Here is a 130,135-nt window from a genome sequence, read left to right on the forward strand (position 1 = left end):
TACGGGCAGACCCCAGCAAGACGCAGGCAGTCACTAACTGGCCGGTTCCAACGAGCCGTAAGGAATTACAACGCTTTTTGGGGTTCGCAAACTTCTACCGGCGTTTTATCCGCGGTTACAGCCAGAAAGCGCTCCCCTTGACCCGGCTTACATCTATTAAGGCCCCCTTTAGGTGGGACCCGGCCGCGGACGCGGCATTCAAAGACCTAAAGGCGGCGTTTACCAGTCCCCCGGTATTACAACATCCTGTCCCTGACCTCCCGTTTGTCGTAGAGGTGGACGCCTCGGATTCGGGGGTGGGGGCGGTGCTGTCCCAGCGTTCTCCGGTCGACCAGAAGCTGCACCCCTGCGCCTTTTTCTCCCGTCGACTCAGCGCTGCCGAGTCGAATTACGACGTAGGTAATCGAGAACTGCTGGCCGTGGTAGCCGCCCTACAGGAATGGCGGCACTGGCTCGAGGGGGCGAAGGAGCCCTTCACAGTTTATACGGACCACAAGAATCTCGAGTACCTCCGCTCCGCAAAACGACTGAACGCCCGTCAGGCCCGGTGGGCCCTGTTCTTCACCCGTTTCCATTTTATCCTTACCTACTCCCCAGGGTCCAAAAATGCCAAACCTGACGCCCTTTCCCGTCTCCATGACCCCGCTGAGAAGGACCGGTCTCCGGAGGCCATTCTCCCGGCCCAGTGCATTTTGGGGTCTTTGCAGTGGGAGATTGAGCAGCGGATCCAAGCTGCTCTGGAGGGGGTTCAGGCTCCGGCAGAATGCCCCACGGGGAGGCTGTTTGTGCCTCCGTCGCTGCGGTCGGAGGTCTTACAGTGGGGACACGGGTCTAAGGTCGCATGTCATCCTGGGGTGAACCGGACTATACAACTCGTCGCCCAGCGGTTCTGGTGGCCGGAGCTCCGGAGGGACGTGACGGACTTCGTCAGTGCCTGCACCTCCTGCGCCTGCGGCAAGTCCTCACGCCGGCCCCCGGCGGGGTTGCTCCAGCCGTTGCCCGTTCCGCCTCATCCTTGGTCCCACATCGCCCTGGACTTCGTGACGGGCCTACCGCCATCCCGTGGGAGGACCGTCGTCCTCACGATCGTGGACCGGTTCTCCAAGGCTGCCCATTTTGTGCCTCTGTCCAGGTTGCCCTCGGCGCTGGAGACCGCCGACCTCCTTATCCAGCACGTCTTTCGCCTCCACGGTATTCCACTGGACATTGTCTCGGACCGTGGGCCCCAGTTCGTATCCCGCGTCTGGAAGCGGTTCTGCCGGTCCCTCGGGGCCACGGCCAGTCTGACCTCGGGGTACCACCCCCAGTCCAATGGACAAGCCGAGCGTGCCAACCAGGATCTGGGGGCAGCCCTCCGCTGTGTGTGCCTTCACCGTCCCTCATCCTGGGTCGACCACTTACCCTGGGTGGAGTACGCGCACAACACCCTCGTCTCTTCTGCCACGGGTAGGTCCCCCTTCATGGCCGCCTACGGGTACCAGCCGCCGCTGTGCCCGTCCCAGGAGGGGCAGGTGGAGGTCCCCTCTGTGCAGCACCACCTTAAGCGGGCCCATCGCGTGTGGAAGGAGGCCCGGGCTGCGTTGTCCCGCACGGCGACCAGGAACCAGCGGATCGTCGCCGGCGCCCTGCTCCTTCGTACGTGGTGGGACAGAAGGTGTGGCTGGCAACGAGGGATCTTCGCCTGGCCGGCACGTCTGCGAAACTGGGACCCCGGTTTACTGGACCATTCGAGGTCGAGGCCGTCATCAGCCCAGCTGCAGTCAAGCTCCGGCTACCGCCCACCATGAAGGTTCACCCCGTCTTCCACGTCTCCCTACTCAAACCCGTGTCTTCCAGTGACTTGGCTCCTCCTCCCACGCCGCCGCCCCCTCCGCGGGTCGTCGACGGTGACCCGGTGTACACGGTTCGTGCCATCCTGGACTCTCGGCGCAGGGGAAAGGGGTTCCAGTATCTGGTCGACTGGGAGGGCTACGGGCCTGAGGAGCGGCAGTGGGTGCCTCGCTCCTGGATCCTTGATCCGTCCCTTTTGCGCGACTTCCACGCTGCACATCCATCCAAGCCGGGTAGTCCGCCGGGAGGCGTCCATTGAGGGGGGGGTACTGTCACGTCGCGCGTCCGCCAGCAGGTGGCGGGTCTTCTCCTCCGCCATTCGGCACACCTGCCCGTAATTTCGGGCTGTTTACCCCCCTTTATTTTGAGACTCCGGCAGTCATCTCACTGCCGGAGAATTCCACGCCGCGCCATTGTCCCTTCGCGAAAGTAAAACCTAAATTAATATTACTCATTGCTTCCTAGCCTTTTGGCAATTGTATCGTCGTACCAATTATTGATTGTATTTAAATTATTCCTATAGTCTATTCAGATATTCCTCGCTTTTGTTTTCCGCGAGCGTTTTCTGTTGTCACCTTATTTGTACCCTGGTCCTTATTTGACCAGCGCTTTTTGTTATTCTTCTTGTCGGGTATTTTGTGTTCCGTATTAAAGACTTTTTTTGTTCTTTGACAAGATCTCGTTTTCTGTCTGCTATCTCGGGGATCCACTTCCTTATTTTTTGTTGTGCACGAAGCGATCTGTCAATCGCTTCGGGCACAACGTGACAATTGGCCTTTGTTGAAAACACAATGCAGAACACGTGATGAGATAAATAAACACATTTTAAAATGTGTGCAAACCACAAGCTCGGGATCTACGGTCATCACTGAAATGAATGGTGTGTGGATATTTGCAGTGTAATTCTGGATGACGCACACAGTGTAAATCATGTGCCCGAGGAAATCATCCAATTTCACTTAATTGGTACCAAAGTTATTATCTAGACCAAAAAATGTAAGGAAACAGTCTTCTATATGACAAGGCCTGTCCGTCACACCAACATCCAATATAATTTGGAGGTCTCACTTGTACATTTGCACACAAATATTTATTCCTGATCTAGAGTAAGCTGAACATTCGTGGCATTGGAATCAAAGTGCAAATAAGTGAAAATACAAAAAGTTCTATGAGACTAAAGTTGGGTGCGGTGACAGCAAGCTTCTACAAGGCAGTGGATGTGCACACTTCACCCAGCTGATACTGATTCTGACCGCTGTGCGCTCCCTCCTTTTTTTTTGAAGTTGTGTTTGTGGAATTCGTCGGTGATGGCTGACAACGACTTGCCCTTGGTCTCCGGCAGAACCAGGGCGACGTACAGCGCGGAGAGCAGACACACTGTCGCGAAAGGCACGAAACAATACTGCCGCATCGCACTCTGGAAAGAGAAAACACAAAGGGGAAGATTTAACAAAGTGTGTCTTTGAGCAGACGATAACTCCAAGTTGGTATGTGTTTTTTTTTTTACTACTCAAACTTTAGCCAAGGAGCAGAAGTCTGTGCCAGTGTCAGACATACAGTTGTCATACTTCGGCCGGTATTAATAATAATAATAATTCTTATTATTATTAATAATTACTGTGAGAAATGGGCTTTCTGTGTGGTAAAAATAACAATTCTGTCAGTTGTGGTGGATAATTAAGTAATTTTAAAATCCCATCTATCCATTTTCTACACTGTGTATAATCATTAAGCTCATTGGGTGATTAGAAATCAAATTATAAATAATTTAAGAAATAAAACAAATCAGAATAAATGGCTTCAACATTGCAAATACTATAACAATCGGCGAGACAAAGTAAAAAACGCAGAGACTGAAAGTTCTGCAAAATTCAACATTTCAAAACAGGTTAAATTCAAATAGTTTAAAGATAAAAGCTATTAAATAAAAATGTTTTATTTTAAACGTGGGGGGAAAAAAACATGCATCCTTCTGAAATGCACGGCACTATTCCGGGTTTGGTAACACTTCCGTATTGTACAATACATGGTGAGACGCGTGCACCCACCACTAAAAATGGAAAGATCATTCCCACAATGAAGAGGTTAAGCCACATCATCGAGCCGGCGATCATGTAGGCCGCCGGCCGAGCAGTTTGATTGAAGATCTCTGTGGGCAGTACTCCGGTCACACCAGCTATAAGTGTACATCACCGTGTGTTTACAAGATACTGTCACTGTACATTAATAAATAACATTTAAATACCAAAAAAAAGTCATTTCCCGATCATTCCAGCACCTCACAGTCCTCCTATTAATTGTCCGGGGGTTGAAATATAGCAGATCAAATACAAACGATATCCGAGTGGCCTACTGTGTAAGTCGAAGAACCTTAACATTTCATGCTTGCATCACAATTATTGTGATTTCCACTGACCTGGTCCCATGCCGAAGCTGAGGATGTAGGTGAAGATGCAGGCCATGCTCAGGTAAGGCATCCACGGTATTAAGTGCTGTTGCAAAATCACAGTGTGAACGGTCAAAGTTAAGTCATGCAAAATAAACACTTAACGAGGAGAAAACATCCACCCTGGCTTGGACTGTTCTACACTTCTTCACATGATCTACAGTGGATTAAAAAACTTTTTAAAAAAGGCTATACGCCTCTGTTCGAATGCCAGGTTTTGTGATATGAAAATGAAATGAAATCAAGCAACTTTGTCAATTATTCATTCGATTTATAAAACCACCATACCTAGAGTGAGGCATGGTTGTGGCAGCATCATGTTATGGTTTTTTTTTTCCCTCAGCTGGAACAGGAGCCTGATTCAAAGTGGAGGGAATTATCAAAAGTTCCAAATACTAATCGGTATTAGCGGAACAATGTGAAGAAAAAAAAAAGTCAGGGAATGCCTGCCAGAACAACTGAACTTTATTTAGGGTTAATCAGAGCTATGATAAATTTAGCAGAGGATCATGAGTTTGAATGTGATTGGTTAGTTCTGACCGCAGCCACAACCCGAGTAATCAGAGGGTGTGCACACTTGTGCAACGATGTGATTTCATTTTTTTCTTTTTCTTTCTTCTTCTTCGATTGAGTCGTATGAGTTATAGGTCATGTTAATGGTGGGAAAACTTTCAATTATTTATTTTAGTCTCATTCATTCATTCACTTTCTTTTTGTTGTTTTTTTTAATATGAAAACCTCAGGCAGGCGGCCTGGTAGTCCAGTGGTTAGCGCGTCGACCTCCCAGTGCAGAGGTCATGTGTTCGATCCTGGCTCCTGCCTTCTCCTGTGGAGTTTGCATGTTCTCCCCATGCCTGCGTGGGTTTTCTCCGGGTACTCCGGTTTCCTCCCACATTCCAAAAACACGCATGGCAGGCTGATTGAATGCTCTAAATTGTCTGTAAGTATGAGCGCGGATGGTTGTTCGTCTCCGTGTGCCCTGCGATTGGCTGGCAACCAGTTCAGGGTGTCCCCCACCTACTGCCCGAAGACGGCTGGGATAGGCTCCAGCACCCCCCCTCCCCCCCCGCAACCCTCGTGAGGATAAAGCCGATCGGAAAATGGATGGATTTTGTGTCGTTTTTTTTTTATATCCGCTTGACATGTACTGTGACACACAGCTGATTCTATAAGCCCTTTCAATTGAAGTACCTCCAAAGACAAAGCAATGGTGAAGACAACAGCCCAGACAGTCATGAGGATGAAGCCTCCCATCAGCATGAACCGCCGACCTTTCCGCTCAATCAGCAGGTTCTGAAATCATGTCATATCAGGAGTACAATTTCCCCTCTCCCGCAGCTAATATACACAACGGTTCTCAGCGTGACGCCGTGCAGTTCCACCCCACTTCTCACTACAAGGACAATAGTGAGGAGAATTCCATATCGTATAACTTTACACATTATGTAAGCGACTTACACACATGATGCAGGCTGTGAGTTCACACGTGCCCGTGCCGATTGTGACATACTGGATTTGGTCAGTCGATATTCCAGCCTCTTTAAACACATAAGATGCATAAAAGTAGATCTGGAAGGCAGAAAAGAACATTTAGAGGAGAATGACATCATCAATGCAAATGTGTCCCTAATTAAGACTTCCGTATACTGAACTATTAAAAACACACACACGCAAATTAATAGTGCCAGTCTGAAATTCAAACAAAGGGTTCCTGCCATTCAAATTTGATTACATAATGTAGTTAATACTCCCGTCTCTAAATCCATCAAGCATGCAAGGAATTTAAACTCACCGGCCGTAACTTTAGCTACACCTGTACAATCTAATAAGATCCAACACTAGAGCAGTATCAGACTACTCAGTCTTGATTGACACTGCCAGCAGCGAGTTATTCATTTGCATCGTACTGTTGTCATATTTTGATCTAATCATAAAGTTAAGGTAACCAAAATCTTAGAAACACTGCAAAGTCCTCACACCTTTCAGGCCCAGGTTCCCACCCCCTACCCAGGGAGACCCTCATAATCACAATCCACTTAAACATAACATGCGTGCCTCTAAAAGTCATAGGAATTCATTATTTTGTGAATGTTTCAAGCTTAATATTCAAAAAATGTTTCATAAAAATGAACAAAATATGTTATTAACTCTTTCATGCACCCTGAAACGCACAGGTGTCAAAGTCAAGGCCGGGGGGCCAGATCCGGCCCGCCACGTCATTTTCTGTGGCCCGTGGGAGCAAACCATGTGTGTCAACCTTTATGATCCTTGCTGAAATCTGTACCGAAATGTGAAATTGTCATGGGTAATACATAACGTTGCAATTTTACATCGGCCCTCCAAGGAAAGCCGTAACTTTGAAGTGGCCGGCGACAAAAAATGAGTTTGACCCCTGCAACATGATAAGCTGTCCAATGTAGTGACCGCTGTCCCTGAAACAGTTAAATAAAATATTGAACCATCGCAAATGCTACATGCATGAATTGATATCAATCATATTTTCACCTTGTTTGTTGGAAACAATGGAATTTTGGCTGTTTTCGCGAGTTTTATCATGGTTTATGAAACCGATCAACATGAGATCGCTATTTCCGTCTCTTGATGGAGTTTGCACAACTTTTGGCGGTCAAGAGTAGTTGAACAAATTTCCAAACTGCCATTCACGTCTGTATGCATCTTCACAATCATTCATTTTTAATTTGGAAATGCAGAACCCGACGGCGGATATTCTCAAATTTCCAATCAACTGGCTATTATCGCTTGTAAGGATCCTGTGGCCACAACATCCGATCCAGCGTGTTGGTGTCGGTGACACTGCTACGCCAGGCTTACAGTACATTTGCCAAGGTCATACCGAGTCGTTGCCACACAGCTGCATGGCGCTGCTGATGACCATGACGGAGACGAGCTGCCAGCGCACCGAGCGGTCGCGAAAAAGCTCCCAAGGCCGCCTGGGCCTCATGCCTCTAGTTTCGGCCTGTTCCTGCAGGATTTCAGCCAGTTCGCTGCTCTGCACCTCGCAACCACGCAGCCGCCGTAGAGCTGAGAAGAAGCAAGACCACCACCGAATTGCCCGTTTTGTCATGGGCAATGTGGAACAGATGTCAGTTAAAAGTGATTGTCTTAAAGGCCGCAAACTAAATCATTCATAACATTTGAATCATCCTCTAATTATCTTCAATTCATTGAAACTAGTATATTACTAATCACATTAAAACAGTTTTGAGGACTTGCTTTGTTTTATTTATTTTTTTACCTTATACGTCACTTTCGCTAAAAAGAATACATTTGGAGCCTACAATGTTATTTTTGTGAGCGTATTCACCACTGATGCAGGCCTCCTTGTCCCCCCGGTCAATGAGTAAGTATCTGGGGCTTTCCGGGAACCAGGGCAGAGTTAGGAGCTGAATCAAGCCGGGAATGGCGTTACTTGCCAGAAGATACTGCCAGCACGACTCACTGCCCAAAATCTCTCTAGAAGTTGAAAATCCAATGTTCGTATCTTTACAATATTCATTACATGCTACTATTTTAACGACAAACATACATTTTTCAGTGCGCTTAAGGCAGACGTGATAAACACGAGTTTGCCGTGCTGTCTTTATCATTATTATTGTGACTACAGTGAAACTCCTTTACAACGAAATCATGTTTGCAGCAAGACATTTTTCACACCCAGGGGGTTTTTAACTGTAGCAAATTTGATCTCAGATGTAAACACACACACACACAAACGTATGTGTACCGTACTCTTTATTTTTATTCTAATAGTGCATAAATATGAGCATTCACTTATTTGACACTTCATATCGTCAGTGTAGAAAGAAAAAAAGGGAAATAAATTGCGAAATTTACGATCAGCATTCACTGTCACTTACATCAATTTCTTGGACAATGTCTTTTATTTTGCTTCCTCCGTCTTTCATTTTGATCACTTTTATCCTCTCTTCCAGCATCAGAGCTCTTCTTGTCTTAGCTGCTTGACATCCAAAGGTCCGTTTTGTAGCCATTTTAGCAATGAAACGTTCTTGCTGCGTCTGAAACTAACAATACTGTACTTCTTGGACTACTGCGCATGTGTAAACCAATGTGGTGGTTGCTGTTGCCGTTTCCCAACGAAGCAGTAGAGGTTGCTCTTGGATTATACTTCGTTGTAGTGAATCTCTTCACGAGGCAAGAGCAGAGAAAAATATTTCATATAACGCAACGTTTTTTTTTTCGTTGTATGGGGGGCAGGAAAGCGGGAATGGTGTTAATGCATGAAGATTTTTTCACACTCCGGGGTATTTTCACCCATGTAGGTTTCGTTGTAGAGGAGTTTCACTGTAGTATTTTTACTGTACAAAATCCTCACCTGAGTCCCACCACTTGTCCTAACACGACACCGAAGGATGTAAAAACTGCACAGGACAATGACACAGCCCCCCTAAGATGCTTCGGTGCGCTTTCTCCAAAATACATAGGTTGCACGTTCATGCTGATTCCTGCAAGACAGCCAAGAAGCTGTTGAGGTATCGCTATTCTCATCACTGGAGGTGAGAAGGCAGTAAAAAAACAAACAAACCTGCATTTATTCCAATAAGGACACGTGACAGGATAATCATTTCAACCGATGCGGCGGCTCGACTTGTCAAAGCCAAGAGGGCACCGCTTAGGAGAAAAATGTTGTTGAGCAGCAGACATTTTTTCCTTGCAAAAAGAAAGTTAATGCAGAATAAATTCAACGACAAGGTACAGAGAGGGGCAAACACAATCAACATAAATATTGTTAACCGACTACGTCAATCCAAAAAACAAGGGAAAAAAAACCATCCCCCAGTAAATGGATTCCTAAGAATTCTTCATTTGCTTATCGACTCCTCTTGCATCACAAATGACTGAAGATGACACAAAGACGAAGACATGCAGAGTAGTTTTGGGTATTTCCAACACAAGCCCCTTTTTTCATGGGCAGTCTACAGCATGCAGTCTAACTCTGGGCATGGGTGGAGTTTTATTTCTTTTAGTATTTTCGTACTTCTAAAGTGAGCTGTATTCCGTGGTTGTTACCTCCCGAAGCGAATGGACATGGGCCCCGCGATGATAGCCCCCACAAGGCCGCCTAATGAGAAGATGGAGACGATGATGGTCCACACCAGAGTCACCTGGTAGTTCTCCAACTGGATGGCCCAGCGCTCCACAAAGGTCTCGTTGATGAAGGCCTGTATGAACTGCAAGAAGAAGACGCCACGGTGCATTACTCATTTTTGACACTAAAGACAACACGGGGTGACTAAAGATGACACCATTTGCTCTGCTTTACATCCATAAACAAAGACATTTATTCATCAAGAGTGCAATTTAACCATCACCAATGGAATAAAACAGATTCACATTTGTGCATTCTGCAGTTGTTGCTTAATTAAAGGTACAGCTGATCAAAAAGTGTTCTGAGTATATTGTCCTAAACGCCCCCTGCGTTTTATTATTTTATGTATTTTTTCTTTTAATTGCATTTCAAATCAGAAGTCACTGAATATAGCGACGGCCCAACATATGGAATATTGTTCAATTTACCGGTATGTTAAAAACATGAATTTGGTTCAAAAAGAAAATGTATAGAACACAGTAATTGTTAATGCTACAAAACCTTAAAAAGAAGATGAAAATTTGCAAGATTGGCCGAGTTGCATTAGTGAACCACAAAAAACTTGACACTTGAAAGCTAATGACTGACTGGAGGAAACAAAAAAAAATATCTGACTGACCCATTTGAGTGACACAGTCACAGAGATAATCATTGAACAGTGTGTTTGTTCTGGTCCTTGTAGTGTTCTGGACATTGCATTGCATCATCGCAGGTACCCAAAATTAGCTCTCATTATGATGTGCTGCAAACCACAACTACTATACTGCCTCTATATATAAAGCACACTTAAAACACATACAGTTAATATTGCAAATAAATTAGCACACAGTTCTTGCTATAGTGTGCTTAATGGCTAGTGAGTGTATAAAATAATGCACGACTAGATTTGCACGTTTTTTAAAGTTACTAAACTTACAGTAGTGGGTGCATTCATGATGGCCAGGTTGTATCCATATTGAAGAGTTCCTCCAATGGCTGCAGAAGCAATCATTAGCACCAGTGTCAAAGAGCTGCTCTGTAAAACACAATCAAACACACTTTGGGAATATTTTGTGGCTAAACGGATGCACACATTTGCACATTGGCCCAAGTTAAGTGGCATCAATGAAACAGATTGATCATATACTTTCGAATAATATATTTAGCTCGTCAAAAGTTTCTTGATTCTCGAGGAGTCTTAACTCCCCTAAAAAAAGGAAGCACAGAAATTACAATGCTGTATTCTTATGATGACGTAACATTCAGGCTTTTAAGACTGGAAATTAGTTGATTTTATTTTTTAAAAAAGGCTTCACGAGCCATCCTTTCATATGTAATTCATGTAGTAATAAAACAGAAAATGACCGTATAAATAACGAAATAGATGATTGATTATTTATCTACCTTTTGTTGCCCATCGTGCGACATCGTGGTCAAGTCAAAGTGTTCGCAAGTTCGTCGGTTCGATTCGGGCAGGTCCAAATCCGAGCATCAGGTAACTCGCGAAGCTTTTTCTTCCTTCTGCAGTGACGTCATCCTCAGGGCGGTTGACTCGTGAGCTGATCTGTCCGTAATTATATAAAAACAATGTTTGTGCTACCTATCACTTTGAATCTATCTATCTATCTATCTATCTATCTATCTATCTATCTATCTATCTATCTATCTATCTATCTATCTATCTATCTATCTATCTATCTATCTATCTATCTATCTATCTATCTATCTATCTATCTATCTATCTATCTATCTATCTATCTATCTATCTATCTATCTATCTATCTATCTATCTATCTATCTATCTATCTATCTATCTATCTATCTATCTATCTATCTATCTATCTATCTATCTATCTATCTCAAGATCTCCTGTACACAAGTGTCTACTTAGAGTTGCAAAGTTCATTGAGTTAAGTATCTCAACAACAACAACAAAAGTTACGTAACACCGTATTGATTCATAAACGATTTATTAAGCTCACCCCTAAAAATAACTTTTCGCCTGGCAAGTGGTATCTGACTTGAAATATCTATTTTTGATCGGTTGTTATGGTATACTGTATACTGATTTCGTGAAATGTTAAACTTTGGGTTGATTCTTTAAAAAAAAATACAAGATTGTATTTATTTAAAGTAATAAATACAACTACTGTGTGTAATAATTTTAAGGTTTCCTTTTCTTGATTGACATATGGACATTTTCCCACAATATTCAAATGACTGAGGAACATCATCCTGATGATGTACATGCTCGGAATCACATAAAAATACATGAAAAAAAATTGTGTAGAATATTATAGTGTTCATATTATTAGACTATTGAAGAGGGAGGGACAATTCAGAAGACGCTGCCGAATATCCAGTAACACAGATAAAAATGTGTGGCGCATCTTTGATCTACCAAAAGAAATGGCATTGCTATGATCTATTTAATGATAGAAATCATTTTTGCTCATACCACAAAATAAGCAGACTCACTCTTATTCTTGAATTACTTTCTTCAATTATTTAATAATTAACTACGAACTTTAGTGTTAATGCCCCAAGATGCTGTCCTCCTATCGGAAGGTGATGTTCTAATTTCATATTGCATCGGTTTAATGTATAGAGTTTAATATGGAATTTAGCCTCATGTTGCTGTTTGCCTTGAGACTGAAATTTTACTTTGTAACCTTTGGCCTCTGAATGACATCGGTGTGAATACTTGACTATCCGAGGAGTCCCCCGTGACAGATGCCAGCGTTTAACCCTTTAATAAGATCAGGGAGGATGTTAGAAGCAACCTCACCTTTGAGCTCTGCTTCATCCAGTAATTCAAAGTGTCTATCGCTATAAATGTGTTTTTGTCTATATGTGCCTTGCGATTGGCTAGCGACCAGTCCAGTGTGTTTGGGGTCATTGCCCAAAGTCACTTTGCTTTCGGCTCCATCTCACTCACAATCCCTAATGAGAACAAGAGTTACAGAAAATACATGGATGGAAAATTCAATTCTTGCTGTGACAAAATTAAATATTCTGTACATTGCAGTGGACCTCAAAGTTTTTTCAAACCAATGACTACCTCCAAAAATACTCATGTCTACAAGTACCACCAAAATCACCATCACCAAAATGAAAGTACGGTCAAGATCGTTATCGGTCTTCGGAGCTTGCTGATGAGCTGATCATTTGAATTAGCTGTGCACACGAATGTGACTTCAATTTCATCTACATGTGGACTGCACACATGTGTATTTCACACGCAATCCTTTTGGATTTCATCTGTATTAGTGGGGGTCGTTGATAAATCTGCAGTAACATAGAAATTCAGCAGATGTCACTGTTTGACCTCTTTTCCCTTTGCACTTTTTAAATTCTGAGTGATGATTTAATTTCAAACGCATTTATACATCGATGAACGTCAAATCTCAAATCCTTAAAGTGACATTTTGGAGCAATTGCCAAAGTTAGCTGAAATAGACTTCAACCTACCCTTGACCCTAATGAACAAAATTATAAACAAACTAGGAACAGGCTCACTGAAACTACTGAGATAATAGTATGGGTGAAAGACAAATGGCCACAAATGGCCGTGACTGAAAACGTTGTTAACCACCGAGTAAAAAGAACATCTCTCATGACCAAATCTCATTTGTTTGCTTTTGTAAAAATAATGATCTGGGAAGTTAATGAGAATGAGGAGAGAGGAGCGTTGGCGCAGAGCGCCGATGCGTATTTGGAAACGAGAGTTGCCGCTTGGAATTGAAATGGATTTCCAAGGGAGAGGAGAAGTGAACCAATCTCTTTTTTCGTCAATGGATGCTACAGCTTCTTGTTGACTTTGAAACTTAGCTTATAGCCGACGTGTGCACATTTTCAGCATGACGTCTCTGATCCACTGGTTAAAGGACACTTTGATTTTCTCCTCTTTCATCTCAAACTGCTTCAAACAACAAAGCGTGTGACGGAAAAGTGGTTAGGACTGCACGACTGTCCGTGTTTTATGTTATGTGTTGTGTTTATTATTTTACCTTATATTCTTTTACTTTATGTTAACTGTTTTGTTAAGCGCTTTGTTACAGCTGCCGCTGTTGTGAAAGCACTATATAAATCAGCATGTACTGTATTATATTGTATTATAGACGGATTGACACATTGTCCTCCTCTCAAAGTTATATTATGTGCGTAATCAACCTTTCTTTAAAAAATGACATGAAAAAAATGGCAAACTAGTCACATATTCTGCAAAGCTCTGTTGCTGCACATGCTAGCTACCTGAAAACAAAACCATTATTTAGAAAGATAATAATAATAAATAATCATGATGATGATGATGATGAAACGATGATGGTTATTAATATCATTGTCGTTGTTATCATTATAGAATTTCAGAGGGGGATTATTTAGTCCATTGTAATTTAACAGTAAATTATGTTTTAAATTATATAGAATGTCCACTAACAATAAGCAGGAGGGCGTGACTTGTAGGCACAAATTCAGGCAATACAAAGGTGACGTTCAAGCAGTGCCCAATAAGGTGCCACTATCTTAATGTCCACGCCTCTGATTGGCCTGCCTCTGAGGGGTGGCTTCCACTGGTTTCCTCAATTGAAAGCACTTCGGTGGCAAGGCTCCTGGACTAGAAAAGTTAAAGACTATCTTTCGTCGAAAAACTTTCTGGCGTGATATATTGACTGTAGGGTGTGTGTGGGTCATTGTGTGTGTGCACGTCATCAGTGAGTTTAAATGTTGATTTGTGGAATCCAAAGTGCGCCTTCTCAGCACACGTTTCGCTCAAACTGGCCGACAAATTACTTAAGTTGTCAATCACCATGACTCGGATACTATGGGATGCGATTTTGCTCATAAGTGGTGAGTGTGCAATTTGGCCATTTTGCTCGTTTATTTACAACTATTATTATTTTCTTTGAGTAAAAATGTTTTTAAACACAGTAAATCTTAAAACACGTGTCAATTTACGATGTACAGTTAAAACAATAACTGGATATTATTGAGAACATTGCTGTGACTTTTTTTTCCACTATATACCTGAATTGATTGATTATTTGAACAGCCAGAGGAGAGACTTTTGCCACAATATTAAGAGCATTTAAAATGTGAGATCCTGTACATAAGAGCTCCATCACCAATTCTGCTTTTACTAACATAATGGTAATTTGTAAAATATTAATTTAACAATGTTTTTCTATTGTGCTTGTCAAACTTCACCTTATTCATAAGTTTTATAATAATCTTACACCCTTATGTGGATAAATAAAATAACTGAATTTTTGGAAACAACCCCTTTGCTTTCACGATAACATTTAAAAAAGAAAACCTGGTGCCAATCAAAAGTGAGTTTGATTATCTTTGAAAAGATACATTTAAATGCATCTTTTGTTAAATTTTACACATGCAGCAGTTAAGACAAGAAAAAGACAAGAAATATGGTCGTTAAAAATCTATTTTCTAAATGTTCATCTGGGGTCACATTGTTGTTTCCATGTGGTGGTTTAGCTGAGATGGCGTGTGAGGCGCTGGTGTATTTTTAGTGCTTCATCCTTTTAGTGGATGCTTGACCCTGTTTGTTGTATTGATGGGCTCCAGCTCTACCCTCCAAATAAAGTATTATATTACATTGAAGACCAGATCACATGATCATAAAAGTCGACTTACTGAGCCTCAGGTTATTTGACAGAAATAAATGGAAATGTGTCACCTGTTTTCCGATGTTTGTGTATGCATGTACATACATATTCCTTTTGATATGTCTGTGGTACTTAATTGTGGGTGTTCTTTCCGTAAAGGTTCATTATTTACAATAAGAGCAGGGCAAAGTACCTCGACAACCCTCGGAGGCAACTTTGCCGTCAAATCTAAGGCTACTCTCAACCCCTCGGGAAGTGGCCACGCAACCGCCTCCACGACTACAAGTAAGTCTGGTCACAGGATGGAGAGCTCCTTATCAATTTGGGGCCAAATGTTGTCAGGGGTTTGCTTACAGTGTATATAAAAAGCTTACACTGCCCTGTACAAATGCCAGGTTGTACCCAAGATCATTTCAATATCTGCCCGGAAGAAACATCATGTCAGGAAAGGCTTGCTAGAACAGCTGAACTTTATTTGGTTTTAATCGAAGGTGGTTTAACCCAAGTTTTAATGTGATTGATTTATTTGGATCACAGCGACATCCACAATTATTAGAGGGGGTGTACACTTGTGCAACCACATTATCTCCGTTTTTTTTAAAATTCCCCCTCTCGAGGAAGTTTACTGTCAATTGTCTTTTACAGTTTATAGTTCTCATTAATGGTGGGAAATGTTTTGAAATTATTTATCTTTGTCTCATTTTGTTTTTTTTTTCTTTCAATATCACAAAAACTTGTCCTTTGAACAGGAGTGTATAGATTTTATATATAAACAAATTGTTAGCGCCCTTTCTGCACTATCAATTTAAAAAACTGTTGTTTGTAAACAAAGAGATGAAAATTAAAACATGTTTTTAAAAATCCGATTCCTTGTAAGTGTTAGTTGCAGCCTAACACTTTTTTTCAATGTGAGCAGTTCCACACGACATGATAAAGAAAAAAAGCCAGAATGTGCTAGGACATTATTGAACCGTCACACAGAATTTAAAAGCCAAATTTTAGTTTTTGCTCTGTTTTCTCACCCCACTGCACGTGATTGACTTTTTACTATTGACATTTCTCTCACAGACGCTATCGAACTATCACAACCTGTTTGACTTTGTGTGCGGCTTTTTGTGTTGCCAACACAAAAGGGTACTCGTGATAGCGATAGTGATTTTTATTTTATTTTTTTTTAAGCGTGCAAGAAGAAACGGTGTCACTGAACTCATGAAACTCTCTGTTGAATAATAATTGGAAAAAAAAAAGAATGCCTAATAAATGTGTGGATTGTTGTTAGAATTCACAAGGATCATTCTACTAAGAATACCAAGCATACTAAGAGACCTAACACCTTCTTTGTAGATGTTTTTCAAACAATCTTTTTTTTTTTACCCCGTCTCAACAGGGTCAAATTTTTCATTTGGAAAAAAGCCAAGTCGGTCAGACACAGCAATCTCCATCCCTACCAAGCCAGCGTTGGCTGCATACACCGCAGCCGACAGCTCCGGAGAGTTCGGTGGCGTCATTACAACAGTCTCGACTCTTGCGGTGACGGCTACCACGAGGACCTCGAACATCCCTCCGGTGAAAAGTAAGTTCCATAATCATCGTGAGCTTGCACTTCAATTCAGATGTCTGGTCCCCACCGAAGCATGTAGTGGATATAAAAAGTCTGCACACCCTTGTTTAAATTCCAGTTTTTTAATGATATAACAAAAAAAAAAAGACACCTAGACAAATGATTTCCAACCTTTTTTTTCTGAATTCATGCCACAAATTGAAAATAAATCAAATCGCTGACAAAGCGGAAGGGAAGAATAAATAACATAAAAATAATGTAATGCCCTCTTATGACTGCGGATATGTTATGAACCATTTCAAGTGCCTCTGATTAACCGCAAATAAAATTGACATGCTCGAGTAGACTTTTTCTCGACATCTTTTTGCATTCTGGCAGAAGCCTGACGATTTTGTGCTCACACTGCTCATGATGAAGAGTATACTGAGTTGCGTGTTCTCCCCGTGCCTGTGTGGGTTTTCTCTGGGTACTCCAGTGTCCTCCCACATTCCAAAAACATCCATGGAAGGCTCATGACTCACTTTAAATTGTCACTAGGTGTGAGTGCGAACGGTTGCTTGTCTTTATGTGCCCTGCGATTGGCTGGCAACCTGTTCAGGGTGTACCCCGCCTACTGCCTGAAGACGGCTGGGGTTCAGCTTTCCCGCAACCCTAGTAAAGATTAGAAAATGGATGGATGGAAGGATCTAAGCCATTCAATCATTTATAGACCTGTCGCATCATTTTAAAATCTACAGTTGACAGGGAGCCAGTGTAAATTTTTAACTCATTCACGTTTTTAAACGTCTTTTCAGACTTGGTCCAGAATTGGCTGTTACTGAATGAATTAATGGTGGAAAAAGTTTTATCATAATTTTCTTGGTCTCATTTTTTTTTTAATCACAAAATCCAGGCATTCGAACCCTGGTTCAAATGTGTAGACCCCCCCTTCCCCCCTCCCACTGTGGGCAGACAATGTGTCACATGCTGATAGTTAATTGATCCTCTTAGCCTTCTGGTGCAACGGCAATTATGGGGCATTAATATGAGCTGCTTTTTCGACACAAAAGCTGCTGCAAGATGATCCGGGTAGCGCATCGCTTGCCCCAGAGGCTAGATGGATCCTGTCCCAGTGTTCCTCATCTTGCTTTGTGAAAACGGTATGGAAGAAGAGAGGGGTGGGGAAACCGATGGCTCCCAGACAACAGAAGGCTTTCACGGAGTCGCGACAGCAGAAAACAATGCGCTCCAAACCACGTTTAGCATCAGAATGGAATGGAAGTATCTTCGCAAAACCCAACCAGAGCCTTCATGCGACACTGCTGCATCTGTTTGGCTGCTCGCACAACACTGGTTTCAGTCTGAGTCAGTGATGTCGGAATTTGTCTGACTGTACGGCTAACTGGGAGAAAAAAAAAGTCAACCTTTCGCCCTTGCTAGGGCGTTAACGTAGTCCCATTGTTTGGGTGAAAAGCTCTCCTCGCCTCTCATACAGGTTTTTTTTTTTTGGTCAATTGTGACATCTCGCCACACTAATTGTTCCTCCCAGGTAGTGTTGTGGATCCAAGCAAATCTCCACACAACTAGATACAAAAGGCTTTGGTCCCACAGTTGGGTGGCGTGGGTGTCAGCTTTAGGATTTGGAACAGGGAGTACAATTCTTCATGCCGCAGGCTCCTCGGGCTTATTTGGCTATTTTTACATCCGTGATAGTCACCTGGGTCACTGACTGTTGGCTGTCAAAGCAAAATTGGAGACAATGATTTAATTTGCATCTCACTCGTATCACAGACATCGTGCGTTTGTGTGTGTGTGTGTGTGTGTGTGTGCGTGTTGTTTAATCACCTCTCAGAGTTTGTGGCAGCGGCTGTTCGCTCTCATTTCGATGACTGCCCAGACTCTCATCGTCACTTCTGTTTTCACGGGACATGTCGCTTCCTGATATTGGAGGAGACACCTGCATGCATGTAAGTAGATTCGAATAAAATGTTGTTTAATACACACAGACAAAAAAAAACCACACTTCAGTGCTGCAGAAAATACCGTTTATCTTTCTCTTACTTCTATTTCAAAGCAGCAACAACATTATGAATAAAGATACATGATTTGGTGTGGAACTGGGGTTGAATAAATGAACGCTTGCATAAACGTTCATCAATCAGTAGTTCTGTTGAATAATGACGGACATGTAGACCGATGCAATGATGACCTGAACAGTGAATTTGAAGAAAAAAAAGGAGCAATGATCTTTACCAATATTTCCGATTCGGGGAAAGCAGGAGTTCAACAGAAGATAAGATCAGCGATTTGCTGGTGAAACTGATCAGACGGTGTCATGACAAATTTCAGAATTCCGACTTTTATTCAGAGTATTTCCATCCAGATGTGGTAAACCACCCACTTTTCAAGCGACCGAAAGTATGTACGCATCGACATTTTTTAAAATGAACTTAAAGTGAATAACATTTCATATTTGTCGGCATAACTCGAACTTCCAGTACCCAACTTTGGGGCTCATTTCTGTACAGTGGTACCTCTACTTACGAACGTCTCTTCATCCGAATTTTTCAAGTTACGAAACGTCTCAACAGGAAAATACAGTCTCTTGTTACGAAAGACATTTCAAGATACGAAAGGTAAAAATAGAGTGTGGTGTGCTGCTTGCAGCGCCGATTTTCCTGAACGCAACATACTTATAGCTGCTCTGCCATTGGCTATTACCGAACCTGATCCTGGCGTCCCATTGGCAAAGAGGGACCTTACTGTATGTGTCTATACGTGTAGATAGACTTCCACGAGCGAACATGAACTAAAGAGGGCAAAAAACAAAAAAAAATGACGGGGATGCAGTTACTGTAAAAGTTAAATGACCATTTTTATTCTTTACTCGATCTTTGTTTTTTGTTGTTGTTTTTTTTACATGATGCACAACTCTCATTTATTGTGCAATAATCTAATTGTAACGTATTTGTTACATATTTTGATGCATTGTTATGCTTTAGAAAACATTTTTGTTTGAATTTTGCAGGGGGCTTGGAACGGATTAGGGCATTTACATGAAAAACGCGTCTCTACTTACAAAATGTTCTAGTTAAGAAATTTCTTCCGGAACATATTAATTTCATAAGTAGAGGTTCCACTGTACTTCTTTGCAAAATACAATCTGGCCTTGCGATCTTTTTGCTCATGAATGGTTTGCATCTTGCGGTATGGCAAGTTTTTTTTTCTCTTGAACTCTTCTTTGAACAATGGCTGGCGATACCTTCACCAGTGGCTTGTAGAGGTTCACAGCTCTCACAATGTTTCTATCATCAACGGCTGTTGGTACCTTTGGCCGAGCTGATTGATGTCTGTTGCTCAGTACATCAGTAGTTTTTTTTTTGTCCTCATGTTTGCTTTAAAGCAAATGCCCTTGTCACAGGCGAAACACAAAGCTCAAAAGAAGCACTATCGAATGTTTCATCAGTCAATCTCAAAGGCCACACCTGAGCAACTAAAAACCCCCATTGGGCGCGCGTTCCAATACTTTTATTCCCTTGAAAAGTGGGCGACTTCAAACAAAAAGTGTCTGTCTCTGTTGTTGTTTAACGCGTCCATGTAAACACCATGAAATAAAAACTGGAATTCAGGACTTTTGCCGCAGATTCATCTTTTGATCCGAAACCCAAAATGTCTTCAGTATACAACAAAAAAAATAAGGACCTCACCATTTAAACACTTTTTGGAGGCGACTCTTGCTACAAATATCTCAACCAAGTATTGTTATGTGCTGCAAAAAGTGAGCAGAAAACATTTTGGAGTTGCAAAACTTTGCAAATCAGAAAAATAGGGTTTTATTGACGTGAGATAAAAAGAAATCTTTCCAATTTGTTCTTCTCTTGATGTCGCAGATGCCATCCCGGCTTTGTCGGGATGAGGTGCGAGCATGCAGACCTGCTGGCCGTCGTGGCCACCAACCACCGTCCGCAGACCGTTGCCACTGTGCTGGTGTTGTGTGTGATTGGTTGCGTCCTGATCATTGTGGTGTGCACGCTGTTAAAGTAAGCAGCGTGCAAGCTGTTGTCGTCTATCGAAAAAAAAACCAACAACATAAAACTCCCATCGTGGGTGTTCTGACCGTTCTCGTTTTCTCTGCTTCCTGCTGCAGTTGTTGGTGGAGACAGGAATGCCGTAAGAGGAGACACCCTCATCACTTCATCCCAGAAAAGCCCGTTTACTCACAGAAGCACCGAGCACCATTCTATCCTCCTGAGAGCGGTACCTCCTTTCTCTTCTTAGTTAACATCTTTTATTTTCGCAGGAACATTGACCACTTCATGACTGCGTTTCCCTCGTTAATCCAACTCACTGAGCACTGAGCATGAAGAGTCTTGTAATTGTTGCATTAGTTTAGCTAGAAGGGAATAAAAATACAGCACTAGGTTGAAATGTTTTTTTTTCTGCATTTAATCATAGCCGACCGTTTATGTTTTCGGGTAGGAGATCGCAGAGTTATTTTTCTCGCTCGGAAATGTTTCAGGTGGTCCAAGACAAAAACACAGTCCTCTGTTTGAATTGGAATATGAGAAGCTAGCAGTTGTGGCCCGCGCATGAGTTAATATTCAAGTCAAGGTGCTACTGGCGAGCTAACTGAATGGATGCCGACACACAGGAAGAGGGCGGGACCAAAAAGGGAATCATATTTAGTCTTCAAAGTTATTCACAAACGTCAATTTTGTGTTTAAGGTGTCGTGCATTGCAGTGTATATAAAAGTCCCCAAAATAAGTCCAAGGTTTTAACTTTTAATACTCACTATTGGGGGTTGGTTTATCTCATCCATTCTTATTTTGCTGTGGCTCAATGTTTCAAAAAGCTTGATGTCCAATGTGTGAAATGGGACACGTTTGTTTGCCTTCCAGTGGTGTGAGAAGACGACAATCGCGGTGCTTCCTTCAACTGTCAGGTTTTAAGCTTGCCTCCAAAGAGCAAAGAAGCCGTCCTGAGATAAAGACTCAAATGAGGTAAGGTAGGACGTTCCTTCATGTGGCTTTTCCATTGACTTTCTACAATGTGGCAATCAGCCTCGATCCTGCCGTGGAAATAAACACTCTTGGGAGTTATGAGGGACAAGAGAGGCTGCCACGCTCTGGATACCGTTTTTTCACTCCAAGTCATCGAACGAGGACATGAATCATCTCCCGTGTGGATTCTGGGGGGGGGAAAAAAAGATGCCTTTGAGGCTACAGGACCATCCAAATTCATTGACTTAAACCTCCCAATTCCTATTTATGTCTTTTTATTACCTTAATGCACTTTTCAGAACTCCAAGCACAGATGATGCTGACGCTTTAAACTACCGGTATGTTTTTAGTGTCGTTTATTATTATTTTTAAAGTATGGAACACATTTCACGTGACAGAATGGCGAATTGATGGACAGAATGGATGAAGACCCCTTGGATGGCTGTCAGGCATAGAATGCATTTCTTCTGATGGGAGTTGTGTCGGTTTTATTTGTGATTCCGCAGCTGAACTGGAATGTGTCCTTTCCTCACAAATTTCACATTGAAAAGTTAGAGGGGGGAAAAAAATCCAAAACATACCACTTGGAAACACACACAAGGTGGTTGGTACCTTTAATTCAATGGCACTTTTTCTGCAAGCTTGCGGATACTTCCTAAAATTGGCACTTTATTGTATTGGTGCACTTATTTAAACGAAATCTTGAGTGGTGTGTTTTGGCCTTGTCTCTAATTTGATTTTGAATACATTTTAAATAGAGCAACAAAAAAATCTAACCTCCAAAATCGGCAAAAGGATTACAAAATAATGAATGTTATACTGACAATGATGATGAAAAAAAAAACACTTCAGATGTGGCAGCTTCTATCTTGAAATAAAAGTTTGGGTAGAGAGTGTAATGGGATGATCCAAATATTTGTTTACAGCGTGTTTTTGGTATGCCTCCTATTGTGTGCAGCATTGATGTGTGAAAACATGCTTATGTACGCACACACATAATGTTGTAGATTGATACGCGCTTCCAATATAGAAGAGGGTTCAACTGATGCTTAAAAGTTGTTTTTTCACATCTGTGGTGTCTCACTTTCATTTCCTGCATTTATTTTCAAAACGAAGAATTAAATTGGCAAATGTCTGACTGGCTTTTTCTTTCTTTTTTAAATATTTCTTTTAAAGATATTTTTTTGAAAATGCTATAACTTGTCAGCCATTAACTTTCTCAAGGTATTTTTTTTCTCTTTTTGGAGCGTCTCGACCGCCTGTTTTATATGGAGTAAAAAAAACAATGCTGCACCTGCAGTTGTGCCATTGTGTATGCAGTTCAGCTTCGTCCTTTAGATTACAAACAAGTTTTAACTGAAACAACTGCTGATTTCGACTAAGTTGTCCACCCCTTGCTGCCTCATTTGCATCAAGATACAAATCGATTGTCCGTGTTCGGGTACTCACACGATCGAAAACCTCCTTCGTGTGTTACCGTATTGGTTTGTGAACAAAACACATGCACGTATTATCAATGTGCAAATGCACTGACATGTTCGCCTTCATAGCAAAGTCTGTCCCTTCCTTCGGCACTTATGCGCTTTCCCCCTCTTTTGACAATCCCATTATTACACAATTGGATCTCTATGGAGCCTTTTAGAGCCGTCTGGCTGAGCTTCTAAAGCAGCTTTCAAATAAGAAGCTCTGACCCAGTGAGCTACAATATCCTTTAACATACAAATGTCAAAAGGTGAAATTACAGGTGGAAAAAAAATCTCATTTCAACGCTCGGCAATCGAGGGTTTTTGGAATGGACTCTTAACGCAACACTTTTAACCTCCTTAAATCGAACCTTGGTCTTGTGTGAATCCCGATGACCCATAAGTGTGTCTGCTTGGAATCGCACAGCCATTCGCGTCTTTCCCCCCTGCGATTCCTCTTTGAGCCTCCCAGTCGGAGAACTCGCACTATCTGCCTTGGACCAGATGACTGCAAATAAAAGTATTTTTCAAAGCTATTTGGGTGAGGAAACATAATCGCTCTCACTGCTAAAGCGGAAAAGCACATTAGCTGCATTTCATTGCGACCGTTTTGCAAAGTCGCAATCAAGTAGAAAAACTACTTTTGACAAGTTTGCCGTTAATTTCTAAAAATTTTAGTCCCACCCATCCATCCATCATCTACCGCTTATCCGGGGCCGGGTCGCGGGGGCAACAGCTTTAGCAGGGAAGCCCAGACTTCCCTCTCCCTAGCTACTTCTTCCAGCTCTCCCCGGGGGATCCTGAGTCGTTCCCAGGCCAGCTGGGTGACATAGTCTCTCCAGCATGTCCTGGGTCTTCCTCTGGGTCTCCTCCCGGTGGGACATGACCGGAACACCTCACCGGGGAGGCGCTCAGGAGGCATCCGAATCAGATGCCCACCTCATCTGGCTCCTCTCGATGTGGAGGAGAAGCGGCTCGACTCTGAGCCCCTCCCGGATGACTGAGCTTCTCACCTTATCTCTAAGGGAGAGCCCGGACACCCTGCGGAGAAAACTCATTTCAGCCGCTTGTATCCGGGATCTCGTTCTTTCGGTCACGACCCATAGCTCGTGACCATAGGTGAGGGTTGGGACGTAGATCGACCGGTAAATTGAGAGCTTCGCCTTTTGGCTCGGCTCCTTCTTCACCACGACAGACCGATACAACGTCCGCATCACAGCAGACGCTGCACCGATCCGCCTGTCGATCTCCCGCTCCCTCCTACCCCCACTCGTGAACAAGACCCCAAGATACTTGAACTCCTCCACTTGGGGTAAGATCTCCTCCCCGACCCGGAGGGGGCACTCCACCCTTTTCCGACTGAGGACCATGGTTTCAGATTTGGAGGTGCTGATTTTCATCCCAACCGCTTCACACTCGGCTGCGAAACGCTCCAGTGAGAGTTGTAGAGCCCCGTTTGAAGGAGCCAACAGTACCACATCATCTGCAAAAAGCAGGGATGAAATACTGAGGCCCCCAAAACGGACCCCCTCAACGCTTCGGCTGCGCCTAGAAATTCTGTCCATAAAGGTTATGAACAGAATCGGCGACAAAGGGCAGCCTTGGCGGAGTCCTACCTCCACTGGAAACGATTCCGACTTACTGCCGGCAATGCGAACCAAACTCTGACATCGGTGGTATAGTGACCGAACAGCCCGTATCAGGGGGTTCGGTACCCCATACCCACGAAGCACCCCCCACAGAACTCCCCAAGGGACACGGTCAAACGCCTTCTCCAAGTCCACAAAACACATGTAGACTGGTTGGGCGAATTCCCACATACCTTCAAGGACCCTGCTAAGGGTGTAGAGCTGGTCCACTGTTCCACGGCCGGGACGAAAACCACACTGCTCCTCCTCAATCTGAGGCTCGACTTCCTGACGGACCCTCCTCTCCACCACCCCTGAATAGACCTTACCAGGGAGGCTGAGGAGTGTGATCCCTCTGTAGTTGGAACACACCCTCCGGTCCCCCTTTTTAAAAAGAGGGACTACCACCCCAGTCTACCAATCCAGAGGCACTCTCCCTGTTGACCACGCGATGTTGCAGAGGCATGTCAACCAGGACAGCCCCACAACATCCAGAGCCTTGAGGAACTCCGGGCGGATCTCATCCACCCCTGCGGCCTTGCCACCGAGGAGCTTTTTAACCACATCGGTGACTTCAAAGACAGAGATAAGAGAGCCCACCTCAGAGTCCCCAGGCTCTGCTTCCTCCAAGGAAGGCGTGTTGGTGGAGTTGAGGAGGCCTTCGAAGTACTCTGCCCACCGGTTCACAACGTCCTGAGTCGAAGTCAGCAGCGCCCCATCCCCACTGTACACAGTGTTAGTGGTGCACTGCTTCCCCCTCCTGAGACGTCGGATGGTGGACCAGAATTTCCTCGAAGCCGTCCGGAAGTCGGCTTCCATGGCCTCACCGAACTCTTCCCACGCTCGGGTTTTTGCCTCGGTGACCACCGAAGCCGCGGTCCGCTTGGCCAGTCGATACCCGTCAGCTGCCTCTGGGGTCCCACAGGCCATAAAGGCTCGATAGGACTCCTTCTTCAGCTTGACGGCATCCCTTACTGCTGGTGTCCACCAGCGAGTACGGGGGTTGCCGCCACGACAGGCACCAACCACCTTACGGCCACAACTCAGATTGGCCGCCTCAACAATAGAGGCACGGAACACGGTCCACTCGGGCTCAATGTCCCCCGCGTCCCCCGGAACATGGGAAAAGCTCTGTCGGAGGTGGGAGTTGAAACTCCTTCTGACAGGAGATTCCGCCAGACGCTCCCAACGAACCCTCACTATACGTTTGGGTCTGCCAGGACGGACCGGCATCTTCCCCCACCATCGGAGCCTACTCACCACCAGGTGGTGATCAGTTGACAGCTCCGCCCCTCTCTTCACCCGAGTGTCCAGAACATGCGGCCGCAAATCCGATGATACAACTACAAAGTCGATCATCGAACTGCGGCCTAGGGTGTCCTGGTGCCAAGTGCACATACGGGGACACCCTTATGTTTGAACAAGGTGTTCGTTATGGACAATCCGTGACGAGCACAGAAGTCCAATAACAAAACACCACTCGGGTTCTGATCGGGGGGGCCGTTCCTCCCAATCACGCCCCTCCAGGTCTCACTGTCATTGCCCACGTGAGCATTGAAGTCCCCCAGCAGAACAAGGGAGTCCCCAGCAGGAGTACTCTCCAGCACACCCTCCAAGGACTCCAAAAAGGGTGGGTATGCTGAGCTGCTGTTTGGTGCATATGCACAAACAACAGTCAGGACCCGTCCACCCACCCGAAGGCAGAGGGAGGCAACCCTCTCGTCTACCGGTGTGAACCCCAATGTACAGGCACTGAGCCGGGGGGCAATGAGTATGCCCACACCTGCTCTGCGCCTCTCACCGTGAGCAACTCCAGAGTGGAAGAGAGTCCAACCCCTCTCGAGAGAACTGGCACCAGAACCCAGGCTGTGTGTGGAGGCAAGTCCGACTATATCCAGTCGGAAATTCTCTGCCTCACATACCAGCTCGGGCTCCTTCCCTGCCAGAGAGGTGACATTCCATGTCCCAAGAGCTAGCTTCTGCAGCCGAGGATCGGACCTCCAGGGTCCCCGCCTTTGGCTGCCGCCCAGCTCACATAGCACCCGACCCCTTTGGCCCCTCTCATGGGTGGTGAGCCCATGGGAAGGGGGACCCACGTTGCCTCTTCGGGCTGTGCCCGACCGGGCCCCATGGGTGTAGGCCCGGCCACCAGGCGCTTGCCAATGAGCCCCACCTCCAGGCCTGGCTCCAGAGGGGGGCCCCGGTGACCCGCGTCCGGGCAAGGGAAACCTAGATCCATTTATTTCATTCATCATAGGGGTCTTTGAGCCGTGCTTTGTCTGGCCCCTCACCGAGAGCCTGTTTGCCATGGGTGACCCTGCCAGGGGCATAAAGCCCCAGACAACTTAGCTTCTAGGATCATTGGGACACTCAAACCCCTCCACCACGGTAAGGTGACGACTCTTGGAGGGGTAAAAATTTTAGTGAAATATGAAAATGCAACAAAATTCATCAAATGGGAACAATCCGGTTGGCTCGATTCAGTCTTTGTGAATTAGCAAAACCCAGATGATTGATAATCGACAAATAGAAAACAAAAACCTGATTGGTGGATATTGAGACAGCCTTGCAAACTACTTTAATAACAGATCCCTGTAGATGGTGCCATTGCATCAGTTTGGATTTGGGATCAGCTCAGCACAGTTTTGGAGATTCAGCGGTGAATCTCGCCTTATGTCGGTAATGAAAGAAATGCCAACATGTACATTGGACATGTTTAGGTGGCTTAAATTTGAAGAGGGTATGCATACGATTGATATAAACAAATCATGTGCCGTCTTGGGTGACACAAAGTAGGTTGCGATTGTGAGAAAAGACCGGATTCATATTGTAAATGAAGAATGCCGTTTCTCGGCCCATTAAAAAAAAAAATTGCCATAAAAAATTTTGTCTTTGTTGTTTCATAGTTTGAGGTGTCAGAAGATACATCTTTATTCATATAGCTGCAGCTGAAAGAAAGCGCTTTACAAAACATTTAACATAAAATCATATATATATATATATATACATATATATATATATATATATATTTTAGGTCAAAGTCATTGTTCTGGTTGAGATGTTTCTTTTCACAAAATGCTTGTTTTCTCGGCTTTTTGGTCAGAAATGTGTGTTTTGTGAAAGCAATTAATCTCAAATGCTGACTAACATGCGGTTGACATATTTACAGGGGAGTAAAACATATTCCAACATAATCAGAAGGATTCATTCATATGCTGTTTTAGCAGTGCTGGAAGATCATCCAACGATGAGAGCCAATGCTCTTTCGGCACATCACGTCGCTCAAAGTTATTTGTTCGGTCCAAAAGGAAGCCGTGGATTCCGGCTGAGCGAGATGCCAGGTAGTCGTTCACGTAATGATCCCCAACGTGAGCAATGCTGGAAGGGGGCGTGCCGCACTTCTGCAGAGCCTGCTCAAAGATGGCCACGTGGGGCTTCTCGACACCTGCCGCCTCTGACGTCACCACGAAATTGAAGTGCGAAAGCAGCCCGCAACCGCGTAAGATGGCTTCTAGTCGGTTGTCAAAGTTGGAAACGACTCCTAGTTTCAGTCCTAGTGAGGTGCAGCTCTCCAGAGATGACTTGGAGTCTGGAAATACCTCAAATATAAAAACATTATTCAACATAATATGATGAAAACAAGTTGGGGACTTTAGAATTTCAGATGAAATTTTGGAAAATACACAATCTTTTTGCAAAAATTTAATTATAGCATCTAAACTTATCAATCCACATGTCCAACTGTTATGGTTCGGTACTTTTTGCAGTTCTCTCAATGAGCAAAATGGCAAAAGTCACATGAATCAACGTAAAGCTCTGTGGCCACTTCCCTCTGAGAACAACCAGTTCCGAAATGTTACCCAAAAGGCAAATATCCCTAACTTAAGTGGTTTCAATTATGTTTTGGGCTCTAAAACCTGTTGACATACAACCAACAATCACATCATTTACCTCCCAGTTCTCAGCATGACTGAAGTTCTGGTATAGGTTGGTGGCCATTGTACTGAGCAGGGCCGGGTCACGCACCCTGCACTGAAAGAAGGTGGCCTTCACCACCGCCGTCCACCACGACTGTCCATCAAGTCCCTGAGCGATGCCGTAGTTTGGGAATCGGCTGGAATGATGTCGATATGCCTGACGGAAAGCAGCGTCCACCTCGGAAGGCGTGAGGCTCAGACCCATTCGTTTAGCCTCGTCGCAGTACTGCTCACCGACCGAGGAACGCACCCTCAGCAGGGTGTCTTTCACATCCCAGAGCACCCACCGCAGAGGGGTGTGCATCGCACCTGTTGGGGTATGACACAAGACAACTTCAAGTTCCAGAAACTGTATAGCCACTGAGAATCCTGCATCCGAACAACACTACTGTTGACAATCCCATAGTGGGTAAAAGATGACATTTTCATCCATGACGTCTTAAAAAGTCAATATAAAAACGGAGGAGGGAGTGCATTGTTTCTTGCAGAATTCTTTAGTCTAGACAGTGACTAATGGGGCGAGAATGGTGGCATGAAGACTGAATCACGTAATTGGGAAAAGTGGGCAACTGTTCCAGGGCCCGAAATTCTGAATGTGCCTATTATCTAGCGGCAATTCAATTAACCTTGAGCGTGGGAACATACAGGGCCAAACTCACATCCTGAAGTGATATGATGGTTGAAAATATTTGATGGCATTTGTAATTTAACTGAAATAAAGTATTTCCCTCTCTCTTCGATTAAATACAAGGTACCGGTATTCTTTACTTCATCCCACAATTCTTGGTACTTTTTGTAGGTGCCCCTGAATCACGCTGCCCCCTGCTGGACAAACAGCGGCATCATAATTTCCAATGATGTTTACGAACCCCAGTAGGGAAAACGTAATATAGTCTCTGAAAAAAATGCACGAAGGTCACCAATTATCAGGGTTAATCTCACATCCGCGAACCCGGATTATGACGCACACATTGCCAGTGTTACCGTTTAGACCACAATAAACACAAAACCGAATGCCGGCAGGATTTACCAGTATCCCAACGACTCGCAGATTCGTCGTATCCTGCGTACGTGCGTGTTTTGTGGCTGTTTGGTGGATATCAGTAAATATAACCAAAAAAGATAAATAAAGAATTCATTTTACATGTTTAAATTATTCAATAAAATTTAATGACATGGCCTTAGTACAGTATATGGTAGAGGACGAATCTGCCAATCCGGTTATGAGGTTTGTAATTTCCCGACATCTTGGCTATAAATTGTAGTTCTAAGCCAGAACTACAATTTGGTTTCCCCCTGAATAACAAGATACGTTCATGTCACTGGCATTGCATGTGTGTTTAAAATTATACGGCCTCCCACACATTAACAAACGATCTCAGTTTTAAGTAGTGGTGTTAGCTTTCTGGTTGGCGGTCGGCGAACGTGTACCCAAATCGAGACAAGGTCACAATCATCTGCCCGCGACTAAGGTGTAAAAAATTAAGTTTGTACGGTATATCTTACGTGGGCACAGTCACCTCGTTCGTTTCAAGTTACTGTTAACGTGGTGTAAATTGTCGTTTACGTCCGTTTATAGTGGACTATAAATAGATATCGCGAGAATACGTTCGATACCACAGGAAAAACGCGTACTTACGTAACCGATGTAACATCCGATACTGCCGGGGGCGCTATACAAAAAAAGCAGTTATGTCGCGCACGCCTAATTGTAAACGCACATGCGCAGTTGTTCAAGTATCAGTCTGCGTTCACAAGGTTTCGAGACATGTTTAGTCCTCTAAAACAAGAGAAGCTTCATTAATCGAAGTTAAAATATGGCAACTCCTGCTGTTCGACTTTTCCGAAGGTTAGAGGGTCTGTTTTGCGTCTACAAGCCTCCTGGTGTCCATTGGAAACTCGTGAGGGACACCATCGAGACCAAGCTCCTTAAAGGTCTGACTTCCTCATCATGCTTCACCTCTCTAAAAAATACACACGCAATACGAATACTCTTAAATATTTTGAAATATCCATGTGTATATATTCCAGGTTTAGATGCGTTGCCAACGCTGCCTCTTCCTGAGCAGACCCGGTTTTTGACACCACCAGGCGGTGACACTCAGACTCCCAAGGGGCTGTTAGCAGTCTGCGTCCCGGTCCTGTCCAAACACCCTTTGGGTATGTGGATATGCATTTCTGCCACTCTTAAATTCAGTAATGTTATCCTCGCACCTCAGCTTTAGTGTAGTACATGCATGTATTATAACATTACTTTGAGTTGACCGAGAGACGAACACAAACTTATTATTAAAATGTTTCAGTAACTGGTCCTGAATTCCAGCATCTTCGAGTTGGTGTTGGACATCATTTGGATACATTTTCCTCAGGAGTAATGGGTATGATCTTAATTTCGTTGAAACTGTTTTTTTTTTATCCTTGATTTGATGATAACGTCTGATTTCAAATGAAGTCCTTGGTGTTGGGAATGGAAATAGAGCTCTGAATGACCTCTACAACATGAAAGTCACAAGGGTAATTTCATCTGGTTCCAACCAAAATAACACTATGGTGTCATTTGCACACAATCGCCATAGATTCAATGATGCCTGCTTTTTCAGGACTACACATTGGAGGGTGAGTTTGGGACCGCTACAGATAACTTCTCACACATGGGACGAGTTGTGGAAAGATCCACATATGGTATGGATTCTGTAATACCTGCTCCACAATATCCACTCAATGTTTTTCTTTGGTCGCATCGACCTCATTAATGCAATTATGGTATTGTTGTTACATTATTATATTTAGACTGTGTCATAAGATAAGATATCCTTTATTCATCCCACACTGGGGAAATTTACAGCCTCCAGCAGCAAGAATGTATGTAGAAAGAAGAAAGAGAAAAAAACAACAAACATCTTTCAACCTATTAACCTAATTCAACAATGTTGCATTTATATTTGCCTTTTGCCAGCACACCAACCTTAAAATACGACCATCATGACCGACATTAAAATATTGTAGGCTAGCGAAGTAGGTCGAAGTATGAATAAAAAACGGTAGTTATGTTATTCTTTAAAAGTATGTATATGTAGCATTGTAAGCCACTAATATTGTGAACGTTAACACTGTGCTTAAATAAAGGAACATTAAATAAAATGTACTTCAGTCATTAAATTGAAATGTATGGCGCAGAAAAGATAAAAAGATGACTCCATAACATCAAAAACAAATTTCTTGTAGATTAAATATAATAAAAGTTAAGTGCAACGATACAGTTCAGGCAGTAATCATTTTGATTACCACCAGAGGGAGCCAACACCCCGCTATTGTTTTATGTACCCGCTGAAAATGACTGGTTTAGTACTTTCGAATTCTAAGAAAAGCTGGCCTCTTGCATCTTACTTCGTATGTAACATAACGCCTGTGGACAGTTGCCTACAATTCTTAAATACCCGCATTAGCATGTTTTCAAGGTTTGACGAACTGAAAATAAAAAAATGCTCAATATGAAGTGAGTTTAGAAATTCAATATCTTAAAGGACATGAACCTGAACATAAAAAAGTACTTTTTGTGAATTCATTTGATAATGTTTACCTGTTTGAATACTGCATTCACAAAAACTATTAGGTGGTTAAAATAGACCTGGAAACAATAAAGTGTGAAAAAGACATTGAACACTGTTACTTCATCGTATTCCAAATTATTTCGCAAATTGTTTTTCTCTGACTTTTACAGTCAACACACTCAGCATAATTTTCAAGTAAACTGGTAGAGGTTGTAAAGAACTGAAAATAATCTTTCCCCAAAAGGAGGTAGGAGCAGAATCGCGATGATCTTGGGAGGCAGTTCAGATCCAAAAAGCAGCTCTGGGGTTTATTCTGACATCCTTGGGGGGGGGGGGGGGGGGGGGCTCTCAATGGATGCAAGAATTGCCAAGCTGTTATCAACTACAAGGGCTTATGTTCAAATGTAACTTGTTGAGATATTTTTGATTGAAGTAGCTTTAGATTCCAGCAAATGCAACCTGTTATTGCTGTAAATTCAATTCATGGAATTTGTTGAAATGAATCAAATTTTCAGATCTTTACAACCTATTAAATGTCTCGAACCACTGCTGTACATTGTGATTGGGAACAATGCATTTTAACAAAAGGAAAAAAGGCCTGTTTTTGAAAGAAAATACTTATCATTGGCAGGTTTTGTTGAAACGCATTCAAATTATTCTCAAACAGGTTCCGACTGAAAAATTATGCTGAGCGCTATTTGCATAGACTGTTTATAAAAATCGAAGACAAACATTTGTTACACGGTCTAAGTCAGTCTTAACACTGTAAATTTCCCCAGTGTGGGACAAATACAGGATATCTTAACATGACCCGTCACTATTGAACTTCACTTGTTTGCTCAACAGATCATATCACTCAAGATAAACTGGAACGAGTTTTGGCAATGCTGCAGGGAGCAAATCAAAAGGCCTTGTTAACGTATGTCAATTTTGGCTCTACTCATGTCAAAAGTGCTTCGTGGATGTGATATGTTTCTCCGTCCTAGGTATGCCAACGTAGACATGCGCTCACAGGAAGCCTACGAGATGGCCGTGCAAGGTTTTCTCGGTCCAGAGGGGAAGTCCCCGCCTATTTTGACGGGTCTGCGATGCATTCGCTTCCAACCTCCTAACTTCACTCTGGGTAAACTGCCTGTCAAAACACCCTCAGATGTGCCATTTTAATGCCGTTACGCCAGAATTTCATTTGCAATGTTCTGCTCTCAGAGGTACAGTGCCTGAACGAAACACAGAAATACCTGCGCAAAGTGGTGCACGAGATAGGACTTGAGCTGCGCAGCACGGCCGTCTGCAAGGGGGTTCGGCGCACAAGAGACGGCACCTTCACATTGCAGGACGCCCTCAACCGCCACCAGTGGACGCCCGCTGATGTCACGCGGGCCGTTCGACAGTACCACGCCGCGAGGAAAAACAGACTCTCCAGTCGATCAAAGACTGTGATGACAAACGCCAGAAGCAACCAAGAAGAACATAGGAACAGAGAAGCACATTCAAGTGAAGGAACATGAAGCTACGACCATCTCAGTCCACCATGAGCCCAGAAACATGCGCCGGCTAAGATCATCTCGGAAGGCAGTTTGACGGCCCTGTGATTACAATGTCCAAGAGGCGGCGGTGTGTCAACATTTGCCGATGACAGAAGCTTCCTTGTGATGAGGCAATCACATTATTGTCATACTCTCCATAGCTGCAAGGGACACTTTGTCCAAACTGAGACCAGCGCTGCCTTGTCAATCCAAAAGAACGCTCACAAAGGCTGATTAACGACAAGAACAAGAAGCTATTTGTCATCCACAGCTTTTTTTAAAGGAGAGTTTCGAAACACAAATGGTAATTAAAATGTAATTTTCTTTGAACATTATTCAGCATTGTAGTACATGTACAACCCAATAAACACCATATGACAAGTCATTATTACGGTTGTCAATCAAAGCAGTACAGCACAATGCAAGGCAGCTTTATTTGTACGGCACAATTCATTCACCAGTTAATTCAATGTGCTTCACATAGTTACAAAACATTTAGAGGCAAACACATGTGCAATATTTGATAAACAGAAGAATTCAAGACCAACAATACAAGAGCATGATTATAAGTCTGGGAGGAGCATTGTTTGTAACCTGGATTTAAAAGCATTTTACGCTTGGGGCAAACTTCAGTATTGGTCTATCATTATTCTTCGGCATAGTTTTACCAGGAAACCATTTATGTCAATAACGGTATTAGAGATGGGTGGGGGAAAGGGTAAAACTGACCAAAAAAAATAATTCTCAGATGCACTTTGTTCAGCAACATCCTGCTTTCTTCTTTGGAGGTGCTTTGTGCAACACCAGGGTTTCATTTCTTCCATCATCTTTATGACTCAACAACCTGGTAACGACGACAGGCAACGACGCACACTCTCAATGTTAATTTATATACTTCAAAACAGACCTACAAGATAAATTACCTGGCAACTGCTTCCAAAGACTGAATCACATTGTCGCCGGAGACGGCGCTGCACTCCATAAAGTCTGCCTTTAACTTCTATTCAAAGAATAAATTACAATTACAGAAATGTTTGTTTCTTCCCTGGGGGCAGGAGGAGCGGCGCTAAACCACATACATACCTTTGCAACATTCTGACCCTCTTCAGTTGTAACACGACGCTCAACGTGATCGCTTTTATTTCCGAGAAGTAAAACTGGAACATTTTCCATGGCCGCTTCCTGAAAACAATTATTTGGCTACATGTTAGGTCCCGATCGTCAGTGGCCAATCTTTTGTCAAACTTGAGCTTCAAACTTCTCTGAATACTACTAAATCCATTAGTTATGCATTTTAACTGCTCCTGGCACTGAAATGCCTATTTTGGCCTGTTCTGAGCTTGGAGGCAAAAACACAAAAGTGACCTTTTCAGTTGTTATGAAGGCCTCCAGGGCCAAATTAAATACATCACAAAATATGATGCAACAACCAATAAAGTGAATTTGGATCATTTTATGTCCACGCCAAGCTGCATAAGATTATCTTTTAGTGATTCCCACAGGGCAAATAAGGATGATTATTCTGGAAACTGTCATTCACACAAAGCTTCAAGAGTCCCGCAACACAATATTCGGCGACAAAACAGTGCAGCATGATACAGAACCAACCAAATAAAAGTGTGTCTAATTCAGAACTCACCTGGATGCATCTTGCCCAGTAGTGGACGGCGGTGAAGCTTTGAGAGGAAGTGATGTCATACATCAGGAGAAATGCACGCGCTCGATGGAATACCTGATTGGTGATGCTGCGAAACCTTTGAAAGCCATCAGAATGGGAAAATTTGAAACAAGTTGATTTGCAAATTCCCTTTAAATAATGTTGTCGGCAAAAAGACAAAGCAAGCTTGTTAAACTGCTCTGTGACAACAGGAAACACTCAAGAAATAACTGTGGTTTTAACGTCTGTAGGCTGTTGCCTGCCAAATTCCCTTAAACACACACACACAAAACATTCTTCCCTGGACAATCCGATTATGCAGTCACTATCACAAGACGACCACCATCACATTAGCAAAGTTCTTAAACATAGATATGTGCGCGGGTGGTGTATGAGTATACTGTAGTGGCCCTCTGAGGCAAAGCCGCTACCAATGGTCGAACGTTACAAGTTAAAAAAAAAAAAAAAGACGTGCAGATATATGTAACCAAAAAACAAAAGAAAACAAAAAAAAAACCGAAATGCTGCAAACGGCCAACTATATATATATATATATCAGAGGTACCGGGTTCGATTCCAGCTACGGCCTCCCTGTGTGGAGTTTGCATGTTCTCCCCGGGCCTGTGTGGGTTTTCTCCGGGTGCTCCGGTTTCCTCCCACATTCCAAAAACATGCGTAGCAGGCTGATTGAACACTCTAAATTGTCCCTAGGTGTGAGTGTGAGTGCGAATGGTTATTCGTTTCTGTGTGCCCTGCGATTGGCTGGCAACCGATTCAGGGTGTCCCCCCCGCCTACTGCCCGAAGACAGCTGGGATAGGCTCCAGCAGCCCCCGCGACCCTAGTGAGGATCAAGCGGTTCGGAAGATGAATGAATGAATGAATATATATATATATATATATATATATATATATATATATATATATATATATAGTTGGCCGTTTGCAGCATTTCGGTTTTATATATATATATATTATATATATATATTGAAAATCCCTCCACAAATTAGAGAGAAATGTTGCAATCACAGCAATGATGATGAAGCCAACATTACAAACCACAAAATGAATGCAAAAAACCCCCAAACAAAATAGCGCTGCAGAAATCCAAAACACAAACTCAAAAACATTGGCAAAAAATAAAAAATAAAATTATGCTAAACCGAAGTTTGCCCTGCCGCAAGGGAGTAGACATGATCAGTCCTGTGAGACCAGATCCCCTGGAAAAACCGGATTGGATTGCCTAATTCTTCGGTACTGAAATGTGTGTTTAGGTTGCACGTTTTTTTTACCCCCAGCATCAATGTGTTTACGGTTTTTCTGTGTTTGTTGCTTTCGGCCGTTGACAGCGGATTTGTACCTGTTGGCCACCGTATTTGAGCCATGGACCTGATCTGAACTCCGATATTTCAAAATGTCGCCATTAGTGTCGCACATGCACAGAGAATCTAACGTCGAACCTTCTCCGGGAATCTCGGCTCCTCCGCAACCACATAGTTCACACAACAAAATGGGGGGACAAAAATAAATTTATAAAAATAAAATTAAGAAATGATGCCCTACAGCCAGTTGCTTTGAAGTGGTGAAGAAAATATTTCAAGCTTTTAATAAGTTTTCTACAGCTGCCTTGTTTGAACATTATGTAATGAGTCACCTTCACGTGAACTTGCTGGAGGGACGAAATGTTTTTGCTCTATAAAAAAGGACAATAGTTTTACCTTTCTTGACCGGCTGTATCCCACAGCTGGAGCACCACAGGTCTGCCGTCCACAACCACAGTCCACAGGCATGTATCAAGGCCTTCAAAACACGTGAGCGTGGCATGATTCAATGTGACTTTTTTTTTTCAAATTAGATTTGTGAGGGGTAATATTAACGGCTTTTACCAGCAGAGGCAGGCAAATCTGGAAAAAACTTCCCATTTTGTGCTCGTTTCATGAACGAAGTCTTGCCCACGTTGCTGTCTCCAACCATGACCACGTTGTAGGGGTTCGCTTTACCTGCTAACATTGCTCGCCTTATTATAAACTAAATAGCCAAATATTCAGACCCACCCCATAAGTATTTTAAAATCAAGTTCCCACCAGCAAAAATGGATTATTACATCGATTGTATCATCCCCATATTCAAATGCCGGACCCAAGTACAGTATTGTGCGGTTATACCCAAAGAGACATTTTGAGTATCTTGAGCCAGGTGAAGTTTTTCTTGATGTGCTCGAGATGGCATCCCTTCCTCAGATGTCTTGTTTCTGTGATAAATCAGGCGTAAAATCCAATGTTGTCAATGTACTGTAATTGCAAATGACAGCGTCATGAAAGACTCTTACCTCGCAGATTTTGAACTATCGGATGACGGTTTGGGATCACCGATATTGCTCTGAAGAGGTGACGTTCAGTCATTTGCAGCATTCATTTGACAAATACAAAAATGAAAAAAATGAAAAAGATTGAGGTAAGCATTCTTCTCGAGCACTCTTTGGGGAAAAAAGTCCACTTATCCTACTGAAATATCAACAAGGGCTGTACAATATATCAATTAAAAAAAAAACGTTCCGATAATGGCCCGTTCAAAATGCGCATCACAATACCGATGGACACTTTATGAACCAGTTTAGATGAGCAGACATGCCTTCACGTTTCCGTTTGTCATCACAGGTCACATTTTCTTAATGACGACGACCGCGGCAAACTGATCCAAACTGAGGATCAGTTGACACATGTACATTTTGTGTTTTGTCTCTTACCTGTGATTCTTCAGGCCCTCGAATGATGTCATCTGCTTGTTCGTGCGTGATTGATGTCAAAACTCTGCCACGTTGTTTTTGCGTCAGGTTGTCTTTTTCACTTTGATGAACATGAGTTTGGTGTAGTCTGGACTTGCGGTGAGAGCCCAATTTCCGTTTTCTACCCGCTAGCTCGATTTCTGAGAGCGTATCAAGTTCGGCCGCGGCGGACTCTTTTTCCCCGATGCCAAGTTGAACTGGATGATGCGCCGAAGTTTGATTTTCTTCGCTTGTCTGATGAAGCGGGGAAGTGCTTGGAGGCTCGCAAGTGTTTTCTTGCTTGGTTGGCGCAAAGGCCGAGCTCTCTGGTGTCAACTTTTCATCTTCGCTTTGACAGGCATGCTCTGTCATCACATTTTGCACAAGGGCCGTGACCGGTACCTCACGATTCAAATCCAACTTCAGCTCCAAGTCCCCCTTTGACTTGGTGCCGAGATTTCTGCGCGCAGAGCCCATCTCTCTTTTTTTACTTGTCGAGTTCAAACCGGGACTCTTCAAGTTTCTATCAGGAGCTCTTTCACCCTCAGTCTTTAGCGATGGTATATTGGATTGTTCAACCGTGAGCTCATTACCGGGTAGTTCAGTTGTATCTTGGCCTTGCACTATCTTGACATCCTGTTTTGCGGCCTCGCTATCGAGACCACATTTATTGGAAAGCAGCTGATGTTTGTTTTTGCTCTCCGTGTCCACGGGCACAGGAACATAATCAGGTTCGAATGTCTCCGTGCAAGCTATCGTGTCTCTGTCACTTGTCACGTCAGCTGCGTGGGAAGTATCATGTGGGGACACCTGCTCTGGAGAGACAGTTATGACATCACTGGTGGCTGATATCAGGTTGCTTTCTCTGGGACTGTTTTGGTGCTTCGGTTCAGCCTCAATCGTGTTGAAATCCTGCTCTTTTTCGGCCCTTTGTAACGCTTCCGTTTGTGGTACATCGGTCTGGACGTCACCATTTTCTAGAGTTCCCGTATCGGTTTCTCTGTCCATTTCCAGCCCCTGTTTCCCGTTCATACGAGACCTGCGAGTGGAGCCCATCTTTCTCTTCCTAGGAGGAGTCAAAGTCACATTTGACCGTCCCGTTGCATCTGAATGATGCCTTCTTTCTTCCACAGCTTTTAGAATGTCTTCCAGTGATTCTTTAAAAGACGCGGCCTCCATGCTTTTTTCCTGGAAGGTTTCTTCTGACTGTTGTACATTCAAGCGTGATGCAGACCAAACATTTGTGTGCTGATGGGAGATAAACGGTGTGTCTGGGACTTGCCCTTGAGAACCGGCAATGCCATTTTTGTCGGGATTTGGAGGAAGAGAGTCTTGCTCACGAATGACTTGGCTTTTCACAACTTCAACGACCATTTTCTCAGTGGCTTTGAATATTGCTTTCGTGTCATGTTGTGATACTTGCTGCCCGGCTGGCTCTGCTGCCACTGGCAGTGTTATATCTGGGTTGTACTGTGGCCCGTACACCGTGATGAATTCCTCGCAGTCTGCAGAGGCTTCCGTCGGCATGACGCCAGCATTAGAGCAGACCTCTTGAACTGCAGAGTCATCAACATGATTTAGCTCGTTACTACCTTCTACAGGATTGACATTCTCGAAAAATTCGGCACGGTAGCCTCCAGATATGCTAGCCAGCTCACGCTTATCCTCCACTTCCTCTTTAGGTAATGAAATTGTGGCATTTGTTGGCCCGCACTCACTCTCGGCATCGTCGTCGTGGCTATTTTTTTCAGCGTTTCCCATCTCGGTGGAGTTGATCATAAACGTCAAGTCTTTTGTCACTGGTGGATCCGCTCTATCTTTGTCGTTTCCGGCAGCACTGTCTGGAGATTCGTTGTATGTTTCAGCAGCAGAGTCCTTCCCGAGAGTTCCTTTGTTCCGGCGACTAGACCCTAATTTTCTCCTGTTCCTAGCTGAGCTCAAAATTTCACAGTCTTCATTTTGGCCCGTTTCTGATGATTTCGTTAAAATGCCGTCTGTATACCGAGCGTCTCTGACTTGAGAAAAGTCCAAGTGCTCACGTTGTTCGTCTGTGGATGTTTCTGCTTTTGGTGAGGAAATTGTGGCTTTCGCTTCATTGCACTCAATTCCTGCATCGCTATCAAGGCCGCTTTTAGACGTGCTAACCTCCGGTGTTGCAACGTCTGCATCGAAAAGTGCTTGACTCACCAAATACTCATGTAGATTTTCGTTCTGGGGCAAAGTCTCATTTTCCTCCTTTGCTTTTGTTTTGAATGCAACAATGGGAAGTTCTTCCTTCTCTGACATCTCCCCGGAATTTGATCGTTCAATTAGCAGTTCGGGCACAGTCGTGTTTGAATGTGTATTTGAAGTCATCAATTCAGATAATCTTGCTTGGGCATTTTCTCTGACTAGATCAATCATGGGTTCAGCTTGAAAGGTGTTTGAATTGCCCGTTTCTCGGAGCTGTGACTTTTCCAGCTCTGCCGTTTCAATTTGAAGGGTGGCTTCTTTAAGGTCCCCGGGTTGATTATCGCCGTCTCTTGTCTCTCCGATAGCCTCATCATTAAATTCACCGTTAACCTCGCTTCTTTTGACGCGCCCACTCGACCCCAGTTGTCTCCTGCTCGTGTCTTGGCCGAAGGAGTCTTTTTGTTGATCTGCGCTAGCAATCCCGTCCTCACTTTGAGAGTCAAAAACAAGTTTCTGTTCCCGAGTTTGTGTGGGGTGTGTTTTTTCCATGACGATCCACGTCTCTGTGGTGTTAGAAGCAGCATTATTTTCATCTTTCTGCGCTAAAACCTCCGTGTTGCCCTCCATAAGGTGTTTTTCCGCTTCATCCTGTGGATTTAAACTTGACTCGACAAGGTTTTGAACATTTGTATCAACATCACCTCTAAGTCCCTTTCCCATCGTCTCCGAGTCTTTTGTTTGGTCTGTTTCTAATAACTTGGGCTTCCCAATTAAATCCTTGTCTGGATGCAGAGCTTCTTCGACTTGAGAAAAGCCAAAGTGCTCATGTTCATCTGCGGATATTTCGGCTTTTGGTGAAGAAATGGCGGCTATCGCTGCACCGGACTCAATTTCTGTGACTTTGTGAAAGCTGGTTTGGGGCATGCTTATCTCCAGGATATCTCCAAGATTTCCATCCTGTAATAAAGTTTGATTTTCGTCCGTTGCTTTTGTTTTGGTTTTATCTATGGGAAGTACCTCCTTCGGCATGTCCTCGCAATTTGATAGCCGAGTTAGCGTTTGGGGTACAGTTGAGTTTGAACGCGCGTTTCCTTCGACAAGCTGATGCATGTCTTCACTGAGAAAAGGGTCTAAAGTGTCCATTTCTTTCAGCTGTATCTTTTTCTGCTCAACTGCTTCTATTGTAGATGTCGTTCCTTCCATTTTGGCGGGCTCATCATCATTACTTGTCTTTCCAGGAGCGTCATATTTTGAATCAGAGTTTGTCTCAGCAGCATTGACCATTTCATGGCTTTTTTTGCTCTGGCGACTGGAACCCAGTTTTTTCCTGTTCCTATCCGGGCTGAAAGATTCTCTCCGTTCATCTGTGCTTGCATTGCTGTCTGGATTTTGGGAGTCAAAAACAAAAACATATTCTGGTTGCACACTTTGCGACGACAAGACACAGTCTGTCATCGTAGTCAGGACTCCATCCGTACTCTGGTCCAGTTTGGCCTTGACTTGGTCGTTGACCTCTTTTGCTTGACAAGGTGTGGTTTCCATTTGTTCGATGTTGATCAGTGCCTCGTCGGTTTCAGGTGCGTGACAATGATCTCCCTGGTACAAAACCACTGTTTTCTCTGTCAAAATCTCCTCTTGATGTGGGTTTAAACATGAATCAGGAGGGCTTTTTACACTCTGTGGAAATGCATCATGTTGAGCTACTTCCTTTTTTCGATCTTCAAGACATTTATCAATAGCTTCTCTATCAACACAGGCCCCGATTTCAGGGTAATACTTTTGGTCAGATTCGAGTGACTTGATCTCTTCGATTTCATTTTGATCTGCAAGCTGGTCACGTTTGACTTGCAAAAAGTCAGAAGGCTCATGTTCCTCATTTGAAGGCACTTCCCCCATTGCAGGTGAATAATTTACTTGCTCAACACTGCATTTACTTTCCACATTTTCAGAGCAGCAACTTTCTTCCGGAGGCCTCTCTGGATTTCCTGCAACATCTGTTTCATGCAATTGGATATTTAAATAGTCACCCTGAGAAGCTGCAGTTGGCTGTAGCGGATATTCATTTAGATCTTCCTTTTCTGTATCAATAGACAGACGTTGTGATGACATCGCTGTGAAAGTTGGCGGGTCTTGTAGTTTTTGCTTAACTGACCACTGTTGTCCAGCGTCTTCCACTGGTTTGTCATGACCAACATCCCATTTACTGTCACCGTGATCCAAATACAATTTTCCACGTATGGGGTCATGTCTCCCTACATCAGAATCACAATAGCTGGGGTCCAAAGCACGAACAGGCGTGTCCTCTGAATACGAATGCGCCCCATACGCGGAACCATCATCTACTTCACAGAACTCCCTTTCATGAACTGCACGTGTCATTTTTGCTTCGTTTTCTGTATTTGCATTTTTCTCAACTTCCTTTGCTGGTTTGTGGCACGATTCGATTGCAGACTGCTCAGAATCGTTTCTTTTAGTTCGTCTGTTTGAGCCAAGCTTTCTCCTGCCTGACTTCTGCTGTGATGAAAGCATCCCATGGGTTTCCAAAGGGGTATGGCCTTCATCAGACAATTCACCGAAAGGTTTAACACTCTCTTCTGGTTGTGGAGACTGATTTGCTGCAGTCAAATCCTCTGGCATTTCAACTTGTGTTGGACCCCTCCGACGAGAGCCAAGTCTCTTTTTTCCACTAGGACCAGGCATGATCTGCTGTCCTACATGTTTTAATCCAAGTACAGTACAAGCATGTAAATACCGGTACATGTTGGCTCTTTATCAGAGTATGTTAAGCACTTCTTTAGCAATTCTTAATCGTTTCTAAACAATTGGGTCTTTTTCAAAAGATTACATGGCATATACAAATTCACTGTAAAAACACTTACCCTGATGTGTGCCTGTGTCATCGGCTAATCAGCTTTTGCTGTCTGAAAACAGTCACGACTGGAAGGGAAGTCAAGTCCATACGTGGGAGGTGTGTCTTTTACGGCAAGTGACTGGACGCTTCCTGTGTGACTTTCACTTGTAGCAAGATCATTCTTGGTTTAGTTTTAGTGTTGTACTCCAATATATACATATCAAATCTCAAATAAGGATGAAAAATGTCTGACTTGGGAAAAATCATTTATTGACCAAACGATTCACCTTCATCAGCAAAGTTGTCAGAGCTCAAATAGGAAAAAGGGAAATGTTTCAAAAATGTGACAATGACAAATAGCTGCAGATCCTGCTTTCGGTAACAGCCCCACTTGAGTCTGTTTTCCATCACACAAATGAACAGCAAAATTAAAAAAAACATTTTAATCTGACAATTGGATAGATGGAGGATAATTAATTAAACCAGGTACAAATCAAAGCCTGCAAGATAAGCAAAATAATCATGCTGAATGAACCGAAATACAGAGGAAAAATGTCCTTTATTGGTAACTGACTGTAATGTCAGGGATACTTGGACAACCCGAACACCACCACGAGTTGTTAAGTAACATCTAAAAAGAAAGCATGACTATAAAAATTGGAGTCCCCACACACATAAGCCATTTTGTAACTTCCTCATTTCCTGTCATTAGAGCGAGATCGGCTGCAAAAGAAAGGGCACAAACAATAGAACGATAAAACACCAAATAGTCCTTCAGTTAGGGTAGATTGGAAACATGAAAGTTTACATACCTCCTTGACCGCGAGATTGATCTTGATCGCTTACGGGTCTTGTCTCTGGAAGTAGATCGATATCTGCGTCTGTCTCGTGAAAGAGACCTAAAGGGGAAAAGAATGCTTAATAATTCCTCAATGCATCAAAGAGGGGTGAGGGAGGAGTCTTCATTTGCACAAACCTGCTGCGACTGCGGCTCAGGCTCCTCTTCCGAGGTGATCTAAAATGTAGGCGAAACCGGGAAAACTTTTTAACTGCATTGAAATGTTTAGGTACAATGGAAAACTCGTAGGATCATCTCGGTGGAACTCCCAGATAACGGCTAACATTTAAAAAAAAAGTTTTTGTGTTAAAAAATAAAAATAAAAAAAAGAATAACCAATGACCAGTTCAGATCAATGCTCAACCATGGATCTCACTTGGGGGGCGGGGAAGATTCTATCATGGTAAAGTGGGCTTAAAAGATTGATACGCATCTACAAACTACGCAATACTCTCCAAGTGTCACTACTTTTGTATGGCGTGTAAAAAAAAAAAAATTACATACTGTACCCAAGTACATATTACAGCACAAAAATAGGAAACAAAATACAGACGCGTGTCTGTTTTAAGATGTTTGCTGGCTCAAAAGAGGCACTGCAGCAAACCAACTAAGTATTGATGAAATGTTGCATCGGGTTTGAACTACGCAGGAGACAGTTCTGCTAGAAGTGAAGTTGTTTTGAAAGAAAAGGAAAAACAACCAAAACTGCAAGGTCACCCCAAATGGCCAGTTGTTGAGCCATGAAACCTATCATGTACACAGGCAACTGATTGTCGTCAATTAAAACGCCAGACCAGAAAGGCTCTGCAATGTTTTGCCGCTCGACTGAGATGCTTTGAAATATTTAAACTAGACAACTGCCAAGTGGAACATGTGAGTTTTGAAATAGGAAAAACTCAAAAACTATAAAGAGCATGATAAAAGCAACTTACTATTTTTTTGGGGGGGGGTTTGGACAAGAAAGAAATGGCGCATGGTAGCCCTGGCGAGGGAGGTGAAATTGCAGAGAGGATCTGCCACATGCTGCAAATGTTGCCGATAAGAAGTTGCTTGTTTGCTGGCTGCAGGGGACGGCTGTAGAGTTTCCCTGTCTTTAGGGGGGAGGGATGTAAGCCAATGGCCGCTCCCGTTGATACTGTGGCGAATAGTACGAGTAAAGACGCCGATTGGTTGATAAAGTGAGGCGGGCTGCTGTTGATTGGTTTAAGGTTGGAGCAGAGGAGGATGCCGTGAACTGCATGCTCAGGAACCAAAAGGTTGGTGGAACCTGACGACTGGCGCTGCGCCTGGGTCATGTGACAAAACCAGCCAAGCAGATCGCTGGTCAGCAGTCACATGATGCTGAAAGAGGACTAGTTGACTGACTCAGATGTTGAGAAGCGTGGTGGTGACTCTGCAACGGGGTTCAGTTTATTAATAGATGGAAAACTGAACTCAGCAAAACAAAATTTATACCGACAAATGTATTCTAAAATAATCTATGAATAGGTATAAGTTTGATAATGTTTGAATTAAAGCAGTGCTAAGAGTAGTGTATTTTTACAAAAATTAGAAATTCTCTTGTTGGGAGCAGACAAAAGCTGCTTTGGACAGTTGGGTCTAATTTGGCACTGCCAAATATACTGTATATAAGAACTGCATGAGGCAAACAGATCATTGTGAATCATCATCATGCTTTTGTTATCAACAATTTATCAAGCTGTAATATTTTCAAATCAGTTTGGGGAAATCAGCCGTGTGTTCATACTGCAAGTGGCACATTAAAAACACGACGTGGATTTAGAGACTTACCTGCGTCTAGCTGGAGAGCTATGACGCCTGCCCTCATCCCTAGGGTACCGACTCCACGATGGAGGAGGTCCGCGGCTTCTAGAACGCTTTTCCCCAGTGGATAATTCAACACGGACTTGACATCCACACATTGAGCTTTAAAAAAAGAAGACAATAAACAAGAACAAAAAGCATTTTACAGTTAGCGTGATTGCAAATAGTGACTACGTTGGATGACGAACAAGGAAGAACATGTGTTACCTTCCATCCAGTTCTCTCACAGCATCAGAGGCATCTCTTGGATCTTCAAACTCGACAAAGGCAAAGCCAGGCGGGTTCCTGGCAACCCAAACACTTCTTAAAGGGCCAAAGTATCCAAAAGCTGATTCTAACTCTGCCTTATTGCCATTGTTTCCAAGATTTCCAACGTATACTTTGCAGTCCAGGGGACAGTCTCTGTTGTAAGACGGGTCTGACAGGGAGAAAAGAGAGAGAAAACTCAGTGATATGTTTCCTCACTGGGTACACGTTACATCAATAAAGTATTCACGTGCACAATATACTCCCAGGTCTTTTTTATAGTGAATACATTTCCAGTTAGAATTGTATTGCCATGTCTAACGCAGTGGGGACAGTGTTATCATATTTCCAAGTAGGAACTCCTCATACCTCCCATTTCAGCAGGTCGAAGTCTCCTGATGAAATACCTGAAAAAAAAAATCCGTAACGTTGTCACATGCTGTGTTGGTTCTATTCTTGGTTTTGGTGTTTGTCAACAAAAATGTATAATAAGCAGTCTATTAAGGCACTAAAGCGATAACCTCAGACACCCATGCCGAATAAGTATTGCAAAGCAGTCACCTGTATGCAATTCATGTGGTTATTGTTGTGTTAAATAATTGCTAGAGATGTTTTGTTTTTTTAATTCAGCAGACTAACCGGTTATCAAAATTTTGCCCTGCCAAATACCAGAACCTCCCCTGGCCACATCGTCACAGCCTTGATCCCAATTTAAATACCTGTATCACGCAATAGCAGTGATACCAATAAAACAGAAAACACATCAGTTAATTGAATGATGGACCAATATGGTAAAATGGGAGCAGCATTGGAGCAATCATGACCATGGTACAATGCAGTATTTATTTGAAAAATATTTCCTGCATTAGCAGTCATTTTACATTGAGGCTGCCAGATTTCGGAGGTCCCAATCAATCCATTTCCGTGTTAAGCTTTGTCTAACCACTTATGCTTGTGTTCATATAAGATAAAGGATTCCTCCAAAAAGGTTTTTACAATTGCGATATCAGCGTGTCTTTTCCTTTGTTTAAGCCTTCCCTCCCAAAAAGAGCTCCCCGTCGCTTTTATTTCCCCCACAGTTTTGAAGAACAATGTTGAACTTTAGTCCAATTTTGACACATTGACGCCATTCATAAATAAATATCAGAGCGCATTAAATGACTTCTAACAAGAAGATCTGGGAAATATGTAAAGACTAATGATGTAATTCGAGCAAATGAGTCCAGCATTCGATTTAAATAGTTGTTTAAGGCACGGTCTTCGGACGCCACACTTGGGTAGGATAGGAATGGAACGCGGCAATGCTGTCCGCTAACCGTCAGCTGACGCACGCTAGTAGCGTTTAGCACGCCCGTTTCCAAAAGCATCTTCAAAGTAAACGTCAACGACGACTTTGAATGTCAACGCCTGGCCGCCAACAGCACACAACCTTAACACTCTAAATTCATTCAACAAAGCAAGCCAGCAAAGTAAAAATAGAGCCAGTTAGGCTTCCCATCCCCCCTCTAATCAAATACGCAACATGGACGCTAATGTTAGCCAGCAACATTTAGCATCGATCCTACACTTTTCCCAGGCCCCTTGCTTTTCGACTGACCGAACTCGACACCACCGCTGAGGCCAGAGAGTCTATTTTTTTGATAGTTACAACGTCAACTTTGACTTAAACTCACCAGTGTTGTGGATTTTGCGCAACAGAAACTGTTCCCGTCGAGTTTTGTCCGACCACACCAGTACCTTAACTTGTTGTTAGCGCCGGTAGCATTTGCAAACGTGAAAGGATGACGTTCTTATTTGTTGTGAGAGCCTGCTTGGAAAACAGCGCCCCCTACTGCAGTGGAAGATGTAGTGTTACGTTTCTTGTCGATACGTTTGGTTCCGTGTGGAAGAAAGTGATAGATTAAAAAAAGAATGAGTTCACAAGCTTTATGAACATTTCACCACCTTAAAAGAGGTCATTATACAAAATTGAAAGAATATTAACATAAATGACCTCCTCTGAGGTCACCGACTTTCGCATTATGAATAGGTGTTGTTAAATTAGTCTCTTCTGACGTTATTTAAACATTTATTTGTTGGGTCAATATGTTGCATATGGTACTTTATGTGTCTTTTTATCTTTTGTATGTATTGTCTTGTTTTATCTGGGCCAGTTAGCCTGCAATAAAGTCTCTCTGCTGATTGATAAGAACATTTTTGCACTTTAAATGTAATTTGCCATCAACCAAATTTGATTGAGGTTAATACACATTTGATTGAGGTACACTAAACAAACAAGTTAGTGCGGTTATATAATCATAGGTTTACATTCAAAAGTTGTTGGACGCTCGTTGGAGAAGTCTAATTTGACCACTTTGCAAAGTCAAATTCAATTACCATATTGGTTGTACGTCTTCCGTGTATTACCTCAGAGCAAAAAATGACCGGCTTAAGTTTCAAATCAATGCTGCTGGAGTGTGATGCTGGTGGGCAGAACTAAGCGTGTCAGCGAGAAATTTGGAGAATTGTTTCTCGAAAAATATACTAAAGATGCCTGTAAAGCTGAGCCCGTCTTGAACATTTTGCTCAATAGTTGCATTTTACAGGAGAAGAAATCTGTTCAAGGACCAAAGTATGCTATTACAATCTAAATACGGTTTCTATTTGACAATTTCACATTAATTCCAATGTATTGGAACTGGAGTAAATATGTATGTGTTACAAGCTTTGTAGAAAAGAGAATTAGAAACAAGTTATTAGTCGAGATTAGTCACAGAAAATTGTGCGACTAGTTAGTTAAAAAATGTTAAACACTTGACACCACTATATATTGCAAAAATACAAATAGTTATTTGTCTTATTGCCTCATGTGTATATTTTCTATTAGTTTGAAACAATTAGTCAATGTTCTAAGGTCAGCCAAAACAGAACCACTGGAGGCAACAGTGAAGTTGTTGGTTACCTCAATATTTAGGAAACATTATGCAAGTATAATTATTTTTGTTACATGCTGAGTGAGACAATTTGCTTCAACTGTTTGTTGGCTTTTAGATAAATGGTCAAACAGTGTCGAAAGGAAGGCTATCTGGCTGGTGAAGTTCTTTTGTGTTTATTGCAACCGTGAACTTCAACTCTTTGATTAGCATGAAGCTAAATGGATTTTTCTAAAGTAAAGCTAGCTGGTTGGTTTGAATACAATATACTGCATTTCTTTTTTTTCATGTTTATTGTGTCATGGCAGTGAATTTCAACTGTTCGCATGAAGTGAAATGGACTAAATGACAGTACAGTACTATCTAGTAAAACACTGCTTGTTGTGAGGTGAGTCGACTGCATGCAGCGCTCACATCTAAAATGAAATCAACCCAACAAATTCACATTTTGCTCACTATACTTGTGAGTCTACAAAAACAAAGCTACAGTGTATTCACAATGATTTTAAACATAAGGATGCTTCTTTGATGTCATGTCGCCATTCATCAAAGTGAAACCGTGAGCTTTACGGAATTCAACCATTGTGCAGTCAGCAGGCAACAAATTCATGTAAGTGTTTTTAAAATAGAGTTTTCCTGCTTCTACTCATTTACAGAGCAAAACCTCAGGTATCAAGAGAAGCACACAGGAGATTATGCCATGTACGTAAAACGGATGGCTACAACACAAAGAGCATTATGCCACTCAGCTAATTCATGTGTCAGTTCTCATAGGATGGTACACACTTTTCTAACTTGATCCCCAGCTCCTTGTGTCTTTTCTTCACTGAATACAATGTTGAGCACTGTTTGTTTATTCTGCAAAGTGCCCAGCCAGTTGTGCTCTGTTGTGAATGAGTTGTCTTTTTTTTTTCCATGCATCCACTCAGGGTAGTGTTTTTCGGTACAATTTGTACAGTGACATTCTGTTCTGTTTCACTTCCTGATGACTGTGCAGGCTGTATCCCTGAATGAACTCACCCGCGTGCTTCTGGTTACACAGAGACACCAGACAGATGGATTCCCGCAACTGCCTGTCAATTTTTTTTTTGTTCAGTGCGGTGTGGGGGCACTTATATGGCCTAAAGAGATAACACGTACTAAGACTCGCTGTCATAAAAGGATAAAATAGTGTGGATAAGAGACAGCAAAGCAGGTTTATTTATTTTATGTGGATGGATAAAAAAATAAAAACAACACAACGCTTTTTCGAGTAAAACAGACCCATAACCACAAGACACAAGATTAAATACACAAAAGATTTAAAGACATCATGCACCCATCAGTAACACAAATCACAAATTGTCATTTTGAAATGATTGCACCATCATGATTGTACTTTTCTGAGCTATTTCGCTGACATTCATTAATATATTGAAATACATATTTGACAAGGGGAAGAAAAAAAACCCAATTTGTTTGAGTGTTTCTGTCGATGGGTTTGGCCATAACAAAATCCAGGATGTTGTTGATGGAACAAGCAGTGTGATCTCACACAGTGCGTCAGTATAAACATTTATTCGAGCATTTCATTTCACGTCAGGTCAGATGAGGTCATCATGACTTCCACATAAGCATAGCGAGCCGGAGAACATGCCGCCACAATCTGCACATCAGCCTCTGTGAAAAACAACCCGGTGATTACGAGAACATCTAAAGCTTTCTTATCAACAGGTGTTCTTATCAATTGGTTGGAGGCATCGCACGACGAATGGCTGTTTGTCTTCTTTGATGACAACTGTTTTCATGGTGTATTATCTTTGCTCTTTTGAATAAAATGTTCCACTAGTAGGTGAGAGACTGTCTTTCCTCCTGGCGCCTCACTGTATTACTCATCCGGGGTGACAACCTCCCGGTGGACTTGCAGAATCAAATTCAGTCATGTTATGTCATCTTTGTTATAACCAAGATCACCGTGTTCCTTTCCATTGGTGTCTGGCTAGGTGCCAACAACGCGGCTTGACAGCGTTCTCGATGTTCATACCATGATGGGTGGGAGATGTGCTACAGTACACTCAGAAAACCTTAAATCCAACCAAATTAAAGATAACAACTTGCAAACAACGAGGCAATGTTTTTGGCAAAGTCGTGGAAATAAGATTCGGGATGCTGTCTTTTATTTTTTGAATTACAAAACAATGCAATCATTAAAAAAAAAACCCCAACAACAACAATTCAAGGACAAGGTCAAAAAAGTAACCGATGCGTCAGATAATTGTAAAGGTTTAATATATTAATAAGACTTGTTGTCTTGCTTCTAACAGCAGTTTAGATATTGTTATTGCTAAAACAATAAATACAAACTAAATTGCACTGCTATTTCATAGGGTACTGTCGAGTTTTTTTTGACAAACCAATGGTCCCAAGGGGTTTCCTTTATGATTTGTGATGCATTATATCTTCTTCATTAGGTTACTTGTGTTTCTTTGATAAGAGCACTGTCTATTCTTTTCAGAAGATCTTTGACTGTGCAGATAACACCATAAAGTACAACACATGACCAAATCAAAGGTACACTAACATCAGTTCAGGTTTTCAGAAACATCTTTTTTTTTTTTTTAACTGCATCCCCTAAGACTGTCTAGTATTTGACAAATCATTAATTGGAAGGAAATTCCCTTCACTTGGAAAAAACCCAAAAATGACTCACTGGACAAGTTTGCACAAATCACTTTTGTGGCTGCACACTGATGTGAATGCAATGCCACAAGAAAGAGTTGTGTTTGAGACGTTAATTAAAAAAAAATAGTTTGCCATTCTCAACGCTTTCAAAATACTCACACTTATCCCCTGTTTTGACAAATTTGGGCACATTTAACATTTTGTGGAATCATTATTTTAAGGTAATTTAGATCCTAGTGAAGTCTAACAACACATATTGTGATCAACATGTTTACATTAGATATACATTTTTAGGAGATCATTTATTTTGGCATTGCTTTTATTTTTTTATTTTTTATTTTGTAGAGAACAAAAGTAGTGAACACATCGGCTCCAAACACAATGTCTTACAGCCCTTTGTCATTTCCAACCAAAAGATATTCATTAACCCAAGTTGTTTAAAAACAAATCTACTCCTTTAATATTTCCTTGTTAAGACTGACAACTTGTGCGAGGCATGCATGAGTAGTCACTACCAAAAACAAAAGGCTGGACAAGATGTTGCAGTTACGCTTGTTATGCAACTTTATGACACATTACTTGATGAAGTCAAATTCCATTCAAATGTGAAATGTACACAAAAGGACAAGCAGTTGGTGTGAAAGCGATACACGCACGACAACATTTTGTTTGATTAGATTCACTGTTTCCAGTCCTTTTTGTAGGTTAATGTGAATGAGTATTATTATGAAAGGGTTTTTTTGTCGGAACATTTTAAAACACAGATAGCAGAGTTTTTACTTGCTTTTTAAAAAATTTGTATTGACTTCATGTGTCAGTAGCTGACTTGAGAGGATTTTAAAAGCTAACACGAGTCAGTTAAATTAGCTGATTAATCGGTCAGGCCCTAATTTTCATTTACCGTACATGAAGGCACTGATCAGAGTTGATCACGATTTCTCTCACTGATTATCAACAATTATTATTGTACAACATAGGAAAAATATGTATCAATATGTAACGCTTAACTTTATCTCAGTAAATCTCACCACGTGTTTACATTTCCAAATGATCACTTGTACAACGTTTCTAGGAAATCACACTGTCCCATCTCGAGTGAGCTACTTTTAGAACAGGCCTGAATGTTTTTATTTGGGGGAGGGGGGTATTCAAAGCCAAATGGTTTCCTCACAAACAAAAAATATTCTTGTTTATGACGGTCATTAGTCATGGAGTGAAACTCTTATTTGCCAGTAGTCTGAAAGGCAGCATTAAGTCTGTGGTCTTTGCAGATGGCCACCCCATCGTGAGTCTTGGTCTTTGGTGGACTTTTTCTAGTTTTTTCTAGTAATTTTCTTCCGTTCTATGGCTACAGTACTTGGTAATTTGGTGTTAAATTTCATTATGGTAAAATTTGCTCATGTGCTGACTTGTCATGTAGTGTGGAATGTAGGCTTTAGTCTTGCCCTTTCATGGAAGAGTTATATCTTACATTATGATAATTAAAAGTTTTTTTTAAAGATTCATTCATAAAAGAGAGAGCAACTTTTCAATATCCATTCGCAAAAGTCCTGAATAGGCTAGAACACGAGTTCTGAAACTTTTTTTTACCCCAGGAACCCCTAACAGGAGAGACGGTCAAACCCATGAATACAAAATGAAAACATTCGCAAGGAGCATGGAATAGATGCTAACACTGAACTAATGGAACAAGAGTCAGAGCTCCTTGTGTCCTTAATAGAACTCTCTCTCTCTCCCTCTATATATATATATATATATATATATATATATATATATATATATATATATATATATATATATATATATATCTCCCTCTATATATATATATATATATATATATATATATATATATATATATATATATATAGAGGGAGAGAGAGAGAGTGACTCTTGTTCCATTAGTATATATACATACACACACACACACGCACAGGGTTGTTACTATTTTTTGAAACTCAATTGTTGCTAACGAATATAGTCTCAATGAAGTGCAGGTGCAATGATGTAGGCAATATGTAAAATGGCGATTATACATTTCAGTTTAATCCAAACTGTGATGCAGCCAGTGACAAAAAAATGAGTGTGACGCCACTGTTTTCTGATGTGGCCCCCTAGGGCCTTGCTATTGAAAAAACAAGGGCAGTTTTGGAATCGGCAGGGGGAAAAAAAGCACTAAAAGTTCCCTTGAAAAAACAATTACCGGTAAAACAATTAGTAAAAATGTCATACCTGTGTTACTTTGCTTTTTTATCCATTCATGTAGATTATTATTTTTTTCAAATATAATATTCCGTGGAAATCCGAAAAATACATTTATTTTAAAACGCTGGTGAGCAGCGTGTCGTGGAATACTGTATAATCAAGCTAGCCCCCCAGGCTCTCCTACTCTGGCTGCCGAAAGTTTCGCTTGCCGCTCTGGTGTCAGTCGTCTCGGTTGCGCTTGCGCGGTGTTGACGATCGGAGCTGTCAGCTGACCTTGAGTGGGAGGAGGACAGCTTGTTCCGAAACAGCCTGTTCCCGATAGACCAAGTTCCGCACAGAACGGGTTACAGGTCAGTGTGTCTATTTGGAACACAGTGTTCTCATCAGCAGCGGCGGAGGCGGTGCAGCCACAGTAAGGAACATTGTATTACTTTGTGGCTCCTTTCCAAGACCTGCCCTTAATTTTTATACCGAACGCCTTCACGCCGCTACACTCTCTCACTCTGTTCACCCCCCCCCCCGCCCCCACCTCCCTTCTACCACACGCCGCCCGTCCCTACCCTTGCGTATTTTCCACTTCTGTACATCCCCCGGCTCATTTTGACGTTTGCACTCTACATCCCCCGGCTCATTTTGACGTTTGCACTCCATGTGGCCGCTACGTTTGAGGTGTGCAAACCGAACACAGGTCGCCAATCCGGTGTAGCGCGTCGGAACATCTCGTACCCAGGACGTGACGTACGTCGTACCCAATCATCTCGCAAGAACCGGCGTTCTTTAGTTCACTTTCCCATGTTGGATATTTATTTTTAAACAAGAGCCACAAGAAAATGTGAGTGTTATTATTCATTTTGCTCATCTGTGACTTAATTTGAGTGTTTCTTATGTGATTCGGCAACTCTCTGCTCATTGAGTGATTGAGATCATTTTTTATGCATCCTGTAGAATGCATAATGAAGACAGAAATGGGTTTTATGTGACGTATTGGTGCTGGCGATGTGTTGAGGATTAACATGTATTGGGGACATTTGAGGTTGCAGGTGTAGCCCACTGTGCTGTGGGAAAAATGGGTCGGGGGATTAAATGACTCTTTATTTTTCATTATTTTTTTAACCGTATTATATGAACCAACCCATCTAATGTTAAGTCCGAAGATCAGAGAAATTAATTTATATTGATGATGTGATTTCACATGAATGTTGCGGGGGGTCTGGCTCATTTTGTGCAATTATTAAAACCTTCCTAATGTACGTTGAAGAAATACATAAAAAAAACAAGAGGAGGAAGAACACGGTGACCTCTGTTACATACAATTCATGTACTGTATGTCTGGATGAGAATTAATCCTTCATGTTTAAAATGTTGTTTTCTATGTTTCTGTTATTACATAAGAATCCTCTAAATGCACCATTCATGTTTGAATGTATGGTAAATGTTCACATGTTTTAATTACTTTTTTTAAAATGCCAAGAATGGTAAAAGAAAAACCCTGGAACGTCACCTATGGGCGTAATGCTCTAAGCTTTGCACCAAGTTTTAAGATGATCACTCTTATGATAATCGTAATATTTCATCATCAACAAAAAAAAGGCACGTCAATTGATTCATTTCTCCCGGAATTCTACATTTGAGTCAGTTAGATGTCCTCGCATTCCTGCGAAAGGTTTCTGAGTTTAGGTATAGTCTGCACATGCTTTAATGTAATTGGTTGTTTTCACTGCGGATTTGATACATGGAAAGAAACTTCTTTGTAGCTGTTGTCATGAGGTTTCATTCCAATGTGAACATGAGATGAAATGCCATGTAAGGTGACTCAAATGAAACAGGTTTGATAAGCGGAGGGGTCTGAGATTGCAGAACACCATCAGGCTCCACCGGTGGGGAAATTTGAATAGAAGGAACATGGTGTTCGGACACACACACACACACGACACGTACACATGTGCGCGTACATAATCATTTGAGGACACTGCGTTGACTTGGATTTATTTCAGGGGGGGGGGGGGGCTCACCTCAAATTTAAAGATAAGAATTGTTTTTCACTCAATGTACAAACAGAAATAATGCGCTGTATGCATGTATAAGGCTTTGGAATTTTCTCAAACAAACCACAGATAAGATGCTGCCATAATATAAAGCTCCATTGGTTGACAGATCAATTTTGTCTTTGTTGAAATGTCTCTCAAAAAGAGATGGGTTTTAAAATAACAGAATAAGATTAAGAAAAAGGGCACGCTGAGGAGACATTTGAAGAAAGCAGCCCACACAGATATATGATGAAGTTCAAATGTCCAACTAAATTGGCAGAAAGTGAATTGATAAAGTAATTCAGGTTGTTTCAATACGTCATCACCATTTTGCTCATCATAAAACTGCTGCCAGTAAACCGGAGCGCACGCCGTCTCCATCTCGCTTCCTCTTGAGGCTATTTTGTTCCTTCCCTCGGTCGAGCTCATTTTACCAAAGCACACAATGTTCTTACAGCCTCTCCTGACTGACTAAGTAGTTGTGAACTTATCGACTTGTCACCCTTGAATCCGCAAAGAACAATTTGGTTCCCTTGCTTTATAAAGCCAGGCTGGTGTGACCTTAAAAGGATGAACACTAACTTTTTCCAGTTGGAAAGAAATCTGAAATTGAATTATGTCAACATCTTAACTAACTTAACCTAAATAAAATAAACCCAAAACTACTTGTGTGGAAGGAACTGGGGAGAGAAAGGCATGCTGACCATGCAAATTCACGTCATCCTTTTTTTTTTAACATTCCTAAAGAGTGGAAAAAGTTAATTGCTTATGACATGTAAATATACGCTTCCTCGTTTGATGACAAATCCGCCGGGCCAGGATCATGCTCACAGTGTACATTCCGTTCTTCATCTTGTATTCCTGACTTTGACTTTCGCCGTGTTGCACACGCTGCACAAGTGGGACTGAGTAGGCAAAACTGGCATCGCAATGTTCCAATTTTCTATATGGACCTCATCGTATCACACTTGTCCTCTGCCATCACAGGTATGATAGCGAAAAAGGCAAAGAAAAAGCAGAAGGCACTTGTGGGGTCCCTCCTGGGACCTGGCGTCCACATGTGTGGACATGACGTTTTTGGTTTTCAAGACTACAATGTTAAATTTTGGACTACAAGGGCCTGGCGTCCACTTACGAGGACGTTACATCATGTAAAAAGAGAATTCTTTGTTTTTACACTCATCAGGTCCCAATTAGCCTAAATATCCAAGAGAAAATAAAAATAAAATAAAAATGCATGCCTTGCAAGAGTTCGGGTCTTAGGAGGAGCTCAGTGAGCTGACGTCTTGACATCATGCATGAGGGAAGTTTGACATTTTCTCTGAGGCTTTAATTTATTTGTATTTTATTTTTTTCCCCCCACAAATTCTTGACAAAGATTTATTTCACTGTATGGTACCTCGCCTTTCGATTCCTTCACTTTTTCTCCACCCAAGTTTTGTTTTTTTTGGTGCGTGAAGAAAAATGGCAACATTGTTTTCCTGATTATCTCCTTCAGTGAGCCTTAAACTCTACACTTAAACCAATACACATGTGCGCGTGCACACACACACACACTCACACAAAGAAGTTTGTGAAGTATTCAAATGTTACTTGGAATAAAAACCCAAATAGTCTCAGTTCCAAATGACCTGATGCATCAGAAATGTATCCCATTGTGCTTATCAACGCTTTTTATCAGCGCCGCCACATATTTTTCTGGCAGTTTTTTTTTGCATTATTGCAAACAAACTCACGTGTTGACAATGCCACGAACTCTGAAAATTTTCACTTCACAAAAGACGATCGGTTCTTTTCATGGCAATTTTGGCAGCAGAGACTTTATGCTAAATTGCCTATCAACATGGTTTAAATACAAGAGAGATAAGCATTTGATTTCAACTGTGTACTAATGGTTTCAATCTGAAAGTCGAGTCTAAAAAATGCTGACATTAGCCAAAAAAGCATCTTACTACAAACTATTGATATGCAGACACACACACATAAACACACACACACACACACACACAGACACACACACACACACACACACACACACTCCTTATAGAAAAATACAAGATAAAATCAATAAAATAATAAATAAAAAAGGGGTAGAAGACGACATCACATAAAAAGCCTATTTGTGCAGTTTCGGTGATTTAAAAGACGCAACCAATATTGTGCGTCTCTGATGGAAAATGCTCTCTCAGCTTTAGTGTTACTTCTCGACTCTGAAATGACAATAGAAGGGCCGAATGGGCCGACTGACACACGACCCTCAAGATCTGAGGCCAGGGTTTAAAACCTCAGTTCGATAACTTGGAGCCAGAGGTATCTGTGCTTTAAAAGTAAAATCTAAAATGTAATCTAAAACAGATTTGAAGCCAATAAAATGATGCTAAAATTGGGGTGATATGGTGTCGTCTGGGCAGCACGGTTGTCGACTGGTTCGCAAGACAAGGTTCGATTCTGGCTCCGGCCTTCCTGTGTGTTTGCATGTTCTCCCCTTGCCTGCGTGGGTTTTCGCAGGGTACTCCGGTTTCCTCTTTCATTCCAAAAGCATCCATGGTCCTTGGGTGTGATTGTTTCGTTTTTTTGGTACCCTACGATTGGCTGGCAACCAGTTCAGGGTGTACCCCGCCTACTGCCCAAAGATGGCTGGGATAGGCTCCAGCATACCTGCGACCCTTGTGAGACTAAGCGGATTAGAAAATGGATGGATGGATAATGATGATTATGATGATGATGATGATGATAATTATGAGGATAAGTGGATCAGATAATGGATGGATGGTATTGCCTTGATATTTTGAGAAGTTGAGCAGGTGTTGTCAGAAAGACATTCTTCGACAGCAGTTAGGCTTCTAATGATGATTATGTGGCCAAAGGCCATAAATGAAAAACATAAAATTGAGCCTAAAAGCAAACCCTGTGGTACGTCACAGGCAGCAGTTATTTATTTTTGTCATCATGCAGATTGTTTCATGTCTTCAGTAAACACAATGACAGCAGCAGTGGCTCTATTGACAATACCACTATAATGTTAATAGAAACCCCCCAAAACTGGATAAAGTCTCTCAGACCTACAGTCCAAATGCAGGCAAAGTTGTAAGATCATAAAATGTCTGCCGCTCATCTTTTGCATGTCTTTGAATAGATGTGAGTTACGCCATACAAAAGAGAAAGAAGTACATATTTGTATTAGCATTGGCATTAGCATTAGCATGGATGAAAGATAATTAAAGCACAGCTTGATAAATGTGATCCATTTTTTAACACCAAATTTGTTTCTGGATTATGACCCAGCGTCACTGGAATGCCCACAAGAAGACATGACAACTGATCAGGATCTTTCCATGGATGGGGCCTCGATTGCTGCTGTGTTTGCTGCAAAGGGCATTGATGTAACGCCGAAAAAAGACCAAGGAATAATCAAGGTACTGTTGTCATATTTTGTAGTCTTAGATTGACTTCGGGCACTTTTCTGTCACATGGCAGAGGCTTTGGAAACATTAGGTTATTTTTTTAAATCATCTTGCTGCTTCAAGGTTTTCAAGCGTCATGGGCATGATGGAGAGCGCCCAATGATAGGGGACAGGGTGACAATCCATTACACGGGAAGTCTCCTCACTGGGAAGAAGTTTGACTGTACCCGGGATCGTAAGGAGTCCTTTTCGTTCAATGTTGGCAAGGGTAGGTGACTCACGCCTCTTTCTTTATTTCTCCTCTACAGCATGCAAATAGAACACTTAAGATCAACATTTAGCTTGCTGTGAGGAGAACGTTGAATTAGGCTTATCTCTGTCGTTGCCATGATCACCAGGGATGGGTATAATGATTTATTATGTAAGAATACAGCCATTCACATGCAATTTCACGTCTGAAAGCTTTCATAAAGGATGTGCATCCCTCCAATGAAAGACGATTCGATACAAATCTTGATACATGGCGTGCGATAAGATTCAAGGAGGGTTCATTTTTAAAATGGAACGATACGGTTCGATTGAGTGGGATTATGATTTGATTCGATATGGTTCAGTTCAAGAGGGTATGATGCAATGAATTTCTCTGTGTCATTTTGTAATCTGATTGAACCAGTCAGGACTAGAAATGTGGCATTTCAATATTATGTACAGAGAGAGAGAGAGAGAGAGACTCCCACTAAAAGACAACATGACTAGTTTTCTGTCGACAGAAAACCCCAAAACATCCTGTTATTTGCGTACACACTGCACCAGTGCATTGTTGGCCTCCATTCACACAGACCCTCCAAAAAGGACGGCGAACATTCCAAAGTGACGATCCCATATTTAACACACCTCCAATTGATTGCTTGTTATTTTTCACCATAGTTTGAAATCTTCGTTTAATCATTAGGGGATTTCTTTAACAACCGTCATGCTAATATGACTGTTGAGAATGGATCTCATAACATGGATGAGGTTTGTCCGTGTTGTGGGAGCCATTTCTTCTGACTGTTGCTTAATCATGAAGCTACATTCTACAGCTAGTTATAGTATTTCCCCTCAATCCATTGGTTTGGTCATCTTTACTCATCACAAAAGTATTTTTACTAATCAGAAACCCAACAGCTGTTTGAGTGTTCCCTTTCGGTGCTTTCTCTGTGGTGACTGCAACTTTTTAAGAGCTTATTTAAATGTAAAAACATGTATAACCTATAACTTAGAAACATATTTTTCTTGGATAAAAACAGGACAAGTCCTCAAAGCATGGGATATCGGCGTGTTATCGATGCAAAGAGGAGAGGTGTGCACTTTGCTGTGTAAGCCGGAGTACGCTTATGGCTCCGCTGGAAATCCAGACAAAATTCCTCCCAACTCGTCAGTGCTTTTTGAGGTAGGTACGGAATGTCGCCATTGACATTTGGGCCTTGAATAGCGCATGCATTCCACTGAGCGACCGACCGTCTGTGGACAGAGCAGCCATAGTCCTCCATTGCTGAAAATAAAATAAACAGTCAACAAATGAATGGCTGCATCACAAGTAGATTCATTTTTGAGAATGTTCCAACCACATCCTGGACATGAATCCTCTTTGAACTCAATTAGAATTCACAGTCGGACATGTTTGTCGCACTTTAGTAAGGAAGAGTCCTCAGATCGTATTAAGTCCTTCATTCAACAGCTTCCTGGAGTCCCTTGAAAGACCTTGTTTAAAAATATGAGTGGCTCGGTTAATAGATGGATTTTATTATTTTTATTACGTGAGCACATTTAACAACATGGAATTCTAAAACATTTTTTTTTTGTTTTTATGATACGTATTTTTAATTTAGAAATGATTTACCTGTACCATGGTTTGGGTTTGATTTTCATTTATTAGAACATTCTGCTATTTTGCCTCGGTTGTGTTGACTTTCACAAATTTCATTTTTAAATTCCAATTACCAGTTCAAATTATTGACTCAACTCTGTAGCTTTGACCCTGCGAACGTAAAATTTGAGTGTCAAAGCGGCAGGCAAGATTTGAGTATAGCCTCACTTCGTTCATTTTCCCCCAAATTTCTGGCCAAAGTCACAGCCACCACTAACGGGCATGACCTTCAAGCTTGACAATTCATAATTATGTGCAATCATTACAAGATATTTTCATCTTCAACAAAATACGGAGCTGCACCAGCAATGTAAAGCTAGCATTAGCACTGTGAGCAAGCCGACATTAGCCACAGCTGCAACATTGACTTGTTTGTCATGGAGTAGTCATGATCCTGAATGCTGTTGGTTGATTTTATTTTTGGGGATATATATTGAATAAAAACTCAAGAAGAGGTGATAAATTTAGTACAGAAATGGTTCTGATTCCACCTTGCTTCTGAATCCTAGGAGGTCCCGTTGCTTCTTTCTGTTTGCTAGTTCAGGGCTTCTCAATCTTTTTTCATCGATTCACCCCTTTTTTCAGCCAAGTCCCCACTAACCAGCTCAAAGCATTTTTGGATGAAGAAAAAAAAGACTTAAGAGTGCCGTGACATCAGTGTGGGATTTATTAAACTATGGAACTCCGTTTGTAGTCATATCTTTAGATGGCCAATGACTGACACTTGGTCAGACAGGCATTCTGTTGTTTTTGATGACAATGTTTTTCTCCAGGTCTGTCGTTTTCTGGAGAATCAAATTAGAGGTACAAGATGGGTTAGACAGTGTTTAATTTTTTTCACAGATGATTTCACTCATCTATTTATTGTCTTGTGTGTGACAGATTATACTGACAGTTCTAAAAATGACAAATGAAAAAAAGTATTTTTTTTAACTGTAAACTCCCCCTTTGATTACATTCGGAGGAAAAATAAAAACAATAAATACTGTCTGACCATTTTCTGAAAAATAGTCGACCTATCACCAAATGTTCATTGGTGGCAACTCCTACATGTTTTTTGTTATGTATTTTCGCCTCCCACACTAAACCTTCCCTTGCGCACTGCTGCGTTTTTATTTCTTTCTCAAATTGCACCTATCACACCAGCATTTGTTTTAAACAAAAACTAAAAACTGAAGAATGTGTATGTGTGTTTATTCAAACAGATAGAATTGCTCAAGTTCGAATTAGGAGAGAAGCTTACAGATGATGGTGGCATCATACGAAGAATAAAGGTCAAAGGGGATGGCCACTTGAATCCCAATGATGGCTCAGTCGTAGATGGTAATCGCCTGCATGGATAATATATTTTGCGCCCTTTATAATTTGGATTATATTACAAAACACTACATTGGAATCTGTGTTGTGTCACCCCTCAAGTGCATCTGGAGGGAAGCTGTGACAGTCGAGTGTTTGACATCAGGGACGTCAGCTTTGTTGTCAGTGAGTCAGAGGATAAAGGTGTTCCTCTGGGCGTGGACCGTGCCATTGATAAGATGCAGAAAGGAGAATGTTGCATACTCTACTTATCATCAAAGTAAGTTGTTCTTCCTGTTTATATCATTATTAATATATAGATAAAACAATATACTGTACAATAAACACCCTCCGTCACAAGGGTTACGTTCAAGACCACCACTGCATTAAGTGAAATCAGTGATATTGATAACCTTTTTCTGAACATTTCCTAGGCATGTTTTTATAGCATTCGTTTTTTAAAGGTCTTTAAACACACTTCAAAATAATATAAACACATTCAAATACAAAACAACCCCCCCCCCTGCCGATCTTATCAAGGATAATTCCAATTATAAATAATTATTAATTAATTATCAGGGGACAAATGTTACAAGTGAAAATTATTCATATATATATATATATATATATATATATATATATATATAATATCATAATCTTGACGCTTTCACATTTAAAGCCAGATATTCCCCGCTCTGTTGCAGGTATGGCTTTGGACGCAAAGGAAAACCAGAATTTGAAATTGGGCCGGACAAAGACGTTGTATATGAGGTTACGCTCAAAGATTTTAAAAGGGTAAGCATGAGCCAAAACATATTTTACCACCCAAATATGGTATGGAGGTAGTATTATCGTTTACTTAAAGGCAATTTTATGATGACTGAAAATGTCTGTGTCTGTTTGCTCCATCAAGGCGAAAGAACCTTGGGAAATTGATTTGCATGAAAAGCTGAAATTAGCCTCAGAAATCAAGCATAAAGGAAATCAGTATTATAAGGTAGAACAGCCTCTCGTTTCTATTATAATGAAGATAGAATATTGTCTTTTTTGTCATCGACTCAAAAATATCGTTTTGTCATTTAGGCAGGACACTACTACCATGCTGTCATCCAGTACCGGCGCATTGTTTCCTGGCTCGAGATGGAGTTTGGTCAAGCCCTGGAGCAGCAGAAGAGGATTAATGACTTTCTTTTGTCATCCTACCTCAATTTAGCGCTGTGTTTCCTGCGCATTCAAGATTTCTCTCTGGTAGTGGAGAACTGCAACAAGGTGTTCTGCGTTCAGCATTTGAATCGATGGTCGCATTTCATATGCGAGTATACATTTGTAGTTACCCCGTGCGTTGTTTTTGTCATTGCATCCAAGGTGATCGAACAGGACGCGAGCAACGAGAAGGCCTTGTATCGCCGTGGTGAGGCCCGTCTCCACCGAAACGAGTTCAACCTGGCCATGGTGGATTATCAACTTGTGCTGCAAGTCAATCCTGCTAATCGAGCTGCTCACCGTCAGATTTCTACTTGCCGAAGCAAGATGAAGGAATATCACGAGTTGGACAAGAAGACTTACGCCAACATGTTCCAGAAATTTGCAGAACGTGACACCAAGGTCTGTGAATGTATTCTTTTGTCAGTACAGGAGGAAAACATTATTTTCACACCCACACGAGGCACATTTGCACAGTCTAATGAGATCCATTACAAGAGGTGTATAAAAAAAACATTCTGCCTTTGTGAAGATGATTATGCTCAAATTTGATTGACTCCGTCGTTAGTATAAAAGCAATTAGGGCAGCAATGTCAGCAAACCACAAAATAGGATTCTCCTTTGGCCATGGTTAGTTGGCGGTTGTTCTCTTCATGATTATACTGCCCTCTGGTGTTCATGTTTGAAAATGAGGACATTTTTTTTTTCAAGGAGGCAACGTGAGATTTACATTTTACACTTGATGGACAGGCAAACCAGCAATACAATACGATCATATGACCCTTTTGAAATGTTTCGTTATTGATCTTAGCCTGCACATGTGTTCATAAATAGAGGAACACTCAGGAAAAGTTTACTTTCCATGAACATCTTTGGGTGAAATAACCAATCGGTGTGTTGTCTGCTTTGATCGAAACAGAATGGGAGGAGAAAGAGGAAGCGTGAGGAGCAGCAAGAACAATGAACTGGGCATTAAACGGCGACGGAGTCAGGACCGCCTGTCATGCCAGTGATGTCTGCAAGAGAAAGGGGCACGCCTCCAGGCCACCAACTCCAATATGCCCATTCCAAAGCAGAGTACACATTTCTCTTTCATGGGAGAGCATAACATCTACTACACACCTGTGAGTGGCTTCAGGACAGCTCATCTTGGCCTGTTTTTCAAATTCAAACATGAGTTACCGCCATCTTGTATGGCTCTGAAGATGGGATGGGATGTGCCTCATCGGTGTATGTTCACATCTTCAAACATGGATTTCCAGGGTCTGATGGACCATGTCAACATTGGCTGTTTTGGACTGGGACTTGAATCTAAAATGCATTTTGTGCTTAGGATAACATCTGTATGTTGCGTGTGCATTAAACAGTTAATAGTGTTCTTCTCTGCAAAATTCCTTGAGGAAAATTTATAAATTATTTGTTTTGTCTAAAATATTAAATTATGCATCGTCTTGTTCCTAAATCAGGTAACACTAACGGGAAGTAAGCACAAATGAAAGCCAAAACGAAATAGAGTAACCTCTCATCTGAATTTTCAACTCACCTATTTGGTCACGACTAGCGGTGAAATAAAAAAAAAAGTTTAAATCGTTTTTGTAGTTTAAAAAAAGACCATCAAATCGAACCAAATCGAATTGTTCTATATTGAAATCGATCATCCTCGAGTCATATCTTACACCATATTTCGAGATATGTATCGAATCAGCTCTTATTGGAGCGAGAGGCACATGCCTTGTCAGTCACCACAGTGAACAATTTAATTAATTCACCAGATTACGTGAGGGGAAAAATGACAAAGCATAGATAAAATAATTATTTGTAACGCATTATTGGTAATGTTAACACACAAAAAATATATATGCTGTGTATATATATGTGTGTATCAATGTTTAATACAAATAAATATTCCCTAGCCAGATTGACCGAGGGATGTATATGCTACATAGGTTTGAATTTTGCACTGGCTCTGCTGGTTCTAACTCAATTTAAGGTCCCTAAAGTACACAAGTGTATTCCTTTAATTCACCTCAGTAAATGCTTCTTACTTTGAAAATTCACCAATCTAGCCAGGGTATGATTACTATCATGTATATATTCATCCAAGCATGGGATTAATGTTCTCCATTGAATACATACAATTGCTGTTGCATGTGAACCAGTTTCATCTGATGAATGACGTTGCACCTTCGGGACTGATAAAGAGGTCTTAATATGACTTTGAAGCAATGACTACATATGAAACTGGTGGCAGCTTGAAAAAGTGAACACTGACTGAACTTAAACTTGCAAATACTTTTGGCAAATGTATCAGAACATCCCGAGTGTCCAGAAAGGTGGAATTCCTAAACATGCTCATTGGCGACAAAGATGAGCGCATACGTGCACACTTAAATGATGGTTTAATCAGTGGTCCCGTGCCCTCAGCTTAGGTTTCTTGAGCACGTCTTATAACGTGAGACTTGCAGCATCAGGAAGTGGTTGTTGTCTCTCATAACCTTAATAATATGGGCAGATTTGTAGTCACCGCTGACTGATTGCATCATCTTTTGACGTAAACAAAGAAAGGCAAAATTAAGTCTGGTCTTTTCAAGACATAAACAGGACAAATATTAAGTACCGATAGATAAAGGACAGTAACGAAGCCATTTCTGATAAGATCAAATCAAAATGGAATTTTTCTGTGTAATTTTCATGGAACAAGTGCACCTTTATGGATCTCTTTTTTTTTTTTTTTTAATCGTGTGAATGTTCATAGGAGACTATGATGCACTTTTGACTAAATGTCTGGAAAAGTACCAGACAATGACCGTCGGATGTTTTATAAACATTGGTATGTTGATAATTCAAAACCTTGACTGTCTTAAGTATGTTGCGTATCGCTGTGTGATTGGTAATATTCATTCATTTCTCAATATATCCTATGGCTGTCATCATTTTGTACAGTGAATGTGAGCATGAAGTCCTTTTCTATTGTAAAAGATCATTCTGACTTTGGTTTGATGTCCTTTTTTTTTTACATCCCATTCAAACAACAACAAACAAAAAGTGTGAACAATAGGTGAAAAATGAATAAAAAATAATGTTCCAAAAGAAGCACTCTGCCAATTGGTTTCTAAAGGAAGCTACGGGTTTTTTCCTTCGCAATGTTTACATGTAAACATCACACTTGTGTTTCATGTTTGAACCTGGCATTACGGCAAAAGAAATACTTACAGGCAGAAATGATGTAAGGTACCATTCATGTGAGTGTTCTATCTATATTTTTTATTTGCATTTTTGTTTTGTTTTTCATTTTTTGCACTTCAGAAAGAATAAATGAACATCCGCATACACGGAACTTGTGTCTATCTTTAAGGTTCGGCCAAGCATTGGCAAGGATATTTCAATGACAAAAGTACAGCGGAGACTTGAAATGGAGACAGGTGTGAACCATCTCTCATTTAATAGGAGTTAGAATCGGATTACTTAATTCTGTAAATGGCCACATCACCCAGTTATAAGCTGGTGTGCACACGTATCTTATTTAGGGTTGGGGCTCGCAGGCAGCAGCTTTAACAGGGAAGCCCCGACTTCCCTCTACCCAGCCTTTTGATCCAACTTTTCCATGGGGATCTCCAAGCATTCCCAGGCTCGCTGAGAAACATACCCGAGACCTTCCTTTCAAGCATCCCTGAATAGACCTTACTGAGGAGTACGATCCGCCTGTAAATGAAGCACACCAAGTCTCCCTTCTTATAAACACAAACAGCCATTCACCCTCACAATCGCAACTACGGAATATTTAGAGCAGTGCTGTCAACCTCATTTTTGTCGTGGGCCACAGTGTAGAACGGTATCTCCCTTGGAGTGCTGTTATGACTATGAAACAATATAAAGATGTTAAGAATAATGGTCTCTTCAAATATTGTTTAAGTTACATGAATGAGTGTTTTGGTAAGAAGAAAATGCTTACAATATGTCTGCTATTTATTACAAATGAACATTTGAAATTCTGGTTGATTTTTTCGCAAGCGTCATGGAAGTGGACATGTTTGATTTGATTTTGCGGACCACAGAAAATGAGATGGTGGGCCAAATCTGGCCCACGGGCCTTGGGTTTGACACCTATGATTTAGAGTGCTCAATGAACCTACTGTGCATATTTTTGGAAGGTGGGAGAAAACCGGAGTACCTGGAGAAAACCCTTTACACACACACACACACACACACACTCATGTGGTGTGTGTGTGTATGTATGTGTGTCGCTCTCTGTGTATATATATAAATAAACATGATAAATTATAAAAGAGACGTCAGGGTCAATGATGTTCATGGCCAACCGCTTCACAGAGGCTACATTTATTTCAACTGAATCAACTGAATACAATTTAAGAAATTATTTGCCATCACATATGGTCAAGGTGAGTAACTGTCAGTTAAATGCATTAATTAATATCTGACACAAATAAAATAAGCTTTGCTTGTTTCAGCCCTCTGATGTATTTGTTTTTATCACAGCACTATGGTGTCATACAAACATCATACATTTCAATTAGATGGCATGTAAAAAGGACACATTTATAACATTCCAAGCAAATCAGTAAAACATTCATTCATTCATTCATCTTCCGTACCGCTTGATCCTCACTAGGGTCGCGGGGGGTGCTGGAGCCCATCCCAGCCGTCTCCGGGCAGTAGGCGGGGGACACCCTGAATCGGTTGCCAGCCAATCGCAGGGCACACATAGACGAACAACCATCCACGCGCACACTCACACCTAGGGACAATTTAGAGTGTTCAATCAGCCTGCCATGCATATTTTTGGAATGTGGGAGGAAACCGGAGCACCCGGAGAAAACCCACACAGGGCCCGGGGAGAACATGCAAACTCCACACAGGGAGGCCGGAGCTGGAATCGAACCCGGTACCTCTGCACTGTGAAGCCGACGTGCTAACCACTGGACTACCGGGCCGCCATCAGTAAAACAATTTTAATTAAAAAAAAATAGGACAGTAACAATACTATCGCAATCAAGATTGGGAGGATTACTTCAAAGTAATTATTCCGATCCAGGTGATCATGAATAGGCAGGAATGTAATCCAAATATGATCATATTGAAGTACATTAACTTGATTACTTTCAGTTAGTTTTGGATAAGTCAGCACAAAATGTGCTGATGAAGGCAAGAGAAATTAAATCTCAACAAATCGATATTTAGATATATTTGTCTTGCAGGAATGGAGGAGGAAGCCAAAGCACCCAGTGATCAAACCGTGAACTTCGGAACTGTGACACAGACAAGCTAACCACTGTGCTAACTTCCTAACAGTGCTTTTAACATACATCCACATGATCCAGCCTGTGTTGACAACTTATCCACATGTTGCGCTGTTAACTTACTTGAAAGTGGCCACGGATCAAGTCAACAACAGGCCTCTCCCTGCATTAAAATTGTAATCCTCTGAAATAAACATCCTCCCCCCTCTTTTTATTAAGGTACCTGTCCTCCGATTATACGTTTTTTTTCTGCAACTGTAGCATAATACAGTCACCTTTTTTCACCCAATCTTAATTATGTAATTCTCTCACAAGTATCCCATCACAACGCATGCCTGGTAATGATCCAACTAAATTAAAAATATTTTTAAAATCCATTTAATGGTTACAAATATATCCTGTCTCACAACCGTAAGTTTATCTTTTTCCCGTGATGGTGGATCATGTGCAAATTGGACAGTAGTTGGAGCCCTTCGGTGTTTTAGATCACACATCTGTATAAAAGATGATACGACACCCATTAGCTGGCAGACTTCCATCTGGAAAGATTGAACTTAAATATATTTATTTACCTCATAGCAGTTACTATTGAGTATTTGTTGCTTCAGTGATTGACTAAATTGAGTTTCGTATCATTTTGTGATGGAGTGGCACAATGGACATGGAAGAAAACGTTCACATTTTATTGCTGATCCACCTGATTTTTTTTGTATTGTTTTGACTCTAGAGCGGCCCGGTATCAAGTGGTTAGCACGTCGACTTCACAGTGCAGTGGTACTGGGTTCAATTCCAGCTCCGGCCTTCCTTTGTGGAGTTTGCATTTTCTCCCTGGGCCTGTCTGGGTTTTCTCCGGGTCCTCCGGTTTCCTACCACATTCCAAAAACATGCATGGCAGGCTGATTGAACACTCCATATTGTCCCTAGGTGTGAGTGGGAAAGGTTGTTAGTTTCTGGGTACCCTGTGATTGGGTGTCCCTGCCTACTGCCCGAAGGCAGCTGGGATAGGCTACAGTAACCCTAGTGAGGATAAAGCGGTTCAGAAAATGAATGAACGAATGTTTTGACACTACTCGAGACCATATTTTTTTTTTGGTTAAGGCACTTGTATAGAATCTGGAAAGGCCGTCATTGGTTCACATGGCTGAGGTGCGCACAAGGTCTATTTGTCAAGACTCAACACTTTTGTTTTATTTCACATTCAAGAATGTACACTACTTATAAACAATTTATCTGTATTTTATGTCAATAGCACCTACTTTTCTATAAATACCTCAATGAAACAAATAATTATCCTCATGAATTTGACTTTTCATAATGCCTTTGAGAGAATAAAAATGGATTTGTGATTATTGGACCCCGAGCCAAGTTCTATATGTTCTTGACCTCGGTCGTAAAGTATCAACAATTTTACTATATTAAAGTAAAGCACGAACAATTTAACCATTTAAAAGTCCAAAAGTTTCAAGGCACTGCATTTTCATTATTGCAAATGCTTTTGGCAAACGTTGACATCCCACTTTTTTTCCTTTTTTTTTTTTATTCCCTTTATGCGAACCACCAAATATTGGAGGATAGGAATGGACAAGCAATGACTCCATGATTGGTTATATGTCTAACTCCTGTACCTTGGTTCCAAAGGAGAAAACCAGGTTGTGAATGTCATCTTTGATTTTGCAAAGATATTTAAATTATTTGTGTCTCATAGTTTCAATGGACATGCCCGACGTTTTCACAATATGGCATCTGATTTGTGAGTCATGTGGAGCAGGTCAAGTACTTTCTCTTCTGATTTTGGCGACAGAAGGTCTTCTGATGGACTGCAAAGGATGGCGACCCGCTAGCAAGAAAGAATGTTGACTGTTTACTAATACGGGAAAAACATTTTGTGGGGACAGAACCCATTAAAGCAGGGGTGTCAAACTCATTTCACATTGTGGGCCATATATGGCCGCAGTAGATGTGAAGTGGGCCGCACCATTAACGTTATACCATACGCTGCTATAAATAACCAAAATAATGTATTTCCTTTTTTTTGGTCTAAAGAAGCACAAGAACATTCGGAAAACGTTGAAATGTAATAAACAGATCTTTCACAAAACATGAATCTCCTTAGATTTCCTTAGACAAATGTGCAATTTACTTTTATCTTTCACATATATTATTGCAACTGATCCCACTGATTGTAAAAAGGCACACAACTTTAACAAGTAATTGGTATTGAAAAATATAGTAATGCACTTTTAATATTAAACAAGAAGAATAAAGAATGTTTAAACCATTTACACGTGCAGAGAAAATCTAAATGTAATCCCTGCCTACACCTTACAAACTAAAGAGAGTGCTATTAAATGTGTCAAGTCAAGTCAAGTCAACAGTATTTATAGAGCACTTTCAAACAGCCATCGCTGCATACAAAGTGCTGTACATATACATATAACATATACAATAAACAGTAAGACGAATCAGTAATAAGTAATAAGTAATAAGGCGGTAGAAAGCACCAAGCAGTAAAACCAATAGCAAATCTAAGTCATGCTGAGTCAAACGCCAAAGAATACAAGTGAGTTTTGAGGAGGGATTTAAATGTGTAGAGAATAAAGTATTCACATGTCCTTAATAGCAGCTCCTGTGTTGGGTCTGTCTCAGTGATAGACTGAGGCTGCTGTTGTCTTCTTCTCTGATCAAAACAATGATGTATTTTACTGATTAAAACAGAATGTCCCCTAGCGGATACTACATGAATTGCACCGTATTAAAAATATTAATTCCGTTTTTATGCATTTTTCACTTGTAAATTATCCTGCGGGCCTGATCAAACCTCTTTGTGGGCCGGTTCCGGCCCATGGGCTGTATGTTTGACACCCCCGCATTAAAGGGTTTATAATTAATAGAATTGAAATAAAATTTTTACCTGACGAAGTGTCCCGGGAGTGGTAATCAGGTTATACATCATGCATAGGGGAACGTTAAGTGTGGAAGACAGAGTTAACCACCAGCCCAGAGCATGACCCCACCACGGATACTCAATGGTGTTGTTGAATTTCAGAGGTTTGTATTTAACCAAGGAGAAGATAAATGTTCCCTGAAAAAAGCGGCAAGCATAGAACATCTTTCAGTGAAGATACAGCGGCTGTTGCTTCAACATGGAATCATATGGTGAATACTATAAAATAAATGTTAATCCAAATATTTGAAAAAAAGTGACGAATATTCACGAATTGTTCTTCCTCTTGTCCTTCAAACACACGGCTAACCGCATGGCTAAACATAGCAACTGTAACTGTTAGCTAGTAGCATCTGCTACCAAGGAAAACAAAGAAAGGATTTCAAATTTGAAAGATATTTTCTATTTCGTTTATACATCTATAATCCTCTAGGTGGTGCTGTAGTATAGTCCATGTATTCAAAGCTATTAATTCATGAACCGGAACCGTACATGCTTTTCATTGAGGGGGCAATACACAGTGATATTTGTTTTGTGTGCCTAGAACACGCCTGCTAATTCATTTATTTATTTGACCTTCGTTTATCCAGGTAAGGCTAATCTGATCATATCGATTGAGGAAAGGGCACAATCATTAATTGCTTAAATTAGTCGATTGTTGAGTAATCCCGTTTTGAAACAGTTGAGGCAAGTGCACAACAGTACTTGGCTGCAATCAGCGGAGGTTCTGTAATTCAGTCTCAATTAGTTGTAATCGAACCTAAATTTAGTTTTTCTCTATCCAATTTCGGTGGTGTTTTTTTTTCTTATTAGGGTGAGCACATTTGTGACAAATCAGATCGGATCTAATTCAATCGAATATAATGTCAATGAGTGATGTTTATCAAAAGGTGTAAGCAATTTGTATTGGGAATACTGTGTTAGAAAATATTTTTGCAAAACCGTTGTGTTTTTCTTTCACTGGAGGTGAGAAGGATCACAATGGTTGCTGACTGAATATTATGACAGTTTTCAAGATAACAGATGAAGAATGTTAAGAAACACCAACTGGAGATATACTTTTCAACTCGTGTAGAAAAATCATTGCATTTCAAAACTTGCCAAACCTTTCTTAAAATCAAGGTCGGTGGAATTAACTCTAGTTAATCTTCAACTGAATCAACTATTATTTCCTGTTGTAGAGCTGGCAAGTCAGACTGAATGTTTACTCACCATGCAGATTACAGGGGTGACATATTTCAAAAGGTGTTTAATCAGTGGTAAAGGCCTGTATCCAATCATGTCCTCGATGTTGTCGTAGAAACGATCTGCTCCTGTGACACATGGTGAAATGATTGTCAGCAAGTTTGAATGAAGAATGCAGGAGCCATTCAAATGTGAAATCTACAGACCATAAACCCATCCAATACACACGGACTGAAGTATGCCAAAGAGAAGCAGAGTCATCCCGCTGCAGGCGTAATAGTCAAACACCTGAAAGATGTACAATCCTCCCTGTGTGCAACAAGAGTCACCTTTAGAATGAACGAATCTAAGGATAGGTCACCACCTTAGAGGAAGCATAATTCTGCCTTACTTCAGTGACCATTATGAGGCCGATGAAGAAACAGAAAAGACTGATGAGCAGAAGAAGTAGTTTGCGTCTATGGCCGACGTGGAAGAACGAAGGTTTCAGGTCACAAATAGCAGTTGCAATTGCTTCCAGACAAACAAACTAAAGGAGAGACATTTATGTTACTTACTGTCCACATTTACATACGCTTTGCTGTTTTCTTTGATCTGTTCATGACTGCTGTCCTCAAACCACTCGACCCTGATGTACGCCTATATGCTCATTAAACACGTTAGGTGCACCTGCACAACAAATGAGTTCCAACACAAAAGTTGTACCTTTACAAAAAGAACCATACTCTTGATTGCCATTGTCTGTGAGGTATTTCATGATATTTAATAACCATACGCTTATTGTTGTGGTTTAAATGCACCAAATCTGACCTGGCGTTTTTCTTATCCTTTTGTTAGCATATGTGACAAGCAATGGAAAAATGCACAACCTGACTGTCCAATCCAAGGAGGATGATCATGATGAAAAAGAAAATGGCCCAAATCTGTGGAAACGGCATCATGGCCACGGCTCGAGGGTAAGCGATGAAAGCCAGGCCGGGACCTGTGGTGAAAAAAAACAGTCCTTTTGTTTGAGTGTGTGTCGTCATGCATGCCTGCTGTGATCGCATTCACTCACAGGTACAATGTGTGTCGTCTTACCTGATTCCGCTACTTTGGATATGTCTGTGTTCTGTTCATAAGCCATGAATCCGAGAACTGAGAAGATGGCAAAACCGGCCACAAAACTGGTCCCGCTGTTCAGGAGGCACAAGTAAAAGCAGTCTCTAAAAAGAGATGCACAGAGAAACTTCAAGTCGGTGCCCATATTCGAACTCTAAACCTAAAAAGAGCCTTGCAGAGATGCTCACCACTAGACTCTAGTACAGATGTGGATGATTCCGGTCCTCGAGGGCTGGTATGCTGGATGCTTTATATGTCTCCCTACTCCACCACTGATGAGCTTATCGGTTAAATCATGAGCTTTGGAGCAGGGAGACATATAAATAAAAATACAAATAAAATCCAGGATACCGGCCCTCGGGGATCAGAATTGCTCACCCTCGCTCTACCACCTCTGACACAAATTGAAAAACCGCATGCATGTGAAACCGTATTTACATTACTCACAAAAAGTTAGGGATATTTCGCTCTCAGGTGAAATTTATAGAAAATGTAAAATGTTAAGTAGAAGCATGCACTGGTGATTTCCTCATCGCAAACAATTCATTGACACCAAAGTAAATAACAATGGTGGGTACACCACAACAACTTAAACGACAAGCTATCTCTCAACTTTGTGATTAGTCTTTTTGCCCCTTTTTGCTCAGAGCTGCCTAGTTTTGTTGATGTTTTTTGTTTTGTTTTTGTTTTTTCACAAAAGACATCTGTTGTTTAGTTGCCAAACCCCATAAAAACAAATGATCCATTTAAATTGAACTACTTTTGATAGGCCGTAAAAACAAACGGCAATTGTGTTAAAATTCTAAAATGACTGTGTAAAACTGATACGACTGGTCTTTTTGGATTGTTTTCTATACTTTCCTGTGGCTCCATTGATTGTCGTTTTTGGCAGTTTTTACTTTCTAAATTGCTATAATTTTCTCGTTTCCTCTGTAGCATTGTGTTGCTTCTGCAAAGTGAGTCATGTTCTGTGTACAGTGCTCTACTCTTTTTTTTTCTCAAGGTTAAGTACATTCCTTAAACAGAACAGTTGTGTGGGTTCGCGCAATGTTTACTTAAACCGCTATGCTAATGTCCAGAATTTGAAAAAGCCTTTGCTATTGCATAGTATAAGGGATTGACCATCTACATGACTCAGGATAAAAAGGCAGACTGTTTGATACAGCCTTTGTATTGGATCTCATTCAATGATTCATGAGAAGCCACGACAGGTTTTATGTCAACTTACTTGTAGCAGTTATTGTTATACTTGTTATAACTGCCGAGCGCCACCAAACAGCCGATGCAAATAGCATAGGAATAAAAGATTTGCGTGCCAGCGTCCATCCAGACCTGCAAGGAAAGGACATCATGAGAGACGTGAAAGGCAAACACTCAATGATGGAGTCATTGGAAAATGCTAGTTTGTTTATTTATTTATGAACAGGGAAAAAAAACATGCTGGTCGATCCAGTAAGAGAGAGGAAAAGTGAATTTAAAAAAAAGTACTGAATGTTACAACTAAAGTGATTCAAAATTCTGGCCAACATGAAATTAATTATAAAAGTGAAAACTCAAAATGGGCGGCACAGTGTACTCGTGGTTAGCACACCTGCCTCTCAATCAAAAAGTTCTGGGTTCCAATCATAGCTGCGGCTGTTTGCATGTTGTCTCTCTCATTCTGTTTTGACAAGCTCTATAGAAAATACTGTACATGGGTGTGGAGATGAAAAATTCCAACATGTACCTAAATGCAACAATAGGCTACTAGCTACAGTCTCTGTAATGACTTCATTCTGTCTGTAAATCAGATTAAAATTATATATATATATATATATATAATATATATATTTTTTTCGATTCCTCCTGATCCATGCCTCCTTGCTTCTCTTCAACCAATCAGAATTCATTCATTCATTCATTTTCCGATCCGCTTTATTCTCACAATGGTCGCGGGCCGGGGGTTGGGGGGAGTGCTGTAGCCTATCCCAGCTGTCTTCTGGCAGTAGGCGGAGGACACCCTGAACCGGTTGCCAGCCAATCGCAGGGCACACAGAGACGAACAACCATTCGAGCTCACACTCACACCGAGGCACAATTTCGAGTGTTCAATCAGCCTGCCATGTTTTTTTTTTTGGAATGTGGGAGGAAACCGGAGTACCTGCAGAAAACCCACGCAGGCCCGGGGAGAACATGCAAACTCCACACAGGGAGCCTGGAGCCGGGATCGAACTCACGACCTCTGCACTGTGAGGTCGGCGCGCTAACTATTGGACCACCGGGCCAATCAAAATTAATTTGTCATTTTTGGTTACTGTATCTTGATGTTTTACTTTGCATCAAGTTAAACGGGTTCAGAGGCTCATACCTGTGGATCAGATAGGCGAGATGCATCCGGGTAGAGGTAAAACTTGACACCATTTATGGCCCCGGGCAGCGTCAGTCCACGGACAAGCAGCACAGCCAACATCACATAAGGAAATGTGGCCGTGAAATACACAACCTGTCCAAACAAGTGGTCATTCATATTCTTTAGAGTGCAGGTTTTTTTTGTGCTCAACGTTATCCCAGTCAGTAAAAACACAAAACCAGATTTTTTCCCCCAAAAAAACTACTGACTTATAGTGACGAGGTTTTAAATTTTTATCCACTCCCTTCCATGCAGCAATATGTACAAGTAGAGACGGAAAACCAGACGATCACATGATGAATACACACGATGAAAGTGAAAGGAATCATAAGACTGAGTTCTGATGCAAAACCCTGCCCTGGCTGCGAGCAGACAGACAGACAGATGGACAAACAGACAGACAGACAGACAGACATCTACGTTGTACCTTTCCCGTGGACTTCACGCCTTTCCACACGCAAAAGTAACAAATGATCCAAGACAAAAGTAGACAGAGGGCTAACTCCCATCGAACACCGCCCAAGTCTTCGATATTTCCAGTCACGTTCAGAACTCTTCTCCTGTGGATCGCATTTTCGTTAACATCAGGCACTTTTCTCGCTTTTTTTTGGTGTTCTTTTCATTAAACATGTGAACTTACTCCCAAAACTCCGTCCCTGGTGATGTTGCATTTTCCGGCACAGTCCAGTTGAGAAGACGTTCACTGAACTCCACACACGTGTCTGTGGCAAAGACAGGCAGCATACTGTGTGGATTCAAACATTTTATAACATGAAATCGAAATCCGATATATTTCACACGTTTTCATGAACAGGTCAGTATTGGTGCCATTGGTGTGTCCTCCATGGTTGTTGATCTGGAGGGAAAAATGCGAACACTTTATGGGTGCCCCAAACATTTTGGGGTGGGCTCAAGCTCATATATTTTGCTGTTGGCATTTACATAGTCTGCTTGCAGTTAATTCATTAAAAATGTGTGACAGCTTGACCAATTATGTAACGTGAACAATATAACGTCTGCTTAATGTCATTCATGACCATGAAGCTCAATAGAAAATCTCAACTTTTTTTTTTTTGGTGTGAAATGAGGAAGTCTCAAAGGCACCTTATGGTGATATTAACTCAAAGAAATAATAATGGTAAGTTAAAATAGTATACATTTGAATATATATCAAATTAAACAGGGGTTCAAAACCCATTTTGGAACAATGATTCCCAACCAGTGTGGGGCACATTAGTGTACAGTGTACATTTGTATGAACTGCAATCTGCAGTGTTGTTTATACATTCATGTTCCTCTACCAGTGCCGTAAATGCTAATTTGTGGACGACACTACCCTGTCTGTTATTGTTGTTACAGTTACATTAACCTGCATGCAATATATTATAATCTTAGTGTAGCAAACTAATAGTCTTAGAGTATGCGAATTACCGACCATCTTCGCTGATCGCCGAAATGTGTGGGTCTTACATACCTGTGTTCCAGCTGTTTCGGCAGCTAGCCCACGGAAGTTCAGAGCTGAAGGAAGAGAATAGGTACAAGAATGCCCATGCCAATATGATGATGTAATAGATGCTGGAGTATAAAACTACCACCTGACATCCATAACCCATTCCTAAGAGATTGGGGAAAAAAAAAAACAAAACTGAGAAAATATTGACATTCCAAATTGGCACATCAAGTGATGTCTCTTCATTCAACGACTGATGACACAGAATCAGGAGCAACTGGAGGTTGTTCAAGGGCACTTTGGCATGGTCACGGGTGCTTGGGTAACAACCACTTCCGCCGAAGACATGCCGCCATCAGTTGGAGTTAAAAGAAAAATGGATGTGTATATTCAAAATGATGTGCCATGATGTACTCCCCCCCACAATCCTCCCTAACAAATACATTTAAAAAGAATCTTTTTCTGTGTACATGCCACGAAACGTCTTATAAAAGGCAATTTTAGTGCAACCTAACGTCAAAAGGTCAGACGACATGAAAACTGGCCTGCATTATTGTTTTGCATGACTTCACAGAAAGCATTTCACACTCACTTGTGAAATGCTAGTTTTGTGCATTAAGAAAATATGGCAGATGGTTACTGCTATCGTGATGTAAATAATTGTTTCACAACCACCAAATATGAATATTTACCTCCGAAAAGCGGACATATTTGCTTCCAGCAAGTAATGGAGCCCTGCTTAGTGTACTGGCCGAGAGCTGTCTCCAGCAGAAACAGAGGGATGCCGCATGCAAAAAGGAAGAGCACATAAGGGATAAAGAACACCCCTGGGGGGGAAAAAAGAGAGACATGCTGTATGTTATTCTATATTTCATACGAAAACAACACAAATGGTAAACACACAACAGACAGGAGCCTCCCCAACATTGGGATGTAAATGATTAAAGACCCCGTGAAGTTAAAAAAAAAGTATTCAGAATTTGAATGAATGAATTAGAATTGAGGCTCACAATATTTAACTGTCGTTTCCATCCAAAGCATCCTAGTTGTTTTGGGCTTTTGTTTTTCTTTATTGAATTTGTTTTTCCCAACTCACCGCCTCCGTTTTTGTAGCACAGGTAAGGAAACCGCCACACGTTTCCAAGTCCAATGATTTGTCCCGCAACTGCAAGGAGGAACTCCATTTTGTTGGACCACTGTCCTCTGGCAACAATGAAACGTCCCGGCGAGGCGGTTACCCTGCTCGCCTTGAACTTGACCTCTTGGTAATGTGGCTTTTCCATGGCACTGCAACAATGTCGCAAGGTTAAGATGAGCGGAGGCATGGTAATCTGTACATTCCATCCATTCATCAATGCCAAATAAATGGGTTGGCTATTTTTGAAAATTTACAGGCATATTTCATGTCTTCTCAATTTCATATGTGGCAGTGTTCATCTGTGGGATGGACTCAAAGGCTGATTACTCCAAGTTTGCAAATTGAGAATGTTTTGGGAATACAAAACACCCAAAAGGCCAAAGATCCAACGTAGTAATGCTGCTCGGCGTGAAAGAGGGACTCGTTAAAAAAAACACACGCACACACAAAAAAACCATCCATCCATCCATCCATCCATCCATCATCTACCGCTTATCCGGGGGCCGGGTCGCGGTGGCAACAGCTTTAGCAGGGAAGCCTAGACTTCCCTCTCCCTAGCTACTTCTTCCAGCTCTCCCCGGGGGATCCTGAGTCGTTCCCAGGCAAGCTGGGTGACATAGTCTCTCCAGCGTGTCCTGGGTCTTCCTCGGGGTCTCCTCCCGGTGGGACATGACCGGAACACCTCATCGGGGAGGCGTTCAGGAGGCATCCGAATCAGATGCCCAAGCCACCTCATCTGGCTCCTCTCGATGTGGATGAGAAGCGGCTCGACTCTGAGCCCCTCCCGGATGACTGAGCTTCTCACCTCATCTCTAAGGGAGAGCCCGGACACCCTGCGGAGAAAACTCATTTCAGCCGCTTGTATCCGGGATCTCGTTCTTTCGGTCACGACCCATAGCTCGTGACCATAGGTGAGGGTTGGGACGTAGATCGACCGGTAAATTGAGAGCTTCGCCCTTTGGCTCAGCTCCTTCTTCACCACGACAGACCGATACAACGTCCGCATCACAGCAGACGCTGCACCGATCCGCCTGTCGATCTCCCGCTCCCTCCTACCCCCACTCGTGAACAAGAAGCTACTTGAACTCCTCAACTTGGGGTAATATCTCCTCCCCGACTCGGAGGGGGCACTCCACCCTTTTCCGACTGAGGACCATGGTTTCAGATTTGGAGGTGCTGATTTTCATCCCAACCGCTTCACACTCGGCTGTGAAACGCTCCAGTGAGAGTTGGAGAGCCCCGTTTGAAGGAGCCAACAGCACCACATCATCTGCAAAAAGCAGGGATGCAATACTGAGGCCCACAAAACGGACCCCCTCAACGCTTCGGCTGCGCCTAGAAATTCTGTCCATAAAGGTTATGAACAGAATCGGCGACAAAGGGCAGCCTTGGCGGAGTCCTACCCCCACTGGAAACGATTCCGACTTACTGCCGGCAATGCAAACCAAACTCCGACATCGGACGCATAGTGACCGAACAGCCCGTATCAGGGGGTTCGGTACCCCATACCCACGAAGCACCCCCCACAGAACTCCCCGAGGGACACGGTCAAACGCCTTCTCCAAGTCCACAAAACACATGTAGACTGTTTGGGCGAATTCCCACATACCCTCAAGAACCCTGCTAAGGGTGTAGAGCTGGTCCACTGTTCCACGGCCGGGACGAAAACCACACTGCTCCTCCTCAATCTGAGGCTCGACTTCCTGACGGACCCTCCTCTCCAGCACCCCTGAATAGACCTTACCAGGGAGGCTGAGGAGTGTGATCCCTCTGTAGTTGGAACACACCCTCCGGTCCCCTTTTTTAAAAAGAGGGGCTACCACCCCGGTCTGCCAATCCAGAGGTACTCTCCCTGTTGACCACGCGATGTTGCAGAGGCGTGTCAACCAGGACAGCCCCACAACATCCAGAGCCTTGAGGAACTCCGGGCGCATCTCATCCACCCCTGGGGCCTTGCCACCGAGGAGCTTTTTAACCACATCGGTGACTTCAACCACAGAGATAGGAGAGCCCACCTCAGAGTCCCCAGGCTCTGCTTCCTCCAAGGAAGGCGTGTTGGTGGAGTTGAGGAGGTCTTCGAAGTACTCTGCCCACCGGTTCACAACGTCCCGAGTTGAAGTCAGCAGCGCCCCATCCCCACTGTATACAGTGTTAGTGGTGCACTGCTTCCCCCTCCTGAGACGACGGATGGTGGACCAGAATTTCCTCGAAGCCGTCCGGAAGTCGGCTTCCATGGCCTCACCGAACTCTTCCCACGCTCGGGTTTTTGCCTCGGCGACCACCGAAGCCGCGGTCCGCTTGGCCAGTCGATACCCGTCAGCTGCCTCTGGGGTCCCACAGGCCATAAAGGCTCGATAGGACTCCTTCTTCAGCTTGACGGCATCCCTTACTGCTGGTGTCCACCAGCGAGTACGGGGGTTGCCGCCACGACAGGCACCAACCACCTTACGGCCACAACTCAGATTGGCCGCCTCAACAATAGAGGCACGGAACATGGTCCACTCGGGCTCAATGTCCCCCGCCTCCCCCGGAACATGGGAAAAGCTCTGTCGGAGGTGGGAGTTGAAACTCCTTCTGACAGGGGATGCCGCCGGACGCTCCCAACAAACCCTCACTATATGTTTGGGTCTGCCAGGACGGACCGGCATCTTCCCCCACTATCGGAGCCTACTCACCACCAGGTGGTGATCAGTTGACAGCTCCGCCCCTCTCTTCACCCGAGTGTCCAGAACATGCGGCCGCAAATCCGATGATACAACGACAAAGTCGATCATCGAACTGCGGCCTAGGGTGTCCTGGTGCCAAGTGCACATATGGACACCCTTATGTTTGAACAAGGTGTTCGTTATGGACAATCCGTGACGAGCACAGAAGTCCAATAACAAAACACCACTCGGGTTCTGATCGGGGGGGCCGTTCCTCCCAATCACGCCCCTCCAGGTCTCACTGTCATTGCCCACGTGAGCATTGAAGTCCCCCAGCAGAACAAGGGAGTCCCCAGCAGGAGTACTCTCCAGCACACCCTCCAAGGACTCCAAAAAGGGTGGGTATGCTGAGCTGCTGCTTGGTGCATATGCACAAACAACAGTCAGGACCCGTCCACCCACCCGAAGGCGGAGGGAGGCAACCCTCTCGTCTACCGGTGTGAACCCCAATGTACAGGCACTGAGCCGGGGGGCAATGAGTATGCCCACACCTGCTCTGCGCCTCTCACCGTGAGCAACTCCAGAGTGGAAGAGAGTCCAACCCCTCTCGAGAGAACTGGTACCAGAACCCAGGCTGTGTGTGGAGGCAAGTCCGACTATATCCAGTCGGAAATTCTCCAAAAAACCACCATCAACAATTGACGGAACTGAGGCTGGACACATGACAGTAGAGCATTATAAATACACTGAAGTACAGTGAGAGAAGCAGAAGCAGCTGCGCATGAGGTAAGGAAACTGGAGGGAATGGCAAACAGCAGCTGACTCACGGAAGCAAAATTAGTTCAGCAGGTTTCAGGAAAGTAGAACATAGGCCAAACTCAAAAAGCAATTAATTACATGTCCACTGGAAGTAATAAATGACACATATATACATATCCAATAAATGTGCACTATTAAGAATTGAATCCGCTTTAAACTTATTTGTTGCTGGTGCAAAAATACTTGGCTGGTTGTTGGCTCTACAGTTTGTCACGCGATCATTTTCCCAGCTTGCATTTTAACAACTCTGCTCCAGAATGAAAAAAACAAACAAACTATATATATATATATATATATATATATATATATATTTTGGTCTTGTTTAGCTGAGAGATGGCTAATGCACACAGTGTCGTGAGGTGGTTTTGATACTTGCTTTCGGAGAACAGTGATTTCGGTTGGACCATGGAAATGGAACATTTCACACTGTGAACATAATGAGCGCAGTCTTGCTACCGTTGGGTCACCGGTGGGTCAATCTGCTTGGCAACAGAGGGACTCTCTCCTCAATGTTGCTTTTGTGTGGCTGCTTTGGCTTTAGTGTGGGAGCTTGGCAAATTATCTTGCAAATATTTGAGCGACTACGACTATGCACTGAATGATGTATCGACCACAGTGACCTCATAAGCGACAACCATGAGGTCAGCGGCGGCCTAATAAAGAATATGTGACATCGGAACTGATTACACCTACTGAGGGGTGGGTCACGGTTTATTACTCTTCATACAGTCAATGTAATTGGGGTTTCATTTCAATAAAATGAGTTAAACACAACATGGAGGTCAAAGGATCTTTACATCAACCCCACTGATGAAGCTCAATCTTTGACGAGGACCAAAAAAAAAAAATATCCACAGGTAACCAAAATACAATATTAAAAGTACAGTGTTTTGAGAGCATAATGGCAAATAGAATCCCGTGGCATGTCGTCGGGGTCTTCCCTACTGGAGAAGAAACAGCTGCTCTTTCGGTCGCTTTATTAAACAAACGCTAACAAACACAGTAATCAAAATGACATTCTGGGACACCCCTCAACTGAAACCGTCACTGTACGCCACATTAGCCAAATCCCAGCTACCAATACATTCACTTCCATGTCACTCAACGGAGCAGAACCACTTTTTAAAGGCATACACACTACCATAATTAATCGACTAGTCACAACTTTGTTGACAACCGAGTCTGATTTCATAGTCAACATCATCGTTATTTTTGCAGTTGCAAAACTACCTCGTCTTCCACTGCTCCCGGTAGCCGTCTGCCTACCTCTGATGCTCATGTGAAGTACAGTACTGTAGTTGTAATCTGTGTCATCCGTGCTCTAAAACGGGCACTTTAGCAGTGTCATGGCTAATATGTGTTAGCAAGAGAGTCCGACAGTTAGGCTGCATTTTACCAAGTACACTGAATGTGATGCAAACCTGCCTTTCATGGCGGGACGGCAATGAACACAAAGGAAGACACATTGTGGCTGATGCCTGATTATGTTAACTTAGCACATACAGGTTACAGTGTGTGTCTGAGGTAACATTTTCACACAATGTCATGTTTGGTTCCGCTCACAGAAATTACTAATACTGGATCACCGAACTCCCTTCTATTAACAACGAAAACACGGCTACTGTAAGCCGTAGAGCCACCAAAACACGAACAGCACACACTCCCACTATACTTTTGTACAGAGTGAAACGTTCAGAAACTCGGAGAAGGAAGCAATCAAAGGACACATAATAACACATAATAAAACACACACACACCTGAGATCATTACAATACACTACGTGACTGAAGAATAAAAGAATGGAATGAAACACATTAACTATGCACCGTAACTTTGTAACTCGCTGGCAAATGTTTACTGACTCCGTGGACTGTAATTTTGGCAATCCATTACAAGCATTGAAGGGGAAGTCAACCCCAGAATTTTATTTACAATAATAAGTTCCATGCGGCCCTCCTAACCTTAGAAAACAGATGAGCCGTGATTGGTCGAGGCCTGAGCAACCTAATGTTCTTTTCAGTTGACAGAGCTTGACAAAATGGTGATATATATATATACAATTCCGCTTGGGGCAAAAAATGAGCACATAACACCATCCAGTGTGGGTCCTTGGGCAAAATCCTTCACGCTAATGCCTACCTCATACAATGATGAGAGACAATAAAATGAATGACATGCCGGCTCAGACGTCGCCCGGCCAAACAAGGTCTGCGTCAGGTGCTGGGGAACCAGAGAACCTTGATGAAAAATGGGCTACTGGAACAAAGCACGCTAAAAACCTGTTAGCTTGAAGCATACAGTAGCATGCCAAGACATACGGATACACGCTAAAACACGTTTTTAAAAAGGCAACAGAAGCAAAACTGAGTTTGGTTGTATTTTATTTAGCCATCTTACAATGTACTTACATTTTTCGATCAATTATCGCCCAGAAATCAATCAAAGTCCTCATCTTCTGTATCAGAATTGAACAATTGTGCAAGTACCGGTAATCCATCAAAAACGACGGGTTCCCTCTCGTTGTCAGAGTCACTCTCATTGCCATGCGGCTCCACAGAAATTATGCCGGCTTTGCCAAAAGCTCGAACAACAGTGCAAGCAGACACGTTCGTCCAAGCAGCTACACTCCATTCGCAAATTGTGGCGTAACTCACCCGGCGCTGCCTCTCACTCTTCGTAAAGTTGTGTTTGCCAGCGATCATCTATTGTTCCCATGCCGCTCGCAACTTTACTTTGAACGCCCGGTTGATGCCGATGTCCAGCGGTTGGAGTTCTTTAGTCAAGCCTCCGGGAATGACGGCAAGCTCAGAGTTCATTTGCTTCACTTGGTTTTTCACCGCTGCTGTGAGATGGGCACGCATGCCGAAAGCATAACCGATGGATTGAAGTTTGAACTGAGCTTCGTCGGCGTGTCTCTTTGTAGAATTTATTTTCGGGGGTCCTTAGAAACCAAAACCGAAGTTGTTTTGCAACAATGCACATAGCCACAATCTATACAGGTGTTGGTACCTGCTTGGAGCGTCCCGTTAGCGTCCACTTACACGCCCACCCTTCACTCATTGGCGGACTTCTTCCCCGCATGACTGTCCTCACTCACGTCTGCCTTCTCTCTATATAAACAGCGTGTCGGCTGACAGTCAGGTTTTGGAACTGAACTGAAACGCATACACAAGACGCTCCGCATCATAAGGCGTCCTGTCCATTTTGGAGAAAATTTAAGACTTTTAATGGCGCCTTATAGTCGTGAAAATACGGTAACTTCTGATTTTACAGCTTTGTTGATGTACGCATATTTTTATTTTATTGTTTTATAGTGGATTGTTAAGCAATTTGTAACTTATTCGAACAAAATGCTACAGAAATAGTTAATAATTTTACATCATAATATGTCTTGCTTATGGCTCTCAGATGAACACTAATCTGTTTGACTGCAGGCCACTTGTGGAGGAAAATCAGTGAGGAAAATTTTGTGTAAAAAACTACATGTATTGTGCACTGGTCCACACAAACGAGCATCTTTCACCCATCGCTGCTCCCTTGAAAGAAAATAAAAATACACAAAGTTGTCACATCTGAGCACTGCTATGTTGAGATATTCAAGTGCACGCCACAGGAATGCAAATGCCACAGTTTGTCGCAGCTGTGATCCGAAAGGGCAGCTTGAAAACGGCTTTCTCAGAGCAAGCATTTTAATCAGCCGCCTATGCTGTTGACACTTGGCGATGAGGACGCCACATCCCACTGAGCAGACCCAAAAAAGGACACTGCAGAACATGTTGAGATGAGTGATATGTTTCTCTCTTTCCAGCCATCATATCCTTCAGTTCACATTCACAGGGATCACATCCAAAAACCATTGTGGGTATTGTGTTATCATCTTGGCATAATCTTTACAAATGCACTCCATAATAAACATTAATTAGAAACAACAATGTGGGACTGGGACAAGTATGGTCTGCAGGCCACAAACAGACTGTCCTTTAAACCGCCCACGAGATTTTACATTCTCAAATGTCCTGTAATATAATTTAGGCATTATGTTTTGTAATTTTTGAATTGATTCACAGCACCCCCCTGCAGTACATAATCTGCAGGATTAACAAAAACACGTGACTCGCTATTGCCTCCAACTGATTCACTATCACTGGATGATAAATGAAGCCTTTTTGTGTGGCTGAGAAACATGCCAAACAAGACTCAACAGAGTCCCGGTCATTATGATGTTCCACTAAGCATGCAAGTCTGTCATCGGTCTGAATTTCGACCCACTCACGAACCAGACTTAAAAAATTTGGCATAACCTGGGATATCTGGCACAAGCGGTAGGCAAAATAATCTAAATTTTCTCAGACTGCCAAATCACATACACTATACACAGATGAACAGCTTTCGATCATCTTAGAATAGTATCACTACATGATATTTGAATTTAGCCAGGTTAAATATTTATCCCCACCAATTATTAGTTTAGCATTTTAATCTACTCAACTATTTTCTACAGCATATCTTTGTTGTGTGCTGTTTGGCTACACTACATGAGTATGTCCAGACTACTAAAATGCTTTCCAAAAGAATGCACAGGTTATTTTCAACAAGTGAAATAACCGCTTCCGCTGCTGGGTAGTCTGTAACCTTTGGCCTACATAATGAGGCGACGAGCGGCTAAGTGCACAAGCACACAAAAGCCCAGCTGCTCCTTAAAACGCCCGCGTTCCTGTCCAAAAATAATGAAAGCAGCACATACACATCACGCGGAGAAGAGCAAAGCATGTGGCCTGAATGAAAAGGCTTAGATAGTACCTGAAAACGGAGCTCCCAACGTCAGCAGTCTGTAGTTGCGGGTGGCACTTCATTCATCCTGAGGTGGCACTCATCTGAGTGAAAGTTAGGTGTAGCTGTGATCAGGGGGCAAGCCCATGGGGTGAGCGTTGCACATGTGATTCAGAGAGAAAGCAATATGGACTGGTTGGGAGACAAGAGGAGGTAAGGGAGAGGTTGGGGGAAGGTGGGGGATAGAAGGGGGGTGGGCACAGGGGGGCATGGTTGTGTTTCAGGGGCTAGAAATGAAGGCGGGATTTATTTGACAAGGTCGCACGGTTACGCAGACAGGAGCTGGTTTATTTTCTAACCACTTTGGCAGAATCCATGTGTTATTTGTGGTTTCTATTTTCAAGGGCCAATCAAAAAATTAAAAAAACTGAAAAATAAGGTAACTAGCATTCTATTTTATTGTCTGAAGACAGCTGGGATAGGCTCCAGCACCCCCCGCGGCCCTTGTGAGGATAAGCAGATCAGAAAATGAATGAATGAATGAATTGACTTTAGTTCACTGCCACGATAAAACGCTTGTATGTCAAGTTTGCACTCACAAGTTGGACCTGAAATCTGGTCTAATGATGGCTCGTATAACAGAAAATGCATTATCCACTATGTACCGGGAAAACATTTGGGGCTATTAAGCATAAACTGGCTTTGAGTCTTTTTATGACCTGCCATTAACCCAAATCACCATGTATTGTATTGTATTGTATTGTATTGTAATAAAATAGACGACAAGAGTTTCCAGTTACCAGATAAGAAAACGGTGAGTCTAGCTCCTTTCACTTCCTCTCCTATCCCAACTGTGGCGCCTTTTACAGGTCAGTCTTGGTACTATGACAGACATAAACTCTAGCGTGGGGAAGGAGATTCACAATTATTGGCGCAGGCATTGTTTATGTGTGTTGTGTGCTGTGTTGGTCATCACTAGTACTGTACACCACACACTTACTGTATAAGAGGAGTCTCTCACAATTTGAAAGATATTAAAAGGGCCACAAATAATGATGTCCAGGAATCAGACGTTCACTTACCATGATCGGTGGGGCCACAAGTGATAATGCTGCAATATTCTAAATGAAATATTGAAATAAAATGTAATGTCCGGGGGCGGCCCGGTAGTCCAGTGGTTAGCACGTCGGCTTCACAGTGCAGAGGCACCGGGTTCAATTCCAGCTCCGGCCTCCCTGTGTGGAGTTTGCATGTTCTCCCCGGGCCTGCGTGGGTTTTCTCCGGGTGCTCCGGTTTCCTCCCACATTCCAAAAATATGCTTGGCAGGCTGATTGAACACTCTAAATTGTCCCTAGGTGTGAGTGTGAGCGTGGATGGTTGTTCGTCTATGTGTGCCCTGCGATTGGCTGGCAACCGATTCAGGGTGTCCCCCGCCTACTGCCCGGAGACAGCTGGGATAGGCTCCAGCACCCCCCGCGACCCTAGTGAGGATAAAGCGGTTAGGAAGATGAATGAATGAATGAATGTAATGTCCGGTTTGATGAAAAGTAAAATTCACAAGTGAATAGAACAAAATAAAAAGTCTAAAGCTAACACAATAGTAAGGGTTTAAGAAAATATTTCATTTTAACTATAAACACAAAAGACCACAAGAAGAAAAAAAATGGACAGTATTGGCACTTGACGCTTGTGCCAGTGTAAACTAAGACGGGCACAACTTTGCACCATCTTGTGGAAATTTAGGGCATTTCAGAGAGCAAAAAAAAAAAAACCCCAACAAAAAAACCCTGCCCATTGACACGTTTTCAGCAAAAGAGGTTAAGAGCATTCCATGCTAAAAAAATAAAACAATACAAAACACTTAATTCATCACTATTTTAACTATTGTTTTTTTTGTCCTGGTTTACGCCAGGAGTTTGAGCCTAGTATCTAACTTCAGAATGCATGCAGCACACAGAGACTGGTCACTCAAACACAGGGCACATTTGGTGCAGATGCAGGCAAACTATTCACACTCGCCGTTATTGCGGGGGAATCAAGCCACACTGTCAGCACAGATGTCAGACGAGTGGAACTAAATACTCTATTTGTGATGGAACAATACGCAGTGCTGTCAAGCGATTAAAAAAGTGAGATTAATTAATTGTGATCTGTAATTAATTGATCTAATTAATCTATATTTTAATCTCATCTAAAAATTGCTGAGAAAACTATTTTCATTTTAAATTCATTCCATTATTGAGGGAAATCAAAATGTATATCACAAAAAAGTGACATTTTAAAGTCTGTTTTTAACGCGATAATTTGACACCTCTAAATGTGGTTTTGTACATGTACAGTAAATGATAAGCCTCACTGATTTTCCTCCACAAGTGGCCTACAATCGAATAGATTATTCATTTAAGGGCCATATGCAAGACATATTATGTAAAAATATTCACTATTTCTGTCACATTTTGTTCGAATAACTGTCAAATTTCTTAAAAATCCACTGTAAAATAATAAAATAGGAATATGCATATATCTACGAAGATATACAATCATAAGTTAACTAAAAGCCATTCAATCAAAGTGGGCTTTCATATCCATAGGGCCAGATTTTTTTTTTAAACTCTTTTTTAAACTTGAAGACCTGATTTCAAGAGAGGCTAATCCACTGTGCACCGCAATGTGGTAAATGTTTAAAAAATGTACACTAGAAACTAGAACATAGTCACAGTTTAACAGTGAGTGAAACAAGTACTGTATTGCATTTTTTTGTGTGTAGTGTCATCATCTTAATGAGCAATTAAATAAAATTCAAATGATCACATAAAAATGATGATGGGCGCCGATGGTTTACAAGTGAGGAAGACTTAACAATTGACATGCAAATGCGACATCAGATGCACTTGGTCGAGCCTGAGGGGAAATTCCTCAGCTTGTTGGTTGTGCTTTCAAATCTCAATTGTATTTCCTGTTGAAGAGAAGTCAATACATTTACTACAGCATGAACAGTTTCATCAGAAACAGAAGTTGTGCCGAGACTAGAATTTACCTGGGGCGTCACTGTAACTACCCAGTACTAAAGAGGGGGAATTGCAGCCTCCTCAACACGCCTTCCTTGAGGAAGCAGAGTCTTTGGACTCTCCTATCGCTGTGGTTGTAGTCACCGATGTGGTGAAAGAGCTCCTTGGTGACAAGGCCCCAGGGGTGAATGATATATTCCTCAAGTCTCTGGATGTTGTGGGACTGTCCTGGTTGACACACCTTTGCAACATTGCGTGGTCATCGAGGAGAGTGCCTCTGGATTGGTAGACCGGGGTGGTGGTCCATGCCTCCTGAACACCTCCCTGGTGAGGTGTTCCGGGTATGTCCGACCGACAGGAGACCCTGAGGAATACCTAGGACATGCTCGAGAGACTATGTCACCAAGCTGGCCTGGGAACATCTCAGGATCCCCCGGAAGAGCTGGAAGAAGTAACTGGGGAGAGGGAGGTCTGGGCTTCCCTGCTCACGCTGCTGCACCCACGACCCGACCCAAGATAAGCGGTAGAAGATGGATGGATGGAAATGTAAGACACAAGCATATATGCAATTGCATATATGCTGCATAAGGTGGCTGTGGTATTTAAAATTGGTGAGTGGGCGGTGAGTCCAGGTTTTCAGGTGTGCCTATTCAGTAGCCTGACAGCAGTTGGCAGCAACGAGCGGCGGTACCTCTCCTTCTTGCAACGCGGGTGTATCAGTCTCTGGCTGAAGGAGCTGCCCAGTGCTGTCAGGGTGGCCGATAACCTATACCTGCCCTATATTATTTTCCAATGTTTTTAGTTTAGTTTTTTTTTGCCTTTACTGTTTAATTAACAGTGTAAGAAATGTTTTTAAAGCATATTTGCATTGTCGGAGTTCATAAAGCAGCACTGTTTTAACATGATAGAAATGCATGCCATACAAAGCTTGTGAAAGGAGGCAGCACCTTCAATTACAATGAGCTGCCATGTCAGGCAAATTCTGGAAATATTATGTTTTGAGAGACGACAACAAGGATAAAAGAATCAGCAGAACCACACAGAGCAGATAAAAGCGGAAGGATAAACAAGAAATTCTAAATTTCTTATATTTAGAATGTTGATGATACATTCATTGGCAAACAAGAGAAAAGAACACATTCTACAAGCCCAAATATGCCAGTTGCCTCCATTCAACATTTTTTAAAAAGAAGTATTTTTTTAAGCAAGGCCGTCTGTGCCTTTTTTTCTTTGACATTGGCAATTCTCCTATTCAGCATTATGTCAACATAATTAGGACAGAGTATTGTATGCCTAAGGAGGCAGAACTTTTTGGAATACATCTATTTGCTTTCCAAAATGGTTATTTCACAGACTTGTACAGTAATGAAGAACTGTACATTTCCAAAAAGCCCCCCCCCCCAAAAAAACTTGCATAATACATAGGGACTACAAAGAGTAGACATTCTACATTCTGTAGCATATACTGTATACAACTTCACACACATTCTGCATTATGTGCAATAATAATCAATATTTTTTTCCAGGCACACATGCATAAATTACCGTCCTGACCTAGTAAAGATAAGCAGTACTATATTGAAAATGGATGAGAATTTCCGATTGGAAAAGTAGTCAAATTGAAATTGGAGCTCCATGTTGATTAGCAAAGGGTCCTAATAACACTGAAGCTTGACATCCTCTTTGAGCTCTGGCTTTGTCCATGATGAGATGATTTCCTTTCATCCGGCGTGCAAAAACGTCTGAAAGTTCTCTTCTTGATTTAATGTGTCCCTCGATGCAGGACACAGTTCTTTTGCTGGTGTGCACAGAATTTTCAGTCTCTGCAGGGAGAAAGAAACACCTGTACAGTACTTCTCAATTGCCTTACCTGGACAAATAAATGTTATTTGTTCATCTTTTTTTTTATTTTCCCCCAAGATGGCGCCCGAGTAGGCAGTCTTTGTCAAGTGCTCTTCAAGAGCCTTGCTTGTTGTTCTTTTTTGATGTTTTTGACTTGTTTTGTCACATGTTGTTTGTAGTTTCATCGTGTGGACCTGATATGGACAGTTTTCAGCGCCTTTTGGCCACGACATCCGTCAAAGGAAAAGTATCTGTGCTTGGTGGTTGCGCCTTCTCGGCAGCACGCCTGTACCAGCACAGATTTTGATTGGGAGGAATGTCGGCGCCATTGACTGTCGGTGCTGGACATACCTGGGGCGATTCTGTTTTTTGCGCCTGTAATGGGCAGCATTTTTCACAACCCTGTTTTGTTCAGTGGCTGTGTTGGCACTGTTGGACAGTCGGCGTTGGTGCGGCTGGATGGATGACTGCTGAAGTTGAGGATGTGGAGAGAGGAGCGTTGGCGCAGAGCGCTGATGCGTATTTGGAACCGAGAGTCGCCGCTTGGAATTGAAATGGATTTCCATGGGACAGGAGAAGTGAACCAATCTCTTTTTTTTGTCAATGGATGCTACAGCTTCTTGTTGACTTTGAAACTTAGCTTGTAGCCGACGTGTGCACATTTTGAGCATGACGTCTCTGATCCACTGGTTAAAGGACACTCTTTCATCTCAAACTGCTTCAAACAACAAAGCGTGTGACGGAAAAGTGCTTAGGACTGCACGACTGTCTGTGTTTTATGTTATGTGTTGTGTTTATTATTTTACTTTATGTTAACTGTTTTGTTAAGCGCTTTGTTACAGCCACCGCTGTGGTGAAAGCGCTATATAAATCAGCATGTATTGTATTGTGTTGTGTTGTATTGTATTTAATAAAAAATAAAAATAAAAATCTATCTCTGGTGTAGTACCAAAGTTGTCCTGCAGGGAGAAGCTTGGTGCATCCAGACAAAAAAAGAAGCTAGGCCAGGGGTCACCAAACAGTTGGGTTTTGATTGATATAAAGGCCTACCAGTTTGACACACAATTCTAGAATACTATATTTGCTCTTATTACTTTTAATCATGTTAATCCTCAATAATTAATGATAGTCTATGCAAAGACACTGATCCAGGTAATCGTTTCTCACCATTGTCAACATTGATTTAACCAAGTAGGGTGGAAAACATTCAAATTAATATGCAACACTTAATTTCTCAAAGTGTCTGTTAAATGTTCAACATCACATGTCACGCTCAGGTGATTCATATCCTTCTATCCGCAGGCAGCATGAGGGTGAAAGTTTGTTGATTTATCTCGACAATTTGTTTGCTCATCATTTTTATTGTGGTGGATGACTTTGGAGACACGCGACACAAATACGTGTCACATTTCACCGAGCGGGATAATCTTTTAGAGAAATCCAATAATCGGGTCGATGATGGCCTTGGTCAAAAAAGGGCAATTGTCCAGATTATCGATCTGGGCGTGTGTACCCGGATAAACTTTGTTCTTCCTGTGCTCAAAAATACATGAGGAATCGATTCTTGGCTCCGTATGCCTTCTCTTCTTCTACAAGAATACAACAGCCGTTTTTTTCTGGATTTTTTTCTTAACAAAGTCCGTTACCTGTCTCAGAGTTCCAGGAGTGACGCTGACAGCATAGAGCATCCTCAACAGCACCGTGACGGGTGTCGACAGAGAGAGGAATCCCCCAATGGCGGAGCCCCACCACGGGTATTCGTAAGTGTTGTTGAACTTAAGCGGTGTGTATCTCACCATAGCAAATACCAAAGTGCACTAAAAGAAACCAGTAGATGAAAGATATGAAACAACGTATGAATAGGAACATTTTCAAGCGTGTCATGGTGGCATAGTTGCCACATTCCCCTCTTAAATACATTTATGAATTAGTTTCCTGTTGTTCCAAAGGCAAGGTTCACAATTTCAAAATCAGATTTTCATAATAACAAAAAAAAAATTAACAATATTTAGAATATACGGTATATAATATGTATTTGAAATATAGTCAGTCATATTAATGAATTAGGAGTTGGGTTCGACAACAGGTGGAATTGTTTGCTGTCATGTCATAGCTCGAAATTTCCATGCGTGGTAAAATGCATATCACACAAGCTTTTATAGATCAAATTTAAAACACAAAATGTAAATGTCCCAAAACCCTGATGTACTCAAGCGGAAAAAAAGTAAATACTGGACATTTTTAAAATCAGCATCAAATGCACAATTCAAAACATACAAATTCATTACAATTTGCTGTTCCTTCAGTGTGCGTCATTTCATTTGTTAACGTAGCTGCCCTCAGACTCCAAAAACGTGCATTTATCATTTAAACTCCAGAGTTACTCAGGACAAAAATAAATTCTGCTTCTGCATAAGCGCCTAACTGTACGCCATCAGAGATGACCACCTCCTGTGATGAAATTTTCACCGAGAAATAAAATGTAATAAAAATATGAAAACAAATAATTGCACGTTTACATTTTCTGGGTTCAACTCATCACACTTTCACAAAGTTGCATATTGTCCAGAAAATGTTTTCTGTGTCTGTTGGCAACTTGTATCCACTATAACTTGTTTAATCTTGATTTTGGCCCTGCCCGGGGAGCCAGACAGACAGAAAAAAAGAAATCCTGCTTCATCACTTGATAGTACAACATGTCAGTGTCAATGTACGCCTACCTTCTTTGCGAATACTTACAGTGCAAATAACCGGTGCCAAATACTTCCAGCAATATTTCATCAAAGGCCATGGACGATAGCCAATCATGTCCTTTATGTTATCATACAGACGATCTGCCCCTTTAGGAATAATATCGTTCATTAGCATTGTGTCTTCAGAAATGTGCAAACATCCCATGCGAGTCCAGCCAGTGCTCATAGTGAGTCAAATCAAGAGTGCATACCATAAAACCATCCGATGCAGACCGACTCGAGAATGGCAAGAAAGAGAAGAGTCATCCCATTGCAGGAGTAATGGTCAAACAGCTGGAAAACATACAGGCCTCCCTGAAAAATAAAGTCCAAAACAATGTTGCCATCACTTCATTTGAGTCTTTTTTTTTTTAATCCAGCAAGTATTTCCTGAAGGTTGGTTGCTCACCTCTGTAACCATGAGAAGACCACCAAAGAAGCTTGCAACACTGATAGCAAGAAGGAGGAGTTTACGTCGACGTTTATTTCCAAAGATTGAAGGGAATGTGTCAACTATGTTTGTGATCAGTCCCTCTAAAGTTAGAAACTATTGTGAGAAGACAGATTTTTTTTTTGGTGTGCGTTATTAATTGTACATTTTATTTCAACTTAGGAAATCAGTTTCTCATTTAAGCTTGTCTTACCGCAGTATCGATTCCTAAAAAGATGATCATTAAAAAAAAGCAAGTGGCCCAAAGTTGAGGAAAAGGCATCAAAGCCACAGCACCAGGGTAAGCGATGAACGCCAGACCCGGACCTGAATAACAAAACAAAAGTCATTTATTGTCACTTGAAAGCTAAAAAGCTTCAAATTCGAAATGTCTTGCCAAGTGCATTGCATCCCTACCGGATTCAGCCACCATGGATATGTCCACGCCGTGTTCCTTGGCCATAAAGCCAAGGACAGAAAAAACAGCAAAGCCGGCCACAAGGCTGGTCAACCCATTCAGCAGGCACAAATAAATACAGTCCCTATTGGGCAAATACAACATAACTGGCCAACTGCTCTTGCAAAAGTCTCGACTTTACAAAGTTGAAAACCATCCATCCATACGGATCTTTCTAGAAAATTCTCTGTCAATGGCTTGATAGAAATGTTAGTTATCAAAAGTACTGGCGGTAACGGTACTTGGTATGGGTGACTCCTCAAGAGTTGAGTACTTGTATCTCTCTGAAAAAAAAATGCTATCACCGAACATCCCTAATTCTCAGTGTACATATGGAGAAACAAGCATTCACACTCACATTCATACTAAGGACAACTTCGTCTGCAATGAACATCACGTCTGATTGTGGGATTGGGAGGAGAAAATCCACTCAAGCATGAGGAGAACATTCATAGCTACGGAACCCCTAAGGCAGGGGTAGGGAACTCCCTTTCCTTGAGAGCCATATCCTGCCTGTTTTAGGTCCCTCCATACTCCAACACACCTGAATCAATTGATCAGGCCTCGACAGAGCTTGCTGATGAGCTGATCATTTTAATCAGGTGTGTTGGAGTAGGGAGGGACCTAAAACAGGAAGGATATGGCTCTCGAGGAACTAGAGTTCCCGACACCTGCCCTAAGGGGACGTGGAATTTTTTTCTGGCTTTCGGTCGCAAAGTTGTGTATTCCCTCGCAACGTTATGCATTCCCTCGCAAAGTCTGAGAGATAAAACCAACTTTTTTTTCTTTGCAAGGGGGTGCTTTTTAAAAAAAATGCGCGTTGATGTACTTCCGAGTCATCTCCCGGATCACTGAAAACAAGAAATATGCACGGCAAGTTTAATGGAATTATACTTTGAAATTGGCTTGAAATACAAAGACATTAGATCTGTTCTTGAGCTTAAATGCAGTTTCCAAGTCCTCACCCACAATTCTCTCCTTCCGCGAAGGATCAACCGCGCATGAGAGCCTACATGAGCCAGGCTGACCCGGAAGTACAAAAATGCGCATTTTAAAAAGTGTCCCCTTATGAAAAAAAAGTTATCTCGCAGTCTTTGCGGGGGAATGCAGAACTTTGCGAGCGAACGCAAAGTTTCTTTTTTCCTTCCATGTCCCCTTAAGGGCCACATCGGAAGGCCCAAAATATTCCCAGCTAAACATCCAGAAGAAAGTATACAAAAATATGGGGAACTTATCTGGAAATGAGTCCCTTTTTAATCTTAACTGTGACGGTGCTAAACTGCTTCGGACGATGGGAGACGTGTACCTGTAACAGTTATTGGTGGACTTGTTGTAACTACTTAAAGTTGTCAGAATTCCAATCGTGATGCCATAGGAGAACAGGATCTGACTGCCGGCATCCATCCAAACCTGATACAGAGTATTTTCAATTTTTCAGTGAGCAAACCCTGTCAGTAGTAGACTGACAACGGCTTGTACAAAGAGACAACGTGATGTTACCATTGGATCGCTGAGCCGGGATACATCTGGGTAGAGGTAGAACTTGATTCCTTCTTTGGCACCGGGCAATGTCAGTCCACGAACAAGCAACACCAGCAGCATGACATATGGGAATGTGGCGGTGAAGTAGGCCACCTACATTTAACCAAGAAGGAATTTATGACTTGTGTGCTGTGAAGACAGCCTACAAAAATCACTAAGATGCCACATGGCAAAACTTAAATATCTTTACATACAGACATGAAACATGTCACAATGTTCTGGATAGATGTAAATCATTCTATATTTGTGCTAATTCTAAAATATCACATTTTTATCTTGAGCTCAGTAAGATATCTATCTATACACACACACAGACCCACACACAGACCCCCCCCCCCACACGTGTATATACTGTATGTATATGTGTGTGTGTATGTATATATGTGTATATATATATATATATATATATATATATATATATATATATATATGTGTGTATATATATCTCATCAACAGGTGTTTTTGGGGGTATTCACTGCATGACAAAACCTTGGGGGTACATGACAAAAAAAGTTGGGAACCACTGTTATGTAGTGTTTTTGAGAGTTCATAGTTGTGTGCAGAGTTTGTGCTTTGTATAACATCCTGCTGAATCCTCATTTTGTTTTACTTGACCTGTGGTGCACCATCCACTTTGCCATTGGGGCACTCTTCTTGGCAGTGAATGATTTTTGTTTCCAATTTTGCTATTTCATCAATAATTCATTGAACAAAATGTGTGAGGTGTACTGACTTGGGATGTACAGTATATGACACATTACCTTCCCAGTGGTCTTCACTCCATTCCAAATAAAGAGGACACACAATATCCAGGCAAGAAGAAGACAGAGGGCCAACTCCCATCGAATGTTTCCCACATGTTCAATTCCACTTGATAGTCCCAAAATTCTCCTCCTGACGCAGAGATCAATCAGAAACATCCACCAAAAGACACACTCGGGCTTAATATGATGCTATACTTACTCCCAATACTCCACAACCGAAGATGTGCCATTTTCAAACTCTTGAAGTGTTTGATTGGCTCTGTATTCAAAACATGTGTCTATGTTTGCGAAGTGAATGAATACGAAAGTCAAATGAGGGCAATGGATCAGTATTGGCTTTCGAAAACCGGTTCTCCCTACCTGTGTTCCAACTGTTGAGACAGTTGGCCCAGGGCAGCTCAGATGAGAAGGACGCGAACAAGTAGCGGAAGGCCCAAGCCAATATGATGACATAATACACCGCCAGGTAGAAAAGAACCAGATGGCCTCCATATCCTATGCCTTGGTACAGTGTATGACGAGTAGACAGATGTTATTGGATGGAGAAATTATACTCGTATCACTGGAAATGGAGAACACACTGCAATGTCACCGGATAGGGTGGACATCCTTATGTCACACTAAATTGCAGATTGAATCGGTTGACTGCTTAACCCTTAAAACTACTGATTGATTGATTGATTGATTGACCTTCAAAAAGAGGACAGATTGATCTCCAACATCTTATTCCTCCCTGCCTGGTGTACTGGCCCAACGATGTCTCCAGGAAGAAGAATGGCACACCGAAGGTGCAGAGGAACAACAAATAGGGTATGAAGAAGACTCCTTTGAAACAAAAATGACCTTTTATACGTTTGGGGCATTTCTGAGGAGAGGGACAAGGTTTTAAAAGTGAATTTTGGCAAAATACAGACCCCCCCCCCCTCCAAAAACACACAACAGTATGGCAAGAAAAATCAAAAGAACAATCATAGCAATTTTGATTTAGAATTTAATCGTCGAGTAGAACACCAAAAAAACTTCATCTTTGTGCTCAGCCGTTTTCTTTTCATTTGAGTTTTGAAACCAACTTTAGCTTCTCCGTGTTTACCTCCGCCATTTTTATAACAAAGGTATGGGAATCTCCAGATATTTCCCAGGCCAATGACACCTCCTGCTGTAGCAAAGATGAATTCCGCTTTCCTGGACCACTGCTCTCTCTGCCGGCCTTTGGGCGCAGCCTCTGCTTTGGTCCTGTCGTTCGGCGTATTCAATTGCATAGCCTCCATTTGGACCAATCTGAACATATCATTCAGTGGGGGTGGGGGGGTTCAAAAAATGTCATCCTTTACAGAGCAAGGAAGTTAAATGAACATTCTAAAGCACTTTAATTTTCGTTACTGAATTGAATAAAATACAATTATTACAGTCAGAAATTAATTACAATTTCTGACTTTTTCCAAAAAAGGTTTATGAAAAATTTTGAATGTAAAGTTTAAAAATACACAAAAATCATGAGTGTTTAATACAGTTCAATGATTATACATTGTGGATGGTATAAAAAGTGCAACAAGGTAAAAAACTATTTTCAAACTACAAAAAAGGGCAAATACATTTATTTCGATCTAACATACTGAATCAAATAATCCACTATTTACCAAATTAAACACTCTGAAATTTTATGATCTGGTTGACTTTAAAAGAGCACAATTAATGTTCAAAGTACACAATAACCTGCTCTGCCACAGTACCACGGAAGCTGTTTGAAATTAGACAGACTTAAGGTGTACTGGCCTCGACAAAAAAAAAAAAAAAAAATCCAAATCAAGAACAAACATTAATCAAAGGTGTGTTTCTGCGATCAGTGCTAATTTGCGGAATCATTTCGGAACCGACCTGTGAAAAGCGTGAATCGCTCGCTGTTTTCAGAAACGTGTTCAAAAGTAATGTCCAAACAAACTGCTGGAATTTATTCACATTAGTTTGAGTGTAACGTAACGGAATATTTATCATGTTTATGAGAGGCCCATGATAAATGTGCAAGTGCAGGGGTTCCCAAACTTTTTGGACCTCAGATCGACTTTTTGATCAACCAAGCTCCCGGGATTGCCACGCACGCACGGAGGCATGCAATGCACCTTTGCAGCCTGTTAATAAAAATCGATAGCTCACACGTACCGTTTTAAAGTGCTTCCCTGGGCCCTCTAGATTCCTCTTCTTTGCCCGTGCCCTCGGTGAATTGTACACGAAGCAAACTCTGAATGAGAATAATGACCATAAAAGATGTAGCGCAACAGCTCTGATCACAAGCCGCAATTGCAGACTCCTGAGCGCGAACAACTTCCGATGACGTAGACTCGTAGAGCACGTGCCACCGTAGGTTAATGATTTACCTGCTTTATTTTATTTTTTAAATATTTATTCGTGAAAATGAGACTGATAGATGATTAGGGTGCAGCGTACATTAACACCAAAAATATATTACGAACATGTACAAAGACACACAAATGGTTGTTTTTTTTTTTCCATCTCCTCTACACCCCTCGGATACACCTGGGACCTGTCGTATATCTACCGGTCGATCAGGATCGACATAATGGTCACCCCTGTGCTAGAGTATGTGCTTTGGTCGTGCCTGTAAGTTGAAGTGCAGCTGCATAGAAGTCCCACACTGGGGAAATTTAGTCTACAGCAGCAAGATTGGGGTGTAGAAAGAAGAAAAAGTGTTAGCATTCACAAAAATAAATGTTTCAGTTTCAATGAGAATGCACAAATGCACTTCACTGCCAGACACAACAGCCTTCTTGTGTCAATCTGCAGCAATCCGATGGTTCAATTACATTGCTCAACAAATCTTCACTCAATTGTCTATTCAGAGATGCAGTAAGAAGATTCTAGTTGAACTTCCTTCGGCTGATTCCATCTTTGTCCTTGTTTCTGCATATGAGGTTTAATAATAATAATAATAATAAAAGTAAGACATTGACTCAGGTTTATGAATTAAGGGTTTTGTTCAGCAACAGGTTGAATGTTTTCCCGAACGCATGGTAAAATCTGTATTGTGCAAGCATCAAACTTAAAAACAATATGAAAACCCCCCAAACTGAAACACATGATGTGCAAGACAACAAAAAAAGACATTGGATCAGTCACAGTCAAAATAGGTTAATGGATAGCATCCCTGATGAAAAATTGCTGTTGACCAGTTTGATAAGACAGAGAAAGCACATACCTCTTCTTGGCACTGAAATGTTGTCCGTCTGCTTTCATTCAAGTTTTTCACATATACAGAGGCAGGTGAGTAGGTGTGACCCAACTCACTTTTCTTCTCCAAGGTAATTAAAAGCAGTCCAACTTGCTACTGTGCAAATTGAATAAACAAGGATTGGTGCTACTGTGGCAAAACGTGTTTGAATTCATTAATGAAGGAAAACTTCTATACAGTACCTATGGCAATGTATAATGATGTGTAAAAACAATCACAAAAACGCAGGGCAGTACATGCAAAAACTACCACAGTGAATGTGGCTGAAAACTATTTGGCATAGCAATACCGGAAAAGCCATGCCTGACCAGGTTAATTACTGATACTGGTAAGGGGATAGTGAAATGAGGTGGGAAGGGTTGAAATGAACACAGTTATCTATCAACTGAACACCCACAAAATTTGTACATTTTGCTTCAAAAGCTTCAGTCCATTTAGATCCACAACACAAAATCTTTTTCCGTCTATCTGGTTTTCAGTGGGGCGGCCCGGTGAGGATTGGTTAATGTGTTGGCCTCACACTGTGGAGGTGCAGCGTTCGATTCCGGCTCTGGCCTTCCTGTGTGGAGTTTGCATGCTCTCCCCGAACCTGCGATTGGCTGCAGACTTGCTTTGTTTTTCAGCGAGGACGCACTGCTCAATCACCCAGCAGTGGTTGGAGGCGTTAGCAGCTTTTTCTCTAAGGGGAAGACCTATGCTGAAGTGATCTTCGACCACAATGGTCTTTGGCAAATTAGAAATCATCATCATGTTTATGTAGGAGTCTTTTGGCCTCCATTTATGCTCTTGGAGTATCCATGCGTTGGTAGCTGTGAACCAATTCTCTGACTTGCCCCATGGTCAACTGCTCCAAAAAGGGAAGCCTGTCCATCTTCTGTTCTATCCTCCTCAACAGCGCATTGCCGAGCGGAAAGAAGGAGCAGCAACAGTAAAGTCAACATTTCTCTCGTGTGAAGCTTTCCCACATTTGAAAGTAAAGAACAGAGCGAAACATGGTGGCAGCGCGTGTGTAGAAATTGGCGACGTGAAGAGGGGACTGGACGAAACGCTAGTTCGTTAGCACGGAAGCTAACCGCGGATGTTAGCGCGGAAGCTAACTGCGAAAAGTCGCCACGCAGCTGGAACCCACGACCAGAGACCAACCAACCAAACGCCAGCGAGCGAGAGGTAGCCGGTAAACCCACTTGCCACATTAGAAACACCCAGCAGCAAGCCTACTGGACACGTCACAAACTAGCATACAACCGGCTAGCAACGAGACCCGACAAAATGCCACCCAGACAGAAGCAAGACACAAAGCAGGAAGAGGATTCCCTGACCCTCACTCAAGTAAATTACTCCAGCAACAAAAAGAGCTTTTTACGGCGCTCTTGCAACAACAACAGGAAAATTTCAAAGGATTTGTCAAGATGATAATAGACTCAACAAACTCACGACTTGACACTTTTACCAGGGAAGTCCAAGAAATAAAAACCAGCATCAACTTTACCCAAAAAGAGGTAGACGACATTAAAAAAATCTAATCTGTCAAACTGGCCATTCCAAAGACATGCAAACAGAATTCTACAAAGTATGTGACGGCATGCTTGTATTAACAGACAAGGTGGACTACTTGGAAGGACAGTCAAGAAGAAACAACTTAGTAATTGATGGAATTGAGGAAAAACCGGGAGAAACGTGGACTGAAACAGAGGAAAAAGTTCAAAAAATCCTTAAGGAGAAACTGCTGATACAGGGGCAAATTGAGGTGGAGAGAGCTCACCGCACAGGAAGACAAGACCCTGGAAGACCTCAACCAAGGCCAGTTGTGGTGAAATTTCTAAGATACAAGGACAGATCAAGGATCCTACAAAAGGCAAAATACTTAAAAGGCTCCAACATCTACATCAACGAAGACTTTACAGATGCCGGAAGACAAAAAAGAAAAGAGCTCCTCCCAAAATTAAAAGCTGCGCGTGACAGAGGGGAAACTGCCTACTTAAGACATAACAAACTTATTGTCCACCCCCGCACCAGTACTCCAACACAACAGGCTCGAGTTCAACACCATCAAGCAGCATACTGAGAATTATTCAACACCCAACAATAAAAACTCTGACCCTACTGAAGCAGGAAATTCACATACCAAAAAACATGGACTTCGAATCCTTTGATGACCCTTCCAACCCTTTGATGACTTCCAACCCTACTGACCACAAGACGTTTGACCCTGAGAACAACTTGGACCCGGACAATAACTTTTTCAAGACCGACCGACCGCGAGGGAGCCAGCGACGACCGACCGTGAGGGAGCCAGTGATGACCGCGAGGAAGCCAACGACGACCGCAAGGGAGCCAGAGACGACCGAGAGGAAACCAGCGACGACTGCAGGGGAGCCAGTGACCGCGAGGGAGCCGGGAGACAGCGAGCCTGAGGCAGCCGGGAGACAACCAGCCAGCGCGCGTGAGAGAGCCGGGAGGCAGCCAGCCGGCGGGGGTGAGGGAGTCGGCGACGACCGCAAGGGAGCCAGCGACCACGAGGGACACAGTGATGACGGCGAGAGAGCGAGCGACGACAGCGAGGGAACCAACGACGGCCGTGAGGGAGCCATCGACGACCACGTGGGAGCGGGAAATTCACATCCCAAAAACATGAACTTCCAACCCTTCGAAGATATTGACTATAATCCATTCGATCCCGAGAACAATTTGGGACCCAGACAATAACTTCTTCAACAACAAACAAAGGGTAACAAACTCTGACTATTACTTGGATGAACAATTCAACACTAATATAAAATTGGAAAATGCACTTTCGGTAATACACTTAAACAGTAGAAGTCTCTATAAAAACTTCACAAAAATTTAAGAATACCTGACTAAATTCAATAAATTTAAAATAATTGCCATATCAGAAACTTGGCTTGATGAAGATAAAACAACTGAAATGGAAATAGAAGGTTATGAAATGTTTGCATAATAGAGAAAACTAAAAAGGAGGGGGGATTGCAATATATGTAGACAAAGCACTTAAATGCAGTAAAATCGAGAGATTGACAAACACAATAGAAAACCTAATGGAATGTCCAACCATTGAAATACACAATAAAAAGGCATCAAATATCATCATAAGTTGCATCTATAGGACACCAGGAACATGTATTGACACATTCAATAAAAAACGAACAGATATGCTCAGTTACTACAACGATAAGAAAACACGAATAATATGTGGTGACTTTAACATTGACTTATTAAACCCAAATAGACACAAAAAAACTGACTTCATAAATACTATGTACAGCCACAGTTTTTTCCCAGTAATCCTGAAACCTAGCAGAATAACAGTTGACACGACCACATTAATAGATAACATATTTATAAATAAGATTGATCATAAAATGGTAAGTGGACTTCTCATTAATGACATAAGTGACCACCTACCTGTTTTTGCAGTTTTTCATAATTATTTCGATAGAAAAGCTAAATCAACAACTCGTTTAACAGAAATAAGACTAAGAACCCAACGTTCCATCGATGCCTTTAAGCAAGACCTAGAAAAACAAAACTGGACCGAGGTCTACTCAAACGAAGACCCAGATACAGCGTTTGAAGTATTTCAGTCTACCATAATCTCCTTATATGATAAACATTTTCCATTAACTAAAGTCTCCAAAAAGTATAAAGACCCAAGTAAGCCATGGATAACGAAAGGCATAGAAAACGCATGTAAAAAGAAAAACAATTTATATAAATTGTTTTTAAAATTCAGAACTGAAGAAGCAGAAAAAAATATAAGACCTATAAAAATAAACTAGTAAATATTATAAGAACCAGTAAAAGAGATCATTATCATGCACTATTAGAGCAGAATAAAGGTAACACACAAGAAATATGGAAAATACTTAACCAGGTAATCAGAAATAGTCCTAAAAAAATTGATTATCCAGAGTATTTTATCAAAGGCAAAAATACTATTTTGGAAAAAACTGCAGAAATAACAACTGAATTTAATGAGTATTTTGTCAACATCGGCAGTAACCTAGCAAAACAAATTCCTGATCCAACAAACTTGTTTGAAATAGATAGATACGTAGAAAAAAACTCCTCCACAATGTTCCTTACTGCTGTAAAACAAGAAGAAGTATCAAATATTATAAAAACTTTTAAAAATAAAAAGTCAACTGATTGCTTTAATATTGATATGACAATAATCAAGCAGATTATAGAATATGTAGTGCGACCTTTCACGCACATATGCAACCTGTCATTCAAAGCTGGTATCTTTCCATCAAAAATGAAAATTGCTAAAGTTATTCCAATCTATAAAAGTGGAGAAAGACATATGTTTACAAATTATAGACCAGTATCACTACTACCACAATTTTCAAAAATATTAGAAAAACTATTTTCTCGCAGACTTGACAGCTTTATACAAAAGCATGCGCTGTTAAGTGAGAATCAATATGGCTTCAGGGAAAAACAGACCACCTCAATGGCAGTTATGGAGTTTGTGGAAGCAATAGCCACTAATATAGACAACAAGGAATTTACTGTTGGGGTTTTCCTAGATCTAAAAAAAGCTTTTGACACAATAGATCACAGTATATTATTGAAAAAAATAGAAAGATATGGCATTAGAGGTGTAGCATATAAATGGATAAAAAGATATTTAGAAAACAGATATCAGTACGTGCAACTCAACAATAAAAAAACGAATCAACTGAAAATCACTCACGGAGTTCCTCAGGGGTCAGTGCTTGGTCCAAAACTATTCATCTTGTATATAAATGATATCTGCAAGGTCTCAAAACAATTTAAATGTGTCCTATTTGCTGATGATACAACTTTCTACTGTTCTGGAATAATCTGGAACGGCTCCTGACAACCGTAGAAAACGAAATAAACACATTAAAAAACTGGTTCGACAGAAATAAATTGTCACTTAACCTGAAAAAATCGAAGTTAATTGTTTTTGGCACAAGACCAATCAAACACCAATCAAAAATTATGGTAAACTCAATTGAAATAGAAAGAGCGTATGAAACCTAGTTTCTCGGATTAGTAATCGACTCAAAACTATGTTGGAAACCACATATCGATAACGTAAAAAGAAAAATAGCCAAGACCGTAGTGATCCTCTACAAAACCAAGGAAGTGCTAAATAAGACATCTTTGTACACATTATACACTTCATTATTACCATATATGACCTACTGTGTGGAAATATGGGGAAATGCCTGCAAAACAAACACACTCCCTATTCTCAAACTACAAAAAAAGCAATTCGAATTATTAATAGATCAGAATATACGGAACCCACAAATCCACTATTTATCAAATTAAATACGATGACATTTTATGACCTGGTTGACTTTAAAATCGCCCAATTAATGTACAAAGCACACAATGACCTGCTCTGCCAAAACATTCAGAAGTTTTTCGAAATTCGAGAAAGCAACTATGAATTAAGAGGTACCGACTTATTCAAAAAACTCAAAACAAGAACAAACATCAAGCAAAGAAGTGTATCTAGCAAAGGTGTTAATCTGTGGAATAATCTCGAAACGGACCTAAAAATTAGTAAATCGCTTGCTGAGTTCAAAAACATTCATTCATTCATTCATTCATTTCATTCATTCATCTTCCAAGCCGCTTGATCCTCACTAGGGTCGCGGGGGGTGCTGGAGCCTATCCCAGCTGTCTTCGGGCAGTAGGCGGGGGACACCCTGAATCGGTTGCCAGCCAATCACAGGGCACACAGAGACGAACAACCATCCACGCTCACATTCACACCTAGGGACAATTTAGAGCGTCCAATCAGCCTGCCACACATGTTTTTGGAATGTGGGAGGAAACCGGAGCACCCGGAGAAAACCCATGCAGGCCCGGGGAGAACATGCAAACTCCACACAGGGAGGCCAGAGCTGGAATCGAACCCGGTACCTCTGCACTGTGAAGCCGACGTGCTAACCACTGGACTACCGGGCTGCCCGAGTTCAAAAACAATTAAAAAAAAAAATAGTACAAACAACCTACATCAATCAGAGTTAAAATTATAAATTCTAAACATTAAATATAATGATAAATCAGAACTAAGTTGATGAATAGAGAAAGGTATTGAAATATCCATTATGAATACAAGAGAAAATTGACACAAGAGTGCCAGGGTGAGGATGTATATAATCCCGATACAAACCAAAAGTTGTAAAAATATCACGGTTAAGGGTAAAAGTAAAGTAGTAGTATGAGCTTTAATGGAGACTTCTTCTTACTTTTTCTTTTCTGATTGATATAAAAATGATTTAGTAGATATAAACACATAACGGGGTAGGACTAGATAAGTTTTTTTTTACTTCATCCTACTCCCTTGAACATAATAACTGTGTTGAATGAAGACTGATCTCTTTCTTTTTACTTTTTTATCTACCTTATTTTCTGTCAAATTATTACTGTTTATGTTTTATGTTCAATAAACAAACAAACAAAACAAACATACTAAATCAAGAAACAGGTTACACGAGAAGCTTCATCATATCCTCACAACAATTCCCCGGTCTTGACGTGCCACAAAACATTTCAGTTTGTGGAGACTGTGAACTTTCCTTTTGATGCACCTCGGCTTTATTCATAACTTCCATAATGCTGCTTGACCATTCGATGCCTTCAGTTGAAGTTAGCGTTCGAAGATGATGTGAAATGTCAGTCAGCCATGTTGTTTGTCCTTGGGGTAAAAGGGTAACCACATTCTTTAAGACGTTTATTTTTACCTGACCTCTATATAATATAATATATTATAATATAATATAATACAAAAATAATATTGAATTGAGTTGCATCGATTATACCGGTCACATTAACGATGGAAAAGGTTTAAAGAAAATTTATCTAACAGCCCTTAACATATGTGTGAGGGCTCTTTTTTATCCACTGTCCGAGCTAGAACTATCGAGAAGTGAACCCTGCAGTCCGACGTGTAAGCTTAAGTATCACTGGGCTGCATGATCAGAGAAACGGAGGAAGTATTACAGGTGAATTTGTCTGGGCCACTTGGGATTAGAGCACAGATCCTGTCAGGATTGAAAGAAGATCTGTCAAGACTAGCCAGAGAGAAAGTGGTTACTTATTTAACGTTTACATCACTGCGACACAGTGACCTAGAAAGCATTTTAATGTGTCATCGTAACCTAATTAAAAACATAATCTCTCCCAATGTTATTTGTTATAGTTGATAAAGTTCTACACTCTACACAAGATGGAAGCAGCTCACGGACACGCCAGTAAAGGATGTAATGTGGAGTTGAAAATATTCTGCTTCATCTGAAAGACTATACTGTTACATACATTCAGCACCTCTGTATAATCATCTTCAGAAAAAAACAGCTCTCCATAAAATGGAAATATATCATAGTCAGCATTCAGCCATTAAAAATTTGTACTGAATAACCATGAACAAATGTGGTTAACAGTTCGTATTTCCGCTCCGTTATGTGACACCTCTTTCTGACCTACTGAATGCTTAGGGCCACGATCCATTTGCTGTTGGTACGCTACATCCTGCCACACACACACACACAACATCCGCCCAAGTGTGCTCACCACTCGCATTGCTGTGGCCGGCTAATCTCATTTGTGGTGATGTGACTTAATGTGTGACTTCTCACCTGCTGCAAGCTTAGCAGCTCAAAGCTCGTCTATCAATCTCATTTACAGCTCAGCACTAAAGTGATGGCCCACTTACCCAAATCATTATTATAATGTATGTATATACGTATGTAGAGTCGAAACTCGAGGGACATAACGACGCTGTATAACGCTAATTCCTTGTAACGATTTCCGATAAAATGGCCGCTAACTCTGATGTATAATGCAGTTTGAACATTTATAGATGTAAACACCTGATCACCCAGTGTAAACATGTCAATTACAAATACAGTACATGTATATGAAAACAAAAAGATTTTATAAGACATTAAACAAACAAACGTTCCTACTTCCTCTCTGAAAACATTGAGTCAGCAAACGTTAGCCGCCATAGGCAACTGCCAGTGCCGCCGAGATCTGGGAGACTCCTTTTCGAAAGTGAGAGACAATTTCAGCTTTCACAGTCATCGAGATTTGCTTCCGTAAAACAACACGTTTTCAGACCATGTGCCCAGGATGATGCCGTGCTTTCGTGAGTTACAGCAGGAAGTACAACCATGAAACGACTCGATCAGTAGCAATGCTAAGCGACGCAGGGGAATCCTGGACTGAACATTCATTCATTCATTCATCTTCCTAACCGCTTGATCCTCACTCGGGTCGCGGGGGGTGCTGGAGCCTATCCCAGCTGTCTCCGGGCAGTAGGCGGGGGACACCCTGAATCGGTTGCCAGCCAATCGCAGGGCACACAGAGACGAACAACCATTCGCACTCACACTCACACCTAGAGACAATTTAGAGTGTTCAATCAGCCTGCCATGCATATTTTTGGAATGTGGGAGGAAACTGGAGCACCCGGAGAAAACCCACGCAGGCCCGGGGAGAACATGCAAACTCCACACAGGGAGGCCGGAGCTGGAATCGAACCCGGCACCTCAGCACTGTGAAGCCGACGTGCTAACCACTGGACTACCGGGCCGCCCTCTGGGCTGAACATTTAGTTCATAATCAAGGACGCGGTGGAAGTTAGCTTCCCATGGTTTGTTGTCATGAAGGCCTTTTCACTAGTTTGTGGGAAAAATCTGGTCATTGTAAAGAAGTTGATGTTTTAAAGCTGTTCGTTGCAAGCAAATTTGGCAAATGGAAAATGAATTACCGGTACATGAAATCGATACTTCCAAAGAGCCGTTCCTGACAATGGCCTCCGATGCCCCTTATTTGTAGCTTACCTCCAGACCTTCCTGTCATACTACTGCATCCCTCCCCATTGTCTATAGCTCCACGTGCCCTCTTTACCCTTTGCCCCTCCAATGGTCTCTGTATGGCCCCGATCGTCACAGGCAAGCGGATATCTTTGACTCGTGACCTGCTACGTAGCTTCTGTAATCACATTTGAAGACGATGCCAATTGAGGTGGACAGGAGTCACCTCTAATGCGTGCACAGACGCCCAGCAATGCACAAACACCATACTAAACGCCTCGCAATTGCGTACGAGGTGTGAATCCAATTTGTGAGGATTGAAGATTAGGAAGGCTTGCTCGTGACAATTTCTGTACACTAAGCAGATGACCACAAGCTCCTTGCTCTGGAAATCCCACTTGTAGGTATTGTCAAACTATTGGAATCAGGGTGACAGATGGCTTCCTGTGTGCATGAGTGATTTATTTTTCCCCATGTATTTTACGAAGTGAAATACATTTGCTCATAGTGGTTAACTTACTTGATGCGACACACGTTTGCATCATCAATCAAAATTAGAAAAGTAATAGTGTAGCAGTTTCCCATAGTTTACGAACACAATATAAAATAACAAAACCTAAAATTGAAAAGAACATTTACATAAAGTAAAGACAATAAAATGAACCTTTTCTTCAAAACAAACGAAAGCTAGATGGAACAAAACTAACCCCACTATATTGAAATTATCCTTCGTTTTCATCTTCGTCAAGAAATATACAGGAGCTGGTGGGGTTCAATTTGATTCTAAGTCAACCCCCAATTTTTTTTAAAACAATATGTTCTATGCGCATCCACTATTATCAGCACAGCATTATGAGTTAAGCAGCGAAATCCACTTCATTTTTTAACCATCTCAAAGGGGCGGCCATTTTGCCACTTTCTGACAAATGAAAATGACATCACAATTGCTGAGGTAACAACCAATCATAGTTCAGCTTCAGAATACAGGTGAGCTGTGATTGGGTGGATTTTACTGCTTAACTCATGTTGCCCAAATGCAATATTAACCAGAGTGCATTGTGTAGTCTAGTCGGCGGCGCAGCTCTTGAGCTTATCAAAGCTGATTTCAGGTGAAAGGAGGACTTACAACCTGAACTGATTGCCACTCAGTCACAAAGCACCTACATAGACAGACAACCAGGCACTCACATTCAAACTGGACAGGAACGAAAGTCATGCTTCCTACATCGAAGGAATGTGAATTTACCTCTTCACACTTCAGTGACATCAGTATATATCAGTTACAGTCCCCTACAAATGTTTTATAACGGGAAGGTTAATTCTTTGTTTGTTTGTTTGTATTTTACAGACTGAAGACATTTGGGTATCTGATCAAAAGATGAATCTGAAACAGAAGTTCAGAAGTGCAGCTTTTAATTGGTATTGACATCGAAATGTGTTAAACAAGCTACCCACTGTTAAAGTGGTGGCTTGTGAAATGAACTTAACACAAATAACATTTCATATTTGTTGGTATAACCTTTACTGTCAATAACTTCATTAAGCCTCCGACCCAGTGACTTCACCAGACTGTTGCAGTCCGTTTGAAATGTTTTTACAGGCCGGAATCTGGCCTTGTTATTTCTCTCCTTTAAAAGCCATTCAACGCCGACAACTTGCTGTCAGATTATTAAACCTTGCTCACTCACGACTTTGTCCTCATGTGCTTCGATACTCAAGACATTCTTATTTTTTTTTTGCCTAGTAATTCATCATTATTTTTGTTCTGTACGTATTCTTGTCATATGCCCTTTGTGTATTGATTCTCTTGTCCTTTGAGGTTGACAAGCAATCTATGTTTTTCTTGCTCCTTGCCTTTTGCAAGCCCTTATGGTTTGTTCTCGCTTTTTCCGTCGTCCATTCGTTGTACTTTGTCGGTCTTGTGTTTTTATAAAAATCCATCCGTCCATCCATCCATCCATCTTCAACCACTTATCCGGGGCCGGGTCGCGAGGGCAACAGCTTTAGCAGGGAAGCCCAGACTTCCCTCTCCCTAGCTACTTCTTCCAGCTCTCCCCGGGGGATCCCGAGGCGTTCCCAGGCCAGCTGGGTGACATAGTCTCTCCAGCGTGTCCTGGGTCTTCCTCGGGGTCTCCTCCCGGTGGGACATGCCCGGAACACCTCACCAGGGAGGCGTTCAGGAGGCATCCGAATCAGATTTTATAAAAATATTTTTGTTAAAGGCTGTCTACGGTTGTGGAATCCATGTTTTGTCCGAAATCCTTCCGGACACCTAACACTTTGTTGTGTTGTCAGTGTGTTGTTGGGTCATTGTTTTCGAAGCTTCTGAATTAATTTTGATCCATTTTGCTCTGTAAATAGCGAAACAAAATGGTTTGGTACACTTAAGAATTAGTTCAACTTTGACCATCATGTGTTACATTATCAAAAAAGACTATTGAGGCCATTCCAGAAGCAGCCATGTAAGCCCAATCATTCAATCCATCCATCCATCCATCCATCCATCCATCCATCCATCCATCCATCCATCTGTCTGTCCGTCCAGTAGGGCTGAACGATTGCATTTCCCATAGAAGAGCGATATGACAAAGCTCACTTTTGTAATCGCTGCGGTTTCAATGGCCCTTACTTTATTGACAGCGGTGTGGAGGAGGAGAGAGGGGTCCACAGAAGGCAGAATTTACGCTGCTGCGCAAGCTTTCAGCCATGCTTGCTTCCAGCTTTATGACAGGACTAGCTGGTTCGCCGCCCATCAGCTAGTTCCTGCAGAAGGCTGGTAAGGTGGGCCTTCGGCCCACAAAAGTGTTGTTGCTTGGTTCAACTTTTTGTTCATCTTCATTGCTTATCGCGAAAATAAAGAGATGTTTAGCTCTACTAAATAACTAACAATTTCATTGCAATGCTTGTGGGTAGACAACATTTTTTCGCTAAGATGCCCGCGCGATCGTAGTGAGCCACTGCCTGAGCGGCGCAGTGGCGGCGCAGTGGCGGCGCAGTGGCGGCGCGCAGCGGCGCGGTGAAGTAGGTACGTTTTGAAAAGGGACAGACGGAAGGACAGACCGCGTGCGGGACGACGCGCAATATATATGACAGGATGATACTGAACGTGTGTGTGTGGAAGTGCCTGTCTGATGCGTTGTCAGGCTTGACTTTACGTGTCTCCGAAGTTTGAGCACACACACACACGCACGCACGCACGCACACCAGAGGCAACAGTGTGCGGCTAGTCTAGTCATGACAAATTAAAATGAAACCGTGCAGTTTTCAATTGGTTAATATTAAGAGGCTCAATTCAGCCGAATGTTGTGAACCAAAAGGCATTCGAAAGGTTGTTTAATTTTGTGTGTGTATATATATATATATATATATATATATATATATATATATATATATATATATATATATATATATATATATATATATTCTACCATGTAACCCCCTTATGATATACAATATCCTCGTATTGTAAGTGTTGCACTGAGGTGACTGTTGAATGTCACTGAGTATAGCCCCTGGACGTTTGCACTGTATATCAGCTTTGTGCTTAACTAAAATGGGCCCAGATTTCGCACCAAGTAAGATGGTACGTTATTTCAATACAGTACAGTTTTCCTGTGTAAAATACTCCATGTGCCTCGGCTCAGTAAAAGTTGGGAAACACAGGCGTAGACCCATAAGTGGATTAACCTGATCACACTTCCTCTTCAAGTCACTGAGAAGCGGACGGCCACAGTGACTTCAATGCCAAGCTGTGGAAGTGATAAGCTGTAATTATGTCAGGAAACTCAAACTCCTCCGTGATTTAATCCCCTTTATGTTGATTAACATATGTAATGTGGAATATCCCATTTTTGACACAGCGCTCACATTAGTTTGTGAAGCTGTACCTAATTTTGTGGCCTAAATATCCATGAGTTATTCATTGCAAAACAAGTACCGGTATATCTTGGATTGGAATGCGTCAATATTGGAATACTGACAGCCATTTCCAATCCAGTATTTTTGTTACAAGTATATGAGCCGGGCAGCAATGCATACTTTTCAAACTATGTGTGCATAGCAATTGTATCCATAATCAATGAAATGGACCATCATAGGAAAGCGATTGTTAGTGAGAGCGCTGAGAGCATACACTGTTGATTTATTTGCAGAAAAGGTCACATATGAATAATGATGAAAGTTAAATCAGCTTCGTGTTCAGAAAAAAAAAGTTTATTGTTGACATATGGGTCACAGTCAATGAAATCATGTCCCCATGAAGTAAAAGTGTGTGATGGTTGGTCGAGAGTTAAAGACGTGACCCGCATTGCCTTCATGCTTTGGCAAAGTCAATAATTGGTCAGACTTGATCTGTACACTGCCTCTCAATCCTCCTGTAATCTAATTTGGCCAATTTGAGGATCTCCTTGAGGGGGTATAAAACAACACCCAGGACGACATCAGCTGCTGGAGTGGGTTTGGCGTTCAACACCAATTGAGAAGACCCGCTATCCGAGTTTCGACGGACAGAAGCTCCCACAAACCAACTTCACAACTATGGGTTGGGAAGGACAATTTGAGCCGAATGGCACCGAGGGCAAGAACTTCTACATCCCCATGTCCAACAGGACTGGGATTGTTAGAAGTCCCTTTGAATACCAGCAGTATTACATGGTGGATCCCATTTGGTACAGGCTTCTGGCTTGTTACATGTTCTTCCTGATCTGCACCGGGACCCCTATCAACGGGCTGACATTGTTGGTCACGGCTCAGAACAAGAAACTTCGGCAACCTCTCAATTACATCTTGGTCAACTTGGCTGTGGCTGGTCTCATCATGTGCGCCTTCGGGTTCACCATCACAATCACATCCGCTGTCAATGGCTACTTCATTCTGGGACCCACCGCCTGTGCAGTCGAGGGATTCATGGCCACGCTCGGCGGTAAGATCAGTTTGGGTGTAATGTGCTTACAGTGGCGGTTAAAGATCAATTGCTAAGCAAAGTTTCCCACAGGTGAAGTCGCTCTCTGGTCTCTGGTTGTATTGGCTGTGGAGAGATACATTGTCGTCTGCAAACCTATGGGAAGCTTCAAGTTCACTGGGACCCACGCTGCAGCTGGAGTTTTCTTCACCTGGGTCATGGCTTTTGCATGCGCCGCACCCCCGCTGGCTGGCTGGTCCAGGTAGACCTATTTAAATGCATTCAACCGAAGCGTACAACCTTTTTAACTCTTTTCACTGTCCCCGTTAAAACACATCTTTGACATAGAGCTGTGAATGGCAGTGAATGGGTGTTGAAGGTCAACAGACCGTTTACACCCTTGCTTGATTGCCGTACACGTAGACGGCTAACTCGCAGAGAGCTTCAAATTCTAGAGCCCTTAATAAACCTTGCATGCAAAATGAGAGCATGAAATGCCACACAGATTGTCTCCAAATTGTAATCTTCTTGCAGTGCTAACCGCCGATCAAGATGATTACATCTAAGTAGCCTGATACAATATGTCAACGTTTCCGCAGATATCTCCCTGAGGGCATGCAGTGCTCCTGCGGACCCGACTACTACACTTTGGCCCCAGGCTACAACAATGAATCCTATGTCATCTACATGTTTGTGGTCCATTTCTTCATTCCCGTCTTCCTTATTTTCTTCACTTACGGCAGCCTCGTGCTTACAGTCAAAGCTGTAAGTAGTTCATTGGATTTTAATCGCCCATCTGTTACAATATTGAAAAACCAAAAAAAGAACCAAAAGACTGTTAAATTAGTTGAACGTAGGTCTTGAACAACATCTGTGATTTTCTTCAAGGCTGCAGCCCAGCAGCAGGACTCTGCCTCCACCCAAAAAGCTGAGAAAGAAGTGACACGTATGTGCGTCCTGATGGTCTTTGGCTTCCTGATCGCTTGGACCCCATATGCCACCTTCGCCGGATGGATCTTCATGAACAAGGGAGCTTATTTCTCTGCCCTGACAGCTGCTCTCCCCGCCTTCTTTGCAAAGAGCTCGGCCCTTTACAACCCTGTCATCTATGTGCTGATGAACAAACAGGTTGGTGGAGCATTTTACGTCTCGGTTGGCTGTGATTTGAAACGTTGCTACTTCAGTTCTGAAACGCTTCCCTTTGCTCTTTACTCCAGTTCCGTAACTGCATGCTGAGCACTATTGGAATGGGCGGCATGGTGGAGGATGAGAGTTCAGTCTCAACCAGCAAGACAGAAGTGTCTTCTGTGTCTTAAATATGATGACACCTCAAAACCCATGGACATTTTCCTTATTGATTGTATCCAGATTTTGAAACGCTCCCATAAAAAAAAACAACAACAACAACTTGGATTTTGCCAAATGGAATTACGGAAAATAAATGGACTCTGGATGAAACACACTAACGAATATCAACTCACCTGTCAATATGTAAATACAAAAAAACAGTGCAAGAGCGATACCAGAGTGCTGCAGAAGTTGTGCTTTGTGTTGTCCGTGCGTGTGCGTGCATCAGTGTGTGCGAATGAACTGTGACTCGCTAAACAGAGTGTGAGGGCACTCAAAAATGCTTGACTATCAAGTTCGAAGCTGCTGCACCACGACCACACTTGCAAACCTATTTTCATGTAATTATGTTTCACTGGGCTTCCAGTGTGGTTGTTTTTATGTATTTCACAAAAAGACGACAAAAAAACATAGGATGGAGTAAATAAATGCATGCATGAAAAGATTTGTGTATTCTAGACTCTTGATTTGGACATTTTTCTTTTTATTCTTACGACAAGCAGAAACGCGTGATTCCATTAAGGCTTCGGTACAAGTTTGAGTGTACGTTTGCACGTAGCTTAAGGGCCAGTATGAAGCACAATCACTTTGAAGTTTGCAATTTAATGAACCGGCTTCATGTGACTTTTTTTTTCCCAAACGTGTACAATCTTTGCTTGTCCGTCTAGTCTGATTAGGTATCATGTGTCTTTGACATAGCGTGGTCCAATTTGGAATATAATATAAACACAATAAGAGACAGACGGTTGCGGCAAGTGCTAATATTTACTTGATGGATCAGCCTAAACACATCGAGGAGAATAAGACCTGCAGCCAGAGTATACGTACACAACATCATTGTCCCACTGAGCAAAATACATAAGCAAATGATTAAATAACATCACTGAGGCTGTGACATCCTACCGCCGGTCTGTAATATGGAGTTACTTAATCCCATTTTGTTTTAATAGGCACACACACACACACACAAAATAACACTTGAAATGCACTCAGTTCCACTAAAGGGTTCTCACGATAGCGCACCCTGACTGTCGCTGAGGTGATCAAACAGTTTAATCACAGATGAACTGCTTAACACCTAATGGGAGTTAAACTGGATGACAAGCCAGAGAGTAGGTCAACAGCTCAAAGTCCATTCAAGCAATCTGTTGGGAATCCTCTACTGTAGCCAGAAGGTATTCCAGAAGTGGATGCTAAAACAATTTCTCGTCTTGGATTGCGTCAACGGATTATCTTGAATTTAAGTGAGCTACCGTCATGACCATGTTGATTCTTTTCATTAAAAATGAGTTCAGGCAGAATTTACGTTGACCTTTAACCCAAACCCTAAACCCATTTAGTAGAGCTGTGTCAAATATTCCACATTATACAGAAAATACAAATGCGCAATTTTTATTGACAAGTCAGAAATGTTCATTCAACAAAATGTTTGTACTCCGGTTTCCTGGTAAGGGTAGATTAATTGATCACTCTAAATTGTCCTGAGGTGTGATTGTGAGTGTGAATGGTCGTTTGTTCATTCTGCGAGTCTCTCCCAGCAATCTAATTCCCTACGACTGCTGGGATACGCTCTAGCACACTCACAACCCTTGTGAGGAAAAAAAAACCTGTTGAAATAATGTATGGATACTATGACAAAGACGGTGATGGTTGGAGTTTTGCAGTGGATTACAAGTGCAATGGTTCATACTGTTTAACGCTATACTGCTCTCTGGAGGTGATCCTTAGTATCAGCTGGACAATTTAAGAGCATTTTTCAACCAACAGTTAAGTGCTCTATCCAAATCTCCCCCCCTGTGTGTGAGAGTGTGTGTGTGTGTGTGGAGATAAAATAAGATAAGAAAACCTTTATTTGTCTCGCAATGGAGAAATTCCCAATTTACAGCAGGAAAATTATGAAAGGGAGAAGTAGAAGAACAAAACGTATATAAATAACTATAAATTATAACATTTATATTTTATTATATATAAATCCACTTGTTGCCATTCATTCAAAAGAATGATAGCTCTGTTCAACTAAACTGTCACATTGACAGTTTAGGGAAAATCGAGACAAGATCATTCTATCAGTATAAATTTTTTAAATGTTAATTTTGTGCTTGGGCTTAGAAAAAAAGGCTGTGAAAAACTCAGGGTCCGTTTGAGATCCAACTCTTGCTTCACTGTCAGTGTACCCAATATTATGAGCATTGCGTGTTCAATATCATTTGCACATTAGAGGTTCTACGCCGTGTTGTTTTAAAAATGACGTTGAACACTGCTCGAAATAGACCCATAACAAATGTGAGACGCAAACTTGTAACACATTAGCTCAACTAGGATTCATGGGACTGTACAAAACGCAGTGGGACATCTATCCTGTGATGCAACCCTTTATTTTCTTCACACATACTGATCCTAATTGTCAGGCTGGGAGCACATGCACTGTAATTTACTATTGCAGAGAAGCGCCCCCGGACACCTGCGTGCCATTAACGATTGTGTGAGGAACGGCACCCGCAGAGAGGAGCCTCACTTCTCCCCGTCATTTCACTACTTGGACTAGATAGAAGACTGCTGCATGCTGAGGCCTTAATAACAAAGTGCATGTAATTCCAGGCAGATGTTCACCATTGAACAACAGCCTTCACTGATGAGCTCTGCGAATGGAAACCTTTTTAGCCTCTCTTAAACATATACGGCAGTTGTCGTGAAGCCATCATTCTCTCTGACATATAAAGAATACAATGATGAATACATTTCATCATCAACCTTATTTAATATTCTTCCTTGGTACAAGTGCCATCTCACGATAAAGGTTTTGGAGTATGGTTGTGATATATTGACAACCAAATTTAAATACTGTCACACGTTCGATTTATGTTTAGAGGAGATTTGGAGAAAAAAAAAATGGCAGGCCGGGTCCGGCCTTAACGTTGGATTTGGAGCGTTCAATAAACAACATTGAGTCGTCGAAAAGTAGAATGATAGTTTCTCGTTAAGGAATCTGTTCCTTCCTGTGATTTTTTTTTAGCCCCTCTGTGTTGTTGGTTCTGTTCAAACACTTGAAACAAAGAATGTAGAATGCTGTTGAAGGTATTTCCTGCTTACTTTAGTGGCCCTTGACCCCGACCTTGGGAGTGTCCCTGAAGGTCGTCAAGTTCCCCCAGGGAGGGACTCTTATCTTAAGATTTACGCACAGCGGGAGAGGTCTGGACTTTCCCAACATGCCAAGATCGAATTGCATCGACCTTTCTTTGTCTCCGGGATTTGCATGGAGGCGTAACTCCCCGCCTCTCATTATCACATTGTCTCTATATATTCTCATGACTCTCATGTATTTTTTCTGGGCTTCCTGACGAAATCTGAAACTTTCAGAAGCCCGAATCGATTCGTAAACTGCAGAAAAGAACAATAAAACCTTCGAAGGTACTGTTCATCGTCTCCATCATCCGTAATTAACGAACACGCGGAGTAACAGAAAGCCCGACTCTCCCCCAACATCGCCCCCCCCCAAGATTGCAAAGACTGCATCTTGTTTTATAGGATAGACACCACACTTGAATTGAACGAGAATCTCTTCTTTGTCGGGCTTTGTCAAAACAAAGAAAATAGACAAGCCATTCATGAGAGTTTTAAATATGACCACGTATTACGTTAATTGTCTGAATGGGATGAAACAGCCACCAGGAGGGATTATCCTGCTGGTTTTTGCGATGGCGATAATCCAGGTACGCCACATGGCGCACACTTCAATGTTCTCCCCAAGAACTTCTAATTCATTTCGCATTCTCTCTTTTGCTTTCTGCTTGCTGGCTTTGAATCACCGCTGACATGTTTTGTTTCTTTTTTCCATGGACGCAAGGATATCTACTGGTATATAGGAGAAAATATGGCCTTTTAAAAATCGGGCTCCTAATAGTCAAGATGGCATTGTGCAAGAATTTAGTAAGGCTCCAAAAAAGGGCCTATTTCTCGCCAAATTTCTTTTCATAGCTGTCTGATTTAGTTTTTGTGAGCGCATCTCCTTTGCCGAGTTAACTCGCGCACCTCAAGATGCTGATTCGACAGCATGATTATTGCACAGGAGTGTCTTTGGGCGCCCACAGAAATGGCCGTTCTAATTACAAAAGTGATCGAACTGCACATTTGAACGTGCCCTTTCAATGTGGGCAGACTGAGGCACGCCTCTGCAATAATTAGTCTGTCTCGCAAAGTGATCACGAACACATACTTAGATTTCTGAACAGTAGATAAGAGAAATCGGCATTTGTGTACATAGAAGAAGCCTCGGATTTCTAAATTTAGATTTATTTTTGCTTTAAATTCAAATCCAATTAAGGCAATATCGCGACATTGAATTTTACCGAACCAATCTTTGGAAATAAAACTTTTTGCATGTGGACAAATGCATTTTGTTTACAATCTTAAAATAAAGATGAAGAAGATATGATTGAAAATAACAGCCCACGTTTCTATCGAGATGATGAAATTTGGTCTGCTGTACTTAATGCCACTCAAAATCCTTTCAAAAAATAATTTTGAATTCCATGGTAACGATCATGAAAAATGCAAGGCTCAACAAGAACATTGTCTTTTTGGAGCGGTTTCTTAAAACAATGAGCACATTTTTTTGAGGGGCAATTTTTTAATCCCAGGCACCCGAAGCAAGGGTTTTAATAAACACTAAGAAGACAACAATTTATCTTCTTGAAACATTTTCAGTGGGGGGCACTTAAATACCAATCTAAATTTTTGGCGAAACTTAGTTTTTCCAAATTGGTTGTCTTGTCTTTTAGCGAAGCTTAATGAATGAAAAAAAAAAAGATTACAGCAATGATGTGCTTGCATACAACACCATTTGCTCAGTTTTTTATTCTTCCATACATTTGTTATACATCTATACGGATCAAAAGATAACACACTTCGATACCAGGCATATATACTGTAATAACATATAAACTACGCACATCAGCTGACTTAGTACCACCACATCCATTTTTTTTTATTCACACGTCTTTTTGTTTTGGAGTGTGTTGTTTAGATTGAAATCATAGTGGTCAGTAAAGATGACGTCAAAAGTTTTCAATGTATGAAAACAAAACAGTTTTACTGTAATACAAATGTCAAATTAATCCAGTTAACATCAAGCAAAACGACTTGCCATTGCAAATGATCACAGGGCCATTCCTTTACCGTCTTACATGACCGGCTGGCCGAGATAGGTTTGCGGGAGGCCCTGGCTCATTTGTGATTGGTTGAAGCTGCCTTGCCGGTACGCCTGCATCCCTAAATCCTCTTTTGTCTTGTTGAAGTTGTTGTGTTTGGACGGCTGAGGACCAAAATTCTCCTCTTGAATTTCAAAGCTGCTCTCGCTGTAGAGTCGCTGACGCATTTCTCGTTTTCCCGAACTGCTCCTGGTGGGATACCTCTGCCCCATCTTGTACCAGCCTGTCTCTTTAAAGACAAACCAAATGTTTCCAGCCCAAAGGATGACGTTGATAAAACCAAAAACCTGGTGGGAGAAAATCAAAAGAATGTATCATAGTTGGGCTGATGGTGAGAATCAAACATATATATTTATCCTACGTATATTTAATACAGAGCCGTGACTCAACTGAAAAATTCATGTGAATAAACTTGCGTTTGTCTTAACCGTCTTAATCCTGATAGTTGTGTTGTGGAGTAATTTCCTCTGCGCGTGTCCTTCCTTATGTTTTTTTGTACGGTGGCATAGCTTTATCAATCTCTTTGTCATTTTTTTTTTGATACTGCTGCTGGATTGTTTGTTCATTCCCTCAGGGAAATAAGATTTGCTTCCTCTGTCGTAAAATTGCGGTTAAAATGTGGAAACATAAAATAAAAAGGACACATTGCGATGATGAGAGCAATATTGAAAGTTAGTGCAGTAGCCTAAATCGCCCGGTAGTCCAGTGGTTAGCTCATCACCCTCAAAGTGGAGCGGTCGTGGGTTCGATCCCTGCTCCAGCCTTCATGTGTGGAGTTTGCATGTTCTCCCCGTGCCTGTGTGGGTTTTCTCTGGGTACTCCGATTTCCTCCCACATTCCAAAAACATGCTTGGCAGGCTGATTGAACACTCTACATTGTCCCTCGGTGTGAGTGTGAGTATGGATGGTTGTTCGTCTCTATGTGCCCTGCGATTGGCTGGCAACCGGTTCAGGGTGTCCCCCGCTTACTACCTGGAGACAGCTGGGATAGGCTCCAGCACCCCCCGCAACCTTCGTCAGAATAAGAGGGTTGGAAAATGGATGGATGCACTCATCCATCCATTTTAACCATGATTTGCTGGCTGCTCTGTCTCCTCATCCCCTTCCTCATCTGTGTCAGCTGCTCCCGGATTATTTTGCCCTCACCTTTTATCACATCCCCAATCAAGCCCTGTATATATTCCCCTCGTGTGGCTCGTCTCATTGTCAGTTTGTCAATTCTACCCAAGGTCACGTTGCAACGCTTTTGTTTTGTGTCATAGTCTTTTGACTCTGGGTTTTTTTTTTTTTGCCTCATGCCTGTAGTACCTCTGCCTGTTCATTTTGTCTTTCACATGTATCAACCTTTGCCTGGACTAAATGTTTTTGCCCTCTCCAATTTGAGTCCAACCCACCTGTACCTAGTTTTTGACATTGATGACATAACGCCGATTCATGCATGCAATATATATATATATTATATATATATATATATACATACGTATATATATATATATATATAAAATTGCTGAAGATGATTTATTTCAACCCACCACAGATGCGTTGAGCCGAGACCAGTGAGGTTCCTGGGCAGCCGTGCATTTGTTCTCCTGAGCCGAGCAGGCAGGGATGAGCAGCAGCACCTTGGTAGGCTTGGTAGCCGTCTTGATATCGGAGAGCGCTTTGGCCCAACAACAACTACTGACGAGCCACATGAGGGAGAAGATCACCGTCACCACAAAGTCCTGCACACCAGAAGGAAGAGGACAAAACCCGCCTAAATTAATCCAACAACTCCTCGCCTCGCTAAGTGAGAGACCGAAACGGCACTGACCACAGGTGGGCCTCTGTTGTTTTTCAAGTATTTGTTCTGGTAAAAGACGTAGACAACAGTTGCCAGTAGAGAGTAAAGGAACGTGATCACACCCACGGTGACAAAAAACTGAGCAGGAGAGGAAAAGTCGCCATCCAGGAAGAGAATTTCCTCCCTCTTTGTTTCACATAGCGGAGCCCTGAAATGCACTTGTTGCAGCCTGTCAAGAGAAAATATAGATTGTGATAGGGTGGTCAGTTCATTTTACAGATAAGACGTACAGTACTGTTTGTATTTGTACGTTATAGTTTGATGATTTAATTTTATCTTTGCTCTGTCACAATCCGCGTGTAGTCGTGACCCGAATGTGGACAAATGCTTTAGAAAATGGACGGATGGGTGTTTTACCTGAATTCTACTTTAAGCTCGAACATTTGAATGCTAGAAAGTCACGAAACAAAAAGTGATGGTGTTGCTATTCCCACTCAAACCGAACTGTTAATAAGATGGTCGGCTCAAAGTGACAGTGACTGACAGTGAGACGTTTGCTGTCACCGCGCCACCAAAAAAAAAAAAAAAGCACCAGCCTCCAATTACATTGCGCGCTTGAAGCTGTGATACTGCCTGGGACATGTTCTAAGCCTTGTTTATGTCAACCAGTGTCGGTTCATTTTAACTTGTGTAACGTGCACTTTTACATGGGAGCTTGGTTTCCTTGTTTGAAAATGAATGGAAAGATTTCTCCAGCTTTGGCCATAAAAATACTTGCATGCTCATGCTCGGCCAAGACATTGTGTTCCACTTTCATCGAAATGAGCTTACCTCATTTGTGATGTGGAGGCAGGAAGCCGGTCCCATTTAAAGGGCCCTTTTGTCTGAGACGCTTCATGGCATCATTAGACCAAAATGCACTCTGAGCCAGATCAGTCAAGATTGTAACTTTAAGTGGTCCCTTTTGACGCGCCAGAATGTTTCCACTATTGATTTTGTCTAGAGACGTGCACCCACAATGCTTTGGGCCTGCTCGCTCAAAGACCGCTTCATTTAGTGACAGGATACAGAGATCATCTCTTTCTCTGCCGCTCATGCGAGGTGTGTCTTCCTCAAGAAAAAAAAAGTATCTCATTGAATCTACTGTTGGCGGAAGTTTGAGACATCAAAAGTTCACAAAGCGTGTCGTTTATATAGCGAACCTGTCTGAAGCAGATGGCGACTCCATTTATATGTGTACTTTTTCAACTTATTAATAATGCAACACTTTCCCATCCACAAGTTGTTCTGAAACATAAATAGCTCAGCAACCTATTTAAAGGCCTCGATCTAGACAAGGCACTAAAAATGTTGAAAGAAATATTCGGCCTGTAACCATAATAATATTGAAAAAATGTTGGCATAAAAGTGAAACGTTAGTCAAAGGCCCTATTTCATAAAAATGAAATATTAGTGGGGGAGGAAGTGTTTTTTTTTTCTTTTCTATGGTGAAAAAAGTGCATGCAACACAGTCAATACATGAACTTGTTCATGTGAATATTTTTCACTGGGTCGAAGTTTGTCAGTCACAGCGGTCGTGGTGTACCTGAACGGATAGCCAAATTCAATGTTGATGCTCCTGTTACTCTGTCTACTGTCTGCACAGTCCACTTTAACCCGGAGGTGCCCAAAGTAGCCGCCGCATGTTGCAAACGCACAAATGGCAAAAATCTGAGGAAGAGAAGATGAGAAGCAGTCATGTGAGGACAAAAGCATTCACAGGCAAAGACTATCAGGGGACGTGTCGGAGTGAGCGTGGCCTATTGCGTAATGTATTCCCATTAATAAATCACAGGACTGATTATTACAATTTCTAATTGGTTTGAAGACAAAAGCTGAATAATTTAAAGGTGGGAAGTGCTGCTCACTGTGCACTAGAGGGTGGCCGCAGCAGTGCAGGCTGATTCATTTTCGCATCAAAGGTTTCTACAGCTGCGCCTTCACAATATCGCTCGCTTCTACAAGATTCAAAGCATGAAATACATGCACTCTAAAAATGAGAACGTTTTATGTAGCTGTATACCGGATACAAAAATATTTACATCAAGATTCACACTCTTACCTCAGTATTACTTCACTTTTAAGTGTATGAAACCAAACTCATCTACTGTATAGGTAAAATGATTACGTTCATTTCCTTGAAAAAAGAAAAATGCAAATCAAAGAGGATGATACTTACCGGGGCAAATATGACCATACACATTTAAAAATCCCAAATATGTGTGTCCAAAGTCCGCTCGGTGTGTGCACTGTTTGTCATCAGGCTGAGATGTGGACAATAAGAGGAGAGAATCCAGCAGAGGGGAGGGCTCACATTAGGTACACTAACTTCCAAAGGAGGAGTCAGATGTACAGTATTTCGGATCAAATGTAAAACATTGCACACGTTTCCAGCATATTGATCTCAGCACAACCTTTCAACAAACACTTATTGAAACTTCAAATCGAAACAATATGGAGTGATAGGCATGTTTCCTCAATTTCTTTAACAGAAAAGTTCTCCACAAACAAACCATATAAATCTCGCCCGAGTAAATATTACAGTTGATTATATGCAATGCATTCGGATAGTGCGACCTAATGATGTTTCTTTACAAATTATATTTTTTGTGGTCTCTCTCTAGCAACTTTTCAGGGTCTAGAAATTTGGAAATTGCTTCATTATCGAGGCAAAACATTTGCGTTGAGGGGCCTCGGACCAGCATGCAACAGTTTTGTAGACTGGACTGATACTTTTCATAGGATAGCCTCCCTCATGTTAGAAAAGCAATGCGTACCATTTAGTTGGTGGAGCAGATCAAAGAATCGAATGTACAGTACAGTATGTCGGTACAAAGATTGAATTGTTTTGCTGACCTCGTCTGGTTCTAAGTGTTCATTACACGTTTGACTTGCTCCATTGGTTTTTAGACGCTGAAGTCCTGGTATTTCAGATCCCAGTGTTGTTGATAAATGCAGTACTTCAAATGAATTAAACGGTCATTCAAAATGGCAGCCTTTTTAATAACCTCCAAAGGTGCCATTAAAACAGACACGAGATGATGTTTTGTTGATGATATGAGATATTGTTAGTTGATGATGATAAAACAAATGATGTTAAATAAAATAAAGGCTTCGAAAATGCAGTGACAGGCATTGCCTTTGGATACTTACCCAACTTCAATAATAATATAAGCTTATGTTATATTATTCATGATCATTTTATGTTTGAGCATCATATTTAATGCTAAGATTATCATAATGGCATTCTGTTGTGTAATAATGCTAATCAAGCGTGTTTTTATGTTGATAGCCCCTGATTGGCTGTTGAAGTAAGGGAAAGCAGAAAGTGATTTTAGTTGCAGAGCGTGTTCTCGGTCATGCTGTATCATAGACGACGTCCTTTCAATTAAGCTGCGTTCAAAAGGCATCCATCTCTCCTTTTGTCGTTTCGTAAAGTCGAGCCTTCCATTCCAAAACTACGAACCCCTCAATTTACAGTAATAAAACAAATTTACTGGAAACGGGACAGCCAAGAGAAATGCAACAAAATGAAGCGAACAGACTGTTGCGAATACATCAATACAATTAGAATTTGAAGGTTGTGAAAGTAGATGTGTCTCTGAGCAGACATGGACTTGCTGGCCTCGGGGGTCCACCAATGCTAACAAGTAATTTCTAAAACAAATTTATTCCTTCAGCTTCTATGATGGGTCGATCCAAAAGAGGGCAGCACCATATCATCGTAAAAAAAGCCCTCCCACAGTTGTGAAGCAATGAACCATTTTTCCGCCCCAGTATGCAGGTGACAATTGTGCTCCCTTGAAGTCACAAGCATATTATGCTACATTTTAAGGTACTCATTCATGGTTGCCCTCAGCCATTAGTGTTCAGATGTTGCATTGCTGCATCAAGAATTGCAGTTGTTGGATGGTGCTGGTGGAAGGGCTCGGGGCAGCTTCTGTCATGGTAAAGTGGCGATGCTTCACCCTCTTGTTGCATTATTGATGAATCTTTTTCTGGCATCAGCTTTCTGCCCCAGCTTGAAAATTGTGAGAGGAAAGAGACGAGCATAAATCTGGTAGTTGTCCTTTCTTTTTTTGTGACAGGCCCCAAACGTTTCATCATGTGCCATCTGGATAGTTTTGTCTAGGAAGCAATATGTTATTACGTAAATCATAGAAGGGCAACTGATAGGAGTTGAACTCACATTTATTGCCGTTGAATGTCGGAAGGGAGTTCAAAGTTAGAAAAAAAAACAGCAAAAAAGAAACACAGCCACTAAAAGTGCTCTTCTTTTACTAAGAGCCGTGATGTTAGAATTACCTTTTCTATTTCGGGAGCAAGATGTGGAGGACTGTGTTATGTAAAAGGATTTGTCTGGAAAATGGGCTCCTCCTTGCACCAACAAGCCAATTACTGCTGTTGAAGGCACTGCAGCCTCAGCTTCGCTAAACCTCAGCCTTCATACTTACATTCACACACACACACACGCGTGTTAGTTTTGCAAGTGTGTGGCGTCATGTTGCTGTCTGAGAAGTGCAAGGAGCTGCAACACTGACCTTATTCCATCAATCTCACATAAAAAAAACCTCAGCATTTAAATATTTCAAAGATCTCCTCCTGAGAAGCTCTAAGCCTCTCTCCTTGTTGAAGCGTGCGCGTGCGCATATTTCTATAGGCTGTATTGTATGTGTGTGTGCTTTTTTGAGGGTTCTCATCTCTTCACTTGGTAGCATTTCTCTTGGCTGCACTGCTTCCGGTATGCGTATGTGGATACTAGCTTTGACACCAATCAGAATTAAGCCCCAACATGCTGCCATGTAGATTTGAATTTGTTTAGGGCCATCAGAATCTGTAGAGCTGGACAATTAAAAAGCTTGAACAAAATTAGGGGATTTTTTTTTCTTTCGATTTTTCTTGTGTGCTATATGCGTTGAATGTGGATGTGCACTTGTGCATATATTGCACACATGTCATTTATGATTGTATGCACTTGTAGTCAGTGTATGTCTTTTTGTGTATCAATTAGAATTTTAGTTTTTTTATGATACATTGGTGCATTTATATATTTTGTGATAGTGTGTGCGTTTGTGTCTGTGCATGTGCTGGTGAATGGTTGTGAATTTGCGTGCGAAGTGTATTTATTGAACACGTGTATGCATCCGAGTGTGTGTGCGTATGTAATATAGCGGACATTTAGTCTCATTCCCATTTTCTCCGAACTTCAAACAGCATTTTCATGGCTGTAAATCAACAATGATGCACATACACTCTCTTGACTGGAAAGACATTTCACGGCTCTCTCTCCCATGCTCTCAATCCGTTAAAAAATGCTGAGTGTCCCAAGTAAAATAAAAATAAATGATGATGGGCGAGGCAAGTCATGAATATATTAATATGCAGTTATTGTGTGATATTTCAGTCTTGCCGCAATGTTTCCCTTGTCATGTATGTATAGCACTCGTGTCAACGCTCCAAGGACACCGGCAAGTCAACACACAAAATTCAACCGTGTGCTTTCCATAATCTGACAATCAAGTTGCTTTGATAAATCCCCTACAGCTCATTTATCTTTTTCAGGATGAAATCACTCAAAGAGAGACTGTCATAGAGGAATTCAAGTGAATACTAAAGCCATGCAAGTCTCTGCCACAGTTATTAATAATTGATTCATAGCGTAGGGGTGAGAGAAAGTTCAAATCTTTGATACGGTCTCGGCTCATTAATATTAGCCCAAATCTCAAGAAACAGCCGATTTATTCTCCATCTTAATCTTTGCTGCCACAGTGTTTTTTCTCTCCATACATTAACATCTAAAAGACCGAATCAGCATCTCTCTAGATGAAAGAATTGTCATATTTGTGAAGTTGAAATGCTTCCTCGCCATCAAAAGGCCCCAGGTCACATGGTTCAATGCAAGCGTCCCTCACTGCTTAGATGCAATCAAAATGGCTCATAAATGCTGTGAGACTGATCTTGATGGCAGTCTGAATGTTCATCTCAAGCAAAATTGTGTGTTGTTGTACCATGCATAACATCAACATTTAATGCCGTACACACACTCTCGTTGACGTATAGGCACTGGGCTGAGCACATCATTTAATTATTCATTTTTAAAAGGTTTGGAGAATGCCAGATCTCCCTATGGGACTTCAATAGTGCAGTCACGCAAGACCAAAGGGGATTACGGTCGTCTCACCCTGCAGGAAAAGACAATTTATGTCGCTGAAAACCACGGAGGAAAGAAAATCAACCAGGAGAGCTTGCATAAAGCACAGACAAGCGACTAAATTAAGAGCAGCGGAAGTGCAGTTACCTCCGGGGACTCTACCGGTCAGCTGCGCAATGAACATGTGGAGCAGCAGTCAGCTAGTCCAGCTGTCACCTTCACTTGAGCCTCAACGCAGACGTGCGCTGGTCTTCAGTGCACGCTGAGTCGGCACTTGAGTCATGTGTGTGTGTGTTTGATTTCCTGGGCTATCCTGACCTGGTGGGGGAGAACACACACAATGGTCATCATCATCAACACTAATCTTCTCATCATTGTATATGAGGATAAGTTTTGTAATGTCAGTTCCTGTACTTTTTGTCATCAGATTCTTCAATTGTATTGATTGAATGGATTGTTATCGTCCTTAAAATGAATCGTCACTTTGTTTTGGATTTATATGGTG

At 41.9% G+C, this 130,135-nt stretch overlaps 11 protein-coding genes and 3 long non-coding RNA genes across 17 annotated transcripts in view; 6 read left to right on the forward strand and 8 right to left on the reverse strand.

Annotated features, from left to right (window-relative positions):
- Positions 1 to 2,604: 2,604 nt before the first annotated feature.
- Positions 2,605 to 10,937, reverse strand: LOC127607290 (solute carrier family 2, facilitated glucose transporter member 11-like). Its single transcript, XM_052075478.1, is given in 13 exon segments — positions 2,605 to 3,106; positions 3,108 to 3,247; positions 3,879 to 4,006; positions 4,247 to 4,322; positions 5,468 to 5,569; positions 5,735 to 5,845; positions 7,131 to 7,318; positions 7,602 to 7,750; positions 8,631 to 8,760; positions 8,841 to 8,965; positions 9,326 to 9,486; positions 10,321 to 10,419; positions 10,788 to 10,937. Coding segments are annotated over 13 exon segments (1,506 nt in total). The 5' UTR covers positions 10,812 to 10,937; the 3' UTR covers positions 2,605 to 3,033.
- Positions 10,938 to 13,954: 3,017 nt separating this feature from the next.
- Positions 13,955 to 22,686, forward strand: tgfa (transforming growth factor, alpha). The gene is made up of 7 exons (XM_052075512.1): positions 13,955 to 14,234; positions 15,170 to 15,295; positions 16,398 to 16,583; positions 18,403 to 18,517; positions 20,441 to 20,590; positions 20,698 to 20,807; positions 21,450 to 22,686. Exons 1-7 carry the CDS (start codon positions 14,195 to 14,197, stop codon positions 21,455 to 21,457), a joined length of 735 nt encoding a protein of 244 aa, XP_051931472.1. The 5' UTR covers positions 13,955 to 14,194; the 3' UTR covers positions 21,458 to 22,686.
- A 4,862-nt stretch (positions 22,687 to 27,548) lies between these two features.
- hdhd3 (haloacid dehalogenase-like hydrolase domain containing 3) lies at positions 27,549 to 30,277 on the reverse strand. Of its 3 annotated transcripts, none has more exons than XM_052075509.1 (3): positions 30,259 to 30,277; positions 28,594 to 28,928; positions 27,549 to 28,241 (listed from the first exon to the last, which is right to left on the reverse strand). In XM_052075509.1, exons 1-3 carry the CDS (start codon positions 30,272 to 30,274, stop codon positions 27,837 to 27,839), a joined length of 756 nt encoding a protein of 251 aa, XP_051931469.1. In that variant the 5' UTR covers positions 30,275 to 30,277; the 3' UTR covers positions 27,549 to 27,836. The 3 variants fall into 3 exon arrangements, with proteins under 3 accessions (XP_051931469.1, XP_051931470.1, XP_051931471.1); XM_052075510.1 differs by lacking the exon at positions 30,259 to 30,277 and adding an exon at positions 30,126 to 30,249; XM_052075511.1 differs by lacking the exon at positions 30,259 to 30,277 and adding an exon at positions 30,126 to 30,248 and having other exon boundaries at positions 28,594 to 28,931.
- Positions 30,278 to 30,306: 29 nt separating this feature from the next.
- On the forward strand, positions 30,307 to 34,081 carry trub2 (TruB pseudouridine (psi) synthase family member 2). The gene is made up of 8 exons (XM_052075499.1): positions 30,307 to 30,554; positions 30,651 to 30,779; positions 30,923 to 30,997; positions 31,072 to 31,133; positions 31,220 to 31,301; positions 33,017 to 33,089; positions 33,157 to 33,293; positions 33,377 to 34,081. The coding sequence occupies exons 1-8, from the start codon at positions 30,437 to 30,439 to the stop codon at positions 33,676 to 33,678; spliced, it is 978 nt and encodes a 325-aa protein (XP_051931459.1). The 5' UTR covers positions 30,307 to 30,436; the 3' UTR covers positions 33,679 to 34,081.
- A 25-nt stretch (positions 34,082 to 34,106) lies between these two features.
- On the reverse strand, positions 34,107 to 47,350 carry rab44 (RAB44, member RAS oncogene family). Its single transcript, XM_052075448.1, has 10 exons — positions 47,342 to 47,350; positions 38,098 to 40,759; positions 37,681 to 37,730; positions 37,517 to 37,602; positions 37,238 to 37,354; positions 37,070 to 37,151; positions 35,336 to 35,450; positions 34,780 to 34,878; positions 34,620 to 34,696; positions 34,107 to 34,540 (listed from the first exon to the last, which is right to left on the reverse strand). Exons 2-10 carry the CDS (start codon positions 40,516 to 40,518, stop codon positions 34,456 to 34,458), a joined length of 3,132 nt encoding a protein of 1,043 aa, XP_051931408.1. The 5' UTR covers positions 40,519 to 40,759; positions 47,342 to 47,350; the 3' UTR covers positions 34,107 to 34,455.
- On the reverse strand, positions 43,388 to 47,874 carry srsf3a (serine and arginine rich splicing factor 3a). The gene is made up of 7 exons (XM_052075518.1): positions 47,720 to 47,874; positions 46,416 to 46,453; positions 46,008 to 46,218; positions 45,768 to 45,902; positions 44,115 to 44,153; positions 43,951 to 44,037; positions 43,388 to 43,861 (listed from the first exon to the last, which is right to left on the reverse strand). The coding sequence occupies exons 2-7, from the start codon at positions 46,420 to 46,422 to the stop codon at positions 43,834 to 43,836; spliced, it is 507 nt and encodes a 168-aa protein (XP_051931478.1). The 5' UTR covers positions 46,423 to 46,453; positions 47,720 to 47,874; the 3' UTR covers positions 43,388 to 43,833.
- A 2,626-nt stretch (positions 47,875 to 50,500) lies between these two features.
- On the reverse strand, positions 50,501 to 54,340 carry LOC127607327 (uncharacterized). The gene is made up of 2 exons (XR_007964054.1): positions 53,849 to 54,340; positions 50,501 to 50,617 (listed from the first exon to the last, which is right to left on the reverse strand). It is a non-coding gene; the product is annotated as an uncharacterized LOC127607327 (long non-coding RNA).
- Positions 54,215 to 66,997, forward strand: fkbp5 (FKBP prolyl isomerase 5). Of its 2 annotated transcripts, none has more exons than XM_052075487.1 (11): positions 54,215 to 54,233; positions 59,134 to 59,264; positions 59,376 to 59,520; positions 60,542 to 60,684; positions 62,367 to 62,484; positions 62,581 to 62,737; positions 63,162 to 63,252; positions 63,371 to 63,454; positions 63,541 to 63,726; positions 63,823 to 64,062; positions 64,580 to 66,997. In XM_052075487.1, the coding sequence occupies exons 2-11, from the start codon at positions 59,160 to 59,162 to the stop codon at positions 64,622 to 64,624; spliced, it is 1,314 nt and encodes a 437-aa protein (XP_051931447.1). In that variant the 5' UTR covers positions 54,215 to 54,233; positions 59,134 to 59,159; the 3' UTR covers positions 64,625 to 66,997. The 2 variants fall into 2 exon arrangements, with proteins under 2 accessions (XP_051931447.1, XP_051931446.1); XM_052075486.1 differs by lacking the exon at positions 54,215 to 54,233 and adding an exon at positions 54,430 to 54,653.
- A 965-nt stretch (positions 66,998 to 67,962) lies between these two features.
- On the reverse strand, positions 67,963 to 87,596 carry LOC127607285 (sodium- and chloride-dependent GABA transporter 2-like). Its single transcript, XM_052075470.1, has 15 exons — positions 87,390 to 87,596; positions 79,084 to 79,274; positions 78,680 to 78,814; positions 78,012 to 78,152; positions 77,178 to 77,259; positions 76,965 to 77,097; positions 76,496 to 76,630; positions 75,377 to 75,480; positions 74,128 to 74,252; positions 73,917 to 74,029; positions 73,439 to 73,576; positions 73,254 to 73,356; positions 73,075 to 73,175; positions 71,830 to 72,000; positions 67,963 to 70,755 (listed from the first exon to the last, which is right to left on the reverse strand). The coding sequence occupies exons 1-15, from the start codon at positions 87,440 to 87,442 to the stop codon at positions 70,648 to 70,650; spliced, it is 1,833 nt and encodes a 610-aa protein (XP_051931430.1). The 5' UTR covers positions 87,443 to 87,596; the 3' UTR covers positions 67,963 to 70,647.
- Positions 72,333 to 97,644, forward strand: LOC127607322 (uncharacterized). Its single transcript, XR_007964046.1, has 7 exons — positions 72,333 to 72,452; positions 73,885 to 74,003; positions 76,276 to 76,376; positions 79,101 to 79,292; positions 93,865 to 93,969; positions 95,338 to 95,493; positions 97,267 to 97,644. It is a non-coding gene; the product is annotated as an uncharacterized LOC127607322 (long non-coding RNA).
- LOC127607287 (sodium- and chloride-dependent GABA transporter 2-like) lies at positions 91,424 to 101,361 on the reverse strand. Its single transcript, XM_052075474.1, has 15 exons — positions 100,292 to 101,361; positions 99,225 to 99,412; positions 98,825 to 98,959; positions 98,495 to 98,635; positions 98,334 to 98,412; positions 98,132 to 98,264; positions 97,329 to 97,463; positions 97,135 to 97,238; positions 95,789 to 95,913; positions 95,586 to 95,698; positions 95,351 to 95,488; positions 95,154 to 95,256; positions 94,949 to 95,049; positions 93,856 to 94,026; positions 91,424 to 92,190 (listed from the first exon to the last, which is right to left on the reverse strand). Exons 2-15 carry the CDS (start codon positions 99,400 to 99,402, stop codon positions 92,089 to 92,091), a joined length of 1,758 nt encoding a protein of 585 aa, XP_051931434.1. The 5' UTR covers positions 99,403 to 99,412; positions 100,292 to 101,361; the 3' UTR covers positions 91,424 to 92,088.
- Positions 101,362 to 114,633: 13,272 nt separating this feature from the next.
- LOC127607300 (green-sensitive opsin-like) lies at positions 114,634 to 116,895 on the forward strand. Its single transcript, XM_052075496.1, has 5 exons — positions 114,634 to 115,124; positions 115,197 to 115,365; positions 115,703 to 115,868; positions 115,992 to 116,231; positions 116,321 to 116,895. Exons 1-5 carry the CDS (start codon positions 114,740 to 114,742, stop codon positions 116,417 to 116,419), a joined length of 1,059 nt encoding a protein of 352 aa, XP_051931456.1. The 5' UTR covers positions 114,634 to 114,739; the 3' UTR covers positions 116,420 to 116,895.
- A 4,390-nt stretch (positions 116,896 to 121,285) lies between these two features.
- On the reverse strand, positions 121,286 to 126,457 carry synprb (synaptoporin b). Its single transcript, XM_052075502.1, has 5 exons — positions 125,659 to 126,457; positions 125,026 to 125,150; positions 123,471 to 123,669; positions 123,190 to 123,381; positions 121,286 to 121,944 (listed from the first exon to the last, which is right to left on the reverse strand). The coding sequence occupies exons 1-5, from the start codon at positions 125,680 to 125,682 to the stop codon at positions 121,630 to 121,632; spliced, it is 855 nt and encodes a 284-aa protein (XP_051931462.1). The 5' UTR covers positions 125,683 to 126,457; the 3' UTR covers positions 121,286 to 121,629.
- Positions 123,358 to 130,135, forward strand: part of LOC127607324 (uncharacterized) — a 6,814-nt gene continuing 36 nt past the window's right edge. The window contains exons 1-2 of the long non-coding RNA XR_007964048.1: positions 123,358 to 123,475; positions 129,582 to 130,135. The exon at positions 129,582 to 130,135 is cut by the window's right edge and continues 36 nt beyond it. This is a non-coding gene — a long non-coding RNA (uncharacterized LOC127607324). The remainder of the gene's footprint in view (positions 123,476 to 129,581) is intronic.

The sequence above is a fragment of the Hippocampus zosterae genome, chromosome 9 (genome assembly GCF_025434085.1).
Source record: "Hippocampus zosterae strain Florida chromosome 9, ASM2543408v3, whole genome shotgun sequence".
NCBI classification, from domain to species: domain Eukaryota; kingdom Metazoa; phylum Chordata; class Actinopteri; order Syngnathiformes; family Syngnathidae; genus Hippocampus; species Hippocampus zosterae.

What these genes read in the sequence shown, in the direction of transcription:
- fkbp5 (XM_052075487.1), top strand. Translation starts at nt 59,160, where the DNA reads ATGACAACTGATCAGGATCTTTCCATGGATGGGGCCTCGATTGCTGCT. An exon ending in TGATGGCTCAGTCGTAGATG is followed by an intron (nt 62,485 to 62,580) that starts GTAATCGCCTGC and finishes TCACCCCTCAAG; the next exon opens with TGCATCTGGAGGGAAGCTGT. An exon ending in AAGGAAATCAGTATTATAAG is followed by an intron (nt 63,455 to 63,540) that starts GTAGAACAGCCT and finishes TTTGTCATTTAG; the next exon opens with GCAGGACACTACTACCATGC.
- LOC127607287 (XM_052075474.1), bottom strand. Translation starts at nt 99,402, where the DNA reads ATGGAGGCTATGCAATTGAATACGCCGAACGACAGGACCAAAGCAGAG. An exon ending in TTTTAGGAATCGATACTGCG is followed by an intron (nt 95,489 to 95,585) that starts GTAAGACAAGCT and finishes TTCTCACAATAG; the next exon opens with TTTCTAACTTTAGAGGGACT. An exon ending in CTCCTGGAACTCTGAGACAG is followed by an intron (nt 92,191 to 93,855) that starts GTAACGGACTTT and finishes TTCTCCCTGCAG; the next exon opens with AGACTGAAAATTCTGTGCAC.
- rab44 (XM_052075448.1), bottom strand. Translation starts at nt 40,518, where the DNA reads ATGATTGATCTAGTCAGAGAAAATGCCCAAGCAAGATTATCTGAATTG. An exon ending in AGATTTGCCTGCCTCTGCTG is followed by an intron (nt 37,152 to 37,237) that starts GTAAAAGCCGTT and finishes CGTGTTTTGAAG; the next exon opens with GCCTTGATACATGCCTGTGG. An exon ending in TCTTTGGAAGCAGTTGCCAG is followed by an intron (nt 34,541 to 34,619) that starts GTAATTTATCTT and finishes CGTCGTTACCAG; the next exon opens with GTTGTTGAGTCATAAAGATG.
- trub2 (XM_052075499.1), top strand. Translation starts at nt 30,437, where the DNA reads ATGGCAACTCCTGCTGTTCGACTTTTCCGAAGGTTAGAGGGTCTGTTT. An exon ending in TGTGGAAAGATCCACATATG is followed by an intron (nt 31,302 to 33,016) that starts GTATGGATTCTG and finishes TTTGCTCAACAG; the next exon opens with ATCATATCACTCAAGATAAA. An exon ending in AATCAAAAGGCCTTGTTAAC is followed by an intron (nt 33,090 to 33,156) that starts GTATGTCAATTT and finishes TCTCCGTCCTAG; the next exon opens with GTATGCCAACGTAGACATGC.
- synprb (XM_052075502.1), bottom strand. Translation starts at nt 125,682, where the DNA reads ATGTGTATGGTCATATTTGCCCCG. An exon ending in GAATTTGGCTATCCGTTCAG is followed by an intron (nt 123,670 to 125,025) that starts GTACACCACGAC and finishes TTCTCTTGACAG; the next exon opens with GCTGCAACAAGTGCATTTCA. An exon ending in ACAACAGAGGCCCACCTGTG is followed by an intron (nt 123,382 to 123,470) that starts GTCAGTGCCGTT and finishes TCTGGTGTGCAG; the next exon opens with GACTTTGTGGTGACGGTGAT.
- hdhd3 (XM_052075509.1), bottom strand. An exon ending in GTCATGCTGAGAACTGGGAG is followed by an intron (nt 28,242 to 28,593) that starts GTAAATGATGTG and finishes TTTATATTTGAG; the next exon opens with GTATTTCCAGACTCCAAGTC.
- srsf3a (XM_052075518.1), bottom strand. An exon ending in CTGAGCCGCAGTCGCAGCAG is followed by an intron (nt 44,038 to 44,114) that starts GTTTGTGCAAAT and finishes TTTCCCCTTTAG; the next exon opens with GTCTCTTTCACGAGACAGAC. An exon ending in TCAATCTCGCGGTCAAGGAG is followed by an intron (nt 43,862 to 43,950) that starts GTATGTAAACTT and finishes TTTCTTTTGCAG; the next exon opens with CCGATCTCGCTCTAATGACA.
- tgfa (XM_052075512.1), top strand. Translation starts at nt 14,195, where the DNA reads ATGACTCGGATACTATGGGATGCGATTTTGCTCATAAGTG. An exon ending in AACCGCCTCCACGACTACAA is followed by an intron (nt 15,296 to 16,397) that starts GTAAGTCTGGTC and finishes CCGTCTCAACAG; the next exon opens with GGTCAAATTTTTCATTTGGA. An exon ending in GAGGAGACACCTGCATGCAT is followed by an intron (nt 18,518 to 20,440) that starts GTAAGTAGATTC and finishes TTGATGTCGCAG; the next exon opens with ATGCCATCCCGGCTTTGTCG.
- LOC127607285 (XM_052075470.1), bottom strand. Translation starts at nt 87,442, where the DNA reads ATGAAGTGCCACCCGCAACTACAGACTGCTGACGTTGGGAGCTCCGTT. An exon ending in AATATGTCCGCTTTTCGGAG is followed by an intron (nt 78,153 to 78,679) that starts GTAAATATTCAT and finishes CCAATCTCTTAG; the next exon opens with GAATGGGTTATGGATGTCAG. An exon ending in CTCGCCTATCTGATCCACAG is followed by an intron (nt 75,481 to 76,495) that starts GTATGAGCCTCT and finishes CTTTCCTTGCAG; the next exon opens with GTCTGGATGGACGCTGGCAC.
- LOC127607300 (XM_052075496.1), top strand. Translation starts at nt 114,740, where the DNA reads ATGGGTTGGGAAGGACAATTTGAGCCGAATGGCACCGAGGGCAAGAAC. An exon ending in ATTCATGGCCACGCTCGGCG is followed by an intron (nt 115,125 to 115,196) that starts GTAAGATCAGTT and finishes AGTTTCCCACAG; the next exon opens with GTGAAGTCGCTCTCTGGTCT. An exon ending in TCGTGCTTACAGTCAAAGCT is followed by an intron (nt 115,869 to 115,991) that starts GTAAGTAGTTCA and finishes ATTTTCTTCAAG; the next exon opens with GCTGCAGCCCAGCAGCAGGA.